Source organism: Pantherophis guttatus, chromosome 2 (assembly GCF_059756535.1).
Source record: "Pantherophis guttatus breed Tessera chromosome 2, ASM5975653v1, whole genome shotgun sequence".
Lineage (NCBI taxonomy): Eukaryota > Metazoa > Chordata > Lepidosauria > Squamata > Colubridae > Pantherophis > Pantherophis guttatus.
In genome coordinates, this window is record NC_142064.1 from 59,742,037 (window position 1) to 59,863,932 (window position 121,896).

Here is a 121,896-nt window from a genome sequence, read left to right on the forward strand (position 1 = left end):
TTTATGTATGTACATACATATATAGGTACATATAAATATAGTAAGCAAGTAAGTACGTTGTGGGTGAATGTCAAACTTTAGGCTTGTTTGATCTGCCTGAATAAAATCCAGAAGCACTATTTTAGGATTTGTGCCAAGGCAGGGATGAACAACAATACATTCAGACTTGATCCACAATCATGGTAGATCTCTGAGCTATAGAGTACCAGCTAAGCAATTTTGGAAAGACATCATTCATCCATTGAAACTATAAATCTGATCAAGTGTTGCATCTTTCATGTTGGTTTCATCTAATGCCAATTAGATTCTCTCTGAAACTGCCTCTAACATTTTTCCAGATGGGAAAAATAGAGCAAAGATATGAAGATGGGCTTTATGAAATCCCACAGGATCAAATAGTCTAATACAAGAGGGACAGAGTTTAAATAGTCATATATTACATGTAATGAGATGTACACAATCTTATTACTTGGCAAGTAGCATGAATAATGGATAATAAAATGAATAACTGCAACTATGCCTATATGTTTGACTTTAAATTATTGACCCTTCCATATTCACTGTGGTCCACTTAGCTATAGCTTTGTCACTGCTATCTCTCAATGCAAAGGGAATGAGATGGAGATTTCACTAAAGAGAGATGTGAGATGAAGCTGACCTCTTGATCACAGAGAAATTGGGAGTTACTGTATATGGTAATGGAGAGTTTCTAGTGGAAGAAGGAATTTGTTGTGGTCCACCAGCAGCCTGCGGAGCTGGCAGCGGAGTCGGACAGTGAGGAGGCTGAGGAAGAACTTGGGCCAGTCCTGGAGGCTGGGGAAGGCCCGGATTGGAGGCAGAGATGGGGCCAGGGCCATCTGGGAGTGATATGTAGACTCCGGAGCCTCCAGAGGCTGATAGCAGAAAGGCAGAGGAACAGGAGGAGCCTGTTCCTAGTGCACGCATGAGAAGAGCTGCCAGAAGATAAGAGCAGCTAAAGCAAAAAGCACGACTCGGGAGTAGGGCCAAGAGATGATTGGCCCCTCCCATAAGGCTTAAAAGACCAGCAATGGCTCTTGGGCTCTTTGTCAGAAAACAACATTAATAGATTTGTTTCTTGTCTTGCTGCATTTATTTCTTTTTCGCGTCTTCTGCTTCTGAACCTCTGCCAAGAAAAGCCTTTGGCAGGTTGCCTAATTAGACCAAGGTTGGTAATAGGGCTGAAGAATTGTGTTATGAAGAATTTGTTTTGAATTAGTTTGGACTACACTGAGAATGAGTTAATTCTCAGCTGTACTAATAAAGTCTGTTTGTTTTTGAACTGATTGCATCTGATAATACCTACTTGGGCCTGGGTCACAATAGGATTACAGTAGCATGAAAGGGATCAAACTCAGCTGGAATCCTCCAAAAGTGTAGATATTGAGGTTATCATTAAAAAGGTAATGATAAGGTAATCAGGAGCCTTGGTAGTACAGTGGTCTAAAGCACCCTGTTATTAAAACCAGCTGCCTGCAATTACTGCAGGTTCGAATCTCGCCAAGGCTCAAGGTTGACTCAGCCTTCCATCCTTTCTAAGGTAGGTAAATTGAGGACCCAGTTGTGGGGGCAATAAGCTGACTTTGTATAAATATACAAAAGGATGAAGGCTATTGCTTAATGCATTGTAAGCCGCCCTGAGTCTCTGGAGAAGGGCGGCATATAAATCAAATTAAAAAAAAAAAAAAAGGTAGCAGAGAGTAGGACTACTGTATGTCCCTTATTATGTAAATCCTGCCTGTTCACTTGGCTCTCTTTTCCTTACTGACATGACAAGGCAGTAATATGATTTTTAATGTGTTTCCAAAAACAAAGCTTTTCTATCGTTATTATCCATGCAACTTTATGCTAAAAGTCAATGTGCAATGTGTCAACTATTGAAGGATTTGTGCTATGTGGTTGTATTTTGCCAGCTATTAAAATTACCAAAGAAGTCTCTTGTAAGCCTGGTTGTTAGTACTGGTTCTTAAGGAGTATTGCTTCTTACAAAAACAACAACAACGTATTGAATTATTCATGGAATCATAGAATATAACATTTGGAAGAGAATGTGTTTGGTAAATTATCTAATGCTGTACCCTGTCCACTGCAGCAGTATCCTATTACAGGACCCTAGAATAGCCAAAATCTTCCATCATAGGAGGATTGTTTTTGCTGACTCTTAAGGGAAACAAGATTATGATTTCTCTTTCAGAAAATGATTCCGTAGAGTAGGTTTTAATGCTATTGATTTATAAGGGCTTTATACATGATGCATGGTATATGATAGGAGACAAATGTATTCCAAGAGAAGACATTTCATTAGCAAATACATCTTTTCCTTGCTCCTTCTGAAACAATATCTTGTTTCTGCTATCAAAGCGATGGAAATGTCCATAGGTCAATTAGAGAAAATTCTTCTTGATAATATGCTGGAGCAACAAATTATTATGATGCCTTGCCTTTAAATAAATAGATTAAAGAAGAAAAACCCATGTTTTTCCAACCATCTGCATAATCACCAGGTGACTAACACTATGCTGTTCACAACAATGGAAATTCAACTCATTTGGAAGGCACCAGATTGAAGAAGTCTGACCTACAGATTCTTTGAAAGTACCCATTAGACCCATCATCATGCATTTCTTACTTTACTCTCATTCTGCATCAGTGTTATTTGGCCTCAGAAATGTGGTGTTTGTGAGGATAAAATTAGAACAGGCTCCCATACTGTATATACAACCTAGAGCTTTCTGACAGCGAGCAGTGAGCAGGATATAAACACAACAATACATTAATAAATAGTGTCAGTTTTTTTCCTGTGATAGCCATGCATTTAACATTTGCACAGGTACTTTCTGCAATCTTCAACTGATCATGAGAGGGTCTTAGTCAGTGGTGGGTTGCCCCCGGTTCGTACCGGTTCTATAGAACTGGTAGTAAAACCGGCGGGAGGCTCCGCCCACCAACCCCGACATCACCAAAACGCTTCTGTGCATGTGCAGAAGAGCGCGCGTGCGCATGGCCCCACTGCAAACTGGTAATAAAGGTAAGTAAAACCCACCCTTGGTCTTAGTCATTTGGCATAGTTAGGCATACCTAGCTAAATTAAGTCTGTCCCTTTGTGCACTGAACATCTGAACAACTCTAGTTGTTGAACAACTGTAGTTGTCTGTAACATTGAAAAAGAGTCAGTGGAACAGTTCCATACACTTCTATCCATTTATGGATTGTTTAGTATAGTCCCTTCAATCTATACTTAAATGCCATTTATTTCTTATCTACCAAATGTAGAACCAATCCAAATCAATTTAAACCAATGCATTTATTTTTAAATATTTATTTTTAAATTAAAAGTTGTTGAATAAAGTTTATTTATTTCCTTTTTTATTACATTACTCAGTCTGTCTTCCAATACAGTTCACTTAACATCTTCAAGAACAACTTAACAGGCTCTGAGAGTAACAATCCCAAAGGCACAACGCAACAGGAAGTAGAAAGGAAAAAGAAAACAGGAAAATTAAGCTGGCAAGTAATTGTTATGACAACCATAAGAAATGAAATAGAAACAATTCAGAAAAGAATGGAGAGCATTACATCTAGTCTCTTAGAAATGGCTGTTTTCCCCAGCACAGAAATTCTCTAAACTTCTAAATGACTTCCAGAACTTTGATAATACTCTGTTACCTTCAAGCTGAAATTGAAGTTGGTAATCCAAACCCATTTATCTTTTTGCAATATAACTTGTGATATCTTATTTAAACAAAATCGATTGATGTATATAATCATCTAATCAGAACTCAAGCTAAAAATTAATGTCCGTGTTCATGTGTGTAGATGCCTGCATGTCCACTCAAAGGTAAGCATTTTGGTATTTTCTAGATATTTTGAATTACAGCTTTTTTTAAAAAAATAATTTTTATTATTATTTTTTCTTTAAAAACAAAAACAGAAACAAACACAAAAGATAAATTTCCATTTTACAACAGTTTCATATCGGTATTCCTCTACAATTCACATTTTTACAGCTTCTATATGACCAGCAAACATCCCCAGCAGTCATTAAAATCCAAAATTAGAAAAGAAAAAATTCTTGAATGTGATTTTTAATCAAACTGGCATGAGAAATGATTGCACTATGAGACTGAGTTCAGAATCAAAGCTTCAGTTAAATTAATTGTGTAAATCCAGGCCTCACTGTGACAGCAACCGGGTTTAAATGACTCAAGAAAGATTTAACTTTTAAGCAGTTTCAAAATTCCTTTATGAGTATTTGTACTGTACACGATGTACAACATGCATCTTGGATAGAATATTAGATCAGCGGATAACACAGTGGCGTTTTGCTACTATTGCTGATGAAGCAGTTTTCAGTCAATGGCCATTTTCTGCTTCTACCCAGTTGAAATGATTTCTACAAGGGAGCTCTTATTTCAGATTACAACTAGTCCTTCTTATATGCATTGTTTCATTTATTTGTTTACTTGTATTACTTGCAATTGAATGAGGGCAGGACAATCTACTAACAATGACAGGAACAGGAATTACTGAGTGGGAAAGGAGCCAGCCCAGGGTTGAAATGCTACCAGTACGCTCCAGTTAGGGTGAATAGGTCATGGCGGCAGCGCATGGTTCAGCGAACAGGTAGCAGCGGCAGTGTGCAGCTCCACCCACCCAAACGGATGTCGTTACTTCTTGGTTTTAACCAGGAAGTATCCTGCTTTTGACCCTCTGCACATGTGCAGAAGGCTTTGTGCATGCGCAGAGGGTCCAAAATCGGACATGAAGATGGTGCACACACTTCTGAACCGGTAGGGAAGGTAAGTAGATTTCACCCCTGAGCCAGCCTTAATAGATGATCTGGAGAGGGCTGAGGACAATGAACATTTGACATCCATCTACATACGTCGATGATGATGGTGATGATTTATTTAAATGTATTGGCTGGCCATCACCACCACCACCATCAATCATCCTACCATAGTTTTTATCTTACAGATATTTCCCTAGGCAAAATGGACTTCAGGGTAGGTGGAACTTCTTACACCAGCAGTTCTCATCTCAGTAGAAAGAGGCTATGCAAAAGTTGGAGGAAAGATCGCATTGTTGGTCACACATAATGAAAGGATCATGAACATCCACATCTACAGGTAGGTTAAAGAACCCCAAAGCACTACTTAATTATTCTATCTCAGCAAAGCTCTGCAAACCAAGGACAGGTAGTACCTAATAGGAAATAGACATGAGAGACAAATTCATTTGAGTGTTATTGTGGAAGATAAGAAGATATAATGAATGCAATCAGGAGAAAATTGTATTTCATAATGAGGATAGTTTACAACAAACCTTAGCCATTGGGAAACACAACTTACGTCTTCTCCCTTTCATGTATCCTAATATTCATAGCATTCAAAGCACACAAAAAGAGAAATGAAATATTCTGTCATTAACATGAAACAGGTGCTATCCAAATTGCATCAAATATATAAATTATCATGTTTCTACTGTTATAACAAATAGTTCATTTAAGTTTCATTCACAGCTTGGATAAGGTTTTTTTTTTTTTAAAAAAGCACAACCTTTGTATTATCTGATTGCAGTTAAATAATAAACTGGAACTGACTGGTAGTTGAAAGGAATGCTGAGCATAAAGCAGACTCACTAACATTGCCTTTCTCTATCCAAACACTTTTTTCTACAGCCACATGCCAGAAATATAAATGTGCCAGTCTGTGATTTCTTTTTTAAAGTATACAGTTTTTCAACAGTTTTTCTTTCCTCCCTCACTTCTGGATGAAAAGGGAAAGAAAAATAGGTATCCCAGTTGCACAGATAGAATTCCTTTCATTCTATCCAGGGAAGAAGGGACTTTGATTTTCTAAAATTATCTCTAATATATACATCCTCCCTTTTTATGTCTCCTAGCAGGATAGTCTAACATGGCACTTTCTAACCCTAATCCAGATAACCTTCAACTGGTTCCCTTTCTCATAATCTATCTGCCTAGTCTATCTTAGCATTTTCAAACTTGACAACTTTAAGATGAATTTGTCAGGCAGAAGTCCATACATCTCAAAGTTACCAAGTTTAAAACACACTGGTCTAGACTTAGGTTTGCAATAGAGAGCACAGGCAGTACAATAAATTGCTTCATAAAAGAATAGTTCTAGATCACGGATGTCAAACCTGCGATGTCATGTTGTCGTCACGTGACCAGTGGTGGGTTCCTCCCGGTTCGGCCAAGCCGGTAGCAGTGACGATATGACATCACCGAACCAGTTCTTTGTTCAGGAGCTGGGCCCTCCCACATTATTCTTACTTTTTATTTGGCCCCACCCCCAATCTATTGGGGGTGGGGCCTCCCGACACCTCTCGAGTCCCAGCTGATCGGCTAGAAAGAAAAAAACTGTTTAAACTCTTGCCGTGGGGCTTCAAATGGCTGCCCTACAGCTGTTCAGTGTTAAAAGGCAATGTGGTGGTAGACCAATGCGCTCCAAAAACAAATGGGTAGACCAGTGCCTCCAAAAACAGATGGGTAGAACGGTGCCTCCAAGAACAAATGGGTAGACTGGTACAGCTCTGCAAGCAATTAAAAGCCTAGTAGACCAGTACCTCTGCTAAATCCTAATTCCACATGACCATCAAACCACACCCACAAAATAAGCCATGCCCACAGAACCGGTAGTAAAATAATTTAGAACCCACCCCTGCATGTGACATATCGTGAATTTTTCCTCTTTGCTAAACTGGGGGTGGGAATGGCCAGCGCGTGATACATCTGGCCTGTGGGCCGCAAGCTTGACACCCCTGTTCTAGATTATTTAAGTATGCTGAGCCATATAATATAGAAGAAATAAATTTTCCATGAGCAGTTCAACATGATGCTCTCTGAGCTTGGTGATTTTTTGCAGATTTTTACCCAAACCAGGCAATATTATCAGTGTTGGTAGGGAGCAGGTTAGCTCTCATTTTATATTCTAGTGACTTGCCCATGAGACCAAACCCCATCCCCTAGCAGCATTGATGATGTCACCTAGTTTGTGTAATGAAACATCTGCAAGTAAACAACCAAACTCAGAGAGCACCAAAGACTCTTCAATATCATCTTCCTTTGGTCAGCCTTTTTCTCTATGGTCTGGCTAGATTGATGACATTGTAGTTCATTTGCTTCTGCTTCTTCTAGGTTGCTGACACAGAATGTTGCTGTGAAACCACAATCATGACAATTAAGTCCTACCCAGAAAAGGCAACATTTCATCAATGTTCTCTACCGTAGCCTTACATTCCATGGAAGTGAGGAGGGGGGACCCTTGCCAACCAACTATTCTACTACTGTCACCACAAAACCTCAGCATTAAAAAGTCAAATTAGTGAGCATGCCAAACCTAGTGTCCTACAACAGGAAGAAAAGAGTCGGAAAAGGCATTTTCTGCAGTGGTTAAGCATGACTTCCTTTTTTGGATAGTTTGGAGACTGCTGTGTTGTTAGTTTGACCTAATGTAAAGAATGAGAATTCTGCCTTAGGCATAGAAGTCAACTAAGGGTTGTGCTGACTGACAGTCACTCTTGCTCATTCTTAGGAAGAAGGTACTGTCAAGCCACTTCCAACAATGTTGCTAAGAAAACTGCAGGGACTTTCACCAGGAGTCAAAGTTGACTTGATAGACCATAACTACAACAAAATACTGTCCTTTCCTCATTCCTGCTGTCTCTACTTTAAAAAAAAAGTGCAGGAGAAATACCTGTAAAAAGGTATTGCTTTTGCTCTTTGGTCTTCTAGGGCCTCACCAATACTCTAGGAATTACTAGATGTTACAATTATTGATTTAACGATCATCTTTATTATTCCTTTGCTATCTTAGGATGTATTTCCCACTTCCCATCTCATTTCATGAGAAACTAGCTAAATCTTGGAAAGATAGCGTGCTTTGAAAAAAACTACTATCCCTGTTATTTTTATCCAGAGGTGGAATTCAGCTGGTTCAGACCGGTTCGGGAAAATCTGTTGTTAAAATTCTGCCCAGTTCAGCGAACTGGCTAATCCCACTACTGGCCTTTTTGGGGGCATTTTGGGGGCATTTTCCAGGCTGTTTTCCAGGCATTTTCGGCAGTTTTTTGGGCCATTTTTCAGCTGTTTTTGGGCAGTTTTTTGGGCCATTTTGGATGTTCAGTAGTAGTAAATAAATAGAGAGGGAAATTGAGTCAAAGGCCTCAGCAAGGTACAATTTCCCTCTCTATTTATTTACTACTACCAAACATCCAAAATGGCCCAAGAAACGCCTGAAAATGGCCAAAAAACAGCCCCAAAAAACCAGTCTGAAAATGCCCAAAAAGATGGCCCGAAAAACAGCCGAAAAACAGCTGAAAAATGAAGCTTACAAATCTTCAATTACCTCTCTTGAAGCTGTACAACAATCTGGACTTGAAAGGGGAAGAGGAATTCGTAGCTTGTCTGGGCACACACTTCAGTCCTCTCAATACCTCATATCCATTGTGCTTTTTCCTGCTCCGCTGCACAAATCTTTTAAACATTTGCTCGCAAACACAAAGTAACCCTTCACCTGAAAGCATATTCCCCCTTCTGAATTTGGATTATTCCACAACCATATGAAATAGTATAAAATTGCACTACTAAGCACAGTAACACCTGGACTATAGCAAAACTTTGTGAAAAAAATTGTTACAAGTTTCCCTACCCCATATATAGATTATGTTGAACAAATGTAATGTCTTTGGATCGATTGAAAGCCAAGATATGAAAATAAGGAAAACAAGAAAACTTCATCAAAAACTTGAATTGCCATAATATTGTCTTCCTAAACTCCCCTGCTTCCTTCTTTGCTCCAATTACAATTTCTGTACGTCCAGTTTTAGAACCAATTCTGAGATAATAAGTCTCAGCTCTCTCGCTCACACCCAAGGTCGGTAATAAGCCACGCTGCAGTCAAAGCTCATTAAAGCAGGAAACGGTTTATTCAGCGTCCGGAGGTGCTGCAAATGCTTGCTGAGTTCAGGTAAAGATAATACAAAGTCGGCGTTGGGAGCCGCCGCCACTCAGCTTCAGTTAAATAAGCGCGCCCATTAGCCGTACTTCCGGGCTCCTCCCCGCCGGCGCGTCCCAGCATTCAGGAACGGCAACGCGTAGCAGCTGCTCATCATCCTATCATGGCCGCGTTGTGACCGCCCGCCTACTTCTTCTCACACCCGCCTTCACCAAATCGTGCTCAGTCCTTACATCCCAGTTCAGACCCCCACCACCCCCCTTCTCTGTGCTTCCGCTTCTGCAGGTGACATCCCATCGTCAGATTGTCGAGCATGGGGTCTCGACAGGCGGCTCCCCCTACCAGGGGTCCACCTGTAAGAGATAAGGTAAGAGGTTAACAAGTAATCATGTAGTCGCTTGTACGTCATTTCCAGGCTTGTGGGGGTATTTCCTGTGATATTGTTTACGTAGCTTCTCAACTGGTACCCATGTGGCCTCCTCCAGAGGATAGCCTTTCCACCGCACTAGATATTTTAATTTCCCTCTACTTAATTTGGAATCCAAGATCTCCACAATCTCATAATGGGAGCCGGCTACAGGTCCCGGACGGTGTGGAGGGTTACGCATACCAGTTGCTGGCTTTAACAGGCTGCTATGAAACACCGGATGGATCTTTCCCAGTAATGGTGGTAATCGAACCTCAACTGTTACTGGATTTATAACCTTTACAATAGTAAAAGGCCCGAGGTATATGGGACCTAATTTTTTACTGGGGATCTGTAACCTAATGTATTTAGTGGATACATATACCTGGTCTCCGACCTGAAATGGTTTGTGGTCTTTCCGTTTTCTGTCAGCAAATATTTTGTACTCTTCTGCCGCTTTTTGTAACGCCTCCTTGATTTTTGGCCACTGGACTCCAATCCGTACTCCCCACTCCTTCGGAGACACTCTCTCCTGCTCACCTACGTCAAGTTCAGGGATTGCAAGAAAGTCCCGCCCGTACACGATTTGGAACGGGGTGGCACCGGTACTTCGGTGTACCGCGTTGTTATAGGCTACCTCAGCGAGTGGTATGAGCTCTGACCAATCGGACTGTTGGTAAGATACATAACAACGTAGATACCTTTCTATCATAGCGTTAGCCCTTTCTGCAGCCCCATTGGTACTAGGGTGGTAAGCGGAGCTCAACCCTTGGGAGGAACCGATTAAACTAATAAATTCACGCCAAAAGCGCGCTGTGAATTGTACACCCCTGTCCGATATGATCCGTCGGGGCACACCATGCAATCTGTATATGTGTCGTACGAACAACCGAGCCAATTGTCTCGCAGTTGGCAAGCCTTTACAGGGGATGAAATGAGCCTGCTTAGAAAAAAGATCAACCACAGTCCATATAACCGTGTGGCCTTTACTATCAGGCAGGCCTACCACGAAATCCATCCCTATTTCTTCCCACGGTCTGCTGGGCTTAGCGACTGGTTGTAACAAACCGAGTGGTTTACCGGGTTTTGTCTTCAGTACAGCACATACGTGACACTCTGTCACATATTTTTCTACCTCCTTCCGCATGCGAGGCCACCAAAACTGCCGCCGAACGAGATGGAGTGTTTTCAGAAACCCAAAATGTCCAGCGGTTTTGGAATCATGACATTTAGTCAACACTGTTGACCTCATGGACTGTGGTATGTATAATTTAGACCCCATCCACGCTAATCCATCACGCATTGTTAACAGCGTTCTATGCTCGACTACCCAGGGGTCGCATTGTACCGCTTTTTTCAGTTCTGTTGGCCATTCGAGTCGGGTTGATTTATCACCCACCCTAGCTATTGGTTGGGGCTTTGGGATTATCGCTTGCACCACATCTTCCCGTTTACTATCGAATTGCGGCATCCGGGACAATGCATCAGCTAGGAAGTTCCTGCCCCCTGGGACATACTTTAACTCGAAATTAAAGCGCTGAAAATACTGTGCCCAACGAACCTGTTTCGGCGACAGTTTCCTAGGGGTTTGCAAAGCCTCTAGGTTCTTATGGTCTGTCCAGACCTCGAACCTTCTGTCCGTTCCTTCCAACAAATGTCGCCAGGTCATTAAAGCCCATCGCACTGCAAATGCCTCCTTTTCCCACACAGCCCAACCCCGCTCTGTGGGTGTCAATTTACGGGATGTGTATGCACACGGACATAGGGTTCCGTCTAAAGTCCGCTGTAACAGCACAGCCCCCACTGCTACATCGCTAGCATCTGCCTGTACCACAAATCCCAACGAGGGATCTGGATGTTTTAATATGGGTTCCCTAGCGAACAGTCCCTTCAACCGCTCGAACGATTGCTGACATTCCATGGTCCATGGCAACAGTTGTCCTGGTCTTATCTTACCCCCTCCTAGATGCTTCGTCTTTAACAGATCCGTTAATGGGAGGGCCACTTGTGCGAACGACGGGATGAATTGCCGATAGAAATTGGCAAAACCAAGAAAGCTCTGTAATTGCTTCCGGGTTTTGGGTGCTTGCCACTCTAATACTGTTGAGACTTTTTTCGGATCCATCTCCACACCTCGTGCTGAAATACGGTACCCAAGATAATCTAATGTAGTGCGATGGAATTCGCACTTCGACAATTTGACAAAGAGTTTTGCGGCCAGTAATTTGGACAGCACTTTCCTCACTAGCTGGACATGTTCCTCCATCGTATTCGAATATATTAAAATGTCGTCCAGATACACAAGAACGCCCCGATATAGATGCTCATGTAACACCTCGTTTATAACCTGCATAAACACGGCCGGCGCGCCTTGCAACCCAAAGGGCATGACACGGAATTTGTAGCTCCCTAACGGGCAATTAAATGTTGTTTTCCACTCGTCCCCCGCCCTTATTCTTATTCTGTAGTAAGCTTCTCGTAAATCCAATTTCGTGAACACCTTCCCAGTCGCCAGCGTGGCTAGCAAGTCCTTCATCAGTGGCAGAGGGTAAAGGTGTTCGACACAGACAGCATTCAAGCCCCTGAAGTCAACACATAGACGAAGACCACCGTCTTTCTTTTCGCGGAACAGAACCGGGGCTGCCATACGCGCCCGACTGGGCTGAATAAATCCCCTAGCTAGGTTCTTATCAATGTAACGCCGCAGCTCTTCTAACTCTGGTTTTGTCATGGCGTACATACGCGGTTTCGGAAACTTCGCTCCCGGTATCAGTTCTATTGCACAGTCTGTCACTCTGTGAGGCGGTAATGTCTCACACTCACGTTCGTCGAACACAGCTGCTAAATCCCTATATACCTCTGGATATCCCGACCCAGCGTGTCCTACCCCATGACACTGCTGGACCTGTGATTGGGGTTCGGGAATTGGGTCTGGTCCCAAACTGATCTGTAACTTTCGGTAACCCCCCTCCCACCATATAGTGGGACGCCACTTATCCAACCATGCAAGGCCCAGGATAAGTGACTCGACCATCCGGTCGACTACAATAAACCGGATCTGCTCCGTGTGTTCCCCGATCTCCAGGCAGACGGCCTCTGTAACGTAAGAGGCCGGTGAACCCCCTAGCAACGACCCATCCATTTGTTCAAAACGGATAGGCGCTTTTAGTTTCACCCGTTGTAGCCCCAAAAGATCCACAACTGAACTCCGGATAAGGCAACGAGTACACCCCGAATCGATGAGTGCTCCCTGTGGAATCCCCTTTAGAGTGCGTATATTACGCAGCACCACTGGTATCACAAACGGACGTATAGGACCGCTCACCATAGGGTCCTCCGGTCCACTGTCATCGCTGCCATCCGTTAACGTCGGCAAAACCCCTTCCCCCGAAGGGCTCTGCACACCGGTTAGTGTGGATCGGGAACAGCTAGCGGGCAACGGTGTGGACGTGGATGGCCGCTCTGATGTCGATCGTGCCCTCTCCCGCACCTTGGCTCCGGACGGTGGGGTGCGTGCCGGTGTTGCTTGCAAGGGGGGTATGGGACACTCGGCAGCCCGGTGTCCTAGTTGGTTGCACCGGAAGCAACGGAAAGCCCCTCGTCCTACGCCTGCTGTTGGTCTGCTGGGTGCGGGGCTCACCCCATACTCTTTTGGTTTCGGTCCGGTTGTCACAAAACGCTGGGTTTGGCCCACGCGCCCTCGAAACTCCCGGAGCCCAACTTCTAGCTCGACTGCGGCCTTAAACCATTCGGACAATTTCGGGGGTAACCCACGGTATACGCAGGCTTGTTTCACCTCCCTGTCCAGGCCAGAACGAAACTGGTGTACTAGTAATCGTTCTGGCCACGACCTAAGTCTTCCTGCCAATGTCCGGAAGTCCTTTACGTATTCTTTGGCCGGCCGGCCTCTCTGTCTCAGCGCCAGCAATTCTCCCTCGGTGACCTGGACTCTGGCGCTATCTTCAAAACGTCCTCGCAGCGCCTCCAAAAACAGCCCTACGTCGGCCAGTTCCCTAGCATGCTCGCTATGTAGGTCTGCCACCCAATTAGCGGCCTCCCCCTGGAGAACTGCGGTTATGGCCATGACTACAGCCCATTGTGAGGGATACAGATGGCCATAGAGATCCGTGTGACTGAGCACTTGACTCAGAAAGATAGAGACCCTATCGGGGCTCCCATCAAAAGATGCCTGTATAGGGGGAGGACCCCACACCGTGGGATGTTGCTGTGGCCATAATCCGGGTGGCAACATCATGGGGGGGGGATGGCTGCTGGCTCCACTATCCTGTGCCGGGGCCCCTGACCGCGGCTGTCCTCCAACACCACTCTGGTCCATCCCCCTCCTCGCCACCCTCGGCTGCCGTTCTTGGTCAGTGTCGCGGGGCGGCTCGCTTGCTGAGGAAACCCTGGGTCGAGACTGTCCCATCGGTTGGCCCCTGCTGCCGTCCCTCCGGTCTACCCGCAACTTCGGGCTTGCTAAATGGAACCGGGACTCCCGACCACCTCCTCCTCTCTGCCACGAGTCAGTAGCCTCCGTTCCCATCCAGGGTTGCCAGGACGCCGCATCTCTGAAACTCCCTTCCCCGAACTTTTCCCTTAAGATATCCAGGGTGGATGCTCCGATGCCAGTGGACTGGTTTCCATCGCATTCGTCATCGTCCAGCAGCCACTTTCTTTCTCTCCAGCCACGGAAGGAAGACTCCCCCGAGTAACCCCCAGAGGTTGGGGCTTTATAGGTGCCGGAGCCCGCGAGAGCGGAGCTCTGCCACCACTCCCCTGCCGAGCTCTTCGTCCGCTGCATCTCGGTCGAATCCTGGGTCTCAGCAGCACCTTCCGCATGGTGCGGCTTCCTCTCCTTCGCTCTAACCACTGGAGGGTCTTTGGGGCTCAGCTCCTCCGCTTGCAACACGGTGGTGTCTTCCTCCAGCCCCTCGGGAGACGCCTCCCCAGTGTCCGCTCCCTCCGCCATTCCGTCACTCTCGGCGTTACTCACGGTGACAAAGAACAACGCCGACTTTCTCTCAGCTCTCTCGCTCACACCCAAGGTCGGTAATAAGCCACGCTGCAGTCAAAGCTCGTTAAAGCAGGAAACGGTTTATTCAGCGTCCGGAGGTGCTGCAAATGCTTGCTGAGTTCAGGTAAAGATAATACAAAGTCGGCGTTGGGAGCCGCCGCCACTCAGCTTCAGTTAAATAAGCGCGCCCATTAGCCGTACTTCCGGGCTCCTCCCCGCCGGCGCGTCCCAGCATTCAGGAACGGCAACGCGTAGCAGCTGCTCATCATCCTATCACGGCCGCGTTGTGACCGCCCGCCTACTTCTTCTCACACCCGCCTTCACCAAATCGTGCTCAGTCCTTACATCCCAGTTCAGACCCCCACCACCCCCCTTCTCGGTGCTTCCGCTTCTGCAGGTGACATCCCATCGTCAGATTGTCGAGCATGGGGTCTCGACAATAAGCTTGAAAGACAGTCAAAAATCCTTCCACCCATTTGGACCTTTTCCTCATATCAGTACATCAGTAATGGGGTGGGATAGGGAAGAACTCTTAAGTATTGGTGTAAAAGTCCCTTTTTTCCAGTGATAACAGTTCTAGGATAAATCAGATCAATAATAATGTCTGTCCATGTATCTCTCCTGCTCAGCTTTTCCTCATTATCTGACTATTCCAGAATACAAATTAAAACAGATGAGACAGTTTTATGATTGGGAGAACTTTGTGCCTATTGATTCTATAATATTAAAATGATATTAAACATAATAATTATAATATTTACTTCTCTCTCTTAACGTATCTTCTTTATTTCACTAATCTTTTTCTTTTGTTTCCGTTTCTAACTTCCATTTTTTTCTTATCTAACCATTGATAAAATAAGTCCCATGTCATACAATATTCAGCTTGTTCTTTTTCCTTAATTGCTAGTGTTAGTCTATTCATTTCTGCACATGCTAATATTTTCCTGATCACATTCTCATCTGTGGGGATCTCTTCACTTTTCCAATTTTGTGCAAATACAATTCTAGCTCAGTGGTAGGTTGCTCCTGGTTCAGTCCGATTCTTGCAAACAGGTAGTAATGGCGGCGGGAGGCTCCATCCACCCGCCCGGACGTCATCATGAACAATCTGCACATGCGCAGAAGCATGCATGTTCCCATTGCGAACCGGTAGCTGAGGTAAGTAGAACCCACCCCTGTTCTAGCTGCAGTTAATATATGGATAATTAAATATGCATTGGGGGGGGGGTTTGTAAAAAGAGAAGCTGCCTTGTGTTAAAGAGCACAATTTCTCACCCAGAACATACTCCAGCACTCCAGTTGTATGGTCTATAGGTAATTGCTCCTTTGTCCATAATGAACATAGTGGGGGGAGGGGGGTTGTCATAATTTTTTCTCTTCTTTTCTGTTCTCTTGGAGAAAAAAAGATCAGACCAGAAATGACAAAGGAAGACAAGATTGGACCAAGCTCTTTCAGCTCCAGTCTGGAAGGAAAAAAAAGTGAAACAAATAAGTTGTCCCAAGGAACACATTCTTGTCATCAAAGGCTACAGAATGAAACAGCATGCTGTTCATACCTCAGGAATCCTGATGCAACGCCTCTCTAATTCTGTAGGGCACAACTAGCATTCCTTCTCACAATGAGGAAAGAAAGGTTTGAAGAAACTCTGTGAGGCCCCTCTGTATGAGAACCATATGATGGGAAAACATACAAAAGGGGGCTGAAAATGGAACCGTCTGAATTATTTGGAAGAAAAGAAGGAGAGGGGAATATGATGGATAGATAATGCAGATTTGTTTAAATTGCTTAGGGATTTTTAAAAAATGGAATAAAACAATGATGATCCGCAGCTTTTTTTATTTCAAAACTAGCATTCTAGAAGTTTACATTCTAGAAGTTTACATAAACAGAACTTTTTTTTTTTTTTTTTGCTGTCCCCTCTGTCTTGTTTTATAGTGTGAATTGAAAGCCTGGGAATGAGACAAGGCCAGCACCACATGAGCAAGAGAGAAACTGAGGCCACCCTGTAAATAGCTAGCAAAGAAAGGCATACAGGCCAGCTTCATTCCATTACATACCTTTACTCCAATCTTTAAATAAAACAAGGGTTGAAAAATTGAAAAAACTGGGCTACATTGGGCTAGAATTCAGATATTTGGGGGTGTGGGGGTGTGTGAAGGTTGGTTAAAAAAAAACATTAGAAAATTCATAGCGTTTTATGTTCTCTTGGTGTGCCTGAAGCCTAGCTGTTCAACAAACTAGACCAGAGGTGTCAAACTTGATTTCACTGAGGGCTGCATCAGGGTTGTGTTTGATGTGGGTGGGGGTACCCAGCTCAATGTCACTCGTGTCGGGCCACTTGTGGTGGTCCGGGTGGGGCTGGGGGGGATCCATTGTCTCCAGCTCCGTTTTTGACTGTGACGGCCTCCTGCAGCCCTCTGCCAGCGAAAAGAGAACTCTGTTTTCGCTGGCAGAAGCACCTCGGGCTGGTCCTTTGCTGTTTCCAGGGTGGCCTCGCGGGCCAGATCTAAGTAGCCCGTGGGCCAGAACTGGCCTGCAGGCCTTGAGTTTGACACCCATGAACTAGACAATGGGTAAAACAGTGTATAATATTTTTCTACATCCTGTGTTTATTTTTTTCATTGACAGAAAACTGTAAATTAAAGTGAATCAAGACTACCGGGAAGTAGGGATCCTTTCTTTTCAGCCCTACTGCTTACAACAAATTAGCAAGTAAACGACTCTTTTTCAACAACAGAAATATCTCCTGGTGCCTCATGAGAGGAAGAATTTTTTGATAGCAAAGGCTTAATCTCCTAAAGAGACAGTTCAACTCTTTGGCTTGATGTTTCATTTTTTTAGAATCCATCATGTCATGACTAATCACTGACTGCATCATTTTTATGTTGGGAGTTTCCAAGCAGTTTTCTTTTCTTATGGAGAAGAAGAAGAAAAAAAATCATCCAGTAAATTTCATGGCTGAATGGAGGTATATAAAAGAAAACTCTAGGGATGGTGGCAAAGAGCTATTTTGTCTGACCACAGAAAATCAGACCAGAAATAATGGGTGTAAATTACAGATACTTAGCTGTCAAGTAAATATAAGGAAACATTTTCCTGTTGCTAAAATTTGTGCAATAGTAGGAGAGTTTATCTATGCATATTCATGTTTTCCATCTCTGGGGGTTTTTAGGAAGAGGCTGGGCAGCCATTCTCATAGACAGATTAACTGGTTTTCCTGCATAATGTTGGACAAATATGTACAACATTGTACCTATAAGAGTATTGAAAACCACACTGAAAAAATAAGTAAGAGGAATGGATAGAACTGAGATATAAGTGAATACCTGCAGTGTTGACATGGACCTAGAATTAAATCCAATTTTTCCGGGAAAAAGGGTAGTTACATTCAGTGCTCTCCACAACGCTATATTACATTCATATGGATACTTTACATACATGTAGTCCTTGACTTACAAGCATTTGTTTAGTGACCATTTGAAGTTACAATGGCGCAATAAATAGTGACTTATGACCATTTCACACTTTACAACTGTTGCAGCATCCCCATGGTCACATGATCAAAATTTAGACGCTTGGCAACTGGCTCATATTTATGATGGTAGCAGTGTCCTGCAGTCATGTCATCATTTTTACAACTTTCTGACAAGCAAAGTCAATGGGGAATCCAGATTCACTTACCAACCGTGTTACTAACTTAAAAACTACAGTGATTCACAACAACTGTGGCAAGGAAAGTCATAAAATGGGGCAAATCTCACTTAACAATTGTCTTAGCAATAGAAATTTGCATTCAGTTGTAGTCGTAAGCCGAGGACTACCTATATACATAATTTGTTCATTGATGCATATTAATGCATATCCCCCCCCCATTAAACAAAAATACTAGTAGCCTGATTTATCCAATCAAGCTAAAATCTTTGAATTTGTGGGCATTGATTTTTATACTTAAATTTTCACATTGAGATTCTTATCCATACGTCCATAAATAAAGTATGCTCCATCTAGTTGTTGCCAAATTATAACTTTGATATCAATATGGCTAATTCCTAAAGTAAATTTTAGAGAGCATGATTTAATTTCTTTTCTTTTTTTAAGGAAGTATGGCTTAAATTTATGGTAGCTTGAAGTTCAAGCATGTAAGAAAGTTCAGTTCAAGACATCTAGATGCGCCATACAGTCCATAGCTATGTAGCTGTTTATTTATAAAAACTCATTTTTGAGCTGTCTTTTTATGGCAATGCAAAATCCAGTATAAATATTGTCATCTTCTGGAAAATGCATGTAAATTATCTCAGTATGTTTAGACAAATCCGAGACTACAATTTCATTACAGGCTCATTAAAATGTCACCATGTCCAGGTCAAACCTCCCCACCCCTGATGAGCTATATGTTTGAAACGTCAGCCTGAATAATCTTTTCTTGGTGTCAGGCTTTCTATCTTGGTATTCAGGGAAGCAGAAGTTTAATTAGTTTAATGTGCATGAGAAATAATAAATTGAAGAAATTCATGTTTTCCACCGGGACAATTAGACTATCCCTTTTTTTATTTAAAAAAATAAAAATGACTTCACTAAGCACTTTTAAGTAAAAAATCATGGTTTAGGATATCAGGTAGTATACTCCCCTCTGTCTTTTATAAGTTCAAATTGTTCTTTAATTCTTCCCCATTGTGCTGCTGATTACTATTGTTGATTATTAATATCTTGGTTGATATTAATGGTTGATACCTGTTGATGCCAGCGGCCTAGGAATCAACCAATTCTTCTTCTTAAAATATACAGTACAATGTTCCGAGGAGCGCAGTTTTTTGTAGTTCTGCTGGTGCTATTGCAGGAAGCTGCAATTTCTTGATGTGTTTTGTAAAATTCTTGGATATGGTACCAAGTGCCCCGGTGACAATGGGTATCACTGTGACATGTTTCATCCATAGCATCCATTCATCCATAATCGTGATATTTGGCATGTTGCGTTCCAAATGACAATCTGTCTATTATTATTATCTCTTTTATTCATTAAACATGAAACTCATGAATAAAAAAGATAATGATAATAGACGGATCGTCATTTGGAACACAACATGCCAGATATCATGGTTATCGAAAGCTGAAAGGTACAGTTTATTGATATCACTGTACCAGGAGATGCCTGGTTTTTAAAAATTATTATTATTATTATTATTATTTAATCTTTAATGAGATTCACAGCCTTTGAGGCTGGTTAATAGCTCAGCAGCTCGAGTCCTAACCAAGAACCTAGGAACTGTTAAGGTATCGTTGGATTATTATTATTATTATTATTATTATTATTATTATTATTATTATTATCTGTGTTAAGAATAGATTGCATGAGAGTTTCACTTGTGGAAATATGGTACAATGTGAAATGGAAATGCCAGATTAAGATTTTTTTATCTGAATGCTAATTACAGTAATAACAGCAACAGCCAACCACCACTACCACAAGTGAGCAGGTTCCCTTTTGTGTCTGTTAGCCCATTAGTCTGTAAATCCATCAGTCTGTCAGTCCGTCAGTCTGTCAACTCATATGCCTCCTCACCAGGGGTGAAATGCTCCCAGTTCGGACCGGATCGCCTGATCTGGTAGTGATGGCGGTGGGTGGTTCGGAGAACCGGTAGCAAAAATCCCTGCGCCTCCCACCCCATGCCCAGCTGAGCCGCGCGATCATCAGAGGCTGTTTTTTTTACTTTTAAAAGCATTTTTTCTACAACCCCTTCGGCCGAAAAAATGCTTTTAAAAGTTAAAAAACAGCCTGATAATTGTGCAGCTCAGCTGAGATCGTCAGAGGCTTTTCAAAGCATTTTTTTCTGCAACCCCTTCGGCCGAAGAGGTTGTAGGAAAAAAAAATGCCTTTAAAAGCCTCTGGCGATCCCAGCTGACTTGCCTGATCGTCAGAAACTTCTAAAAGCATTTTCTTCTGCACCTCTTCAGCCGAAGAGGTTGTGGGGAAAAAAAAATGCCTTTAAAAGCCTCTGGCGATCCTAGCTGACTTGCCTGATTGTCAGAGACTTCTAAAAGCATTTTTTTCTGCAACCTCTTAAGGTTGTAGAAAAAATGCTTTTAAAAGTAAAAAAAAAAAAAGTTGGCCGTGCCCACCCAGTCACATTACCCCCCACACCAAGCCATGCCCACAGAACCAGTAGTAACAAATTTTAGATTTCACCCCTGCTTCTCACTCACAAAGTCAACACACATATCAGGATTAAAAACCACAACATATTAATAATAATCAACAGTAGCAATCAGCAGCACAATGGGGAATAAGTAAAGAACAATCTGAGTTTATGAAAGATGAAGGAGAGGGAAACAAAGTCACATCACAAGCTGATATCCTAAGCCATGATTTTTGACTTAAAGTGCTTGGTGAATTCATCCTCATATCCCCACTGAATAATCTTAGCATCTGGGTAAATGGATTGCTATTATACAGAAGTCACTGAAAATATACACTGAGATGGTTTTTTTTCTCCCTCTGGTTGGATTCTATTTGGCACAAAAGAGAAAGTTCATTCATTTTTGAGAATTCTCTGGGGGGGGGAAGGGAAGAAAATGGCACTTCTTTGTCCTAAGCCCCTCCTTCTGCCATTTTATGATAACCAATAGAAATATATTTAGATATTTTCCTTTGTGAAATATAAGATTTGGAGGGCTGAAACTTTTTTTTTTGGTCTCATACCAAGAAAGTCCCCAGCTGAGGACAGGAAATCCAAATTGCTTTTCAAATTATACCACCAGGAAAAACAACGACCTTTTCTTATCTTGAGAAGAGTTAATAGCAAACAGATGCATTGCCTATATTAAGCTATTTCTCTTGTATATTTATCCAATATTCACTCATTTATTAGCCTGCTGCTTTCAGTATGCATCATTCAGTGTTCTGTCACTCATTAGAACTAGCTTTTGAAGAAGCCAGTAATTTCCTCTTACTAATCAATGGGTATCTCTATTCCTACTTGCTTTGATTTATCTTCATTTGCTAATCTAGTTAAGGGTTCCAGGCATTGGGGTGCTGTGATAATAGTGATCCTTGACTCAAATCTTTAATTCTGAATATATTTTGCTTTGTTTAGGTTTTTTTGTTGTTGTTAGCATTAAATTTTAGCTCTGTACATTGCATTGGATTCCCTTCCAAAGGATATTTGGAAATGCCTACCTGAACTCTTTAAAGCAGCTGAGTTTGGCGATCAAAAGAGGAAGCAGTTTTTCATTTGTTCAATTTCCTTGAATGTTCCTGATTTAAACACCAGGATGGATGGATGGACGGTTGGTTCTGTTTTGATCCATGGATGAGGAAATAAAATTTTACAAACATAATAACAAACACTTGACAAACAGAATCATAGGGAAAAAGCTATATATCATCTGGAGTCCCATTTGTTTCCTAATAAGGGTGGCCTCAGAAATAAATTTCACCACCATGTAAGTGTCTTGATTTAAACAAGACCCATGGAGAAAGATACAAAATATGTCTGATTGACTAGTTAGTTTACTTAAAAGAAGTTTATTCACAGAGTCACACAATCTAGGAAAATGAATATCTAGTAGGGAAATTGACAGAAACGAGTTTGAACTTGTCACTCCTGAGGAAGTGGACAGAGTCCTTAAGACTGATCACTTTTTTATTAGTTCCATGTCCTCCTGGTTGGTGAAGACTGCCTGGAAAGTGACATGTGGTTGGAGCCACACAGTACTGTTAATCTCCTGGAGAATGGGACTGGTTATATCTATGTTGAAAGTGGCAGTGATATGACTTATTTTCAAGAAGCAATTGCTATACTCAATTTTCATTCAGTCTTTAATCTTCCCTTTTTAGGGAAGATTGTACTGTGGCTTTAAAGGGCCCTGAAGGAAACAGATTATCTGGTAACATTTTTGGCCTAAGTGCACCCAGGTGGCATATCTCCTTCATGAGCTTAACTCTTTGCAGTTAGCTTCTGGAAGCAATTTAAGATGCTTGTTACCACCTATAAAGTCATTCATGGTTATCTTAGGGACCATCTATCTTCAGTAACCTCTGCCTATACTGGTTCATTTATTAAACAATATCACCTGATGGGACAGGAAATGGGGTAATCTCTGTGGCTGTGCCAGATCCCTGGAATATCATTTTCCCAGCAATCCATATATCTTCATTTAGAAGAAGATTAAAACATGGCTTTTTCTTAAATTTTGATTTAGGATGGGTGGGTGTCTTATAGATTATATATTTTAGGCTCATGTTTTTTCTCTTCTGGATATACATTGCCTTTTCCCCTTTGTTACACAGTTTCTGTACTGTATAGTTGAATGTTGCCCAGAATCATTATGGTCTTATACATTTAATATAAATATAACTAAAATTAATTAAATCTTCCTCAGAGTGTTTCCTGGATATTTGGGGTCAGAAGTGATATCACTATTACAATTGTTGTAGGATGATGGGAGCTCATATTCAGCTCACCTCTATGGACACATAATCTGGACTCAAAAAATTTAAGATATATGGACTCCAATTTCCAGAATGCTCAAAAATATTCGTACGATCTACAGAATTCTAGATTTGAAGTCTACAATTTGGAGGATGTCCTAAATTGAAAGCCTGCTCAAGATAATAGTGAAAAGTCTCCTAATTAAATTTCTTATTCTGTCCTAATCAGAAATTACTGTAGGAGCCACAGACTCTGATTACTTTCTTACAGACAGTAATTGTTTATCTGCAGGTTTCAATATGCAGGTGAATTGTGTTGATAAACTTACATGGGGCTTGAGCTATATCTGATACAGAGATATAGTATTCAGCAGGTTCTGACCAGTTCTGGACAACTGGTAGCAGAAATTTTGAGTAGTTCAGGGAACCGGTAAATACCACTTCTGACTGGCCCCGCCCCCATCTATTCTCTGCCTCCCGAGTCCCAGCTGATTGGGAGGAAATGGGGATTTTGCAGTAAATTTCCCCTGGAATGGGGAGGGAATGGAGATTTTGCAGTAACATTCCCCTGGAGTGGGGAGGAAATTGAGATTTTCAAATAACCTTCCCCTGGAGTGGGGAGGAAATGGGGATTGCAGTATCCTTCCCCTGGAGTGGGGTAGGAATGGAGATTTCATAGTATCCTTCCTCTGCCATGCCCACCAAGCCATGCCCACCAAGCCATGCCATGCCCACCAAGCCACGCCCACAGAACTGGTAGTAAAAATTTTTGAATCCCACCACTGATCTGATAGGTACAATTCTGGGATTTGGTGGAAATAAAATGACAGCCATGCCATTTCTGATCATTTGAGATTTTCGGCATAAATATAATGATCAACAAATTAAATATCAATAAGCAGCATTAAACATAGAAGGCTTTTTCCTTTGTTTTGCATGGAAAGCAAGACCTCAGTATGGGCCTGTGGGAATATTCCATTTCCTCTGTTGACTGCTTCTTTCTTGTTTTGTCTCATGTCATATGACTTTGGATTATTGTGAATAAAGTTTGTAAGAAGAAAGAATAAAAGAAACGGAAAGAAAAAAACATTATGCAATGCAGTTTTAAAACTGCCAAATTCAAGTTAAAGGTTATTGTGCTTACTGTGCATCATTGCAAAACAGACGTTTAGAATCAAATACATTACTAGTAGTAGGATGAGTCTGCATTATCTGCGATAAAAGGAAACTTATGACAATGTCAATTTGGTGGACTTTAACAAGTATATCTTCTCCTTTTACCTTAAGATCCAGATGTCTTTGGGTGTTATATGATGGGCCTTGGATCTCAAAACATCTGGAAGAAATCAGACTGGCTAAGGAAGATTTATACTAATGACAATGCTAATGGGAATGAGTTGCACTTCAAATGGAAATTATTCCCAAGTTGTTTATTGGAGTTCTTACTAAATTTTAGTTATTCTTCTCATTCAAGCACATCATGGATGTTTATTTTGTAACTTTCATTCTTCAAGGTCTGGCTATGAAAGGCATATTATTTAATTATCATCATACATGTCTAGGCCTTTGTAAATATAAATATAATTTATCATCTGTCAATGACCTAGATGTTTATGGCAATAAGATATAAATCTCAGCCTAAACCATTTTTTATACCAATTATTCTTTCAGCAAAGAGTATTATCATTAAGCCCAAGCTAAACATCACTGGTCATTTCACTTTTGCATAAATCCAGGTGTGAAGAGATCCAGATATTATTAATCCGTAATGGGCATTACAACATATGTATTTTGTATGCAAGTAATTTTATATGTGACTACAAGAATCCCAAGCTGCAAAAGCCATTCCTTTGAAATGACATCAATTGCCAGATTCTTTGTAAACGGTCATACAATTAAATCCAAACACTTCTGCAGCTCAGTGGGTAAACTAATTCGGTGTTTCTCAACCATGGCAAATTTAAGTTGTGTGGGCTTCATTTCCTAGAATCCCCTAGCCAGCCTGCTGGGGAATTCTGGGAATTGAAGTTCACACATCTTAACTTTGCCATGGTTGAGAAACACTGAACTAGAGAGATGATGGAGGAGATAACAACGGAGAATCAAAGAAAGTACAATAAGCATAAATCCAATAAGCAAGAGAGAACAAATGAACAATGACAAAGTCAAAGTCAAAATGGCTAGCTTTTCTCAAATCATTATACCCTTACAGAATGGTCTTCAATACCACTCTCTACTGCTCATTTATCTATAGATACTATAGATATAGGTACTCCCAAAGGTGCTTTTTTCAAAAGGCAACTTGACTTTGTTTTTTTTGCTTGAAGACGTTTCGCTTCTCATCCTAGAAACTTCTTCTGTTCTTGAATGAGAAGTGAAACATCTTCAAGCAAAAAATAAAGTCCCTGGATGACTGAGAATCTCCATAAACACAAGTTGTACTCAAAAATAACTTCTTCCTTCAAAATTGGTTTTTGTTAGTTCAGTAAAATAAGTTGTATATAACCATAAAATATTGGTCTGTAGACACAAGCATTTAGTTGTTTGGATGATATATCTGGTTCTTCCTCTAAGACAGAGCTGTCCAAACTTGGCAATTTTAGAACTGTAGGAATCAACTCCTAGATTTACCCAGCCAGCCATCCTTGCTGGGGAATTCTGGGAATTGAAGTCTCCAGATCTTAAAGTTGCCAAGATTGGACAGCCCTGCTCTAAGACTTTTATATTGCTTTATTTCTCCCAATGGTCCTGTTGAAGCAATTAATTACCCAAAAGCTTTGTTGATGGTTAGGCTTTCCTCATACCAGGGTAACTATTATGTTTGTGTAACACTGAATGAATTTATCAAAGCAGAACTGTAGCCTGTGCCTGCAAAATTGCTTTTCTTAATAGTGGCTATGCTATTTTTGTATTTGAAAATGTTTTGTCAGCCACTTCTGCATTTCTGATTTTTATTTGCAGAATGGTCCCTAGCAATGACTAGATAGTACAATGAAGCAATCTCTAATTTTTATCCAGCGGTGAAATCCACTTACCTTTGCTACCGGTTCGGGAACGGGAGCGCACACACGCCTCTTCTCCCTCTTCTGCGCATACGCAGAACCTTGTACGCATACACAGAACCTGTGCATGCGCAGATGGTAAAAAAAATGGGATGTTAATGACATGCAGGCGGGTGGGCGGAGCCTCCCGCCACAAGCGCTACTGGTTCTGCGAGCCAGATAGAACTGGAGGGATTTCACCCCTGTTTTTATCTCATTTTTGCTGTGAAAATATATTAGAAAATATATTACACAACTATCAAATGGCATCACAATACTTCTGGAAGCATTGAGCAACAAATCATTTTGAACTTTTGTTTACCTTTGATTTATACATCCAGTCATGTTCTGAATTTCTAAGCCCACCATTATCTCACATGATTTCTTTTTAAAACTTAGGGTAATAGATAAGAATGACTTCACCCTTAGCAGCAGATAAGCAGAGCTGAAATACATGCTTATGCCACTCCTGCATCCAATTTTTAATTATATCATCAGGAGTGCAGCCAAAGAGAGGGATTGTACACAATAAACAAGGCTGTGTCATTGGGTCAGATTATACCTTTGTTATCTCCATACGCCTACACAATATTGATAAAATGAAGGGGATTTTGTTCAATCATCAGTTCAATTGTGGGTTAACAGTCAATTGAAAACTACTGAAAGAAGTGCTTCTTGATGAAACCACCTGCTGTCATTTCAGAGCATACATTATCTACATGCACTTCGTTCTATAACATTCAAGCCATCCAGTAGTTGAGCTGTGATTTTGTAGTATCATTTCAAATTATAACAGCTATTTCTAAGGATGCTGTGTACTGTTTTTGCAGGAAAAATCTGGGAATGACGGACTGTTCAGGACTATCTGTGAGCACACAAAGATAAGCTTATTGTTACTGAACAGGGCATGAGAAGATATGGATATTGGTACATTGAATATAATCAAGATTATGATATTACTTCAATTAATGATGACATTCCCTATATCGATTGGTTGGTTGGTTGCGTAAATTACTATGATGAAATTGATTCACAAAGCAGAAAGATATAAAATGAACATTTTATATCTTTATTCTGACTGCATAAGAATGAGAATTTGGAATATTATTAATCAGACAGCATTGCATTCATATTATCAAGGGTTTTTTAATGCCTCAAGTCAGCATTATCATTTTATAACAAGTACGGGTCAAAAGGAAGGGCTTTTATTCAGTAAATACAGTAGAAATGCAAGTTTTCTCAATCTCAGATAGCTTCAGGTTGCTTCATGTGAGTTTATAAAATGGCAAGAAATGATAAGAAATAATGTGAGAGAGAGAGAGGGAGGGAGAGAGAGATTGTAGTTCATCTGCATCAGTCATTATTGCCCTCTGGTGATCATCTCTCAATAAAAGGAATGCCAGTATGTCTATGGCAGTGTTTCTCAAACTTAGCAACTTTAAGGGCATGCAGGACACATGGGAACTCTCTAGCTGCATGCTAGTTTGACTAATCACTAGAGGAATTTAGCAATTATGTGAATGTGGTGACCCCTTGCATCAGGTAACTGTTACCTCATTTTTAATTTTGAGCATATCCTAGTTGAGAAAGAGATATTTGGTGGCCCAAAGAACTCATTGGATAATACTAACGGATCATCTGAAACACTTGCAAAGGATCTGCAATGGATGTGTGCATGAAAATGTCAAGGGGTTGGCAGCTACTGTGCAGGTGAACCACATATTAATCATAAGGCTTTGGCCACCATCCTAACTTTTGTTTTTTACCTTGGCTTTCCTGAACGCCCCAGAGATGGGAGCAATGATGAGCAGAAAGAAAATTCAGGAATGATGAAACACAATGAATAGTGTTAAACTTCAAGGGTCTTTTCTACCTTGGAGGGGGCAGAATTGTACTTGCCAGCATTATACCAATGTGTGGAAATTATAATAATAAATACATTTTTGCTGAATACCCATTTATCATTTGTGTAACAGTTCATAGGAATTAACAATGTTTGTTCTGCAAAATTTGGAAGAATTTCCTCAATCATCAGGCACTCTGTTTAAAATGCCAGACCGCATTTATTTTGAACAAGTTGCTTGAAGTTGTCATTTGAAAACTGACAGCAGAAAAATAAGGTTAATTATTATAGCAAGTATATCTTGAAGCATGAGATATACAGTACATACTGTAGATCCAGGCCATATCGTTTAGGCAGCTTCCTTCTACCAAACTGCAGCTCTCATTATTTGTTGAGATGACAACTCCTAGAATTCCCAAAGAGCATCTGGAGGATGGGGAGGACAGTAGGTTGGGGACTGTAGTGATTTAAGATAGAAATATGAACTTTGGCAAATGCAAATTTCATTGGCCATTTTCAGATACATGGCTATTTCAAAACCACTTTTCAAAGCTACTTTTATTTTTCAGCCCCTTCAGTGAAGAACAGTCTTTCTTTTTTCTTTAATAAAGTTTCATATGTCTATTACATTATATATGACACTTACTGTTCATGTGTTTAAAGAATTATGCATATTCAGGGTACATCCATTTCTGAGGAAAAAGAATATTAGCTTCCTTGTTTGACATAGTCACGTGTCCAGGGCGACAAAAGATGTGGCTGTTGTAAATGCCAGAAAATAAATTTTATTATAAATATGGCCACTTTGTACAACTAACACAGCAAACCAGAATTTTTTAAAAGGAGAAAACAAAACTATAGATGGATGTCCAGGGTGGAGGTTTCTTCATCTACTGCACAAATGGAGCCTCACTTTGTTTATACGCATGGCATATAAAAAAGCAATGCAACCACAAGCTTGAAGTTGTACATGAGTGAAATTTCTGAATTTGTGCTCAGCACAATATGTGACAGGATTTTTTTTTAAAAAAAATCTCATTTAAGAACTTTCAAGCATTTAAAAAAGAAAACATGTTTTTTTCCCCTTGCACTGATTGCCAAAAGAATAGACCAATCAAGTAATAATATCCATCTTTCAGAAAGATAAAACAAATCTTTCAGGAAAGAATTTGGCATGGTATTAATATTAATCACAAATAAAAGGCATTACATTTTGAAACATTCTACTGCTTTGAGGCATTTTTCGTGTTTTTGCAGATGTCAAATTTAAGAATGACATTGCCCTCTTGTGGATGACTAGTACAATGAAACTCTGGAAGCTGTAAGAAAAATGGTTTATTCTCATCCAATCAACTTCTATCCAATCTGTTAAGGCATCTGAGGTTCTAAATCAAAGCTTTTTGGTGCCTGCAACTCCGGATATGTTCAGCCTTGGCCTTTTCGGAGATCAATGCTCTGAATGGCTTATCGTAAGGAGGAAGAATAAACAGCAGTAACTTTGTATGGCTTTGAGAACAAATGGCATCCTGATGGAAAAGATATTGCATAGATGGCAGAAAAGCAAAAAACCAAATCCAATGCAAAAGGATACTGGAATTAATTGGCAGCTTCCTTTTTACACTTTTAAAGTTCTATGGTTTCCCTTCCTTCACATGAGAATGATTTTCTTGAATTTAATGAGAAGTCTGGCATGAATTTCAGAAAAGAATTTTGCTTCCTTATTTTGCTATGGTTCATGACATGAACTCATAAACAGAGAAGCTGAATATTTAGATTGTGAATAATGTAACTGACTACAGGAACTGGAAAATTGTTGGGTCCCAAGGTTATATAAAATGGGGACAATTTCTCTTCAGGCATGTACATTAGACTGCCCTTACAAGGATGCCTTGTTTATTGTTAGTGTCTAAATCCAGGGGTCCCTAACCCCTGGTCTGTGGACTGGCACCGGTCCACGGTATGCCAGAAACCGATCCGTGCAAAAACAAGCAAAGCCCCATCTGTGAGATGCAGGTGGCACATAAAACCACGCCCCCTCTGGTCCATGAAAAAGCCTCTCTCCACAGAACCAGTTCCTGGTGCCCAAAAGATTGGAGCCATTCTGTCTTGACCAATTCACTGCAGAATGAAACTTTTAAATAAAGCTTTGGACCACAATCTGTCACTGGGGCCCAGTGTGGGTTAGTAAAAAGATATTTGTTGATTTCCCAATCTAAGGTTGAGAGAAAACAATTAGCTCAAAGTTACCCTTCAGAATCGGAGCCTGGCCTTTCCTAGTCCAGCACCTGAATTACTACTATCATCATCACCATGGCAATCAACCAAGATATACAGAAGAGTGTTTCATTATGCATGAGTTTTTTAGGTTGTTGTAGAAGTAGCATTAATATTAACTCTGTGCTTAGTAATTCTGTGATTGTTAGAATTTTTTCCTCTTCCTCCTCTTCCTCCTCCTCTCTTTGTGTTCCTTTTCTTCTACTCTGTTTCCCTTGATTGGAAGACTGAGGTTTGATACTTCAACCTGCTTCTAAAATGAAGAAGGAGTACTTTATTCTTTCTGACCTTTCTCAATGACCTCCAAGTCTGGGGTGGGAAAAAAAGGCAGACAGTTCCTAGGTGACAACATTAGAGATTTTTGCAGCCCCTTTCTCTACCATAAGGACAGAAACTTCAGAAATGTAGGCTTTCTATTGCACGTAACTTCTTCAAGAGACTTCCTTTTGACTTTCAACATCTGTTTCTGATTATTTTTAATGGGGTTGGCTCTAGTCACACATGCTAAATATAGATCCTAGTGAATGAACAGGAGAATTCCTAACAGGATTTTCTCAGTTTCCCCCCTTAGATTTTAATTGTATTGCTAGCTTCTTTACTTATGGCTAAAGTTTGCTATGAATTATTGGTGAAGTCATACTACTATATGAGTTTTCATATTGATGCTCCTATTGTCCAAAGGCTTAATTCATGTCTTTCAGAACTTATTTCCTGGCTTTTAACTTCCAGCACTTGACATAAATGAAAGATGTTCACTGAAGCCCAGGTGTTCAGTATACCTGACATTTAAGGCCAACACGCAACTTTGATGGAGAGTATCCATAGTCTCTTCTGATCAGAGTTTTTAGAGATACCCAACACAGTACTCATAGTCTTGAGTACTGTGCTGGGTATCTCTAAAATCTCTGATCAGAAATTACTTAACAGAGGAAGGGATTTATTTATTTTATTTTTTTAAAGAGCCAGACTATATTATAGCAGTTTGGTTTGTGCCATTTTGTCAAATAAAAACCAGAGAAGTGTATTTTTACGCCGTTGATTTTGGGGAAATGATACTGTAGATCTTGGGATTTAGTCAGATTGAATAAGTCCTAGTGTGATCTAGGATGAACCAAATTATTTCCAGAACAAGATATCTGGCCCTCAACATCAGTCTGATAGTTTCTGAAAAGCCTTACCAAGTATTTTTTGATTAACCTAATTCTCAGACAATGTATCTTTTTTCCAATTTAAACATTATAGCGGTTACATTTTTCTTTTCCAAATATAATCTAAAATAACATGTGATTCTGCCTTGACTATTGGCATCTTATGTGTGGCGGAATATGTATCAAAAACAGTATAAGAACTGAAGTAGATGCTTTTCAAATTTGAAAATAAAGACTAGATTCTCCTTCCCTTTTATAGGTATACAAAGATCTTACCATAAGAATCCTTGGGAAAAATCAGTTAACTTAAGAGACAGAGAAGAGATTTCCTGGTGGTGTTTACCTTTTTCTGACAGCTTCTTTATTTTGCCTAATTGTTGCAGCAATGAATATATGATTCACAAGCTGTATATGTATGTATGTATGTATGTATGTATGTATACATACATACATGCATACATACACACAGAGAGCTGTGATATATCATCTCATATCTCATCGAACTATATCACCTTCAATGAAGAGACTTTATCCTTCAGTGGATTGATTTGGTCTGATATTGCTACTGCTACTACTACTATCAATATGACAGCCGGGGTGATTAATGGGCTAGACTAGGGGTGAGGAGACATAGATCTAGTATTCCCTTAGGAAAAGAAACTGGCTGAGTGATTTTGGCTCAGTCATTTTCTTTCAGCCCTCAACTAAGAAGATGAAAAACAACTATTTATGTGCATTGCAGAGTATATATTCATAGACTAGCATGGTAAGATATATATTCAATTTATTATTCTATATTCTTTCTTCTTCTTCTTCCTGATTTTGATTCATTACAATGAGATAATTTATCTTGTAATGCAAAATAGTTGCTGTCAAATGCAGTGTGTTTTCTTCAGATTTCATTAGAGATAAGGTTGTTACAGACCCATTACTATACTTGATAAACTCTAAAGAGTTTGTTTAAACTCTCATATAATACCATTTTGTAGTAATTGCTGTTAATATCCTATCAAAAGCATAAATACCACACAGAAAACAACACGTTTTTCTATGTTTTGTGAATGCAGTCAATGTGATTTGGGTAAACTATTGTTAAGCAAATCACATTCTTAATTTATTTCATTATTTGTATTCTATACACAATATAAAATATAATTACACACAGAGAGACAGACATATTATATTTTGTGTGCTTTCATGTCAGTGTTCAATTCTGGTACGTGCCTGGACATGTTCTTACAATTTTCTTAGCAAAGGCTTGGATGTAGTTGGCCATTGCTTCCTTCCTGGGGCTGAGAGAGAGGGACTGGGTCAGTCAGCTGACTTCATGCAAGATGGGACTAGAACTCATGGTCTTCTAGTTTCTAGCCTGGTGCCTTAATTAACATACTATACCAAACTGGCTCTTGCGTTGCTTCATAGGGCACTGACATGAAGCATTAGGCCATCAGGCTATCACTGGTTATCTACTTCTAACATCTGGAATTGAAATATCCTATACTATTCCACTATGAGTATGCTTTATTGTGGTCAATTCTTCCCTTGAGTGCTTGTATAATGATATTTTATTTATTACTGACATTTGCTAACTAAATTGGCTCTCAATTTATTTATTCTTTAACCACTTGACCTTTCCACAATTCAGAACTCAATTCTCTTTTCAAGGTTTTAATCCTTATAATTTCCTTTGAGTCCCTTCCAATCAGTTTTACCATAGTGAGACAATGACTTCATAATACTTGAACATTTTCCTTGTTTGTATACAGTTTCCCAAATTGCCAGAAATTTTACTCTGCTGTATTTTTAAAGTGTTATAGTCTTCAAATTCTTACTATTTATTTACTAAGTTGTTCAGATTATTCTCCATGCATATTTTGTACTATATTACAAAAGAATTCCTTTTAATCCAAAACAGATGAACCTGGCCATGCTAACTGTAAGATAAATCACTTGTTTGGAAATGAGTCTAATTGAACATAACTCTTGGTTGCATTTCAGTTTAAATCATAACTGACTTGCAGCATTATTTATGGTGAATGATTTGTATTTACAAATCATGCTACATCAAAATGTTTAGGCTTCACATGTATGAATCCAGCAGTTGTGGTTTGATAACTATGATTATAACTGTGTTTTGTAAATCTGCTTTATTTAATAAACCGTGGTTATCCACGGTTTAGTAGCACATGCAACCCAACCAAAAAAACGGTATCCAGTTTTGGTCAAAGCAATTATTTCAGTAAGTCTATTGAACTAAATATGCAAAAGTCTTGACAGTAAGGAATTAGAATTTTCTCTGCCTTTTTGCTATCTGGTAATAGGGTTTTTGTTTTTGCATTGAGATACTGTAGATCTAAAAGTGCCAGTTTGAGAAATTATATCATAGTCCAGCTCTCGAAACCCCAGATTTCAGTGACTATAACCTAAATATGCCTAAATCTAGCTCCAGCCCCAAATATACAACAGATGAAAACACACTCGCACTCACACACAGGGAGAGATTAAAAGCAATGGAATGGCAAGGACAGCAAAACATTCTGGTTTATTCATTCAAAATCAAATATCTGGGATATTTTGATAACAGTTGATTTGTCTTCCAGCCTGCTTGTAATTATAGTTTTCTTCTCTTGCAGATACAGATTTACATGCATTAATAACTGATGTTTCTAGGTAATCAATTTACATATGCAATTAGAGTTTCTAGTTGGAAAATTCTGCATGCTAAAATTAATCCTTGCCTCCATGCTTACCTAAGTTAATTAACAGGAAACCTGAAAGAATTATTGGTCACAATTAAAGTATCTAGCTTCAAAGTAGGAATGAAATAACACCAACTTGAACTTTGGAGACTACGTAGATTATTTGACTTGTATCTATTGACAAACTCTCTTGGAACTAATCGGTGATCTCATTGGTTTACATGATAATGTATGAATGCTGGGTTTGTGTAATTTGTGCTTTTTATAGATTCCTGTCTAATTTGCTGCCTGACCAATTCCAAAGATTTCATGGTCTGAGATGCAAAAAATATCCAAGATATTTAGATGGATGGAAATGGCCTCAAGAGATCCCGTTGATCATTCTCAACAGCTATCACTTTCTGCCCGTTTTAGGGCTCCAGCAACAGAATTAAGCCTCCTTCTCCTTCCTATCTTTGTTATACATTCCACTGCCTGCTTCAACCATTCTCCTTCTCTCTGCTCTTGATACTTTTCCATCTTCCAACAAGGAATGATATTTGTTTCCAAATTTGATTGATATGCCACTACCCAAGATGGCTGGGAATCTCCCCCCAAAAAGAGATCTGCAATCTCAAAGTGCTATGAAGAACGTTACATCTTGGCATCCTTTTTGTGATGCTCACACCTGGTCCTCACAACTCCACAGAGGGACAACATTCTGGTCTCAATCCAAAGCAGGTTCTGTTAGATCAGCTACATAAAGTGAGCTTCAGTGCTGGTTAGGACAGCAGTAACACTCCTGAGAGAAATAGGGGAATAAAAATCCTTATCGAAAAAAACCCAGTGAAACAAGGATCCTTTGAGGCTGTTTATTGTTTTGACCTAGAGATATGCTTTACCTTGGAACAAAGAAGCAATTTCTTTTTAAAGATCCTGCCTAGTGGGATTAAAGTCATTTGTTTTGTGTTCCTCAAAGGAAATGTCTCTGGTGAAAACTTTGTAGATAAGTAACTAACAAACAATTGTCCACAGGCTCTCAGCAGTCAGATTTCTTAACACAAGGCAAAATAGTCCACAAATCTGATTTACATTTTTATAGCAACCATGTTTCTAAGTGCATGTATAATAGGAGGGTCAAAAGGTCCTAGTTGGTTCCCTAATAAAACTTCATATTGCCTATATTTACCTTAACACAGGATTGTTCTATGTAAGTCTGAGAGTATCCATCAATAGTTTTCAAATGTGCAATACTGCAGGAAGCGTAGATAGCAGATAATACTAATAACATCTGCCTACCTGCCTACTGCAAACTTTTTCTCAACTTAGCCAAAACCATCTATTTTTCATGTTTCCATCTTTTTTCTTACCATTAAAAAAAAAATCTACTAAGAAGAGAAAGAACCCCACAATATGTTGTGTATTTTAAGGCTAATCCTAGGAACAATCTCTTGAAGGCAGTTTTCATCCAGTGGACCAGTCAAATTTGGGCTGAACTGATTCAGGGAGAGATCTCCTGGGCAGTCACACACGTTGATGGTGGTGTTGTCGTTGCATGTTTTTTAAATCCTAATCAAGCTTGTGCATACGAAGTGGAAACGTCAAACTTGCTCCGAGCCTTCTTCCACACTTTGTATGTGAACGCTAGCTGTGAACTTGGACAAGGTTACACAAATATATTTGTCATTTTTAAGAAGTTGCAAGTCTCCGTAAAATGACACAAGACACAAAGTATGAGAATTTCTCCCTGAAGGCTGAGTTCTCAGAGAAGCTCAGCATTCAGGATAATTCCTTAAATGAGCAGAGTATCATTATAAGGCTCCATAACTTTGTTTCTCTGGTGAAGGGGCTGTGATCTGGGTTTGGTTCCATATGGCTGTATATATGCCATAAATGTAATCTTGCTTTCTGCTACTTGATGCTTTCCAGATGTGTTGAATTACAATTGCATCAATCCCCAAAGCTCTAATCTTATGCAACATCTGCTGTACTACTATTCATATACATGTTTTTTAAAAAAACATCCTGAGTTTTATAAAAATTTAATTTGTGAAGCATTTTTGCAGTTTTATTGAATGCAGCTGTTCTCTTTTAGTATCTTGTTAAGTCTTACAGACTGTTACCTTACAAGTTCTATGGCTCCAGTTATGAATACAATGCATAGATTACCCTACAATGTATCTTTTCAGCCTTTTATGTCCTGAAGAGCTTCATGCTTAGATTCCCTTTTATAGTTTGATCTCAAGAATTTATGTGAATTTCTGTATTTAAAATGGTGGGAAATAAACTCTGTTATGTTGCAATAAAAACAACTGATTTTCTATGGTCTCACCATGTCCTTTGGGTGCCCCAGAACTTTCAGATTATTTAATATATACATGTTGTTAGAACAGCGTAATATGATTCAATTTATGAGGCAGGGTATTTTCCATAGCAACCTCTGCACCCTCTCCATTTATGTCTGCTCAGAAAAGCATTTGTCATTTTTTAAAGCCAAAAAAAATAATCAAACGTGTTTTATATCCAAGTCATTTGTTTTATATCTTACATAGTAAAACAAGGAGAAAGATGACTGTAATAAATTTTTCCCTCAGTCAGTGATATATTTGTCTTTAGCTTGACAAGCCGAGGACCTGCGAGGGGAAACGAGGAAAAACGTCAGATTTAACTCTTTGTTCAAACATCTTTCTAAATTAACCATTTTTAACAACCAAAGCTGGTTAGTTATTGTCCTTCAAGTAAAATAAACACCTAAAAATGGGTGTTTGTCTGAGTGTATTTATGTGTATATTCACGCACATATATAAAGCCATAGAGTACTTCAGGTTCCATGAAGAAACAAAAGGAGCCCTTTTTACAATTTTTTTAAATAATGCTGTTTTTTTCCAAAATTTCACAGCTTTTAACTTAAACTTTTCAAAAACTCTTTTTTGGCTGAGCTAAACTCAGCTAACTTTAGCTGAACTCAGCTGAGTTCATGTATTTTCTGACTGCTGTAGCCATTGTCTTTGGATTTCACCCCTGGCTGGTAATATAAAGGTTGTCAAAAGAAAAAAAATGCAAATATTTCACTCTAGTAGGGCAAGTTTTTTTGTGTGAGCCAAAGCAACCCTTACCTAGGTGCTGATACCATTTCACAAGATCCTTCTTCAGTAGTTGCATACTTTTACTGCTTTTAGAGAATGCTTAAACATTAGTTTTACTTCAGGTCTATAGCATTTCAACAAACTTAACAACCCCTTAGCCATGCCTTTCTAAATTTTATTTATTTAAGGAATTTATTCAGTCATCCTGAATGCCTTTAATCAGCAACATCATGAGATATGAATTTTACAAGAGAAGTATTAATATCAATGTAACCTCCCAAAATTGCTGTGAGTGAGGGAGCTGTTATATAACCATTTTTATGCAAGTTACACAGCTTAGTTTGTGAAGGTTAATTGCTTGCTGTTTTTCCAAGCCAATTGAACCTGCATGTCTCTAGTCTGAATGGTGAGCTTTCTAGGTGTAGCATGCAAAGCAATCGTATAAATGGGATATGAACAGTATATGAACTGGGGTTGCATGAATAACCAAGTACACATTGCTCTGAATGTTTCAAAGATTTCCCATTCCTGCCCTACTTAAATATACTGGAAAAAAACTTCTATATGCTTCTGGCTATTTTTTTTTTCACTATAAGCCTTAACTTCTACAGGTGAAAAAAAAATAGTTAAATTTTCACTTTGCCGTGATACCCTTACCTTGTAACCTATTCTCATTGCCCCAGACCATCCCAACTACAAGTGAAAGCAAGTAAATCCAGCCCTATTAACTTTTCCACATTAATCAGCTATCACTTACCTGAATTTCATCAATAATACAAACATCAGTGCAGCCTTCCTCAATCTAGTCAATGATCACTCAGCCTTGACGAGATAAACTAACCCAATAAATATAGAACAGTGTTTCTCATGCAGGCTGAGGAATTCTGGAAGCTGATGTCCATACATCTTCAAGTGGCCAATGTTGATAAATGCTGATATAAACAGTTTGGTGAAGAGTCTTCAATCCCAGCTGGTAAAAGGAATGAAAATCTTGCAAATAGAACAATGCAGCTGATTTTATGATCCAGAGTAGTTGTACCCCAAACGTTAAGTTTTAGCAAGTAACAGCATTAGACAAAGAACTTTTCAATTGTTTGTTGCTCAAAAAGCAAAGACAGATAAATTATAAATTTATTAAAACTAATTTTATTATTATACTAGTATATACATTTTAAATCCACATGCAAAAAGACTGCATTTTCAAGAATTATATTTTCTTTATAAAGTTTTTATCTTTGCAAAGATAATGTGCTTGCATAGATTTAAGATAGCACTCTTTTAAAGAGCTAAATGTAGACATATTAAATTAATTAGCAATTTTATCAAATTATCAATTTGATAACCAATTATCAATCAAATTTATCAATTCAATAATATTAAGACTACTTTTGTCTCATCTATGTAATAAAAATATAAATAGAAACAATATAGAAGGGAGAACTATGAAGGACTCAGATATGTCTAATTATTCCAGCTATGTAGGATTCAAAATTAAGCAAGTCAACATTAAAAAAGGAGAACGTAATTTCCCCTCTAAGTCTAGTTGCAGATAGCAAAGATATTGTTTTGTTTAAGTCTGAAAATACTATTTTGGTTCAGGTACAAAAATTCTGAAAGACATCAGCCCCCTCAAGCCAGTTTTGAAAGCAGTTGAGCCCTCTCTCACGAATCTGCTTTCTCCCTTTATCGGTAATTACTTCTCCAGTTTGTTTAACAATCACAAGTTTGGGAATGGCTGTTATGTTGTATTTCTTCTTCAATTCACTGTAAAAAAACAAAAGGAGAGGAAAAAATTGGCTATACTATGTGCATATAAGTAAATGAACAATCAGGCCTGTTACCATTTGTCCATAACGGTGACATTTGTCTATAACTGATTTTGAAAGCGACCTGAGTCCTTAATGATTAGGAAGATGCTATTTCACCTTTGTTTCTCCAAATATGTCTTGAAAGGTTGTACACAAATGACTTGTGTTTTAATTTGATCAATACAAAGCAGTGTGTTACAAAATGTTTCAGACTTGTCAGGATTTTCTTGTACATACGTGAGACAAAGAATGTTGTGTTTAAATTGAAGAAAAAAAACATATTGACAGCTGCCCAACGCAAATCCGTTACATGAAATACTGTGCGGTGAATCTGTGAATATCTATTCCATTGTTAGCTAAAGTTTACAGCAGTGTATTTGAAGTGAACTATTGGTTCAATTTAGCATATCTATCCAGTTTGGGGGCAGTTCTAGCATAACATTATCTTAGTTTTCAAGCTAATGTCCAACAGACAGTAAAGAAATTAAATCTGAAAAGAGATTAATTATTTCAGCAAGATAGTGATTGCAACTGTATTTTCAAACCTATCATGAATGCTTCCTGGAAAGAAAAAGAAAAAAATTGAAAATGTCCTTCTCGGTCTCCATATTACTGAAATTCTGCAAGGAGATTTTAATTAATTAATTTATAAAATGTATTGGCTACCATCTTATCACAAGGCACCTCCGGATGGCTTACAATCAAAAAATGTATTTATACAGTATATTAAAACATAAACGAACTCAAGCCAGGTATTGAAATCTAATGACACCTGGCGAGGGCATGGTGGAGGGAGGTGGGACTGGCTGTTAATCAACTACCTCCATTTGTGCTGTTCCCCCATTGGGGTCCTAAGCCAACTGGCAGAGCCAGGTCTTGAGGTCCTAACAAAAGGATAGGAGGGCTGGGGTCAAACTCACATGCGGGGTGGGGGTGGGGAGAGACATTCCAGAGGACAGGAGCAACAGCAGAGAAGGTCCTCCTCCTGGACCCCACCAGCCGAAATAATCAAGCTGACTCCACCCACAACATGGCTCCACTGCTGGCATCAGTGGGAAGGGCTAATCCCAGTGGGGTGAGCTGGTTCCTCAAATAGCCTTAATCATGTTTATATATGCAAGGAGACTTAAGAATATTTCTGAGCTATAAGAGAAAACATCCAAAAGCACATGGTTGACATGAAGGCTTGCAGGATAAATTAGCTTGTAAATTACGAAAATAAAATAAAACGATATTGAAATGACAAGAAGGAAATGTATTAATGGATGGCAGCGGCTACACAAAAAGTACTTTATCAACCTGTCGAGCCAGTAATTCCCACAGAATCAAGGTAGGTGAAATTCTGCTTTATCTGTGCGCAGAAGCAAAGAGGGCCCCTCTGCTGACTGTTTCAATAAACTTCAGCAAAAAGGAAGAGGAGCCCAAGAATCATGTTTATGTTTTAGCTTTTATACTTTTCACAGAAAGAAGCACAAAGTTAGAGTCTCACTCATTGGTTATTTATCATTTCCTGGGCGTAGTGATCTGGGCCCCTGGCCAGATTTTGCCCATAGCTATAAGCTAAATGTCACACTACTTCTCAGTAATAGGCTGACTTGCAATATTTTCTAGAACTGTTTACCGACCACATCTCTTCATCAAACTAATGCCTCTTCTATGTGGTCTAGGCCTTCTGCAGTTTCTAGCAATTACCGTGGTTGATTTGTATCTGTGGTTGAGCATCTGCTGGCAAACTTCCGTTTCTCTGATCTAGGTTGCTGCTTTGCTGAATCTTTGCAAAAAGCTTCTGTTTAATTAGCACTTAATTCGCTATGGAGTAACTTAAACACATAGTTCTACCTGAGGTTGCTTTATAAGCTATAATTGAAGTATATGTTCTTTACTGACCAGGACTTCATAGGACCAAGATTAAAGTACCAGGTTTTCATAGAAGACATGCTATTCCATCAGAGAAAATAGATGAATATCTTAGAGAAAAAGTCAATTGAGGATTACAGAGGAACAAAGACAAATTATGAATGGACCATAACATAACACAACAATAAGAAAAGTTTAAAAATAAATCAGGAAAGCTGCCTGGATCAGATGGATGATCAAGTTTGTATTACAATTACAAGTGTTTTGAGAATAAACCTTTGCAGCCTCTACAAAACACAATGAACTCTATTTTACAAGAAGGAAGGATGGCAGAGACTTGGAAAGAGGCTAATGCATATTAATATCTAAAGGAGGACAAGATTTGACCTTAGCAAGAAACCACAGGCCAATATTGTTACTGAATAATGATTATAAATTGTTTATAAAGATTTTAGCTGAAAAACTGAAAATAATTTTATAAGATTTTTTTCATAAGGATCAAGTAGGCTTTTACCTAAATGACAATTTCCTCACTTGACTCTGGGGAATAACATGAAGATGCCTTGCCAACAGCATTTTTCTACCATGTCCTCATGACATTGCCTGTGCTTCAGTTTAAAGTTGACACAGCATAAAGTTGTACTTGGCTATTTCAGTTTTAAAGTAGTTGGTTTCCTCTCGTCTCAATATAATTTTTTAGCATAAATCTAATCTGGCACACATCACTAAAAATCTGGTTCCAGATACAGTCAGGGATTAAAATTTTTTAAATTCCTGTTGGCTACTTTAGGCTGTTGTTACCTGGGCACTGAAAATTGCCTCCTGTTGCCATTTTGGCAGAAAGGATAATGTTAGAAGTGTATTGGATGTTTTGGAATATTTAGAACAACATAATGAAAAACAAGCTGCGCTGATTTTTTTTTAGACATAGTGAAGGCAAACTGAACTTTTTTGTTTAGAGAATTTTGGAGAGAATGTTACCATGTTTCTCCAAAAAGAAGGCTGGGTTTTATTTTCTTTTGACCCCGAAAAAACGGCTAGGCCTTCTTTTTGGAGGGTTCTAATTATTGACTCACCTCGTGGCAGTGGCATCGACAGCCTTGCCCAGAAGGAGCCCGCTGCTGGCCCACTTCTTCTGCGGCTGCTTGCCGCCACTCGCATGCATCGTTCCGGTCTCCGTTTCGCCTTCAGTTGCCTGATCGATTTGGAGCTCTGTTATTGGCTGCAGATGCCTTCCGGCAGGCATCTCAACCCAAAACAGAGGCCAGGATGATACGTTCGAGTGGCGGCAAAAGGTCGCAGAAGAAGCGGCCACAGAAGAAGGCGAGGTAGGTGTCGGGGTGTGCAAGGCCTGGTAAGTAGGGCAGCTTCACCCCTTCATCCCCACCCTAGCTTATTTTTTATCTGTGTGCCTCACCTCACCCCCTGAACCCCAGGGTAGGCGGGATCTTAATTAGATCTAATTTTGTGGGTGGGGCTTAATTTGATTGCATGCACTCAAAGACGTGATAGGGCTTCTTTTCAAGGTGGGTCATCTTTTTGGAGAAACACGGTATAAAGAGGGGAAATCAATTTATATTTCACAAATAGCATAAATAGCTGTGGTAACTTAACCAAACCAAGATTTTAAAAAAGGGACAAGACAAAGTTGCCTACTGTCTCTTCTGTTAATAAAACAGATTTTAAAATTAAGAAAAAGATAAAATATTTTGGTATTATTATGACAAATGAGAATTGTATCTTATTTTTAGATATAGAATGAAATTAAAAAAGACATGTTCACATGGGATAAAGTACAATTGTCATTGTTGGGGAGAATTTCTGTGATTAAGATAAAAGTTTCACCTAGAATGTTATTTTTGTTTCAGACAATCCCTTTTTTGACAACTGATGTACCCTCTAAAAATGTCAGGATATATCTAAATTTGTATGGCAGGGAAACACCCCAAGTTAGGTATAAGGTATTTCAAGATGCAAAGGAAAGAGGAGGATTGGGTCTACCAGATTTGAAATTATATTTTGCTGTCTGCTCTTTAACTTGGAAAAAAGAGTGGGTGTAAGTAGTATAAGGCTATTGGAGTTAGAAAGACACAATCTGAGATTTGGGTAGCATGGATATCTATGGTATGACAAAGCTAAAGTTAATGTCTCAACATTATACAAACCTAAGATCATGGTATCCAGTCCCATCACTTCTGGTAAATAGGAGGGGAAGAAATTAAAGCAGTGACAGATTTTATTTTCTTGCACTCCAAATCACTGAAGATGTGACTTTCCCCATGAAATTAAAAGACACTTGCTTCATGAGAGGAGAGCTATGACAAATCTAGACAGCATATTAAAAAGCAGAGCCATCTCCTTGCCGACAAAAGTGTATACACTCAAAGCTACGGTTTTCCCAGTAGTACTGTATGGCTATGGCCCATAAAAGGGCTGAATGCTGAGGAACTGATGCTTTCAAATTGTGGTGTTGGAGAAGACATTTGAGAGAGCTCGGACTGCAAGGAGAGTCCATCAGTCAATCCTAAAGGAAATCGACTCTGACTGTTCTTTGGGAGGACAGATACTGAAACTTAAGCTCAAATACTTTGGCCATCAAATGACAAGACAGAATTCATTGGAAAAGACCCTGTTGTTGGGAAAGATCGAAGGCAAAAGGAGAAAGGAATGGTAGAGAATCAGATGATGAGATAGTATCATTGATGCAGTGAACATGAATTTGGGCAAACTCCTGGAAACAGTATAAGTCAGGAGATCCTGACATCCCTCTGGTCCGTGGGATTGTGAAGAGTAGGACATGACTTAACAACTGAATAACAAACAATAAAGGTTAATGTACATTTCAAAAATCATTATGTCAGGTAGACCATTTTTTAGTGTGTGTAATAAATACAAATCTAGGTCGTGCCCATAAACACTTTGTGAGTCCCAACACAAGAAGCATTTATAAATGATAAATAAACATAAATGGTTAAATTACTGTGATGTACTAGACTTTTCTCAAGGAGATTATAAAATAAATTCAAGAGATGTTAACAGAAGGATCATTTTCCAATTATCAGAGATTTACAGTGGCTAAAATATGTTACGGTTTTGAACAAAGTTTGAAACAGAATTATATACAAACAATGTTGTTGCTAAAATGTATAATTTTTTGTTGAAATATGAAATAGAGGAAGACCAAGTATAAGTGTATGATAAACTAGGCTAAAAAATTAAGTTATAATATACAAGTGGATCAATGGGAAACTATGTGATTGAAATGACTGGAATTTACACTGTGTTTTCGTGTTAAAGAAAATTTTGATAAATTGATGTACCATTGTTATTTGTCACCAGAGAAATTATCTATGTAGCAGACTAACAGGTAGAGCAAAGGGGTGGAGTCAAGAGAGGTACAATACATTCCCACAAACCAACCCTTCTTGAATTTCTTTAACTCTTATCTACTGCCAATTTAGTGCTGACCATTAGTGGATCAGATTCTTGTGTGTAGGCATGAGCAATAAATCATCTTAACTGGAACTTAAGGTTTAGTCCTGATTCTTCACGCCTGACAATTTAGAATGTATAAAGGCACTTTGAATTTATGATGGAAATGTGAACAATATGAAGAAATATTTTGTTGTATGGTGGATATGTAAAAGAAAAAAACCTAAAATCTGTCTTTCTGCAAACAACTTGCTGTGCAATGATGAGGTGGGCAAAGAAAAAAAGGCAGAACAGAGAAAAACAAAGAGAAAAGGAAGATTGCATCTGAATGACTTTTGGCTTAGTTCTGCCTTACCATTGCCAACACATGGCCTTCAAATTGATGAGCTCCTATAGGAACATTGCTTTCCAAATCAGAATGATACCTGGTTCTGGATTTCAAGAAGCCCACAGCCAAATTCAGTTGTCCTCTGTTTTTAGGCTTATCATTTCTCAGGCAATCTTCATTCTATTATATACAAACTGGTGGGAAAAGGAAAGTCTGGGTGCTACTTTTAAAAGCAGCCAAAATAGATATCAGTGTACTGTTATAAAGTGATGAGAACTATTAATCTGGTAAATGTGATCCCATGAAGATGATATCCATTGCAAGAAATGGGTAACTATACCCCCAGAGAATACAGTATTCTGTGCTGTTGTTTACATGCCCATTTATGTGCAAATGAACAGTGAACCAAATAAAGGCACTTCAGGGTTGATTCCCATGCTGTGAAGCTTCAAAATGTATCCCAGATTGTAGGAAAATCTGAAGGCTAAAAGGAGTTCAGGAGCTATTACCTCTGGTAAGATTTTGCACAAGGGTAAAATTAATCTTTCTGATTGCAACCTCTCTGTCGTACCTAGCAGCAAAATAGCTCTCCACATAGCAGTGTAAAATCTTTGGGCTAATGTTAATGACTTGACTAAGTGAGAGGTATATGATTGCCTGAAAGTAATGGATGATTACTGGTTCAAGTGCCTTGGGCATCCTAGCTTCTTTCTTTAGTGCCAATTTTTTAATTTTTTTCTATTATTTTCTTCCAGCAGAAGAGTTAAATCTGAAGAGCATATAGCTAAATTCTGGCCAATAGCCACATATTTTATTCTCTTTCTTTTCAGCATTGACATATACTATGGGGAGCCGTTCATCACAAATGCATGTGTAGAAATGGTTAGGCATTTAAAAAATGATAAAATGAGTGCACCACAACAGACTTATTTGCTTCTGAATAATAATGCTACTCCAGTAGAGACAGAATCATACCCTGATATGGGCTCTTTTTTTGTTGGAAAACTTTACAGAGCACTGAGAGCTGTAGGCATAGGAAGAGTAAGAAAGATGACTAGGAAGGATACAAGAATTGGTATGATGAATAACTACTGGATCAGAACTTGTGAAACAGCTATTCAAAATCAAAGGAGATTCTCAATCATCCAGGTCATGGCTCTGCTTTTTCAAAAAGGCATCTGAACCTTCTTGGGGGTTTTTTTTTCCATTTGAAAACTTTTCACTTCATATTCAAGAATTTTCTTCAATTCTGAAGAATCAGTTCTGAAATGAAGAAGCTTCTTGGATGAGAAGTGAAACATTCTCAAAGAGAAAAATAAACAAGAAAGTCCTGTTACTTTTTTTAGAAAAAGCAACTTTGGGACAGCCATTCAAAGAACTTTAGCCAGAACTCCCCAAAGTCCCTTCATGATTGCATCTCATGTGTTTTTAATTGAACTACAAGTAGTCCTCAACTAATGACCACAATTGAGCCCAAAATTTCCGTTGTTAAGCGAGACATTTGTTAAGTGTGTTTTGCCCCATTTTACAACCTTTCTTGACAGTTCTTAAGTGAATCACTGCAGTTGTTAAGTTAGTCAACAAGATTTGCCACCATCGCAGTAACAAAATTAAGTGAACCTGGCTTCCCTACTGACTTTGCTTGTCAGAGGGTCACAAAAGGTGATCACATGATCCAGGGATACTGCATTGGTCATAAATATTAGTTGCCAAGCATCTGAATTTTAATCACGTGATCAAATGGGGACGCCCCAACGGTCATAAATATGAAAAATGATCATAAATCACCTTTTTTTCAGTGCTGTTATAACTTTGAACGGCCACTAAAAGAACTATTTGTAAGACGAGGGCTACCCGTACTATTCTTGTGCCTTTCGAATGGACTGGATTACAAGTCCCATAACTCCTAGTACCTCGCTTCAAACAAAGCACCTATCAAAACATTTAAATTATGGGGCATGCAGACCGACCCATCTGAAGGGCGCCAACTCGGAGGAGCTGAACCGAAAAGTTGCCTGTTCAACTCTTAGCAAACGACCGATGTGGGGCGAGGGTTGCGCGCCCCCAACCTACTCACTGCTTAAGGGGGTCGTGGAAGGGCAAGGCCAGCCAGCCCGGGTGCATCTTGTACATAAAGCTCGCCATTTCTTCCCGGCTGCGGTCGGACGAGATGAAGACGATCTGGAAAGGGGCCGGATGAGTGCCGACATCCACCAATTCGCTGTAGAAATCGCACAGCGTGGGGGTGAAGTCCCTGCAGAGGGAGCACCAGGCGGCCGAAAAGTACAAGCCCACGATTTTGTTCTCCAAAGCTTGCTCGGGGTCCACGAAGCCGCCCTCTAGGTTCACGAGGATCCGCCCGCCGAACAAATCCACCATGCTGAGAGCGAGCGGGCGGGCGGGCGGCCGCCCGGAGGAGCTACGTAGGAAGGGAAGGAATCAACTGCAGGACGGCCGGCCCTTGAATTGCTTACGCCGATGCTCGCAAAACATCCACGGGGACAACTTTTCCCCGACGGCGGGAAAAATGGGCGCCGTCCTCTTTTTCCGATGCTCTTCCCTCGCCAAGGCGCCCTGGGAGGCGACTCGACGGCTCCTCGGATCCGATCTCTGCCCCAGAACCGCCCTGAGAAGAATAAAAGCCCCCGACGCCTGGAGGGCAGACACGTAGGCGGCAGAAAGAAAATGAACGTCGGGCTCAGAGAATCCGATGAGCGGGATTAAAGGCTTGCGAATATAGTTGCCTGAGCTATAAATGGATGTGACGTTTTTTAAAAATAGACCCCGAAAGCCAGACTTAAGAGGAGCGTTGGGAAAGCTCGCGTCTTTTCTCAAGAATTATTCCCCAGGCCCGATTGCACCACGACGGGGCGTGTCTCTGTTGAGAAGACGGAGCGACAAGTGCGACCAAGTTAATGGTCGGTCGCCCTTCAAATCCGAGACCACAACGATAGGCCAGCACAAGGGCGACTCAGGCGCTCAGTCCTGCAAAATGTGGAAAAGAAGGAAAGGAAGATTGTTAGGAACGGGACTAAAGTGCTTTTGGCTTTTCCCGTTGCATTATACCACCATCTCCAAGCCTCAAGTACAAATACCTCAGTAACCTTCCTAAGAGTCTTTTTCAGCCAGGTACTCTAGTATATTGCCAATGCAAAGCATTCTCAATCGGCATAACCACGTTGGATGAGAACTGGGAACAATGGGAAGGACTGGTTAAGAGCTGGCGCAGGGCAGTGAAAATAATTTCAAAAATCATGCGAACCTAGAGGTTTGACTGAGGGCTACAATGCCGTCCTCCCTTTCAGATTTGTATTAGTGGAGATTTTGGACTGGAATGAGGTGCCTCAGCTTGAACTGGCTCCTCCCTTAGGTGCTGCAGTTGTGAGATAACTCTGTTTTGCACCTATTGCACACCTCAGTGATTGGAAACTGCTGCCATCACTCCTTCCTTCCCAACCAGTTTGTCACTTCTACTTTTGGCTGTAAGGTGACTACTTCTGGGCTCATAAAGCTATTATTTAAAAGGCAAGCTGCTCCCCGCTATTTGTACACAGAGGCATTCATAGCCAGAAAGTATATCTGTATGCCCAGGTACATGAGCATTGCCTTAACCAAGTTTTTTTGAATAATTAATAATAATAAAAATATTCTTCCAATGTTTTTGAGTGTAACTCTAGGAAGTCCCATCAATGATGGTCATTAAGGAAGTCTTAAAAAGAACAGATACAGCCGTGTACTCCTAGCATAATTGTTCATATCCCTCAATTTCCTAAACAAGTTGCAGGCCTTATTAAAGATATGCCTGAAATTTCTCCTGGTAACTTTTGTCTTACTCTTTCCACCTTACAAGCACTCGCTGTAGTGGAAAATGTCAAGCTTTGCTTTGGTTGCACAGCAAGTGCGCCTTTGGGAATGGTACAGGTTAGAAGCAGACACATTCAGGTGGAAGGACCTACAGATATGAATTCTTGTTTCTATAGTATAGTCATAGAGAATTCAGCTGGGAATTCTGAGATTGCAGTCCCTGTAGCCAGATGAGAATAAGCTGAACGTTAGTCTGGGAAGAAAGATCAAATTCAAGTCCTTACTTCACCCTGAAGGTCATGAGTAATTTTAGGCTAGTCATTATCTCTCATCCCATCCTACTATAGACAGTTATTGAGATTAAAACAAGAGTTGGGTCCCCTGGGAACATACAGTACATATGCATAAGAAAGAAATAATGCACGGCTATAGGAGCCTTTGGCATGTTGTATTTTTCTAACAGTCTGGTAATTATATGCAGTGCAGTTTAATTATGTAGAGTGCAAAGCTAATATCATCTAGGGATTTAGAAAAGAAGACTCTAGAGAGTGAAAGTTATCTTATTTCTTCTAAAGGAAAACAAAACCAAATCATCGGACATGATTCTAAGAAAAAGTGTGGATTATTGTACTCTGTGGAGATACAGTTAACAAAAGGCCACTTACAGGTCTAAAATATTTATGACTATGTGATGTTTAACTGTAAATAGAGCAGCTTTCCACAAAATAGATTTTGCTTGTTTATGTTACCCTTTAGCAATTAAATAATTATAACACAATTACAGATCTTCCCTTGAGAACTATTAAACAGCAAAAACATATATTTTACTTGACTATTTGATGAAAAAGCTAATTTTAAAATACTACAGATGTTTAATAAAAGTCATTTTCTTGGAGGAGCAACTGGTAAATAATACATCATTTTGTATGTTTCTTAGACACCGACACCCATAATTCCCAGCTCACATGGCTGGGAAACATTATAATGCAACAAATTAATAAAATGTTTTTTTGTTTGAAAAGAAGGATTCAATTATTTATGCCCAAGCTTTGGACATGTATATTCCAATGACATATAGAGTTATTGTAAATTAAATGCTGTTTTATGTATGGAGTCACAAACTGCAGTCTTCAACTACAAACTTCCAGTTTTCATTGGTTCAGGTCATAGGCCACTTCATGGCCAATTTGGGCTTGGCTTGCCAAAAAAGCAAATATAGGTAGTCCTTGATTTACTACCATAATTGAGCCTAAAAGTTATGTTGCTAAGTGGAACATTTGTTAAGTGAGCTTTGCACTATTTTACGACCTTTCTTGCCACAGTTATTAAGTGAATCACTGACGTTGTTAAGTTAGTATCACAGTTGTTAAGTGAATCTGGCTTCCCCATTGACTTTGCTTGTCAGAAGGTTGCAAAAGGGGATCACATGACCTTGAGACACTGCAACGATCATAAATATGAATCAGTTACAAAACATCCAAATTTTGATCACATGACCAAGGGGATGCTGCAACTGTTCTAAGTATGAAAAAACTGTCATATGTCCCCCTTTTCAGTGCTGTTATAACTTCAAACAGTCACTAAATGAACTGTTGTAAATCAAGGATTACCTGTAGCTGGTTTGTGAGGAGATAGCCTCATAGTATACCTCTGGTTGCTGTCAACAGCAAGCACTCACTCCCAACACTCACCTTCTCTTGTTGAATTTTGAGATATTTAGTATCTAAGGGAAAACTGAAGAGTTCTGCCCATTTCTCCTCTTAGCCCAAGTATCAGAAGAATAGTTAAAACTGTCAACAGGTTTTCTGGAAGACTGATAAATTTTCATCCAAAGCAGATATACAATGGGCTGGAGAAGCGCGGAAGGGTGGTGGCTTTACCTCAGAGCCCTTCTCTTTTCCACTGAACTGTCAGCTGTGGTTTTTTTTGAGCAGAGATTTACTAATCTTTAGGCTGGGAGAAATGTTTTCAATTCTTCTCATCATTTGGGCTTCCAGCAGAGGTGGGCTTCAGCAGGTTCTGACCAGTTCTGGAGAACCGGTAGCGGAAATTTTGAGTATTTCGGAGAACTGGTAGTAAAAATTCTGACTGGCCCCGCCCCCATCTATTCTCGCCTCCCGAGTCCCAGCTGATCAGGAAGAAATGGGGATTTTGCAGTAACCGTCCCCTGGAATGGGGTGGGAATGGAGATTTTACAGTATCATTCCCCTGCCACGTCCACCACACCACACCCACCACGCCATGCCCACCAAGCCACACCCACAGAACTGGTAATAAAAAAATTTGAAACCCACCACTGGTTTCCAGAAGCATGTTAGATCTGCCTTCAGAAATAGCCTGAGTAATAGGTTATCAGGGCACAACACATCCATACTCTTGAACTATTGCTCAAATAACTTGAAAAGTTGAGGTGAATGTTCGTTTCTCAAGCTTGTGGGTTGGTTTCCGAATGTATCATTACCAGACTAGGTAATATCTTCAGTGGAGTTTAGGAAATCCCCTAAACTTCTCTAAAAATGATTGCTGCAAAATTGTCTGTAGAAAACTGAACCAACAGAACTACCTACGACCTTATGACTGAGGCAAATAGGAACTTACCTCTCAGGGCTTCAAAGTTATCCTTGGCATACTTTTCTGCAGCTTCAAGAACTATGGGAATCTATGTTAAGGCAACTATGAGTTACCATATCTGAATTGCAAAACTTGAGAGAACCACAAGATTGCAGCAAAAATATGCTATATATGGGAGCCCTATTTAAGGGTTATAGGTCTTATGCCTGTGGATCATGTATGGCCCACCAGACATAGCAGCAGGCGATTTAACCATTTAATTGGGAAAGGAGTCCGGCAAGGCTGTATACTGTCGTTCTGCCTATTTAACTTATATGCAGAGCACATCATGAGAAAGGCGGGGCTAGATGAATCAAAAGTTGTAATTAAGATTGCTGGGAGAAATATCAACAACCTCAGATATGCAGATGATACCACTCTAATTGCAGAAAGCGAAGAGGAACTAAAGAGCCTCTTGATGTGGGTGAAGAAGGACAGTGCAAAAGTTGGCTTGAAACTCAACATTAAGAAAACTAAGATCATGGCATCTGGCCCTCTCAATTCCTGGCAAATAGATGGGGAAGAAATGGAGGTAGTGACAGATTTTATTTTCCCGGGCTCCAAGATCACCGCAGATGGGGACTGCAGCAAGAATTAAGAGACGCTTGCTCCTGGGGAGGAAAGCTATGGCAAATCTAGATAGCTTACTATAAAGCAGAGACATCACCCTGCCAACAAAAGTGTGTATAGTCAAAGCTATTATTTTCCCAGTTATAATGTATGGCTGTGAAAGTTGGACCATAAGAAAGGCTGAGTGCCAAAGAATTGAGGCCTTTGAACTATGGTGCTGGAGAAGACTCCTGCGAGTCCCTTGGACTGCAAGGCGACCAAACCGGTCAGTCCTAGAGGAGATCAACCCTGACTGCTCTTTAGAAGGCCAGATCCTGATGAAGATGAAACTCAAATACTTTGGCCACCTAATGAGAAGGAAGGACTCACCGGAGAACAGCTTAATGCTGGGAAAGATTGAGGGCAAAAGAAAAAGGGACGACAGAGAACGAGGTGGCTGAATGGAGTCACTGAAGAAGTAGGCGTGAGCTTACTGTAAATGGACCCCAGAAAATGGTAGAGGGCAGGGAGGCCTGGAGGAACATTGTCCATGGGGTCGCAATGGATGGACATGACTTTGGAACTAACAACAAGATTTAACCATAAAAGTTTAGGATGAGGCTAAACAATATTTTTATTCCTAAAATATTTTTTTAGAATTTTGAGCACATGCAATAGATGTACTTGATCTGTCCAGCACAAAATGGCTCCTATAGTAAAACATGACTAGTCACAAAACAGCCATTCACCAGAAAATGAGCTAGAATGCTCTCTACCAACTAGGACTTCTGTAGGTTTAAAGAAATTCCTTAAAAGAAATATGATTCTAGAGGTGGTGCTTTGCACCAATCATTTTCCTATGTAATTTTTTATTAAAGTCGGAAGAGGTAATAATAATTTTTAATAATAATTTTATTTCTATACCGCCCTTCTCCCGAAGGACTCAGGGCGGAGTACAGCCAGTTTAAAAACACAAGACACAACAATAATTAAAAATTAAAATAATTAAATAAATTTGGCTGATTTAAAACTCTAAAAATTAAAATACCCCAATTTAAAATTATTATATTGACAGCCCTGCCTGGCGGAACAACAAGGTCTTCAATGCACAGCGGAACACCCAGAGGTCGGAGATCTTGCGTATTTCCAAGGGCAGTTCATTCCACAGGGCTGGGGCTCCCACAGAGAAGGCCCTCCCCCTGGGTGTCGCCAGCCGACATAACTTGGCTGATGGCACCCTGAGGAGACCCTCTCTGTGGGAACGGACTGGGCGGTGGGAGGCTATTGGTGGCAGAAGACGGTCTCGAAGGTACCCGGGTCCTATGCCATGGAGCGCTTTAAAGATGGTAACCAACACCTTGAATCGCACCCGGAAGACCACTGGGAGCCAGTGCAGCTCGCGCAGGAGGGGTGTCACGCAGGCCGCATTCTGGACCAGTTGGAGCCTCCGAGTGCTCTTCAAGGGGAGCCCCATGTAGAGAGCATTACAATAGTCCAGCTGGGAGGTGACAAGGGCATGAGTGACCGTGCGCAAGGCGTCCCGGTCCAGAAAGGGCTGCAACTGGCGGATCAGGCGAACCTGATAAAAGGCCCCCCTGGCCACGGCCGTCATGTGCTCTTCTAAAAACAGCCGTGCGTCCAGGAGGACACCCAGATTGCGAGCCCTCTCTGTGGGGGGGCAAGGATTCACCCCCAATAGTCAGCGATGGCACCTGCTGACTATATCGGGACGCCGGCAACCACAGCCACTCGGTCTTGGATGGGTTGAGTCTGAGCCTGTTCCTCCCCATCCAGGCCCGTATGGCCTCCAGGCAGTGAGACATCACATCAAGGGCATCGTTGGGGTGGTCTGGGGTGGAGATGTACAGCTGAGTATCATCAGCGTACAGGTGACACTTCACCCCAAAACCACGGATGATCTCACCCAGCGGCTTCACATAAATGTTGAACAGAAGAGGCGAGAGGACCGACCCTTGTGGCACTCCCCATGCGAGATGCCTCGAGGTCGACCTCTGCCCCCCTGCTAACACGAACTGCGAGCGGCCGGAGAGGAAGGAAGAGAACCACCGCAAAACGGTGCCCCCTACTCCTAACCCTCTCAACCGCTGCAGCATGATACCATGGTCGATGGTATCAAAAGCCGCTGAGAGATCTAATAGGACTAGGACAGAGGAGCAACCCCTGTCCTGGGCCCTCCAGAGATCATCCACCAACGCGACCAATGCCGTTTCTGTGCTGTGCCCCTGCCTGAAGCCCGACTGGTACGGGTCTAGATAGATAGCTTCATCCAGGTGCCTGGGCAGTTGTCGTGCCACCACACTCTCAACAACCTTCGCCACAAAACGAAGGTTGGAGACCGGACGGTAGTTAACTAATTCAGCCGGGTCCAGGGAAGGCTTCTTGAGGAGGGGCCTCACCACCACCTCTTTCAAGGCAGCGGGAAAGGCACCCTCACTCAGAGAAGCAGTTATAATCCCCTGGAGCCAGCCTCGTGTAACCTCCCGGGAGGCCAGTACCAACCAGGAGGGACACGGGTCCAATAAACATGTGGTGGCACTAATCCTACCCAGAACCCTGTCCACATCCTCGGGAGCCACAGGATCAAACTCCTCCCAGATAATATTCTCAAGACCTACCCTCGTCTCCTCCCCCGGACTCACCCAGTCGGAGTCCAAGCCTTCCCGAATCCGAGCGACTTTATCATGCAGGAATTGCACAAAATCCTCAGCTCGACCCTGCAAGGGATCCTCCCGCACTCCCCCCCGAAGAAGGGAGTGGGTCACCCTAAACAGGGCGGCTGGGCGGTTCTCTGCAGATGCGATAAGAGCGGAAAAATGGTTAGATTTCGCCGCTTTTATCGCCACTAGGTAGGTCTTGATATAAGACCTCACCTGTGTCCAGTCGGAATCAGAATGACTAGTCCTCCAAATGCTCTCTAGGCGTCTTTTCCGACGCTTCATCTCTCTCAGCTCCTCAGAGAACCAAGGAGCCAATTGAGATCGGCATCGGGTCAGAGGCCGCAAGGGTAGGAAGTCTGATGGTCACCAAGGTATGTGTTTGGGGGTTGCTCACACTTGGTGTAAAGCTGTAGCAGAAATACACCAACATCTTATTCTCGCTTAATATTTTAGACATTGTCTTTGATTACGTGCTATCAAGTCAGTGTTGACTCTTAGTGATCATATATTCTCCATGAAATTGTCTTTAGCACACAGAAATTATTGGATCAGTATTTCAATTGTAATGCATATTTGCTCGTTTGCCCCCAAATGGATAATTTATAAAGATTGAGAGTCACTTTAATTAGATGCTGATGAAAACTATGAAGCAGTTGCCATGAATCAGGTATAGAGCTCTGTCTTTTAAGAATCTGTTTGGAACTTGATAATAACAAACCGGATATTGTCATTTGGATAGTTTATGTCACGGTGATGCTATGTTTAATTCATTTCATTCTAAAATAATTGCATATTTCAGGAGCTTCTCATATAAAGATCTTGAGCCAATATTGCATTGTATTTTTACATTTATCATCTCTGGAAGTATATATTCCATAGGGTCTGCACAAACATGCATAACTGGCAGGAAGAATTCAAAGGCAAAGAGAATCTCAAATAATATGGTTTTGAAAGTATTACTGTGCAAATTTCCCAGCAATTCTTTAGCTGCCTTGAAAACTTATTATCCATACAGGTTCAGTGGTGGGTTGCTCCCGGTTCTGTCTGGTTCTTGTGAACCGGTAGTAAAAGTGGCGGGAGGCTCCGCTCACCCGCCTGGACATCATAATGGTTGATCTGTGCATGCGCAGAAGCACGTATGCAAGCAAAGCGAGCATGCGTGTGTGCTCCCGTTGCGAACTGGTAGTAAAGATAAGTGGAACCCACCTCTGTACAGATTGCTTTCAGTTAACAACTAACTATTTCAGCAACTTTTCAAAGTTACAGTGGTGCGCTGAGTGAGTGGTACTTATGATCAGTCCTCGACATTCCAGCCTTCCTAGCATCCCCACAATCACATGATCACAATCTTCCAAAGTTTGCAGTGTCCCATAGTCATGTGATCACATTTGTGACCTTCCCTGCTGGCTTCCCACAAACAAAGTCAATGGGGAAGCCAGCAGGGAAGATTGCAAGTTGCTCCTGTAAGTCACTCCCACTCTCACCATTTTCCTGTATACCTTTCTTGAATACCTTTGGAGCACATACCCCATACTTAGCTGCACTTGCACTAGGCTACAACAGCCACCTACAAGCCTTCCTACCCTCTGGGGCACCTACCCTCCACCCATGCACATTTGTGAGACACTGACTGCAGCATTTCCCAGCCATACTCCACAATATTCACATTCCCGCCAGCTTGCTTGCGAGCCTCCTAGCTTCCTTGTTGCTTCCCCATTGACTTTGAATTGACCCCATTGAACTAGCAGGAAGTTTTATGTTGCAATCACACATGGTTCTTGTTTAATAACTCATGATCCTCACATAACAATGGTGAGTGCTATGTAGTCGTGTGATATTGCATTTTATGGCTGCATTGTTTAGCAACACAAATTCCTATTCCAATTACCATCATTAAGCAAGGATCATCTATAATGCTTTTTTTTTTAACTTAAGGAAAGCAGATGCATCTGATGTATCAATATGAATCTCTTTGAATGTTAAGATCTGAAAAAAGTGTGTGTCTTGGAGATGCCCATTTTCCAAAGTATATTTATCGATTCCATGGGAGAGGATCTTCTTTTGTGTTGTTTGCAGGTACAGAATATGTTTACTAGTCATGTGTTTTATTAGTAGTCACTTTGAGTATTCTCTAAGCAGATAAGTGAGATACACACTGAAACAACAATAGTTTGAGATATCGGTAAGCTCTTGTTGGAGATGCTATTTATTTGGATCTATTAAGGCATTTTTAATATTTATTTTATATGGTGCTGGTTTAGTGAACCTCTACAAGTTTTATCATCAGACCCAGAGTTCCTAATAGTTTCTCAAGGGAACAAATTAACTTTAGCATGAGACTGACTGAGATAATATTTTCTGTTTCTTAGTGTAAAACTGGTAAACATAACTTTGACTCCTACAAAACAGAGGTTTTAGAAATTAAGACCCTGTATTCTCACTGTAATGAATCATTGGTTTTGTCAAAATGAGGATAATTTACATCAAACCCAAAGGATTGCTGGAAACATGGTTAACAGTTTATTACATTTCCAAAATTCTGCTCTTTTTATGTAGTTTGGTGAACAGGTTTTGCAGTATAATGAACCAATATAACACTGAAGTCTTTCCAAATATTCACATTTGAAAATTGCTAGTAGAATGATTAACAACGTGTTATTTCTGTGCTGTATTTTAAATGTATTTTGACATATATTTCTAAATACTTGAGTGGGCAGAGGATAAAATTGAATGGCATCTTCCGAGGACATACACTCCACATTTCTTTGGTAATAAGATCCTGTTAGAAAGTTGAAAATATTCCAACATTCCCTTTAAAAAATCTCAACCACTTTCCATGTTCATAGAGTTTTGCAATTTCCCTTGATTAAATAATGTTTTTTTAAAAAAATACAATACTATTATATTATTATTGGCTAAGAACAAATAGGAATAGGAACTTAATAGGAACAACTATAAAGAATCAGGTCCACTGAACTATTAACATGTTTTTACTTAAAATTCTCACTTGAATTCAAAAAAAACTTATGAGATAAATCTATAGCCTCAATCTAGATTTAACTGTTGTTAAGCAACCACTGGATTGTCATCAAAGGTATGTTTTCCCAAACCGAGAATTCTTTATTTTCTTTTTTCTTTTGCTTTAAAAATTCCCCGTCTGCAAAAATTAACTTGCTGGAAGAAATTCCAACTGTAATATTTTGCCATTTATAATTGTTTCCTTAAGAAATTTTGAATCTTACTGTCTGTAACATTTAGGAAAGTTTTGCAGAAGAAAACTGGGAATATTGTCAAAGCTTTGTGGCATTTTTGCTAATAGAAACTGGTTTTAGTCTAGACTTCTAAGCAAGTCCCAGACGAGTTTGGGCGTTTTGCCTGTGCAAGCTTTACCCTTGGCACATGAAACACTTTTATGATACTAGTTTAAACTATTGAAATATTGATTAAAAATTGTGTTTCTTGCCCAACCTAATGACAATATAATTATTCGTAACTCCAGATTCATACAATTTTTTTTCATTTTAGGAAGTTTGGTTCCAGCAAAATTTGAAATCTAGAGTGTAACTCAGCTTCCCACACAGGAAATGAAATTTGTGAATTTGTCTCTTATTTCAGTCCAAAGTAATCCACATTTCCCAGTCAGACAGCTTTTGATTTAAAGCCACCTCATAATCTTCCCCTCATCTGAACCCAATCAGTTCCACCACCTGCCATTTAGTGCAGTTCCAGAGAACTGTAATGTCCCTATTCTTCTCCCTTTCACTAAATATAACAATTGTTATTCATTTCAAACCTTTCAACGGTTTCTTTCTTCTTTAAAAGTCAAACTCTCTGAGAGGCAGTTTAGAACATTGTTTTTCAACCTTGGCAACTTTATCACGTGTGGACTTCAACTCCCAGAATTCCTCAGCCAACTGGAATATTTGGTTTAGAATATTGCTGGTCCAAGGTTTACACAGTGTTTCTCATTGTTAGTTTTAAAGGGAAATGGCTGATAAAGGGGTAATTTATTCATTGTAAATATGTATGGAGGGGTTTCTGTGCCATATGGAAATGTTGTTCCTCAAAACAACATTTAAAATTTAAAATCTTTAAAACCACACCAAATCTGTACAAAGCATAAATGTCTTTCCTCAGTTTTATGCCCATCAGATTTGGTTGGAGAAATTTGTTGATAATCATTTGTCTCTTTCCAAGGAGGCAAATCTTGGGGAAATATTGAGTGAGGGGGACTTAGTTACTTTGCAACAAGCCCATCTTTTCTGACTTTTTTCTTTTGGGTACATAGTGGGCAGACAAGGAATTGCCAAATATGGAAGCAAGCATATTGAATTAAGCTTGATTCCTGATAATAATAGACTTTATGTCTTATTCTTCTGCTGAAGTGGGATGACCTTTTTACCAAGCCTCTGATGAAGGCCTCTACTCAAACCCTACTTTACAATACAATCATAAATAGGGTACATCTTCAACCTAGAATAGGCTATCAGATTTTTTCATTCTTCAAAGCATGAGAGCCATTTATTATTGCCTTCTTGCAGTAAATATGTAACAGTCTGTTTAAAAAACCTGATAGTACTTTAGGTTTCCTTCCCACTGCTTGGAAAAGGGGATTTAATAATACTGCATACAGAAACATTGCGTAGCTCCATCAGAATCACATTTGATTTGGAAATAGTAAAAAAGCTTTAGGTTGCCATAATTATCCTTAGGACTCTTTCCTTAATTCCTCATTTTACTCCCTTTATTCTATATATAAGCCAAACATTTATTTAACAGACCTTTCTTACTCATGTGCTTAATCTGTTTTACTGACTGGCTACTATGTGTTGTTTTATGAAAAAATTTAACTTCATCATTTTACTGGTTCCTAAAGAGAGATTGCATTTTTGTTTCATAAGAAATTTTGAGTAGCGCTGATAGAAAAGCTAGATATTAGTATTTTGAGTAAAGTGGCAGGAAAATGTAATTACTGGAAAACAACCTATAGATATGATTAAATTTTGAATTCTCTGTAACACAAGTTAGCAGTGAAGCTCCAGTTTCAATGAAAATACATTCTATTTCAAAGAAAGAGAAGTTTTGGTCAGTGTCAAAAAGTTACATGAATGTGACCATTGTGGCCCTCAAAGCTCTTTTTGATGGCCTAACTTTGGCCACAGGCTAAATACCAATGACATTGTTCAATGCTATTTTGAAGTCAGTAATACTTGAAAAATATAGTCCCAAAGTAGGGTGAACATAGTTTAAGACCCCTCAAATCCTGGTTGAATCTACTTTGTATCATCAATGTGTCTTCTGCTCTCCTCTCCCAAGTTATATGTGCCTGCTGATCATTGAAATGTTTCATTTCCACTCTATCCAGTCAACTGAATTTTCAAGCATTCATTTCGTAACTGTTCTATTCTCCCTTTCAATGTGTACTATTAGCAATATAAGATATAGTATTAGCCAGTCTTAATACCTTTGAATATGTGATGGAACGTGCACCTGCAGCAGCAGATGGGTGAATAATGCCAACTCAAGAGTTTTTCCCAGAAAGAGATCTGGATCAAGACTGCAGTCTCGAAATGGAAGGTGAGAGGAAACAAATGGTTTGGGATAACTGCACCCTTGAATCTCCCAGGATATAGCTAGTAGCTTAAACAATTATAGCTTAAGTTTGGCAAGATTCTGGCCATTAGGTGTAAGCAAATAAAAGGGTTGGACTCAAATGGATTTCACTGACTTGTCTCTCGGCTTGGGCCTAAAAGAAAAGCCACTCTTAAAAATGCATTCAATTGTCATTCGTCCAGCAGTTCTCACATTTGCACTCTGATTATGGATTCAATATAGGCATAAATTTTAAAAAAATGCTTCCTAGATCATTATCAAATAGTTGTATGCAAAAATGTTGGCACTGATAAAATAGCATGTTTCAGTGAATCCTCACATAAAGAAAAAATGTATATGGTAAAAACTTTTATGTTCCAATTCACCTGGGAATATTTTTAAGATGCCCCCAATCTCACTAGATTCTGGCTGGTGAGTATATAACACAACAGATAATTTTTTTAAAGATAGCACAAAATAAATCAAAGCAGCAGTAGTGGATGCCTGCAATAAATTAGGTTTAAAGGCATGTATCGATTTTACTTGCTTAATTAATGCAAGATCGGTTGGAGCTGCATTACCTCCAGGAAAAATGTTCTATGAAATGGTGAGGACCGGCTGTGCATGCGTTTAAATAATTTCAGTAGAGGGCTTATTTTCGGGTAGATCATGCTGGACGTTAGTTTGAAGCCCAAGAAAAATGTCTGCAAACTGGCCATATATGCAAAACAGAATTCCAGGTCACTGCAAATGACCACTGGAAGGTTTAGATCAGTGGGTCTCAACCTTCCTAATGCTGTGACGCTTTAATACAGTTCCTCATGTTGTGGTGACCCCCAACCATAAAATTATTCCTAAAACCATTGAAAAGCTAATGTCTTTTATCAGTGAAGAATCTGAAGCTGAGAAGAGATTGAATGTTTCAACTAAACAATAATCTAGGAATATTTGTGATATTAATTTAAACCAGCATTTATTTGAAGCTTGTTTTAATTCTTGTTATTTCATATTGCATTTTTAGTCTATATGTTCTGTAAGCTGCCTGGAGTACAATGTTTTTAGCAATAGCTAAAAATAAATATCTCCAAATCAACCATGAAGTACTTACAGGTAAAAAGAGAAAGGGTTTGGAGTAGTCTTCACAGTCCCCAGGCTTGATTATTATTCATACATGTACATACAAGCGGTCCTGAGAATAATTTGATATTAGAAGAATTTCTGCAAAGAAAAGTGAGGGGAAAAATCCAAATAATAGCAAGATGGCCTCATTGCAGGAAATATTTGGGAGCCTTTATTTCTGCTAAAGATGTTACAAAGGAGTTGTGCTTCAAATAGTTTCCAACTGCCATGGTCACTTTTTTTTTTTTTTTGAATCTGCAAATTTGTGTTTAAACTTTGTACATTCAGATGTATCAACTTCTGTCCACTTGAGGATTCACTTGAACATACAATTTTACTAAGGATGCCTAAATGTTTGCATACAACTTTATATTGTTTAACTATAACGCAGGGACAAGGTAATGAAACATTTATCTTTTCAGCTGTTTGGTTTCAACAATTTAAATGATTCAGTTCAACTGCTGACGTATTGCATTTAACTGTTTGGTGTTTTGTATGATTTTTTTTAAAAAAAGTATTGCCTAATATTTATCAGCATAATTTTTCATTGTTAAAATAGTTTAATTACAAAATGGAGTATTTTTTTAAAATTTCATTTTAATTATAAAATGGAAGAAATTTCTCTTCAATTTGAACACATCACATTTGTCTTATGAGAACAAGATTTACAGTCGTAAGTTGCACATAAAGGGTTTATTTTAAATGTTTTAAGGATAGAGTTACATCATAATTATAAAAATTACTTACAGAATTAAGTAACAGATTTAAAGATTTAAAGTGTTTATACTTCTAAATGCAGAGAACAGGGAACTGTCTACATCATTAAAAAAAAAATGAAACCAAGCTCTAGAGATGAAGTCATTTACCTAATTTTAAAATGTGAACACGAAGACCTTTGAACTATACACATAGCAAGAACCATCCAAATTGCACTAATGATGAAAAATATAAAAAGCACAGCATTTCCAAGGAACCACACATTTTTATTTTTTATTTTTTGGTTCTTTGAAATGGTTGCAATTAATATATCCATGGAGAAGTCTTAATTTTTAAAATGCACCAATTTAAGGAAGTTAAAAATTATCCAGCAAAAATAGCTTTTTGCACTATTGCCTGGGTTTCTAATATGATTCTACTTCATCACAATTTAGGATTTGGCACAAAAAAAGCCTAGTACTAATTTGAACTAATTTTTATTTCTTTTTGAACAAAGTACATGGTCCCTTCAAACGCTGCATGACACATACAACTGGAAAGTTACCTCCTGTTGGCACTATGTTTGCCTCACCAGTGCATTTAATCCTACTACCACCATTAAAACAGCACAATAAGCAAATTCACCAAAAAAAAAAAAAAACCCAAAAAAACAAAACAAAATAAAAAAATCTAAAAACCTAAACATTTTTTAAACATGCAACTTTAACTTTCTTACATTGAACATTCTACCTTCTAAGCATGCAAAAAAGGGATGGTCTGCATTTAAGTTTTGTCTTAAAATTTTACAGGGCAGCCTGACATCACATAAAACACACAATATACAATACTACAGCAGGTAAATGGAGAAAGGCCAGTAACTTTTATACACAGATCCATAGCTTGTGCCACCACAAGCTTGTAATAACTTGGAAACCAATGCTGAATCCCTGGAGCAAGGGACCAACATTAGTTACCAGGGTGACAAGCACTGCATGCAGATCTGAAATATGAGCCTAAAATGAAGCCCAAAACAGATGGGCAGGGTATAAAATTAAGTCTCTAGCTCAAAAACAGAAAAAAGGTGGTCTAAGCTATCAAAAAAGCAGACAATGTGGACACTTAAAAACCCATAAAATTTATACAGAATATAGATTACTCTAAACTGGCAGAATGTGGTGTATTATTAAGAGACTTGCAGAAATCACCTCATCACAAGCTCTTTGAACATGATCTTTTCGTTCTACTTAATCCTTAGCAAGTATCTTGAGATATACTCTGGATTTTTAGTTTATGTAGCCCACAATTCAAAGTACTACATTTATGTGTTTCTCTTGTGTATGTTTAATACACACTCATTCTTGTGCCACAAATATCAACTTGGGCTCATGGAGCCAGGCTCAGCTTTGAGATTTACATGCAGGACTCTAAAGAGTCAATAGAAAACATACAGATCTGCTGGATGAAAAACACTGGGTCGCAAATCTGCTCACTTTGTTCAAGAACACAGGAACATCATGACTCAGGTACTCAGGGCTTAAAAACTGCGTTGGAAAAGCTCTTCATGGAAAAGACAACAGCTTGCCTTTGGTTGCCTGTGATGAAATACTGGACATAATGCAATAGTAGCAATGGTCAAGAAATTTTAAGATACTGTTTATATACGGTGAGTATTACCATTAAAGAGCATAATGAGGCACAAGCCTTAAGGCTACAATATGAATTCAGGCAAAACTAAAAAAAAAAAAGTTTAAATTGCATGGACTTTAATATGCATACTCACACCAGAGGTAAACTTAACCTCAAAAAGCTGATCAGCAACACTTTCTAAAACTCCTCAGCCTTGTAGTTAAGCAGAGGTTTGGTTCTCATTTACTTGTGCAAAGCAGTCCTTCAGTCACTGCAATGCTCCACCTCAAATTGGTTGCTGTTATGATTTTTCCATTGATTGGTTTAAAAAGCTGCCACGCCAATCTATCACTTTACAAAAAGAAAAAAAGAAAAGAAAAAATGACCCAAGAATGAATTCTGAAGCTGCGGACGGCTTATTTACATCCATCTTCGGCTGCAGATGGCTGAACCATGGAGACTGCCTAGCTTCCGTTAGATAGTGCACCATTAGCATGCAGAGCCCTAGTGTTCTTTTAATGTCGTTCACATTAAACAGCATACCTCAAGCAAATACAATGTACAGCACAAAAGGCGACAATAGGTTGGAATTGCACGTCTTGTCTGGACTCACCCAAAGAAGAAAGGCCAGGAGAAAAAAAGGTAGAAGCCTTCTTTAGCAGAAGATACGGAAACAAGAAGGAATGCAGTATATCAAAATAGAAGGCAACAGATGACTTTCTCTTCTCGGTAAGACAAGCCTTTAATGTATGAGGACTCTTGTGAGGTTTGTCATTACATGTAACAGATTTTAGTCCACATACAAGAATCTAAGTTGCTAGATTTGATAGACACCCAATAGTTGCTGTGTAGTATTCTTTAATGTTAACATGAATGACTAAGCTGCTACGGCACCAAGCACCTGGGTTCTGCTAAAAGTTAACAAAAAATCCTACAACAACAATATTGAGAACTGAAGGCATCCTTGCTTTAATTTTATCCAGGTCCTACATCTGATAAACACTTGCTCTGCATTTTTCTTATCAATTGCATCATATGTATACCATATTCTATTATCCTGTAATTAAAATGAACAGAGGCGTAATAGTATCTGGAACATAGGACACTGGTATTAATTGGTTTAGGCACTCCTTAACACTGCTTAAAATAGTTTTAATATCTCTGCCCAAACCCCCAAAACAAGGACGTAATATGTTTAATACAAGAAAACTTAATATTACATACAGGAAAGCAATTTAATATCAAGCTACACTTGCATTGGCAGTTGAAAAGTTAAGTGAAAAGCCAAGGGAAAGTTATAATTGGGGGAGGGGGAGAAATCAGATTAATGATTACATTGCTAGATTTTTACACAGCTTGAATTTGCAGCTGCTGGTTTTTTTGTCCTAACTTTATCCAGATACCCACCCCCCCAACACGACTTCCTCTAAGAAAAGGAATTCCCCTACATAAAATGTGTCATGTTCACATCAAAGTCTGTACAGTTCACAATGGAATAATTTTCCTGGCAGAGATTGTGGGCTCGCAGGGACATCTAAGCTTTCAAATAAACTGGAAAGCAGTTAAGTCTTCTGTGTCTACAAATTTTACACTCAAAAGTTCCACAAGTTTGGCAAAAGTTTGCATGGTGGTGTCTAGGATGTCTTCACCAAATCATAGACATAAATATGGAAATCATCATCAAACTTGATGAAATAGACAGAGGGTTTGGCTTCAACTTGATGAATGACCATGCCAGTCCTTTTTGAGCCATCTTCTTTGGCATATTCCACTTGTTTTCCAACTAGGCTGTCCACAACTTCTCCAGGTTCCCGCTCTGCTGGAGGTGAATCGTCTGAAAAGACAAAGTTTATATTAAGATACAACATAACTTTTAACATAATGTATCCTTCTTAAGTCCATTTCTTCATGACAATTATCTGTTACCACTGTCAATTTATTCATTTCTAATGATTAGCAGAAGGCAAATTTTTTTTTTCTTCAAAAGAGAAGTTGCTTCTTTACAAATGAAAATAAAACACCAGGAATATATTGTTGCAAGAAATACTCCTTTTACCAGGTTTATCCTAGTGATCCATTTCAAGCACCTTAAAACAAAAGCTATATTAATGGCATACATAGACAAAATGGATGTTCTCAAAATTTTATCAAAGACAAATTGGATTGATTGAATGGGTAATGTCTTACTCAAATGAATAACTATGTATAACCTGGGTATAAAGTAGAATAAATATATTCTACTTTATGCAGCATAGCATAGCCAAAATTTCAAATGTCAAAATTATTTCTCCTTAAACTCAGGATGAACAGTCTAACAAATTCTTATTTAATATAGGTTAAATATTGTCTAGGATAGAAAATAAATAGAAAGTGATACTTGTTAATTTTTCTTGTTAGTTGTTCATTTAAAAAAACAACAATTTCACATTCAAAGTTTGTTCTTAATAATATCACATTAAAATGTTGTAAACTATATGAGTATTTTACAGAAAGATATCAATTATCAATACTTCATATACATTTAATAGTCCAAAGAATCTTCTTGTGGTCTAACCATTAGCGATCCCTCTACCAAACCACCTGGTTTTGACCTGCCTCACTTTGTCTGGTTGAAATTGAACCTAATTAGGTGTGATACTGGAAGAAGTGCCTCTGCCCTGTATCAGTGGGAATGGAAAGATTCCCCTTGTTGAGATTGTGGTGCTAATATGCAAACTATTAGGCATATTGTGCAAGATAGTCCACGCTGCACATTTCTCTGGTTCCCTAGAAAATCTGCATGAAGTAATGCCAGATGCAATCATCTGGATAGCTGAATTAGAAATCCAATTATGAGGCCATGCCATATCCCCATAGAGGTTTTACTTATAATTAGATAGACTGTGTATATTGTTTACTTCTCTTCTGTTATGTTCTCATCATATGTTAAATAATAAATAATAACACATTTAGCCTATGGCTTAGCTAAGTCTAAAATGCTAATAAAAATGGAGGATTAATGAATAAAGCATCTATTAAGACTGGGATAATATTACAATATATTAGAAACATGCATGACATATAATAGAATACATAGGAAGTTACTATTTTTAAATCATAATTCTTAAAATAAAATAACATTATGTTTTTGGAGTAATAATCTTATTTAGTAAAAAAGAAAACCAAAACAAATTAAACTACCAGTTCAAGATTATGTATATACTAAGTATGTGACAAAATATCCATTAAAAATTAACTGTAGGTGTACCTCTTAATGCTTTAAGTATAGACTGTGCTTTAAAAAAACTTGTTTCATTGTGCCAATAATCATTTGACCTTTGCAGATGCTTCTGCTTAAAAACAATAAATACATGATCCCGCAATATCCCAAGCAAGGATAGTGAGGAAATCTCTGCATATAGGTGAACATTCTCTCTCCCTTACAGACACATACATTCATGCATACTTTCACTGGATTCTCAATTTTTATTTTGCAATTCAATTCATAAATAAAAGCACAAAATGCACATGTATGTTTCCAGAAAAGATTGAAAACTGGTATAAAAATGGGATGCTGGGAAAAAGAAGAAATTGAGCTAAACTGAACTGGAAAGATTCACCAACTCCCAAACAGTATTTTCTTAACCTAACAAATACTTTAATCAAACTTAATAGGCCTAATAGTTATGGCAGTATGTCGAATATTTCCATAACACTCTCTATAAGCTTCAAACTGACACAACAAACAATGAAGTCTTTGAATATTAGTCTTTTTTTAGCCATAGGAAACTTTGCAATAAAAGAAGGCAATTTGTATGCAGTTGCAAGAGAAGGCAATAATAGGAGGTCTTCCCACCATGCTCTTCAAACTGAAATATCTCACTGGAAATTAAACCACAGAAGCGGATGGCAGACATAGAATGTTAAATGCTAGTGACTTATCTTTGAAAGTACACTGGGAGTCAAGCCCAGCTCATGGAAAAATCCAAAAACATAACAAACATCGTTTTAAGAAATCACAAAAGGTGAAGTCACTGACTAAAGAAAACCATTCATTTTGCAATTATTATGCATATACTATAAAAACATCAAATTTGCTATAAACAATCTACAACAAAAACATGGCTAATTTTTTGAGAACTGTGGTAATTTGAGAAACTGTTCCTGGCACTGTTACAAACAACTGCATTATAAAATGTCATGAATACCTGCAGGCAAACTGGCGATACTTCAGGGGCTTGTTCCAGAACACAATGTAAAAGTGACTCCTGGTCCCCATTTCTTTTCAAGCCTATAGTCTTTCTCTTTCAGGAGTGCCCCTCTCACACGCTCCCATTACACAAAGCACAGTCAGTTTTGCAAAGAAAGCTTGTATCTTTCCTGCTTTTTCTCTCCCATCCTGGGTAAGGTCACACCGTGTTATTCTCTGAACAAAATCTCTTATGAATTAAGCTTGACACTTGGTGACTTAATGGGCACATCTGTATTATTTCTTGGCAGTGATGTAGGAATGGTTTTGTCATTACCTTCTAGGAGTATTTTTCATCTTCCCAATCTTGTTCATAGGCCTAGAATTTCTGTTGGTCTTCCAGCAAAGTACTATGTCCAACTGCTTTGCTTTTTGAAGATCAGCCAAGGTTACATCGATGGGGCTAACTGCAGTAACAGTGCTGCCATACCTTCTCATTTTCAACAGTCTCCCTTTAAGCCCTGCCCCCTTTAGGATATCCATAGCCTCACTAATATTCTTGTTTTTTGTCAGTCCTTTAAGGTAGGGCAGGTCACAAAGCAAATATTACAAGGATTTCCGAAAAAACTCTACTATACTAAGTTCAAATAACAGAATCTTCAAAGCCTGACCAAGTTTGTCAATTCTGGTACCAAATAAAATCAAGACAAGATTATACTGAATTTCTTTCTTACTCTTCTTTCTATCTTGGACTAGGCAAACTTTTCTGCAAGCCCCTATTAATGACCCCCCTCCTTTCTTTCCCCCTTAATGGCTCTCTCATACCTTCCCCAACATCAGCACTACATTCATTTACATTTTTTGGGTAAGCTTCATCTTCCCAAACAGTGGGATCTGAGTTTTCCTATAGGTGGATGTAAATACAGGACACAAGATAACATTATATTCCATAAAGGAAAAGGAAAATAGAAATTTAAGAACTTTAAACATAATCTAGGTAACTATTCAGATGGCTGTGAATACTACCAATTGCAGCTGTCAATTCTCTCTTGCCTTCCCTTCCAATTAAGTATTTGTCATGGAAACCTAAAGTTTCATTTTGACTGAACATTCAAAATGTGCAACAACTGTATTGAAGAACCTTTCTGTTCTTCACTTTGTATAGTTCTCAGGTCAGTTCGCAAGAATTATTCTTTATATTGGTGATAAAATTTATTCTCAAAAGTCCTGTATTCTAGCACACTCTGAGAATTTTAAATTGATTTTTATATATGGATCAACTTACTAGAATCAGGCATAATACGGAGATCGCCTTCTTTATAGTCATCTAAGAGCTGGTACATGTACAAGACAGGATCCTTTTCATAGGTGATATAAAACCATGTCTTCATTATAGGTGCTTGAGCCAAGACCATTCCCCTCCATTCATCTTTTGAGCCGTCTTCTGTCTCAAACATATGCTCTACTGCTTTGCCAATCATTATATCTGCCAGGTGGGCATCACTGATCCGAGACGAAGCTGAAAGACACAGTTCAATGCTTGGTTAACATTATAAGCTATACCCGTTCTACTTTAAGATGCCAGAAAAACAGTATAAATGCAGCAATTGAGCATTGCCTGACCTCAAAACTAGATAAATACTTGATTTTACTCAAGATTTTATTCAAGATTAACATAATTAAAAAATCTCTTTATGGGATTTAGGCAAGAAAGATATTTAGCAATCACACTTAAAAGCTGAAGAAAACACTTCTAATTAGATTAAAGTAAGATTTTGCATTGAGCACTGAATAAGATTCAATTTTAAAGTTACTTCAATAACAACAAAAAAAGAGATATTGAATTTTAGTGTTAGGAAATATTCACAGTGGGGGGAAATTAGGAACTGGGGATGTTTTCGGTTGATTTCCTTTGCTCTTAGGGATGGGAGGTCAACCTGTTTGTGAAATAGTTTTCATGGAGGGCCTTCTCTGAACATTTATCAAGGCAATATACACTTTCAAAGAATTGCATGACTGTAATGAAAAGTAGTTTTTTTTCCAATACCATAACAATAACAACATCCTGCCTTTATATATTTTACTCAAGGTGGTAAACATACCTAATACTCTTGTCTCCTACTTTCCCCACAACAACAGCCCTGTGAGATAGTTTGGGCTGAAAAAGAGTGATTTTAAAACCGAAAAGTTACCCAGCCAATTTTCATGCATAAGGGATGGCTAGAATCCATAATCTCCTGGTTTTAGGCCAGTATCTTCACCACTATACAAAATTGGCTCTTTTTAAAATATTGCTTCCTGATTAAATTTCTGTACTTCTTCATTCTTAAGTTTTATTGATACATAGTACTTGCTTTTCTAATGCAGATAAAGGCAGGCAGGCCTTTTAACAGCAAGAATAGAAGTATTAATAGGTCTCTTAAAGTTTCTAGGATAAAAACATGTATGGATTCTATATATTATCTACTTTCAAAGAACATAACTTGAAAATTAATTTAAAATGTAATAGTCTGCTTATTAATGTGAGAGTCTTGTTGACAGAATATTAAAGTGGTTCTAAGAAATATATATGTGCTCTCCACTTATACCTACATGTGAGTAAAGACTCGGAAGTGTGGCATGCTTAACTGATATATTACAAATATTTCTTGCTTTAATTTATGTATTTCCAGTCCCCTTGAACCAGGGGTGAAATGCTCCCAGTTCAGACCGAATCACCCAATCCGGTAGCGATGGAGACAGAGATTCGGAGAACCGGTAGCAAAAATCCCTGCCCCGCCCCATTGCCCAGTTGAGCCGTGCAATCATCAGAGGCTTTTTTTTTTAATTTTTAAAAGCATTTTTTCTACAACCTCTTCGGTGAAGAGGTTATAGAAAAAATGCTTTTAAAAGTAAAAACAAAGCCTCTGCCGATCAGGCAAGTCAGCTAGGATCGTCAGAGGCTTAAAAAAAAGGAAAAAGCCTCTGAGGATCAGGCAAGCCAGCTGGGATCGTCAAAGGCTTTAAAAGCATTTTTAAATTAACCTCTTCTTAAGACAAAGAGGTTGTAGAAAAATGGTTTTAAAAGTAAAAAAAAAAGTTGGCCATGCCCACTCACATTCCCCCTCCCCCCCCCAGAACCGGTAGTAACAAAATTTACATTTCACCACTGCCTTGAACACTGGATTAAGCAAGAACAGAGGCTATAAATTTAATAAATCAAACAAATGACTTATCTCAAGCTTGTTCAATTTTACCACAACCATTAACATTTATATCAATATTATTTGGAAGTGCTTTTCTTAGAAGCTAATTTATTGACAAAAAAGGATTCTTCTGTTGTACTGCTTTTACTATGTAAAGCTCATCCTTGAAAAGGTTAACTAAGAGAACTTGGTAAGAATTCAGCAGAAGGGATAGGCTATGATTCTTAGTAAACTGGACGCATTTGCAGGTTCACTATCATTTGCCAAACAATTTTTTATATTTTAATTTGCTGCTTTGTGGGATAGGAAAATGTTTATATTTGCACTTTAAACAGGTACTATGTTCAGTTGGCAGCTGTTTATAAAGATATGTGGGGATTATTTTTAAATCAGTAAATTTTCTATCTAACATTCCCTAGTGCAGAAAATTATTATCCATTCACTTCTATAGCCTGTGGTGCTATTTGACGATTAACACCCAATGCTTCTAGTCTCCATCAAAATACTTACCAACTCGGTCTGGAAGGACTTCAAGTGCTGAAACCCTCTCATCTTTGTGCAGTTCTAGTCCATAGACACAATCAAATCCATCGTATTTAATAAGGAAGAGAGAGGGGTTTACAGGAACCTGGTCTAGAACTGTGCCTTTCCACTGTGTCACAGGCCCACTCCCTTCTTTCCATCCATGTTGTATCCGGCAGCCTACAATATTTCTCCTGGGTTGAGAAATGGGTTTACTTGGTCCCACGTTGTTTCGATGCTTTCTGTATTTGTATATAAAGCCATTAAGATGTAAATACATTGAAAAATTCTATTATGTTGCAGAAGCTACTCAGTGTCATTTTGAACTGCAAGACTGGCAGCAAATCAATTTAATAAAAAATATGAAGCATCTCATACTTAACTACTCGTTCCTATTAGGAAATGTAGTTATTTAATATAACACATGGACACAATTTTCAGCAAGGAGCCAAGTCCACAGTATATTTGCAATACATTCAGTAAATGATACTATGGCTATATCTCCTTCCAAATATATCCTCATTTGAGAGATGAAGTCTTGGATCTTTCTAAAATTATTTCATGTGATTCTAGAATTATCTCAGGAGTGGACTCTGGCTAAACTCCAGAAAATTTCCATTTTAATATAGCGCTCTGATCTTGGCCAAGGAAACACTAGTCTTTTCCTAGAAATATGTTTTGTAACTAACATAAATTTATTTTACCTATCTGATTTCAAAAATATGGATTCTACTAGAATTTTTGGCTCCAAAGCATAACATTCTGTATTTATTAAAAACAATGTTTTTCCCCCTGTTCCCACCCTGCAACTTGACAGGTGGTTTGTATTCTCTCAAAAAAGCCTCCCAGGGCTGGGAAACACTTGAGACAATTTGGGTATATGAGAAATTACAGCCAAGGCTTTGGAAAACCTAACAGCCTTATGTTTGTTTCCATGCAGAAAATTCCTTAATCTTGAATATATGAGATTTGATTTTAGAGGTGTAGAAAAACTTTACCACTCTTACCATGAATAACTAATGTTGCTTAACACAAATTCAGCGTGGGTCATATAATAGTTTTTATTTCTTGCTAATATTATTATACAGCAGTAGGTTGGGATGGGATAAAAATACCTTTCAACTCTATAACCTTATCGTTGTCCATCTTATACATCTCATATTCTACATTCCTTAGCACTTTTTTGCACAAGGACCACATGATAAAATTGATATATTACAGAAGAGAACACAAGAGGAGATAAGTCTTCTCATAATGCCCAAGTTAGATAAAGGATAAAGTCTGAAAATGTCCAGATAACTTAGTTTTTTGAGAAGCAGAAGATTTGCAGATCACACAAGGAACAGCTTGCTCTTCACGAAACTCTACAATTGCAGCTCCCTCATAAAAAGGGAAAGCATGAGATTAAAATGACAACATTACTTACTTGTGGGAAGCTCTTTTCTTCATCATGCTGGCAGAGACACCTGCATGCCCTACAAGAAAGAAGAAAACAAGAACTAAGAGGCAAAGTTGCATGATGGGAAGGTTTAAACTTTATTCTTATTTCACAGAGCATTTGCTGTGGTTATACACAGAGCATATCAATCAAATCTAATCTATCCTAATTTAAATCAGCCCAAGTGAATTAAACTTTTACCCCTGTCCCCAAAGATACCTTGGTATTCATAATTCAAAATTAGTTTTGCCTGAATATAGCAGAAGAGCATACATTTTCTATCCCAACATTATGAATAACCTCCCTTCTTTTATAAACTGTAGAATTATCAGATGAAATTACGTCAAATAAATTTTGGTGCTTAAACATTCATGTTGCCAGATAATGTTAGTCTTTGTTATTTGTCTCTCCCTAAATACAGTCAGTCTCCAATGACAGGAGGCAGAATCTATAACTAGGCTTGCTTAGGTCCCCGCATAGAAAAAAAAATCTTTCACGTTATTGGGATTTTATATTTCAAATTAAGGCAAATATTATGGTTAAATAGCTTTCTTACACAGCTGTTTTGGTTCTCATACTGTTAAAGAGCTAATTATCAAAGGTAAAACAGTATCAATTTCTGCAGATCAAGAATATTTTGGGCTACCTCCATGATCATAATGAAAATATCTGATAAAACCTGAAATTATAGGAAATTATTTTTAAAACATATCCCAAGTGTGTCTTGTATATGGTGATGATTAGTCATGTTCTAGGAACCCTATGCATTGTTAATACCCCATAAATCTTTACAATATCTCTACAAATATAATGTAAATCTGACTTAAAAAAGAACAAGCCAACCATACAGAAGCATTTATCCTGCCAAAACTTTTTCTTAATTTGAAAAGAGCAAGACAATGTCCATTTTGGACAAATACTGTGTGTCTTTGTAACTTGGATGTGGTTGCTAAATGCTGGCATAGTGGCATACCAACCTAGTCATTATACCAAATGAGATTTTTTTTTAATGCAACCCTATCATATCAGTTTTGTCTTTTATTCCAGAATTGTTAGAATTTGTTGCTGTTTTGATCTGTGTTTACAAATGATTTAGATTCTTTAGCCAAGTGCTGCAAATATAAAATAGTTTGACAGGTGGTTCTCCACTTAGGATTGTTCTTTTAATGATGGTTCTGTGATGGAATGTGCATCTGCGGCAGCGGGAGGGGGGGGAGGGGATTTTGCCAACTCAGAACTTTCCCAGATTGAGATCTGGATCAAGATCTGCGTAGTCCTGAGATGGAGGGGTGAGAAAGAAAGAGGTTAAGAGTAGCCTCATCCTAGAACAGGGCTGTCAAACTGCAGCCCGTGGGCCGGATGCGTCACACACAGGCCATGCCAACTCCAGTTCCACGAAGGAAAATACATTGTGAAATGTCATGTGACGCAGCGAGTTTGACACCTGTGTTCTAGAATCTCTCAGGATATATCTAGTAGCTTAGAAAATTATAGCTTTACTCTGGCAAGATTCTGTCTATTAAGTATAAGCAAATAAAGGATAGGACTCAATTGGGTCTCTGTCTTTTGGGCTTGAGCCTAATGGGTTCAAAGTTATAACAGCCTTGGAAAAAGTAATTTATACTCTACCCTTGAAGTTATGACCATCCTACTATCCGTGAAGTCACATGATCACAATTTGGGTGCTTGGCAACCAGCTTGCATTTATGAAAGTTGCAGAGTCTCATGATCATGATTTGCGACTTTCTCAGATGACAAGCAAAGTCAGTCGGAGAAGCCAGATTTGCTTAACAGGCATGTGATCTGCTTAATGACCACAGTAAAAATGGGCTTAAAACTGGTATTGTGCTGACTTACTTAACAACTACATTGCTTAGTGATTCAGTCCCAATAGTGGTCATAAATTGAGGACTACTGATACAGCTCATAGGCATTTGTTGAGTACACTACTAATAACCTAGTATTTAAGTTGTTTTGCACAAAATTTTCAAGCATAGTAATTCAAAATTGGCAAAAAAGCATATTAAATGAAATTAATGTGATATCAAGAAATGTATTAACATATTCTGACAAGCTATTAAACACGAACAATTAAGTCTGCTTGGGCTAGGCCAAGTACCTGCTTGAATAGTAATCCTTTCCCTTTCCTTAAACTGGGAGCTAACAGATTTGCATTCAGAAAATACACTCTTGAACCTTCTAAAGAAACCCTTAATGTTATCAAGGGCATCAGCTGCAGTGCAATTTAAGATATGCATCACATTTTTTAATATTAGAATTTTCATTTTTATCCCCAAAGGCTGGCTAAACCCGCACATAGTATCAGTTAGGACAAAAAAGCTGAAATGCATATATTAGGTACTGGTCTATAATCAAATGAAATCATGAAGAGTAACAATTCACTGCCTAACTTTTTTAAAGCAAGATATCAGAGCCACAGCTTTGATATTCTAATGTAGTTACTACTAATAGAACCATTTTTATTAAAATTGTGCCAGACATGTTGTTGAATACCTAACATTGCAGTTAAGATATAGTCTATGGCCCAAAATACAGCTTTGGAAAGTAACATATGGCTACTTGGACGTTTAAGATGGGCCATGTAACTGAAAATACATTATAAATATTCTGTAGAACAGAAAAAAGACTTAGAAGAAGCCTAGAAGATTTAGTAGCAACAATACAACAAGGGAGATCCTATTATAAAAGGAGCTTGTCATATAATTCGACTGAAGACATTAGTAGATTCTCTCATTATTCAATTTAAAGAATAAACCTTGCCTTTACATTTTTTTGCCTTTACATTTTTTTGGGGGGTGGGCAAAAGCCAGATATTTTCATATTAGCAACAGCAGCAGAAAGAATTGCTATCACAGTTATCTAGTGTCATCATTGGTTTAAGTGTTCACTGAAATTATCAGATAAAAGATTATCAACTGGCAGATTGTCACTACAATGATGATTTAATGCACAACACAACACAATAATACATTACTTTACATAAATACAAGGAAAGCAACTTATGGTGATACATCCAGCATTTATGAAATGGGTATGGAAGGGGGTTTGTCACTGTTTTGACAAAGTCATAGCATTTGGATCTTCTAAACAGAGAAAACAAAAATGCAATGTGTGTTCTGATTATTATTTATCACAAATGTGCATTATATCTTCATTCACAAAACCATAAATGGATCTAAGCAATAACATCTAAGTATGTTGATACACAATAGAAAACAGTATAGAAAGTTTCTATACAGATTAAGTATCTAACACAATATTTTGATATTTATTTTATTACCTGTTAATTGCTAATCTAACAAAACATAATTATATTTCCTTTTCCACTATTGGGTTTCAATGACTATCAGTTCCTATTCCATGCTAGTTTGTATTCAAGCCAGATATATTTATATTGTGCTCTGATAATTAAAAACAACAACCAAATAATAGCAGATTTTTCATTCATGAAAAAAATAGACAAACCTACTGCATTTTTTCTTTTGTCAGAAATTCTCTTGTGGTTCTAGAGCAGGAAAATCAGTGAACTAAGTTCTCTTAAGCAGTGATCTTTTGTTAGAATACTGAATTTACTGGCCGGAACAATAAAGTGTACAACAGGCCTACATACAGTTGTAGACGATTAGTTAGAGTGCTGACTCATGCATGATGCAATCTATGCTATGATTGGTTGCTCTAAGTATAAAGGGGGAATTTCCCTTTTTTCCCTCCTTTTTCTTCTGCCTGTTCTATATACTGTTCAGATTTACCTCATGATATTCCTGTATTCCTGACTATCTTGTGTTCTTCCTTTACTGGATGATGACAAGAACTGCTGCAAATTTGAATGTTAAATATATTTATATTTATGCAAAAGGCTACAATTTTGTGTCAGCGTCTCCAACTTTACCTGGACAGTTGCTGCGCAATTCCGTCATCTTATATAAAAAATTTTTTTTAGCCAGATTGATTAGGTAGTATAGAAACAGCTAAATTCTGTGCATTTATTTGATGGATCTGGGCAACTAGGCACAAATCTAATACTAAGATTTAAACTCTATATTATCATTTTGAGAAAATTTTTAAAAATTATTTTAATTAAATTATAATTTGGTATTTTATATTCTTGTTTTATATTGATATATACTGCAAATATGAGCAAAGTAAATATTCATGATAAATCGAAATCATGTCCCTCGTTTTAAAATGTCAATGCCTTTATCTCCTATGATATAATTGCTTACTAATGGTGATTTTTTTTTTCTTCTGGCTTACAACAGTTATAATCAATTTAGGTTACAAAAATAATTTGGCTATCCTGATAACTTAATGCTTGAGTAATCTTGACCAATAAGGAATATTTATATCCCATGCACGTATGCTTTGAATGGCTTATAACATTAAAAACATACAAATTAAAAATGGAAAAAGATCTAAAAAGTATTATAAACATTTCTAATAAGAATTAGCTAGTAAACATAGGCAAGGCAAACAAATAATAACTTCAAACAAAATTTATACTGCCTATGGGGTGAAATGGCTTTAAGATGATAACAAACACTTTGAATTGAACCCAGAAATAAACTACCGTATTTTCCGGCATAGAAGATGACTGGGAGTATAAGACGACCCCCTACTTTTCCTGTTAAAATATAGGGTTTGGGCTATACTCGCCGTATAAGACTACCCCTCTTCCAACGCACACCAAATAAAAATTAAAAAACATCAGATATGATTTCAATATGGTAATTTTAATTCAAATGCTTATGACATGCAGGTAGTTAGCAGGAAAACTGTCACTTATAAACATAAGGCTGTTTGTCATCAAACATGTAAAAATAAAACAGTGCAATTGGATTAAACTTTTCCTAATTCACTCTAAAGCTGAAAGGAAGGATAAGACAATAAACCCATGGGAGCTGCCATGCTGTTTGTTTTCTAAGCTGTCAACCAAACTGGAACTGATGATGATAGGGGGAAGATAACAAACAATAGAGAGAGAGCAAGTGCCGGGCAAGTCCCTGGCGAGTCAGCAACACCCACCATAACTGCAAGCTATTTTTACAGGTTTTGCTGGCATGAGAGTTTCCCTTTAAAAGCCTTCAAAATCCTCCTGTTTGTCATCTGATATCATAAGTACATCAATGACATCTTGTGATACGTTTGTAAGGCAGTCACCGTATGGATCTAATTCCGTATCAGATGGTGTGGTCTCAGCTTTGGCTTCCTCTTCATTTTGCCACAAGTAGTCTTCCTCCATATTATCTAATGAATTTGATATGCCACACTTCTTGAAAGACTTGATTACTGTTTCTGCATCAATATCATTCCAGGCTTTTATGACGAACTTGCACAAAACATCCAACTGTGGAGCATGCATGTTTCCTCCTTTTGTGAATGACTTTTCGCCGCTAACCATCCACTCATTCCACTGTTCTCGAATGCGATCTTTAAATGGCTTGTTTAGGCACACATCCAGTGGCTGTACCAACGATGTCAATCCTGCAGGAATAACTGCCACATCTGTGTTTATTCTTGCAAGCCTTTGCTTGGTGCTGGAAGTTAAATGAGCCCTGAACATATCCCACACCAGTAGACTACGTTTTTGAATAAGTCCACCTGGTCGCCGCTCCATACATTATCTTTACCCCTTCTTCATCCATCCAGCCTTTTTCATTCACATGTACAAAACAACCAACAGGGAACTTGAGTTTCGGCATTGTTTTTCTTTTAAAAATAATCATTGGTCTCAATTTGGAGCCATCAGCTGTGCATGCTAGTACCAGTATAAAACTGGACTTCTCATGTCCTGTTGTTTTAATTAAAATTGTTTTTTCACCTTTTGGATGGACAGTTTTATTTCCAACCATATCAAAATTCATTGGAGTTTCATCCATATTTCCGATACTACTTAACGCATAGCCATGTTTATTGCGCTGTGGTAGTACGTATCGATGGAAACTACTTTGGCATCAAGATCTGCAGGTAATTTTTGTGCAATTTTCTTCTTTTGCCTCAGGACCATATTATGCCTTTCCAAGACCTTAGTACACCAGGATACAGTGGCCTTAAATCTGTTGCTGTGATCTGGGTTAGATTTGACCCAGTGAAGTGCAAACAAACGAATTTTATTTTGTGTCACTACATAACAGTTTTGGCGATGCTCATTCACCATGTCTCCTACATGTTTTTTGAGTTCTGGCCAATGTGCGGTGCCTCTTTTTAATGCACACTTACCCCTTGGCATACTCTTTAATGCTTTTTCATTTGCTTTCCAGTCCCGAACCATCTTTTCTGTTACTCCATATTGTCTTGCAGCAGCACAGTTATTATGTTTCATGGCAAAGTTTACAACTTTAAGTTTGAAACTGGCTTCATATTTCTTTCTTCTTGCTGGTGGAGCCATGATGGGGCCTTGACTGTTAGCCATTTGTATACTGTATTGTATATACTGGTGCTGTACTGTATCAACCGGTACAGATACTGGTGCTGTACTGTACTGTATGTACAGATGCTGGTGCTGTACTGTATTTACATGTATCTGCTCATCAGATAGACTCTGTTTTTTCACCACAGATAAGATGCACACCAAACTTCATTAGCGATCCGCCGTTCCAACATTAGAATTGGCTGAAGTGCAGATGCTCCTGCTTCCCCCTGCCTTCCCACAGAATCGCCAATCCAACCCAGTATACAATAAACAGCCAATCATGGCAAGCGATGTATTTTCTGTGCACACGGCATACAAAGCCTGCTTGGATTGGGTGGGTCAGCTCTCCCTGCCTGCCCAGCCCTCCCTGTCTCCAAGACGATCCGAGCGGTAGTACACAATGTGATACTATCGGCATGAGAAAACCACTGAGAGCAGGGAGAGGGAGCTGCTCCAGGAGCGGCTGGCCGGGATGCAGCGCACGGTGACTCAGCTAGAGGGCGCCTGTCCCTGAAGCTGGAGAAGGACAGTCTCTCTAGTCCGGCTCGGAAGTAAGTTTCAGCACGCCGTATACCGGCTTATTTATTCGAATTTCTATACCACCCTTCTCCTTTCGGACTCAGGGCGGTGAACAGCCAGATAAAAAACATCTATACAAACATCACAGTTAAAAAATAAAGTTAAAATAATTTATAAATTTGGCCCATAATTTAAAACTTGTCAATTAAAATAAATATTAAAATTTTAAAACTAACCCTAAAATCAGGACAGACCGGCTAACTGAAAAAAATAAGTTTTTAGGGCCCGACGAAAAATCCGGAGGTCGGAGATCACTCGTATCTCTGGGGGTAGATTGTTCCATAGGGTAGGTGCCACCACAGAGAAGGCTCTCCTCCTGGGGGTCGTCAGCCAGCATTGTCTGGCCGACGGCAACCTGAGGAGGCCCTCTCTGTGGGAGCGAACCGGCCGGTGGGAGGCTATTGGTGGCAGAAGGCGGTCCCGTAAGTACCCTGGCCCTAAGCCATGGAGCGCTTTAAAGGTGATCACCAACACCTTGAAGCGCACCTGGAAGTCCACCGGAAGCCAATGCAGCTCGCGCAGGAGAGGAGTCACAACAACAATAAGACAATAAGACGACCCCCAACTTTTGAGAAGATTTTCATGTGTTAAAAAGTTGTCTTATATGTCAGAAAATACAGTAATTACTGCCGCTCTTCTGCAGTGTAGCTGAAGAATCAATTATGTAGTGATGTCAAATATCCAGCACTGTCTCTGGTCCTACATTTTAAACCTATAATAATCAAAACTTAATATTAAAATGTAGCCATACATGCAATATTCACTACAACACACACGCACATACACACACCATCCATTAGTTAATTGTTTCAGAGATATTTCATTACCAAATTCCTCAATGCCTTCAACAATGGCAGAGCTTCACACGTTCTGAAAATGTTCTTAAAAGTTCAAGGAGATATACAGTAATGTATCTGCCTTGAAAGTAGTCTATATGTATATATTCCTATATATATATATGGCTATCTGAGTCCCCCAAAAAGCAACACAGTTTGCTGTCTGTCAGCAAGAAACAAAAAGCCCAGAAACTTGTGAATGAGATTTCACAGAACCAGGGCTGCATAACATCATAGCTTACGTAGGTAAAACCTGGCTAGAAAGAATATGCATATCTATCTATCTATCTATCTATCTATCTATCTATCTATCTATCTATCTATCTATCTTTGGTTATTCGGGTTTTCTCCCGCGTAAAATTGGAGATGTCTTGGCAACGTTTCGAAGAAGTCTCATTTGTCATCTTCAGGCTGGTGTTCTCGGCTTCGTGCTTCTAGGAGCAATGTGTGTGATCACAGCCGTTTCTTCCTTTTAACTGCCAGTGGGGGTGTGAACTGATTGGATGGGAGCTTGGCTGTGCTCTGATTGGCTGGGTGTGTGTTCTGTTTAGGTGGGGGCTTGGTTGTGCTTGGGTTAGTCTGAGTAGCAGGGAGATTTGAGCTGGTGAGCTGTGTTGCTGTTGTTTGGCTTCGTGTTCGTGGCCGTGCCATCTCTTCATGTTGGGTGTCAGTCTGCTTCATGTATGGATTGGAGGGGTTTAAAGTGGCTAATGATGCAGCTGTGGTCTGGCTTCTGGTCCGTGGTCATGCCTGATCATCAGTGTGGGTTTGAGTCTGCTTTCTGCGTGGATGTGTGGTGGTTACATCCTGTGTGGCTCTCGTGAGCGTGGGTTTGGTGTCATTCTCTGTGTTAGGGACTCGTTTGTCAATAAGGGCGGGTTTCTAAATGGCTGGCAGGTGGGAGGTATCATCTCGTTTATTCATGCTGTGTGGACGTTTTTCTATCTCGATGGCTTCTCAACCAACGCGAACAACCAACTTCCCTTCCTGGATGTCTTAGTCTACAAAAAATCCAATGGCTCCCTAGGACACATCATCTACCAGAAGAAAACACACACAAACCGCTATCTGCATGCACTCTCACACCACCACCCAGCACAGATCAACTCTGTAGTCAAGACACTCATCTCCAGAACAAAACGCTTAGCTGACGAACAACACCTAAAAACCGAACTACACACTCTCACTAACATACTAACATCCAATGGATTCCAAAGAAATAAGATCACCAACCTAATCCAAAAAGAAACCCCCACTAAAATCCAAGACAGAGAACAAGAAAATGGCAAAGCCCTCCTCCCATACATAAAAGGCACTACAGACAGAATCAGCAAGATCCTCCACAAACACAACATCAAGACAGCATCTGCACAAACCGAAAAATATCCACCATCCTAAGAAACCCCAAAGACAAAATTGAGTTAGAAAATCAAGGAATATATGAAATTCCTTGCACCGCCTGCGCCACCACATACATCGGACAAACCAACAGAAGAATAAGTGCACGCATTGAAGAACACAAGAACTCAGTTAGAAAAGAGGAACCAACTTCTTCCCTGGTCCAACACCTCAAAGCCACAGGACATGATATTGACTTTAAAAAGACCAGAACTATCGCCAAAACTGAACACTTCAACAACAGAATAATCAGAGAAGCCATCGAGATAGAAAAACGTCCACACAGCATGAATAAACGAGATGATACCTCCCGCCTGCCAGCCATTTGGAAAACTGCCCTTATTGACAAACGAGTCCCTAACACAGAGAATGACACCAGACCCATACTCACGAAAGCCACACAGGATGTAACCACCACACATCCACGCAGAAAGCAGACTCAAACCTACACTGATGATCAGGCACGACCACGGACCAGAAGCCAGACCACAGCTGCATCATTAGCCACTTTAAGCCCCTCCAATCCATACATGAAGCAGACTGATACTCAACATGAAGAGATGGTACGGCCACGAACACGAAGCCAAACAACAGCAACATAGCTCACCAGCTCAAATCTCCCTGCTACTCAGACTAACCCGAGCACAACCAAGCCCCCACCTAAACAGAATACATACCCAGCCAATCAGAGTACAGCCAACCCCCCCATCCAATCAGAGCACACCTCCACCCAATCAGAACACAGCCAAGCTCCCACCCAATCAGTTCACACCCCCACTGGCAGTTAAAAGGAAGGAACAGCTGCGATCACACATTGCTCCTAGAAGCACGAAGCCGAGAACACCAGCCTGAAGATGACGAATGAGACTTCGTCGAAACGTTGCCAAGACACCTCCAATTTTACGCGGGAGAAAATCCGAATAACCAAAGACCTACATACAAACACCCGCGAAAACCTCAGAAAACATTATATATATATATATATATATATATATATATATATATATATATATATATATATATATATATATATATATATATATATATAATGAGATGATTATGAGATGACCACAGAAAAGGTTTATGGCATTTTGTATTATCTCATAAAATGCTTTATGATAATTATGTCATAAAATGTTTTATAAAATTGCCAAATTTCAATTAAATGGAAGATATGAGGTTTGGGATTTTGGACTAGATTTTAAAGGCAAGTAATTCATCTTCTGTTTTAATCTACACGTGGGTTAGGATCCTGTGAAGTTATTTTTATTAGGGTCTTCATTAATTTTCCAGTTCATCTTTTTAACTCACCCTTCCTTTGATATTATTCTGGTTGGAGGTCTCAAGGACATATCTTAAATCAGAATGTGAAAGTGATAAACTAGTCTCCACTTTCAAAGTGGACATGTTTTCTTAGAGTGATGGAAACCATCATGTAGGATGGTGAAATTATTTTCACTACCAACTAAAACTTTTCCATACTTGCTACATTCACTATTGTCACTATTACACAACATTTATCCTGCAAATCAGTTTTTTTCCTTATAAACTTAAAAACACATGTTCATACATATATTCCACTATTTTTTTCCTACAATAGAGTAGCAACTGCAACATTACATTATAGTCCAGGTTTTCTTTTGGTGATCACTTTCTTCAAAAAAATGAATCAATTTAATATTTGTTAGGGAGTCCCCTCCATTCAGTTTTTCAACACACAATCCAATGGGGCTTCGTTCCTTTTTTTACTCCAACAAAAACCATGCCACTGTCTATGGTCCTGGCCTTTCCTTTGGTCCAAAATGGACCCAAAGGCTTTCCTTCACCCCCTTCCTTTTGAAAGTCAGTGGGTTGCTTCCCTTATCCAGAATTTGAGTCTTTCTGAATCTCAGGTAGATTTATATGGGGAAACTGAAAACAGCACTTAACCTTTTCATGATCTGGACTGTCGATTTGTCCCAGAGAGTTAGTCTCCCTTCTTCTCCAGTTACTTATTCTTTGGGCCCTCACTGTTGACTTCGGAGCAATCTGAGCTCCTCGTGTGGCCCCTTGGGAAAATTAATTGCCCAACCCCGATCTATTTCAATTGTTATCTGTGGTTAACATTATCAGTTTTGGCTGGCAAGTTTTTATCTGATCTAAATTGTTAAAGTTTAGTACATAGCATGCTTCTTTTTTGTCATACTCAGGTTGCTAAATCTTAACAGATGTAGGTAATTCCATATGGAGTAACCTGTAATATGACTGGCTAAAGTTCGTTCATTAGCTGGAATTAAGGTACTAGCCTTCAGACACACTCTTTAAGTTCATCTATTTAAGGTACCTTGGTTCAAAAATAGTTACCATATGAGCACCTTGTTTTGCCAAAGTTTACAGACATAAGAATTTTAGTAACACACACACAGAGACACACACAGGCAACCCTTACCTATATATGTCAAAAATCGAGCACCATTCCTGGTCCTACATTTTAAACTTATTGTAGGACAACACTTTGCAATAACCAAGTATTTATGCAGTATATTATACTGTACAATGCAAAGTCTACCTGAAATGATTTAAGGAATGATATAAATAGCAAAAGACATTCTGTCAAATTATGTCAATATGAGGACAGCAGAAAAACTTCAACTAAATCTTCCATACCTATATGCAAACATTCTTAACTGTGCATGAGGAATTAGTTGCAATTTACAGCTGGCCTATGTCCTTCAGCATGGTTAATTCAAGCTGCATATAGAGACTATAAGCAAAGCCTGCCTAAATATTTCTGCACATCGTTTTTGATTAAAAAGAACCAAAGCCTTATCAGGACAAAGCAAATTTAGGCGGACACCTGCACATGCAAGATAATATACAAAGAAGAAATGAGTAAGGACAATCAGTTTTAAACTGATTAGAATTTTCGAAGAGGCTTCCTGAGAAACTGATCTAGATCTCCTGTTTAGTAGCCAACAGTTCTAAAGGAACAGCAGGAACATCACCTACCCTCTTACGTCCCTCTTGCCATGTTGAGCATTCCAGAATGAATGTGCCAGTCTACATTTGCAGTGGATGTCTAGTGTGACAAACGCAAGAAACTAGCAGAATTCTCAGGTACAGGCATCTGGCCTCCAACACCTAGAAGCACCACAATGCAAGATATGGATCTGCAGCCATCAATGTTTGCTATCCACTGTTGGGATGTAGGATAGTATTGCTACCTACCTGCATCAGCTCTGGATCGCTGACCTGGTGCCTTTCCAAATGGGGTCTTCATTCATCAGTATTTAAGTGAGCAGCAAAGCTGCTAAACTAGGGTGAAAATCCAGTTCTGTGCAGAGCTGCAAGGTTTCTCTGTCTTGGAATAATAATACCAAACTCCAAAATGGGATTATTTTCCCTTGATGATCTTCAATTACAATATTCTGCAAATGAAAAAAATTATTAGTAAAAAGTCTATAGAATAATGGTAAGAGATTCTGTGCATCTAATTGGGCCGAGATATCCACACCAAATCACAATGATAAAACAATCTGCATGTGTCTTCACACTGCAAATTCCATCCTTATGCATATGCATTATGATGCCTGACAAAGATATAAGTTGCAATGTTTGTGTTGTGACATCATGACACGTTTCATTACTTGGTTTCCTTGTTCCTTCCCTCAGACTCCACTGATGAAGGACCTCTAGACACAACAACCTCTTTCCAATATGTTGTTAAATCACTAAGGATTGTAGTACAATAAGGCTGTCATCATTCTTATTTTTCTTTGGATCAAACAAAGTTATCAGTTCCCACTAATCTGATTTAAAAAAAACAACTTCTTATTTTTCTTGAAGTTTAGACCAGCAAAAATGTAATTTCTTTATTCCCATTGTCTTACTGAGTACCTCCTCCACATCTAATATTTTCAAAACCAGGTAATTCTTAAAATACAGTCAAATTTTCTTTAATTTGTATGGAAAGAGAACAAAAGGGTTTGTTACTCATCCATGAATGGGGGTTTCTTGGAGTGACAATCTATGAATTCAAACACACAAGTCGTGTGCCTGTGCACACAGTTCATTAAATATATTTTATAGCTTATAGCCATAGTTCTCAACCTTTTCTTCATTACAAACCCCCTTTTATGGCCAAAGATCATGGTCACAGGCCACAAGCTTAATTAAAGATTTAAATCATAACAGTTCCTCAAGATTTTGTGAACCCCGAGACGATATGGTGGCCCCTCAGGTGTCCGCAGACCACAGGTCGAGAATCACTGACTTACTAGTATTCCTGGAAGGAATCTTGCCCTCTGCTCCATTTGTACCATGAATTTGTAGCATGATTTGATTATGCTAACTCCCCTCAGTTTTTATGAACAACATAGTGAAACTGAACACCAAAACATGTAGAATGGTTGTGTGAATTCACAGAAAACCAATGAAAAATTCCAGTTACATCTGATGAACTAAAGTGAGGCTTACAAAAACCTTTTCATAAACTTTTATTAGTCAAAAAAGGTACCATACTCCTGATTTTTTTTGTCACTGTAGACCAACAAGGCTTTCCTCCTACAATTAATACAAAAGGATCACTGTTATTTTGCCAATTCACACACTAAAGCTTCATGATTATCTTTCTCCTTTTAGACAAACATTGGGAAGAGAGACACAATTTTTAAAGGGGGTCTTTCATCTTAGTTTCAAATGAAAGTCAATCACTATTTGAACATCAAGAAAATAGTTTCTCTTTCAGTTTTGAAGAATTGGGAAACCACGGTAGGCAATTTAATAGCCCAATCCAAGTAGAATGCAAAAGCAGGAAGGAAAAGTTTGGACAAACGACAGTCTTACCCCATGAAAATAAAAGAAGGATCACATCTATGCAAGGCACATAATACTCTCAGTTGGTGAGTTGATGTCACAATGCCATCTTTTATGATGGTAATTGACTTGGGGATCAATCTGAAGGGCTTCGACCACATACACATAAGGCTTGAAAGATATGATAACATAAAAAATAAGAAGGATCTTCCAGACAGAATGATGGAAATAGGCAAGTTAGAACTTGTAAAGCACTTTATTACTTTTTGGAAAAAAAATAGTACTGTCTGCTGGAAGGTGTAAAGAAGAAATAGTATGAGGTATATTCTTATATGAGAGGAGCCATGTTATTTTATGAATGAAGTACAGACTCAAATTTGGTGAATCTGACTTCGTAAAGAGTCAGTGCTCCTTATGTATGAAGTCTTCAAAGGATTTACATTTAGCTACATATCGTCATTGAGAAAACCTATTAATGTGACTGTTAAAAGTAGTAACTGACTTGATAGCACAGAATCAATCAATATGTAACAATATCCTTGAGAACAGATGAGAACGAGGAATTTCTTTAGATTAATTTCTGAGGTGATAAGCAACTCAATCCACCTTGCAAAATGGGAAGTTAAGATCCAGATAATCCATTTGCTCTTAATGGGTAGGAAATGATTTGGAAAATAAGTAAAATGCAATAGAGAAGCAAATCATGGCACCCAAAGCTACCACAATGTAACAATGGTGCAGTTGATAGAATTCCTCTGGATTTTTGCAAGGAAACTGCTCAAAAGGAGCATCTGTGGAAAAAAGCATAACTGAAATCTATTCTCACAGAACAAGAAAACGTAGCCTTAAAGCAAGGCATCTATTCTATACCTCAAGTAACCAGGACCTACACCATGTATAGCTTTATGAATAGCAACCTTGGATTGCTGCTGGAAACAAAATGGCAACCACTGCAGCTTGCAAAACAGAGGTGTTAACTTGGGCATTCTAAGACATACCTATCACTGCCTGCACTGTTGCATTCTAATCTAGACCATTTGAAGTTTTCAGTGGTCTTCAAGGGCAGCCTCACATAGTGTGTATTACAGTAGTCAAGCTGTGAAATGACACAGAACTTGTAGAAAGATAATGGTATGGGTCCTGTCTATGATGGGGTCATCTGGCAAGACCCAGAGAGCTTTTTCTGCTGCAGGCCCACTCTTTGCAATATCACCTCCCAAGTGAAACTGGCCCTGATCTTGTTGGCTTTTCAGAGGAGCCTGATGACATCATGGGGATCCAGTGATGTTGGTGGAGAGCCTGCTAAATAGCTGTATTTCTAGGAAAACGAATGTTGCTCTCTCACAGATTGTGTTTTTTACGGTTTTTAATAGTTTAAAAATGATTTTACTGATTTCTATGGTTATTTTTAGTTATGTTTGTAACTATTTGGGGGGAGATGTTTAACCTTGTAAGCTGCTCTAAGTCAAGGCAATGAGGTGGGCATCAAGGAAGGAAGGAAGGAAGGAAGGAAGGAAGGAAGGAAGGAAGGAAGGAAGGAAGGAAGGAAGGAAGGAAGGGTGTCAGAGGGGATGCCAACCAGCCAAACTTATACAAGCTCCAGGCACTAGGATAGAACCTCAATAGCCTCACTTGGCCAGCCTGGGGTCGAAAGACACAAGTACCATCATTATACTGATGATGCAGAATTCCATACAGGTGGATGATCTCCGACCTACAATGGTTTGATATAAATACTGAAACGGAGGGGAGAGAGAATCCCTGTGGTAACCCACAAGGGAGGGCGAGGGTCATGGAATGTGGAAGACAGCCATTAGATAGCATACGATTATATATAATGTTTGAGGATATTTAACATTTTACAGTCATAGCCAGTACATAAAGACAGTATGCTCAACTCAAACTATACTTTTAAAACATAGCATTTGGGCACCCTCTTGTGGCAGCTTTCTACAGCTATATCAGCTAATCTTTCCCAAACGGGGAATCTCCTAGACACTGATCCTCCTAGTTGGTCTCTGTGGCCTTAGGGTTTTATGGTTGTCAGGACATGTGGCTTCTGGCCTCTGGGTGTAATTTTTAGTTTTTCTGCAGTACTATTAAACATGGCCACATTTTATACATTTTAGACTTATTTAATGTTTTGTGATATTTTAAATGCTATAACTTAATGTTATATGCCGCCTGAAGTGCATAGCCTAGCATGCTGTATGCAAATATGTAAAATAAATATAAATAATTCACTTTCTTACATGATTCAAGATTTACACAAACGCTATTAAACAGCCTGTCTTTGGAGTCAGTACAGTAACTAGTTTTTTTTTTCCTTAGAGAATAGCAGTGTAGGTGTACAGTGTAAGATTTAAACTCCAAATATAGCCTCCTGGATTTTCCATGTACTGAACTACAGGTAGTCCTTGAGTTACAAATGTAATGGAGCCTGCCCATTCTGTTTCTACCTTGAGGATTCGTGGGAATGAATCTCGTACCTTAAACGAGATCACCCGTTTCCCCCCACGCATTTGCTAATTTAATGCATGGGCAAATGCACAGTTTATTAAGTGCACATGAGGTATATCAGGGTGGGGAAGGCCATGGGGGGGGGCCTAATGAAGGAACCCCAACCCTTCCCAACCCACTAAGATACCTCATGCTTCCCCCTCCCTGCCATGCCGGACTCACTTACCTTGGAAAGATGTCTCCTTTCTGCCGCGGTTTCTTTCCCTTTGAGGGAGAGTCTAGTTGATAGAAGCTCCTAGGCGTGAAGTGTTTGCAGTGCCTGTCTCCTACTCCTCCCCCCTCCCTCTTCCGCTACCACCGAGATACTTTTTGCCCAGACGGAGACTTGACAGAGACTGGAAGCTTCATCTGTGTGCAAATGGGGCCTTTGAAAACGGAGGGATTCCGTCCTTTTTCAAAGACCTCATAGGCACCTATAGGGTGTTCAAAATGAAGTGAATCCCTGTTTTCAAAGGCCCCATTTGCACGCAGATAAAGCTTCCACTATCTGTCAGGTCTCTGTCTGGGCAAAAAGTAGTTGGGGGGAGGAGCAGGAGACAGGGACTGCAAATACTTTTGTGCTGAGAATGAAAGTTTCTGGGGTCCATGATCTCGTGAGAGTTCAGGCACCCAGTCTCTGCAAAAGAGGATGGGTGCCTGAACTCGCGCGATATTACGGCACTCAGGAACTTCCATCAATTGTCTTCTCCTTCAGAAGCAAAGAAATTTGTAAGGTGTGTCCGGCATGGCAGGATGGGAGGGGGAAGCAGTTGTGGGGAGCAGGGTGGGTAGGGTGAATGTTGCAGACCTGTGCAGTCATTCGTAAGGACGAACAACTGCCATGGTGCTGCAATATTCGTAATTTTGGGACTTGCTTGTAAACACTAGGGGGCACTTACCTTGTAACTTCGAACCGGCGCTAAATGAACGCTTGTAACCTGGGGATTAGCTGTACTCAGTATATTTGCTCTTCTTGTGGTTTTTTCAAATAGCCTCTACAGAGTACAGTAACTGTTAGCAAAATTTGTGTATTGTCCATTTCAAATGTCCCCTATACAATTTGAATTGAGTTTGAAAAATACTTTATTCCTCCACGGTTATATAACTGATTACAATACAAGTAATACAGCTTTTATTTTTACAATACAGCTTTTACTTTTTATGCATCTAAATTAGTTACCATATAGAGAAACATTTACTTTTCTTATTGAGGCACAATCAGAACCAGATAGAAAACAAGCTGTTCTCCAAATACAAATCTACTATCGGGTCTGTCTGTTAACTTCAGTTGGGCAAAATTACAAGTTACAGGGCAACAATTATTGAACCAAGGTAACATAAATGGCCTAACAAAAAGAATGCTGGAACTCATGACTTCTACTGATGAAATTTGGGAAAGTTGTGGCCACTTCAGTGTTCCCACACTTTCTGACTATACTTCTCAGAAACCATAGGTTGTCTAGCACAAGGGAAGATGGGAGGGGCATATCCCTGTTCTCTTTCCTGCTTCCCTCTGGGACCTGCACCTTGCTGGTAGCAAGGCCTGACAGGCAAGCAGAAGTTGGTTGCTTTGGAACCGAGGCTGAAACTTGAAATCTCTTAATGGTGGTGAGCAGGGAAGAATGAGGGAGTGACTTGGATACCTGCTTGTGAGATAGGGCTGGTAGGGGAGTGTCAGTGATTGGCAAGTGAACCTTCTTCCCCCCTAGAGGGAGGGAACCCTTGCAAATATGTCAAGGAAGCAGGGATGCAGTTTTCCTCATGACCCATCACTTCCTTTGTTTCCCCTTCCCTCAGTAATGTGGCAGACAATTCCACACATCAGCCAAGAAGATGACGGGCAATTTCCAATGCTCCCTGCCAGCTACCCAGAAATAACACCAATGGGAAAGCCATCAGGAAGTTGGGATTTCCTCCTGTTCCCACTTTTTTTACCCACCCATGATCATTTTGTTTTTCTTTTTGTTTATGTATGGAAATATCTCTGAAACGCTAACGCAAAAGATTATGGGTTGTCTAGTATGTAAAGCTTTCTTTTTGTAATAATGGATATAAATTAGTGCATTTCCCAGGACTGGAAGATTTAGAAGCATAATATGGATTTAGAAGATTTGAATTGTGGAAATTGAAAGAATGTTTAATATTGTCAGCTCTCCCAGGTATACCCGACAGGAAATAAGACTATGACCTAAATCTACTATTTTGTAAGACTATATTAACAGAATTTTACAAGTCTAAAAGTACAAACGTCTCTCTGCTATGGTTAACTATCTGATCCATTAGGCCAGGTGCTTCCTAAATTTCTCTGACCATTAAACCCTTAGGCGCTGCTCCCCTTTATCTGCATCTTTCCCTGATCCCCCAAGGTCATCCACATATTCCATTACCAATATCTAGTTTGGGGCTTTATGGACCAGTAATACTACAGAGATAATAACATGGAAACAATAATGTCATATGACTAGAATTTATATTGACTCTAAAATCTAGATAATTTTACTCTTCCTGACCACATAAATAGGTAACCAAGCATTTTCAAATCAAAATCTAGTATGAAGATTGAATTTGCTTCAAAATGAATTTACTTCAAATTGCAATACTAATTTCATATTCCTTTTCATATGAAGAGGACGGCATATAAAAGCAAATTATATGGTGATGACCATCTAATAGCAGCCTGTTCATTTTCTTTTTGAAAGTCGACTTGCCCACATAAACCAACGTCTTTGATCAATAACTCTCTCAAGCATCATCTCAAGTCTTTTAAGTTTGCACAGCAAAATGTATCTGAATTTTTTAAAGACAAGATACAGGGTGTAGATCTTTGTACATATAGTTCAAATCAAACTATAAGTTATTTCTGAAAATACACCATCTCTCTCAGATTAAATATAAATTGCACAAGATATAGATAAATCAACTATCTTGGACAGAAACACCCAGTCTCTATGCTGCATTTGATTAATGTTTTCTCTTCATAGTCCCCTTTTCTGCTAAATAGTATCCAAATTAGCTAGTAATAATAAACAATATACAGTATAATACAATTAAGAATAAAGCAAAATCAAATAAAATCAATCCAGGAAACCCAAATGAGCTAAAATTAATGACAACACATTTACAATTTAAATTATGGAAAGAGACTTTCAAAATATGGCGAAGAACAAACCAGTAACTGATGAAATTGCTCTAGTAGTTTGCTTCCCATGATCATGCAGCATTCTGAACCAGGAGAATAATCATATTAAGTCCACTAAAACAGTCTGAACAACTTAAAATATGCATCCAAGAATAGGTTTAAATTTACCATCATTCTTATGTACAGAAAAGCTTCTGACCATTATAATAAACATCTGGAAAATTACAAGGTGGCTAAAATGGCTCTTTACATGTTTTTAATTTAATCATATTTTTAAAATTTAGATTAGATTTAAACATTTCTTAAAATTATTGATGCAAATATAAAATGAAAATCAGTTTGATATAGTGGTTAAGGTACTGGGCTAGAAACCAAGGGATTGCGAGTTCCATGTCTCATCGTAAGTATGAAAGCTAACTGGATGACTTTGGGCCAGTCACTCTCTTAGCCCACAAACATCAGGTGAGAAGCCTGTGGGTCAATTCCTGTCACAACCAATGGATCAACTATGTTGATTTTTAAAAATGCACACTTTCAGGAAAATGTTAGGAAGAAAAAAAGTATAAATATGATGTAGCTCAAACAAACAATAACACTTCTAATTCTTGCATGTTCAACTTGGTAATAGAAATTAACTGAAATACTGGATGAGTGACTTTTCAAAAAATACAAATCTCACAGATAAATAAATAAAAAATTTGAAATCATGGAGTAGATATGGGCAAAATGGGAAAGTCTCAATTAATACATTCCTGCAATCCTAACAATTTTAAAACTACCTTTCTGGATTTAAAGCTTTAGTCTGCTATTGTTGTTGTTATTTATTATTATTAGCATATGGCGTCATAATGCAGAGTAGTCGTTTGGCTACCAATTTACTAGTTTTTCTATAGGAAATTGTGTTTCCTATAGTGTGCCACAGAAGAGCGAGCTAGCTTCATCTGCGTCATCCAAGGAGCCCCTCCCTCCCCTTGCCTTGCAAAGGGGTGTTGCAACCAAGCATGTTCAGAGTTGCAACGAAGCACCAACTCGCCTCCTTATCAAAGTGCTACCTATTTATCTATTTGCATACAACATGCTTTCAAACTACTAGGTGAGCAGAAGCTGATCAAATGACGGGAGCTCACTCCATCATGCAATGCTAGGGCTTGAACCACTGGAGCAGAAATTATCTCCAGTGTCATTAAGACACTGAGCCACTATGCCTTCATACTCTAGAGACCAGTGATGGCAAATCTTTTAGGGACCGAGTGCCCAAACTGCAAAAATCCAAAAATCCAAAATCCACTTATTTATCACAAAGCGCCAACATGGCAATTTAACTTGATTGAGGTTTTGTGAGGAATTTCAATCGCTCTTTCACAACTTGACTTCTCCCTGGTGGCACTGGATTTCTTTAACAGCACAACTCAGGAATGATGGGGGTGTAGTGCAGTAGCCTCTGGAGGGCCATCACATCCTTATTCCTTCCTTCCTTCTTTTTTCCTCCTTCCTTCCTTCCCCCCTCCTCTGATTTCACCTTCCTTCCTTTAATCCTGTATATTATGGTTTGTTATTGTTAGTATTTATTAAAGAATGCTGTGTAGTTTAGAAGCTCTCAGCAAAAATAACAGCAACTGTTGTTTGTGGCTGAAGTTGTCCTGGGCTGTTATTTGCACATGCGCGCACACACACACCTGTTTTTATTCCACTTTCCCTGGGTCCTTGGGAAAGGAATGGCATCTTTCCCCCCATCCCCATCTTTAATAAACCCTAACCCCCTTCGCAGCCTTTTAGCTACTATTGTCCCACCTTGCTTCCCCCTTAAAACGAGGCTAGGGAAGAAAACCGGGAGGGGGGAATCTAAGGGAGAGGGAAGAAGAGACCCAGGCAGATCCTTCTCTGAATAGCCTCCCGCTCAATTTCAACTGATTTCCTCTCCGATCCTCCAAAAAACAGACCCCACCCCGCTTTTGGGACTCTGGACCGCTGGGCCTTTATTTTCCCCATTTATTGGGGGAAATTTGATTTTTATTGGGTCTTCCCCCCTGCCCCAGGCCAAAAGGAAAGCCAGCCAGGCTTTTCCTCCTAGAAGCTCCCCTACCCTTCCCCCTGCTCCCTTCCCCCTATCCCCCACTCAATCCCACTTTGGGACAGAGGAGCGCATACTAGAAACGCATGTTGGGGTGACGTGGATCACACCTTCTGATGCTCCAGCGCTCGGCCCACAACTCTCCGTGCTCTTCCAGACCTAGCTTGCTGAGGGGGCGGGAGCAGCCCTGACGCCTCCACTGCCCCCCCCACAGCCCCAGTCATCGCTGCCCAGCTTCCTCAAAGGCACGGCGCATTTCAAAGGCGGCAGCTCGCGTCTAGATGTGCCAAACAGTGGGACAGCTGTGAGAGCTGGGCCAGGCCTCTCCACATCCAACTCACCAATGGGGGTGCTTCTGTTGGGCCAGCCACCACCCCCACTGTGCTTTTGTGCTCAGCGCTCAGCTGGGGGAGGAGAGCACTTCCCTACCCTGCCCCCTTCTTTCTCTTGCCGACGAGGGAGGAGGAAGGTCAGGCTTGGGGGATGGCCCCCACCCTGCAAGATCCGCCCCCCATTCTCTCCCAGCCCTCTTTGCTGGCAGCAACAGCAAATGTACCGCGATGAAGGTGGAATGCTGTTGCCGTGCAAAGGGAAGTGCAGGGCGCTTTGCTTCCACACTGAGGCTCCATCCATTGCTACCGCCACGACAGGACGACAGCTCTTTCATTCCTCTACCATGATAGGATGACAGGGAGCCGCAGCAGAGGGGTGAAAGAGCTGCATGGGTCACACTGTGGTTCTGCGTTGTAATGGGCTTTAGGAGGACGGGACCCCATCTCCCCCATTGTGAAGCGTACGAGTGAAAAAGTTCGCTCAATCAATTCCAAATTCGCGAGATCTTTTTCTTTTGTGAGAAGTTGGAATTGGTTGAGTGAAACACAATGGAGAAACGTGATTGGAGCTGGGCTGGGGCAATGATGTACGTGCCCACTGAGAAGGCTCTGTGTGCCACATCTGGCACGCATGCCATAGGTTCGCCATCACAGCTTTAGACTGTTGATTAGAATGTAATAGTGATAAAAGACCATAAAAACAGCACATTTGGGAATCTCTTAGTAAAGTTTATATTTCTTCCGTAAAAGACAAGACCACAAAACACAAATAACGAGGCAAAACAATGAAAGGTTAGTGCTAAATAAAGAAGCATTGTAAAAGCTTCTGCTTGGAAGTTGCTGAAAAGGAGCATGCGTTATATGCAGGACCTTCAGATTAATTAATGTTGTTATGTCATTGTCAGTTTTTATTAAGGATCCTCTCTGATCAGAATTTTGATTGTGTTTATTTGTTTGTTTCATTTACAGGATTTATATGGCCACTTATCTCATACGACTCTTAAGTGGCTCACAACAATCCATAAAATATACTTTAAAACAAAGATTCCCTTCCCCTAGTTGACAAACCACTTTCACAGTTCAATTCAGTTCCTCAAACAGCTGTAAGAATTCTTATCTTTAAGCAAAAACTGTAGCTGTTATTACAATGTAGCAATTTGCAGCTGTTAAATACTTAGGTATAAATAAAGCTATTAATGTTAATTACATTTATTGCATTATATGCATACAGAATACTACAACAGATATACAAACTGCACTAAATTAATGTACCTACTATACTACAAAGATTTGGTGACTCTGTATCTTGTATGAACTTCAATGTCATCATTAGTCACTACTACTTCAGAATTACTTCATAGCAGTGTTTCAATCACATCTGAAATATAGTTAAAATAGACATAGTTAGCCTTGTAGTTAAAATATAGATTCCAGCATGAAGGAATTTGTTTAAAAATAATTCTGTTTATGGAACAAATATTCCTTTCCATATGTTAAGAACATAAACTTTATTAATATTGCTTTGTTGTACTTCATTAATTTGGCTTAAGATAGAGTCCACTGAACAGAGAATATAATGCAGGAAAATTGTTGTAGAACATGCAAAAGAAATATTCTCAACAATTATATGTACCAACAGAACAGGTCATCTCCCTTACTAATATAATACACCAGAAATGCAAAAATTTCTAAATACATGTAGTCATTGATTTACAAACATTCATTTAGTGACAATTTGAAGTTACAACAGCAACTAAAAAAAAAAGTGGTTTATGACAATTTTTCACATTTACAACTATTGTAGCATCCCTTTGCTCACCTGATCAAAATTTGAATGCTTGGTAACTGGCATGTATTTATAATGATTGCGATATCTCAGATTCATGTGATCACCTTTTGCGATCTTCTGACAAGCAAAGTCAATGGGGAAGTCAGATTCACTTAACAACTGTGTTACTAACTTAACAATTGCAGTGATTCACTTAACAACTGTGGCAAGAAAGGTCATAAAATGGAGAAAACTCAACACTGTCTAGCATAGCAATGGAAATTTTGGGCTCAATTGTCATAATTCAAGGACTACCTATATTTATAAGTAATAGTAAAAACTTGCAACAAAGTGTTAAAAATAATTTCAAATGTGAGGGATGCAAGATGAGAAATAAATACTTCAGAATAATATAAAGTTGCAATGCTCATTTAATGTAACTCCTCCTAGCAAGACTTCAGGACTCCAGAAAACAAAGGCAAATATAGTAAATGCTATATAACAGAGAAGCTAGTTTGCAACTGCTTTTAAGGAAGGAAGATGAAATCTGTTAACTTCTCCATAAAATGAGTATTGAGACACTTGGAACTAAGTATCAAGAGCTAGTCTATCTTTATGTGAGTATGTACCCAAAACTATCAGGGCCAACATTATCAATATGAAACTAATATGAAATATTGAAATCCATAATGGTTACTGTTTGATATTATTCAACATGTTATGGCATTGAGGTTTAGAGGCTAAGATTCTATTTAAAGTTTTTAGGTAATATAAAGTGATTAATAAACTGAGATTCAATTCTAACTGAATCATTGGAAAAACAAAAACTTTTAACAGCTGTTCTATTATTTGGCAAAATGGGATTAAAATAATTCTAGATTCTAGAACATTAATCTTGAAAAAATGTCAGCAGGGTAGTTTCAATGCAATATTTTTTTAAAAATATTCCCTGACAACTATATTATTAGAGATCATTGGAATGAAGACAACACAAAGCCTCCAAATTGTCCAACAAATATCTACAGTGTAATTGATTGAACTATTGCATAAAATATCCTTTCACTTGGAAATTAAACTTGTAAGTTTATTTAAAAAGCACACACTTACAGAAAAACTGCAGAGTTCTCTAGCCTACTAAACTAGGAAGTTTAATAGGCTTGCTAACATACTTCATTAGGACAATTAAGCTTTCTGAGAATCACTTGCTTTGTGCTATTTCTACAACTTATTTTTAAAGTCTGAAAGTCTGCGCTTTATCATTGCAGTAAATACAACAGTCTCTCTCATGCATATACACACTACAGTAGCACTAATTCAGACCCATTCATGCACTGAAAAAAGATTTTAAAAAATTAAATAAGATCAGAAAAGGAACAGGATTGGAAGAATAAAAAGAAAATAGAAAAAGTTATACAAAGTTGACTTAGAGACTAAGAGACAGAGTATATTACAAGTCTACTGAGGTGTTCCAATATCTCAACTTCTCCCTCTTCACAAAGAAGAGGGAGTCAAGCTATTGAAATATTGAAAAAAAATATTTTTTGAACACTGCTATCGTGTCACCCCTTATCCTTTTCGTACACTGGACATACCCAATTCCTGCAACTGTTCTTCATATTTTTTAGCTTTCAGTCCTCTAATCATCTTTGTTGCTCTTCTCTGCACTCTTTCTAGAGCCTCAACATCTTTTTTACATTGTGGAGACCAAAACTGGATGCAGTATTCCAAGTGTGGCATTACCAAGGCATTATAAAGTGGTATTAAAACTTCACATGATCTTGATTCTCTCTCTGTTAATGCAGCCTAGAACTGTGTTGGCTTTTTTGGCAGCTGAAGCACACAGCTGGCATATATTTAAGTGATTGTCCACTAGGACTCCAAGATCCCTCTCAAGTTACTATTGAGCCAGGTACCACCTATACCAGTGATGGCGAACCTTTTTGGCATTGCGTGCCAAAAATCTGAGCTGGCGAGCGCTGTTGTGCTCCCGCGTGCTGGAACCCATAATGCAGTGCACGCTCCCATTTACGCATGCGTGCACGACACCCCACACGCTCCCTCTACACATACGCCCACACTGAGCATGCATGCCCCCCCATGCCCCCCCCACTTTTTCCAAGTGGGCCGGCATGCCTCTTACCAGAGGACAACTAGGTACCGGCCCCGTTCCCTGGTGAGACAGCTATTCCCCACCTGGCGCATGGCGCTGCCAAGATGGCTGGGCCGAGACTGCCCCCCGAGGAAGCTCCAAACACGAGGCTTGCCTGAGCTCCTTCCCACTGGGAGCTGCAGGTCGAGCAGGTGGTGGACGGGGGACAGGCTGCACCAATCACCACCTAAGTGGAAAGCCCAAAGATGCATATGCTGCCCTCAGCGCTTCCCCGACACCTACCTGCCTGCCGCCACCACCTTGCCTGTTTCCCCAGCTCCTCTCCTCTAAATGAGCACTCGACAGCTGGGAAAAACAGGAGCCGCCACATTCGCTCTGCCCCACAATTCTGCTCAGCTCAAGTTCATGGAAATCATGTGGTGGCCCTTGAAACTTTAGGAGGGAACTGGCTCCGAGATTGGGAGGCAGCCTTTGGCGGAGCCCGCCCGATGGGAAACTGAAAAGAGAGGGGCTTTTCCCTTCTTCCGCCTCACTCATGGGCTGTGGGGTTTGGGATGGCTCTAGAGCCAAAATTCTGATGAGCTTGGCTGATGATCAGGCAACACCAGAGCTTCTGCTACACGTGTTCATTCTCTTGCCTCTCTTCTTTCCCTGTTTAAAAGAGCCGCACATGTAGGGGGGAGAGATCTGAGTAAAGAGCTGTGCTTTAGCTGTGCTAAAGAGCTGCCTCCTGCCTTCCACGATCTCCAAAGTTCCTCCCCCATCGAATCCTACTTTTCTCCTGCCTTCCACGATCTCCAAAGTTCCTCCCCCATTGAATCCTACTTTTCTCCTGCCTTTCACGATCTCCAAAGTTCTTCCCCCATCAAATCCTACTTTTCTCCTGCCTTCCACGATCTCCAAAGTTCCTCCCCCATTGAGTGCCTCCTGCCTTCCAGTACTCCTCAGATCTTTGCAGTTTCTCCCCCCATCACGTGTTAGCTTTCTCCTGCTTTCCTGCAGAGGCATCTGCAGAGGGTAGAACCTGCAGAGATCGGGGAACGCTCTGCTTCCGTGCATGCCGGCAGAGAACGGAAGACCAGCTGGCTGATGGGAGGTGCGCGCATGTGCGGTGGACCTGGCTGGGGTGACGGCTGGCGTGCCGGCAGAAAGGGCTCTGCGTGCCACCTGTGGCACGCGTGCCATAGGTTCACCATCACGGACCTATACTATACCTGTGCATTTGATTTTTCTTGCCTAAATTTCACTTTTTTCACCACTGAATTTCATTTTGTTAGATAGCACCAAGTGTTCAAGTCTGTCAAGGTCCTTCTATATCTTAAGCCTATCTTCTGGAGTGTTGGTTATTATTGCCACCTTGGTGTTGTCTGCAAATTTGATGAGTTCCCCATCTATCCCTCACCAAATCGTTGAAGAAGATATTGAAGAGTACTGGGCCTAAAACAGAGTCTTTAAGTACCCCACTGCATACTTCTCTCCATGTAAATGCAGTTCCATTGAGAACGACACATTGAGTGTGGTTGTTCAGCCAGTTATGAATCCATCTGGTGGTGATACTGTCTAAACCACTTTTTCTATCTTATCAAGTAGTAGGTTGTGGTCTATTTAATCAAATTCCTTACTGAAGTCCAAATAAACTATATCCACAGCATTTCTCTGGTCTACTAAAAAGCAGAGACATCACTCTGCCAATAAAAGTGCGTATAGTCAAGGCTATGATTTTCCCAGTTGCAATATATGGCTGTGAAAGTTGGACCATAAGAAAGGCTGAGCGCCAAAGAATTGAGGCCTTTGAACTATGGTGCTGGAGAAGACTCCTTCGAGTCCCCTGGACTGCAAGGCGATCAAACAGGTCAATCCTAGAGGAGATCAACCCTGACTGCTTTTTAGAAGGCCAATCCTGAAGATGAAACTCAAATACTTTGGCCACTTAATGAGAAGGAAGGACTCACTGGAGAACAGCTTAATGCTGGGAAAGATTGAGGGCAAAAGAAGAATACGGTTCCTGGATGGAGTCACTGAAGCAGTAGGTGTGATCTTAAATGGACTCCAGAGGATGGTAAAGGACAGGAAGACCTGGAGGAATGTTGTCCATGGGGTTGTGATGGTGGGACATGGCTTCACAACTAAGAACAACAACACAGATCATATAATACCATTGGTTGAAAATAATGGAAAAAATGTTCTGGAAAATCAAGGATGAAAGTGAAAAAGAAGGACTAAGTCTTAACTTCGGGAAAACAAAGATAATGACAATAGCTGACATGAGATATTTAAAATGGACAAGGAAGAAATTGATTTGAGGAAGTTATCTTCCTTAAATCAAAAACTGTTCATGATAGCAGTTCTACTCCTGAAATCAAATGCAGGATAACCTTAGGCCACACTGCAATGATTAATATGAATAAGATCTGAAAAAGCAGAAATAGTGATATAAATACAAAAAGCAGGGTAGTTAGGGCAATAATCTTCCCTATAATGATGTATGGTTGTGAGAGTTGGACACCAAGAATGGCTGATTGAAGAATTGAAGCCTTTGAACTATGGTGATAGCATAAATTATTACATATACCATGGACAGCCACAGCAACCAACAGAGAGGTGCTGAATTGTATAAAACCAGTCACTTCACTAGAAGCCAAAATCACAAGACTACATCTGATTTACTTTGGCCATGTTATGCATGCCAATTCATTGGAGAAACCGATGATGCTAGGAATGGCTAGTGGAACAAGAAAAGAAAAAGGGGCAAGCAAAGATTTTTATTATTTTATTTTATTTAACAAGTATTTATATGCCGCCCTTCTCCCGAGGGACTCAGGGCAGCGAACACAGATTAAAGATTACAGCTTGGTAACATCAAAACTGATACAAAGATGAACATCCAACAAGTGAAAGCTGTGTTTGACAGAGTAGCATGTATTAACTCATCAAGAGCTGGACATGACTGAACAATTACAAAAATAAACAATAAATCTTATTATTACCACAAGGGGTTTCTAAATTGAGTTGATAGAACCACAATGGTTCATTTTTACATGACCTTTCCTAAAGAAAAAGATAAGAGTGATTCTGAAGCAAGAAAAACCACATGAGCATATATGGAAACAAAAAACCTAATTCAACTCACTGATTCATTATTCTATTTTATATGCTGAAGGAAAGAAGCAGATGTACCTTTTGGAAAATATTTATTGTAATAATTTTAGATAACATTAAGTTAGATTGCTATTCAGATAACAAAACTGAAGCACTCCTCTATCAGGAAAAATCCCTTCATTTCACATATTAAATTTAATTTCATATATATATATATATATATTTATTTAGATTTATATGCCGCCCTTCTCCGGAGACTCAGGGCGGCTTACAATGCGCTAAGCAATAGCCTTCATTCTTTTGTATATTTATACAAAGTCAGCTTATTGCCCCCACAACTGGGTCCTCAATTTACCTACCTTAGAAAGGATGGAAGGCTGAGTCAACCTATGTGGGATGCCTATACTTAACCTATTGTTAACTACATTTCAAAGTTTGACAACTTTGCCAGACTTATACTGTATTTTTTGGACTATAAGACACACCGGAATATAAGACGCACCAAGATTTTGAAGAGGTAAACAAGAAAAAATAAGTTTTTGTCCTCCCCGACCCCCAGGAGCACACTGCAGGCCTTCCAAACCTTCTGTGCAGGCCTGAAAACAGGCACGCTTTTTGCAAAAATGGGGCCTGCAGAGGGTTTGGGAGGCCTGCAGAGTGCTCCTAGGGGCTGGGGAGGGCAAAAATGCCTGTTTTTGTGAAAAACAGGCCCATTTTTGGCCTTCCAAACTCCCAACGCATCGTGTTTTTGCCCTCCCAGGCCCCCAGGAGCACTCTGCAGGCCTCCCAAACCCCCTGCAGGCCCTATTTTTATGAAAAATGGGCCCGTTTTTGGGGTAGGGTAGGGTTTCGGGAGGCCAAAAATGGCTGTATTCGGTATATAAGATGCACCAACATTTCTACTCTCTTTTGAGTGGGGGGGAAGTGTGTCTTATACTCCTAAATGTATGGTATATTAGTTCAGGACTGAAATATTCTAGAAATAAATCTTAATGAGGCTTTAGGCAAATTAGAGACCAGTTATTTCAAAGACAAAACATCTGAGAATACTGTGGATGTACCATATAACCAGACTTTAAAAGGACACCAGATAGGAAATTACAACAAAATAAGATAGTTACATTTACCATGATAGCTGTCTGTTATTTGATTTTAGTTCTAGGCAATGCTACACTTTTGTCAAAAGAAAAACCTGAGTCAGTATCTTGTGCAGTATAGTCCTTGATTTATGACCGGTCATTTAGCAACCATTTGAAGTTATGACGGACTCCATAAAAGCTACTTATGATCCAGATTCAAAGTTCTGACAGTTGTCCCCCCACCCCCCAATGACTGTATTTTGGGCACTTGGCAACCAGCCTGCAATTACAGCCATTTCCGTTTCCCACGGTCATGTAAGTGCAATTTACAACATTTTTGCCAGAAACCGGCATTTACTCCAGTTTCTGGCAGAAATGCCTGCTAGCAAACAATGGGTTTGCTTAACGACTATGGTATCTTCTTAACAACCACCGCAAAAATCAGTGGTTGTAAAATCGGGGATGGTCACATGGTGACTTGTTTTATCACTGTCACGACTGAAATTGCGTGCTCAATTATGGTCATAAGTCGAGGACTACTTGTATAGCAATTTCCATTTTGTTTATTCTTTGGCAATTTTATAGAAAACAAACTACCTGCTAATAATTCAAGTTATTGATCATAGAATAAAATCCAGATTTACAGAAATTTGATTTCTTTTTGAAATATTTAATAATATATCAGGATTCAATTTGGGCCTCATTTGATATTATACAACTTTCTTTCCTGTTCTTAGTCCTTTGCTCTTGGCTTTCTTTGCTTTTGGATTTCATCCTTTACTTTTTAGTACTTTTATCTACATCCATTTTCTGTTTCTCTTGGGACTTTTTGATTTGGTTCTATAAAAGTTCTATTTCTGTTCGCCCTTATATTTGGCTGCCCAAAGACTTGTTGGTTAAGATACGTATAACATATAATCCTTCCATACTTGTCTGTGGTGAAGATATTCTCTTGTCCTTGTGCCATCTTTAACATAGCATCCTTTCCAACTTCTTTCTGATCTCTAGATGTCTGTTAAGATTTTTAGTTTTATAAAAATCATAGAGATATCCATGCTAGATTACCTTTTATCCAACTAACATAATTTTAATGTCTTACCCAGTCTTTTTTGCACATCATTATTTCTAATTTCAAAACAGAATATATGTGTACCTTGGTGTTAACTGTGATGGCAGTTAACCGAATGGAAAACAGAACCTTCCAGTATTCTTTTTCAGAAACAGGTTCTGCTCACCAGAAAGAGGAATCATTTTTCTTGTGCATGTATAATGCTAATCATAACTATTATTATTTTTAAATTGACTACAACATGGCCATTGCATGTATGTGTGTTATCAAAAGGGGGTGGGGTACACTCAGAAACAACTTTATCAGTACATATTCTATGGCTATGCACTTTAGGACAAATATATTTTAAATTAGTTATTGCCTAAGCATCCTTTCAGACTGATATCTTGATTAGAGGGATTAAATTCAATCAGTTTCGTGAACTGGTTTTGTGAGCTTCTTTGCCACAGGAATGCATAATTTGGCAATGTCAAGTTTAATTTTATAAACTGAGTTTTATAATGTTTAGAAAAAAGAATATTATCTTAGGCTGTTGGTTTGAGTTCTGAGCTTGGCAATTTGGTTGAAAATGTTTCGTCATCATTTGTGGAGGCATTGTCAGTGCCTTTTGAATTGTGCTCAGCTGTCGAACAAACAATATTCAGACTAATTTGCAACTCATAAAAAGGTTAAAGACCTGTGTTCTGACAGAGAAGCACAATTCAAAACACTGATGATGTCTCCCTCAAATAGTGATGAAACGTTTGCAACCAAATTGTAAAGCTCGGAGCTCAAACCAACAGCCTAACTACCAACCTGAGCTACTAATACTCAAAACACATTTCAAAAATATTATCATTTATTTATTAAATTTATATGCTGCTCATCTCACAGTTCGAGGCAATTCTGAGCAGCTATATTTATAGCTGTAATCAATAAAGTCAATTGCTATCACATCTTGAGAATATCAACATTGAACAAATGCATGTAACATTTACACTTAGTTCCTAATTTGGGAGTTTGGGGTAAAGGTAAAAAATGAGAAATGAATAACAAAGGAAGGTCAATCGTAGAGGAGATCAACCCTGACTGCTCTTTAGAAGGCCAGATCCTGATGAAGATGAAACTCAAATACTTTGACCTAATGAGAAGGAAGGACTCATTGGAGAAGAGCCTAAGGCTGGGAAAGATTGAGGGCAAAAGTAGAAGAGGACAGAGAACACGGTGCCTGGATGGAGTCACTGAAGGAGTAGGTGTGAGCTTAAGTGAACTCCAGAGGATGGTAGAGGACAGGAAGGCCTGGAGGAATGTTGTCCATGGGGTCGCGATGGGTTGGACACGACTTTGCAACTAACAACAACAAATGTGACCAGCAGGCCTCTCAAAGCCAGAAAAGACTACAGTGTCAAGTCTCTTTGCTCATACAGAAAGCTGAAGAGTAATTTCAAACTTTCAGGCTCAAGAGAATTATTGGACAAGAGTTCTGTTCCCTGTTGTGGAGAATATTTATTTCAGTGACCCAGACAAGTCCCCTGGAACAATACATTTGATTTTACTCTCCCATCTGATAGTTTTAATAATAATAATAATAATAATAATTTTATTTCTATACCGCCCTTCTCCCGAAGGACTCAGGGCGGTGTACAGCCTATTAAAAACACAGAACAAAACAACAATTAAAATTTAAAATCATTAAATAATTAGGCTCCAATTAAAATCCCAGAAATTTAAAATACCCCAATTTAAAATCGTTATGTTAATAGCCCGGCCTGGCGGAACAACAGGGTCTTTAGTGCGCAGCGAAACACCCGGAGGTCGGAGATCTTACGTATTTCCGGGGGCAGTTCATTCCACAGGGCTGGGGCTCCCACAGAGAAGGCCCTCCCCCTGGGTGTCGCCAGCCGACATAACTTGGCCGATGGCACCCTGAGGAGACCCTCTCTGTGGGAGCGGACTGGTTGGTGGGAGGCTATTGGTGGCAGAAGTCGGTCTCGAAGGTACCCGGGTCCTATGCCATGGAGCGCTTTAAAGGTGGTGACCAACACCTTGAATTGCACCCGGAAGACCACTGGGAGCCAGTGCAGCTCGCGCAGGAGGGGTGTCACGTGGGCGCAACGAGTTGCACTCATAACCACCCGCGCGGCCACATTCTGGACCAGTTGGAGCCTCCGAGTGCTCTTCAAGGGGAGCCCCATGTAGAGAGCATTACAATAGTCCAGCCGGGAGGTGACAAGGGCGTGAGTGACCGTGCGCAGGGCGTCCCGATCCAGAAAGGGCTGCAACTGGCGAATCAGGCGAACCTGATAAAAGGCCCCCCTGGCCACGGCCGTCATATGCTCTTCTAAAGACAGCCGTGTGTCCAGGAGGACACCCAGATTGCGAGCCCTCACTGTGGGGGGCAAAGATTCACCCCCAATAGTCAGCGATGGCACCTGCTGACTATATCGGGGCGCCGGAAGCCACAGCCACTCGGTCTTGGAGGGGTTGAGTCTGAGCCTGTTCCTCCCCATCCAGGCCCGCACGGCCTCCAGGCAGCGGGACATCACATCAAGGGCATCGTTGGGGTGGTCTGGGGTGGAGATGTACAGCTGAGTATCATCAGCATACAGATGACACTTCACCCCAAAACCACGGATGATCTCACCCAGCGGCTTCACATAAATGTTGAACAGGAGGGGCGAGAGGACCGACCCTTGCGGCACTCCCCATGCGTGATGCCTCGAGGTCGACTTCTGTCCCCCTGCCAATACAAACTGCGAGCGGTCGGAGAGGAAGGAGGAGAACCACCGCAGAACGGTGCCCCCTATTCCTAACCCCCTCAACCGCTGCAGCATGATACCATGGTCGATGGTATCAAAAGCCGCTGAGAGGTCTAATAGGACTAGGACAGAGGAGCAACCCGTCCCGAGCCCTCCAGAGATCATCCACCAACGCGACCAATGCCGTTTCTGTGCTGTACCCCTGCCTGAAGCCCGACTGGTACGGGTCCAGATAGATAGCTTTATCCAGGTGCCGGGGAAGTTGTCGTGCCACCACGCTCTCAACAACCTTCGCCACAAAACGGAGGTTGGAGACTGGACGATAGTTGGCTAATTCAGCCGGGTCCAGGGAAGGCTTCTTGAGGAGGGGCCTCACTACCGCCTCTTTCAAGGCGGCAGGAAAGGCACCCTTTCTTTTACACCCATCTATAGCAATCAAGGATCCTCAATGCTCACTGTATTGATTCTGAGATTCCCAATCTCTCAAACTTCCTCCCTCCCTCAAGCAAAATGCATAATGTAGTAATGCTTTTGTCTCACAATGTTGAATTAGAAAAGGACAATTATTTATTGATTTTCTCAAGCTTCTAAAATTTCATGCAGAAAAATTTGAAGATCCAACACAGTATTTGTTAAATTTGTGTAGCCGTTTTTATTTGAGTTCAAGGCCATGTGTATATTTTTTTCCTATTTTTCCTCACAACTTCCCTGTGAGATAGATTGGGTTGAGTCAAAGTACCTGGTGCCAGGTTGACGGTCTCCCCAGTGTGAGTCTAGCAACTTCATCATTATATCACACTGGCAAAGAGGTTTTTTTTATTAATTTTATTGAGATTTTTAATAAATGTAGTAAAAATGAATACAAACTAAACTAGAAGAAAAAAAGAATAATTAGAATTCAGAAGATGCAGAAAAAAAAGAGAAAAAACTGGAAGAAAAAATTATAGACAGCCCTTGGGTTAAGAATAAATTCCACTCCTAAATCTGTTTTTACATTGAATTTATATGTTAAGTTGGAACTCATGAACAGACTACCCATTACTAAAAATGGCGATAGAATTCTCTTTCATGAATTGCTGAAAACAGACTGTATATTAAAATCACACTACTTCAGCAGTTCATGAAAACACAGCACACTTTCAGGAGTACATCAGCTCGAGGAAGAACAGTGTTGTTTTTAGTAATAGGCAGCCCGTTCATAAGTACGAGTTGTCAGTAAGTTGGACATTCTTAATCTGGGGACCACCTGTAAAAGAAAAATGCAACAAAGACATTAATAAATGTCAGAGTGTGCACAGTGTGACTATGCCCTGGTCCTATTAGATCTCTCAGCGGCTTTTGATACCATCGACCATGGTATCATGCTGCGCCGATTGGAGGGGTTGGGGGTAGGGGGCACCGTGTTGCGGTGGTTCTCCTCCTTCCTCCCTGACCAGTCGCAGTTCGTGTTGACGGGGGGACAGAGATCGACCTCGAGGCGCCTTGTGTGTGGGGTGCCGCAAGGGTAGATTCTCTTGCCTCTTTTGTTCAACATTTATGTGAAGCCGCTGGGTGAGATCATCCGTGGTTTCGGGGTGAAGTGCCATCTGTACGCTGATGACACTCAGCTGTACATCTCCACCCCGGACCACCCCAACAATGCCCTTGATGTGATGTCCCGGTGCCTGGAGGTCGTGCGGATCTGGATGGGGAGAAACAGGCTCAGGCTCAACCCGTCCAAGACCGAGTGGCTGTGGCTTCTGGCATCCCGATATAGTCAGTTGGCACCATCGCTGACTATTGGGGGCGAGTCGTTGGCCCCCACAGAGAGGGCTCGCAACTTGGGCGTCCTCCTGGATACACGGCTGTCTTTAGAAGAGCATATGACGGCTGTGGCCAGGGAGGCTTTTTATCAGATTCGCCTGATCCGCCAGTTGCGTCCCTTTCTGGATCGGGATGCCTTACACACGGTCACTCATGTTCTCGTCACATCCCACCTGGACTACTGTAATGCTCTCTACATGGGGCTCCCCTTGAGGGGCACCCGAAGGTTCCAGCTGGTCCAGAATGCGGCCATGCGGGTGGCTATGGAGGCGACTCGGCGCTCCCATGTAACACCTCTCCTGCGCGAACTGCACTGGCTCCCGGTGGTCTTCCGGGCGTGCTTCAAGGTATTGGTTACCATCTTTAGAGCGCTCCATGGCTTAGGACCTGGGTATTTACGAGACCGCCTTCTGCCACCGATAGCCTCCCATCGACCGGTACTCTCCCACAGAGAGGGGCTCCTCAGGGTGTCGTTGGTCAAACAATGCCGACTGGCGGCCTCTTAGGGAGAGCCTTCTCTGTGAGGGCACCTACCCTCTGAAATGAGCTGCCCCTGGAGATACGGCGGATCCCGGATCTTCGTACCTTTCGCCATTCCCTAAAGACGTTTTTATTCCAACAAGCCCGGCTAGCCTAACTTTTTAAAATTGTTTCAATTTTTAAATTAATTATCGGTCTTAATACAGGGGTGCTTTTAATTGTGGTCCAAATTAATTTAATTGGATTTTAATAGTGTTTTTAAATTTTGTATTTCTTGTGTTTTATCTGTTGGCTGTTCACCACCCCAAGTCCTTTAGGAGAAGGGCGGTATATAAATATAAACAATAAAATAAATAAATATAAATAAATAAATAAATTTTGAAGCAACCCAGGAGGTTTGTCTTTCAAATAGTGGTTTATTTACAAGGAATATATACATACACATACTAGGCAAAGTCAGGCAATCAATCATCAACTATAGCACGGAAGCACGGGACTGTGCACAGAGAGAGAGAGATGCCCTCACAGGGCCTCTCTTATGTTACAGTCTCTTAAAGCGGTAGCAGTCAAATAACCCTGCTGACTCATTGCTACCATTGCATCATTGTTACAGTATTACAACATTACAGCAGGTGGTCAGCTATTAAATCATCATTACTCTGACAATAAAGAACTGGCTTTCAACCTTCATCACACTAAGAGTAAGCTAACATACAGTACTTTTAACATACTTTTAAAATTACAACAAAAAAATAATTTTTCTTTCCACAGCCTTTTATCTATATGCAATCAAAAAATCATAATCTTTTCAACCCTAGTTCATCAAAAAGTCCATTAGCTGTTACAAGAAATATCAAATATTTTGTCCTTGGTCAAATAGTCTACCTTATATTCCTTCTTTCTGTTCTGTACAACTTGGACCTTTAAATCATTCTTACAACATCACAGGATTTGATCTTTCACTACTCTTTAGCATTTAAAAGGTTTTGAAACTTTCACCAGCCTACTTTGTAAATCCCATCAGGAGCCATCATCCAGGATTTCTTATGGGAGATATTCGATCTCCAAATCCTTTGTGTTTATATATTCCTGTTTTGGTAATTTTGTTGTCTTTCATGCCATCAGACTAACGTCTATGTCAGGTAAATTGTTTTTCAAAATTTTCTCACCATCTTCAAAATTTATCCATTAAAATCTACATCCATTCTGAGACATTAATTATTAATAGTTCAGTCCATGTATCAAAAAACTTGTCAGGGAAATACTGCTACAATGATATAAGGCAGGGAATGAGTCAGCAAAGTTTTTGGGCTGATACAACTTTAAGAGGCTGTATATATAAAAGAGGCCGTGTGAGGGCGTATCCGTGCTATAGTTGATGATTGATTACCTGACTTTGCCTAGTATGTGTATGTATATATTCCTTGTAGATATACCAGTATGTGAAAGACAAACTTCTGTTTACTGTATTTTGCTCCTTGGTTGTCTCAAAATAGTCACACTGTACGCATTCTGACAAAACTTTTTTTTTTTAAGATAAGAAAAAAGTTATAGCTGGTTTAGCTATTTTAACCTTTTTCTGCCTAGTTGTTTAGTTTCTTCTACTGCCATTTGCAACTTTCATCAAGACTCAGTTCCTAATATGGGTTCATTTCCATTTTAATCATTTCCCACAAGTATATTATTTAATTCTATACTTATTTTTCAAATCTTAAATCAAAAACACCAATAATCCAAATACGTGTCCAATATATGCAATTCTTAAATCAAAATCCCTTTTTGTCACAACTATACATTATTTTAAATTCTTTCTATTTAAAAATTATTAATCCAAAGAAAGTAAAATTCAACAGGTATCAAATTAAACTTCCATTTTGAAGATCTCTAATAAAATGTTTAAACTGAGCATTTCTAAATGTGATATGAAAGTATCTAGTTTAATGTCCTTATGAAAGCCTTTGCCACTGCTGCTGAAAGCAAAGATGAGGTCTCCCTTGGAACCTTGTGTTCAAACCCACCACTCTTTTAGGGTCTCCTCACTAGGAGCTGCCATGCAAAGTACTCATGGCTATCTCCGAATCTCATGAGAGATTTGAAAGATAAATCTATTTGCCAGTCTTTTGTTCTTCACAGTGGTCTGTCGTTTCTCTCATCTGTAGAGATGCCTACAGTCAACCATGACTCACAATGGAGGTACAAAAAGGCAACATTGTTACAGAAAAAGAATTTGGCAAAACAAGACTTTTAATCTATCTACTTACTTTCTGCTAGGAGGAATATTTCCTAAGCAGAATTCACTTTAATGAGATAACTATTAGCATTGTTCATGTACTTTGAGTAAGTGTGTCAAACTTTGATTTATGAATCTGAATTTATAGGATGATACCAGGTATTATTAGGAGTATCACTTAAATCTGATACTATGGCTGTTCAACCAAAGTACCAGAATTTCATATTATCTTAGTCTCTCCATAGACATCTTGGTCTCTTCCCTTTAGATTGGTTTTCCTTATGAATACAGTCAAAGCAGAACCACCACAGAGCATCACACTTAAGTTAGAATGTAACAATTTCCCATATTTTAAAGCTTAGTTAAGAAAATTATGAATAATATAGCATTTTACTTACTTAAAAAACACATTGACCTCCATTAGATGGACAGCCTGGGATTCGCTTCCCTTTTTTGACCTACAAGTGAAAATATTTATAGTTTAATCCCAATACTATTATATGTGAATGCCATTGGATCAATCAACCCATCTCATCAAATATGTCAACCTGATACTCCCTTTTTATCTAATGTTTAGAATATATTAGGTGAGAAATTATCTTGGTGTAAATGTTATTGAAACGTTTACATGACAACTTACATGAAGGAAATGGTTAGATTCCTTGTTAATGTTACTCATCCCTCTACTTTCATAGGGCCCTTTCAAAACTTTTCAATAATATTGCTTCATATGACAAAAACAATTGAATGAGTGTGCAACAACTACTTCTGAGGTTTATTCTATAAAATGAAATTACATGTAGTTTTTGCCAGGATTATTAACAAAATATGATACATTCCAAGGGTCAATTGAAATCCTAACTTTGAAAAATAATGTACAAATCTAGAAAAAAAAATTATAGAGTTGCATCAGTTCCTCATGTTATCTAAGTGCTATTTGGTTAAAAACATAGTATTTAACATGCTCTTTCAGAAAAGTAGCCTTGAGATCCCTTCCCCTGTCTTATAAGAAAATGCAAATGTTACTCCAGCCCTGAAAGTATATTAGTCTGCTCCAGGAAAACCATTTTTGAAAAACCACTTTTGGATTATCAAGTTATGTGTTTAATCTGATCTCATTCCACATTCTGCAAGCCAATCAAGCTTGCAAGAACAGGTAACCAAATCATGTCCCTCTCTTTTTTCTTTCAAAGCCTGATCTCTCTCTCTCTCTCTCTCTCTCTCTCTGTGTGTGTGTGTGTATAAAAACTTTTATGTATCCAATTGCCCCCTATATATAATTCATTGTTTAGACAGTGGAAGAAAATAGCTTTGGGGATCTGACTTCCAGCAGTGTGCCAAGGTACTGTTTGCGTTACTAGATCAACAGTTGGTATACAGTATACCAGTGATAGCTAACCTTTTTGTCATCACATGCCAAAAGCAGGGGAAGCGCGAGGGGGGGGGGTCTTGCGCTTGAGTGCCCACACTCATAATTCAATGCCCCACCGTGGCCCCCACACATGCCCACGCGACCTCCCCCGTGCTCCCTCCACTTTTGGCACATGATGGCCCATTGGGCCCAGTAGGCCTGTTTTTCGCCCTCCCCAGGCTCCAGAGGCTTTCTTGGAGCGTGTGGAGGGCGAAAACGGCCTTTCCCACCCCATCAGAGGCCCTCCGGAGGCTGGAAACGGCCTGTTTCCTGACTTCCAGTGGGTCCAGAAGACCCAAATATCAGCTGGCCGGCACATGGGTGTGCATTGGAGCTGAGCTAGCGCAACACTTGCGTGCCCACAGATATGGCTCCACGTGCCACCTGTGGCATGCGTGCCATAGGTTCACCATGACGGCAGTATACTATATGGCATGCACATAAACATTAAAACACATCCTCACCCTCTAATAGGGATGGATGATCCAAAATAAAAATCAAAACCACTCTAATTTCCTTTCTTCTCCCATCATTATTTTTAAACTAAACAATTTTGACATTGTAGGAGGACAACTTTTTCATCTACTTTTCAACAGGTCAAGTACTTGACCTAGCTAGGTAAAGCACTTTTTAGATTTTACCATACTTCTTTCAAACAGCAACTTAGCATAAAGGGATCTAAATATGCATGGAACAGGAAGGGGGGATTCTGGGGTTGTTAGGAAAAAACAAAAAAAATCAACATCATTTTATGGTTTTCTAGAAAAAAGAAGTCTGATAATACTATATTAATAAAGAGGTAATTCCCCTTGGAGTCTAGAGATCCACTCTTAGTGATTTTAGTGATTTTGAATGTGTCTGTAAATTGTTCTCATTTTTTTTCCATTACCCAGTGACACAATTCAGGTAATCGTTGACTTACGATCATAACTGAGCCCAAAATATCTATTTTTAAATCAGAATTTAAGTGAGTTTTGCCCAGTTTTATGACAATTCTTGCCTCAGTTGTAATCACTGCAGTTGATAAGTTAGTAATCTGGTTGTTAAGTGACTCTGGCTTTGCTTGTCAGAAGGTTGCAAAAGGTAATCACATGACCCCAGGACACTGCAACGGTCGTAAATATAAACCAGTTATCAAGAATCTGAATTTTGATCACATGATCATGGGGATGCTGTAAAAGTTGTAACTGTGAAAAATTGTCATCACTTTTTTCAGTGCCACTGTAACTTTGAATGGTCACTAAATGAACTGTTGTAAACTGAGAACTACCTGTATATCTTTTCAAGAATTAGAGTTTATTAAAAAGGAGAAAGTGTGTGCTGCTGAAATTAAAAAATGTCTCTTACCCTGTTTCCCCCAAAATAAGACATCCCTTGATAATAAGCCCAATCGGGCTTTTGAGCACATGGCAATAAAGCCAAGCACTTATTTCAGGATTCAAAAAAATATAAAATAGGGTCTTATTTTTGGGAAAACATGGTAAAAGTGTTTGTTGATTGGTACCAACCCTTTTGAGGTAGTTCAGACAGCAAACCAAAGCTCTGAGTATCAATACTACGTTTACTGTAAGGTTACATTAACAAAATATTGCAAATCTGAAAGCATTTCTCCCCTCCCCTTTACTTTCCAGAAAACTAAGGAAAGTCATTAGTTTTTCCACTTTCTCCATCATCATCCCTCCTTTGGACTTAGATTTCTCTTATCAGACTGTTGCCTAGCTTGTAGCTATTCCTTCTATCCCCCAAGGTTATTCTCACAGTTCATTACACCTGATTTCAGGGGTGTAGTGAACCTCTGCTCTATAATAGGATTTAGAAATTGTCTTGTGTTCTCTTTGTCAAAAGCCTTAATGTCCTCATCTTCCCATATCTCTGATTATACCCTATCCCCATCACCTCATTGAGGGGGAAAAACACCCAAGAGGTGAGCTTATTGTGGGTGACTGAGATACCTTTTACTGGGAACCATGAAATCTGACAATTGCAATGTTGTTAGCAACTTATCAGGATGGACTGAGAACAAAAGAAAAACACTGTAATATGTTTCAACTCACTCAAGGCTTTGTTTAACATTCTTTAGAGCTAGTTTTGTCTAGCATGCGAATAAGGGTAAGTGTGAAAATAAGGTAGCAGTAAATTATGACAGCAATATAGACCGAAGTAATAATAAGCAGAGTTAAAAACACTGCCGGAAGCACCATGAATAAAGCATTAAACTAATCTCAAAAGAGTCTTAAAAGGTGCAGTCTTCTGTTCAAAGACAAGAGATTAAATCTTTTACTGTTAACAATACGTTGTATATAAATTATATAAATATGAAATATCCCAGAGCTGGTTTCATATCATTCATAGGAAACAAAAATCTTTGCCATGCCAACTACTTTTCCAAGGAAACCATTGGTTCTTACTCATTTGGATAATTTTGAGGCCTAGTGAAAACAATAAATTGGCCCATGATTGCATGAAACAATCTCAATTAATAAACAATATTACTATCAGAGCATAGCAATGTGAAAGGTAGGGTGTTGTGACTTTGTGGTGATTGATACCTGTTCCTTTAAAAAATGTGAATCAATTTTTTTTTGTAAGCAAATGTGTCTGTTTCCTCAATATGCCTTTCCACAAAAGGGCTCCTCCTAGTATTATGCCACTCCTGGCTCTGCCTTGTAAATCCCATTGGGCAACAGGCTTCAAGTGAGCAAGTAATAGATTGGTAGATATATAGCAGGTATAGACAGCAGAACAGGAAAGAGTATTCCATTGTAGAGATTTAAACTTGCCTTAGGATTGTATTAAATACTGTAAATCTTGGAAATTATTTCATTAATTATATAATATGGTTAATAGAAACAGGACAATGAAATTATTGTGCTCACTTATGATGGTAAAATGGTGACTTAAGATGCTAACGTAAAATGGTGACTTAACATGGTAGGGGGAATTTATGCACAGTGATACCTAAAAGGTAGTTATAACAGAATCTGTAGGAGCAAAATAGTTTAAAACTGCACTCCTGTCCAGCCCAACATGTACTCTTAATAGTTAAATGCAAATTGCTTCATGTTTATATTCACCTTTGTTTGTATTATTGGGGCAAATACAACTTCTACATAGCACCTCAGAATTGCTAGACAAGAATATAGTCAAATAACAAAATTTACAAAAAGCAACAATGCAAGCTCCTAGTCTCATTTCTTACAATGACCTCTAAATGTCACTAAAAATATCAGAATAGTTACTGAGCAAATACTTTAGCTTGGTTCTCAATTGAGCCCAATTGCTGAAGAAACAGCACCCACCCACCTAAGCTTTATAATTTTAAATCTATTCTTCTACTGTCTCCTTTAACTCATAAATAGTAAATATTTATATAATCAAGCCATAAGTCACAGCTTCTTAAAAGATACAATCTTTACAGAAACAGAAAGCAATCCATTACAGAGTAATCCTTAAATCAAATTGCAAATTGCAAATCATGTTGTATCACTACAACCATGTTAGATGAAATTGTTTTTCTTCATCTGCAGAGATTCACAACATGTTTACAATGAGATTTTATTTTACAGACTTTGTTCTAATGTTATTCACTCTACAATTTTAGAAGATATGAGGATTTTTATTATAAGGAAATATGATAAACAATCTTTCAAAAAAAGGGCACAATACAGTTGTGATCTTCACAATTAATTGACAGCTCTATCAATAATACGTAAGATGAGGAGAAAAGGGAAAAAAGTGAAGGCCCTACTTCATTTTAGATCTTTATACAGTCTGTCTGCCAGTTTGGAATATTTTGTAACATTACTTTGAAAATATTTTATAAAATGATATGAATACACTCTACTTAAGCTCCTGGTTAAAAAAAAATTGCTTAAGTAACATAATTAATCCAAAAGCTTAAATTCCTAAAACAGTTAAAAAGTCCCACAAATTTGTTTTCCAATTTTGAATGGTTATAGTCTTTTTATTTAAAAATATTCATCTTATAAAACATTTATGCAAAATGGAATAAAATAAAGGGATAAAACTTATCCTATTACAGTAGAGATTGAGAAAGATCCATAAAAACAAGAGCAAAATAGTTTTTATCAGTCACAATTTCCCACGGGAAGAACAAAATGAATCCCTGCAGTCATCCTTTAAAACTAAACAGTGATTATACTCAAGGTCATTTCATTATTCTCCCCCCCCACAAAAAAAAGTTGACTAAGTAGGGGGGGGGAGAAGGACAGAGAGAAGATTTTTTAAACATTTGGCTCAAAACTGTTCTGTGAAGTTTTGTGTAAGCCAGAAGGGGGTGCTGTTATCTGCCCAAGGTTTTGACTTGAGGTAAGGGGCAAAACAGTTTTGATAAAAAGTTTCCGTACTATACACAACACAGAATGGTGAAGATGCATAGATATGTGGACCTGGCACAATTCTTTGTTACAGGCCCCTATTTCAGGCCAGAACTACAAGGGTCCTAAATTATTTTAGAAGTAACTACTGTAGTGGCAGTTCAAAGTTTTGTTTTTCACAAGGGCTTACCTAGACATTAACACCTACAACACTATTAAGAGGGGAATCAACAAAAATCATAGCTTGTTTTAACAAAATGCGTTATGCGTGTTGCCTTTTAGAAGATAATGAGGCCTATCCCTCCCACCTGCAAGAAATGGAATAGCCCTGAGCATTTTTGCTAACATAACACCCATTTAACCATCACTAACATTTTGGTGCATTGGCCTCCCTTCCCCCATACCTAGGAAAACAGATACACACATTCCAGCCCAGCTTCTCGGCAGAGGTCGCCCCACTCACCCCTCCCCCAGGCCTCTCTTAAGCTCCCAGAATCTGTTGGGGCTTCCAGTTCATCATACTTTAACCAACCCAAAGGGGGGAAAAGCTTCAGTGGAAAAATCCTTATGCCTGAGAAGCAACCACACAAAAATACAAGGGGGGGGGGGGAAACGAAGTAGCTTTCCTTTCCCTTTGACGGGGGAGGGGGGGAGAAGATAAAAGCAAAGAATACAAAGACAAAGATGCAGATAGGGGAGCAAAAAAAAAAGGAATTTGGGGGGGATGGGGGGGAGGAGGAGGGGAGCCGTGTCAGCCATGTTTTTGCTTGTGTGTGCATAAGCATGTATGTGCCTGTCCATCCCCAGTATTTACAAACCTGCAGCTGCGGCAGCTCATGGAGTCTGTGAAGGAAAAAGAAGGGAGGGGAAGAAAGGAGGGAGGGGGGAGGAGAGGAAGAGCCACCAGAAAGGAAGGGAGAAAGGCAGAAAGAAAAGAGCGAAGGGAGGAGAGACGGGCAAGCCAGCAAGCAGACAAAGGAACTCGGCAAAAGCCTGACAAGACACACTCACATACACACACACACACAAGACAGCCGCAGCGTGAGGAACTGTGGAAATGTCTGCTTGCTTCCTGACACGGCGATTCAGCTCCCTTACTCGGGGAGTGGAAAAGGGGAAGGGGGAGGAGGGAAGGAAGCCCACTCTCTCCCGGGCATTACCACCATCAGTTCTCCTCCCCACTCCAACCCGCCCGCATGAGGCTCCCTTCCCCGTCTGCCCCCTCCCCTCCCCCCCCCAGCGGGCAAGAGAGAGACGATTCCCACGGCTCTTCGGGGGTGGGGGGGGGAGTGGAGGCACAAGAAGAGGGGAATCCGGGCGCCCCTCGAGGGGCCCCCGCCTGGCACACAATAGCAGGGAGGAACCAGAACGCTGAGGCGACGGGCGGGCGGGCGAGAGTGGGGGGGGGAAGAATGGGGGAGACCGAAGGCAGCGCTGGCGCCTCCCCCAGAGGAGGAGCAATTAGAGCCGCCGCGCGAGGGGAGGGGGGGGCGGAGGGTCTGCTCCGCTCCCCCGCCAGGTCGCCGGGGGCTCCCCTCTGGCTCCGCTCCCGCTTTCTTGCGCGCGGGGGGGGGGAGAAAACAGCTTCCGGGAGGGAGGGGGCCGAGGGAGAAGAGGAGGGAAGGAGGAGCGGCAGCCCAGGGCCGCCGCGAATGAATAATAAATTAATTCCAGCCCCAGGAGAGGGGAGGGGAGGGGAGCGGCGCCTCCCCCACAGCGACTCCCTCCGGTTGTGGCCGGTACTGACTGGCCGAGCCAAGGGCGGCGCGGCAACTCCCGCTTTCCCCCCTCCCTTCTCCTCCGCGCTCGCCTTCTCTCCTCACCTGCTGCCGGAGCCTCGTCCTTGACGGTTTCCTCCGCCGCCTCCGCCTTCGCCCGGGCAGGCGTGAGGTGCCCGGCGGGGGGGTGGCGTAGGCGGTGGGGCCAGAGCTGCAGAAGCTTCGCCACCCCCGTTCGCCCGTCCAGGCCGCTCAGCTCCTCGGCTGCTGCGGCGGCTCCCCTTGTCTCGCTTGGCCCCCTCCTTCTCCGCCGCTGTTTAGCCCTCCTCTCTCTTGCCACATTGGGAGCCTCCCCTCTGTCTGCGCTCGAGCCGCTGCCAGGAGAGAGGCCTCCGCACCTTCCTGCCAAATAATGAGCCGCTCCAAACACGCGGCCCCGCCCTCCTCCGTTTTTTGCGGCGCGCAGGCGCACTGCCTCCCTTGAACTGCGACAGGAGAGAAGCGCCTCCAGCTCGCTCACCTCCCTCCTACTCCCCAATCCGGGAAGCCCAACGCTCGGCCGGTTGTGGCGCGGGAAGCTTGCCGGGCTTGGACGGCATCCGCGGCGCTGAGCTTCGGCTGGGGTGCCCTTGTGGGAGGCGGTTCCTCGGGCAGCCCCCGAAGCGACCCACGCGGCTAACTTCGTGTAGGCGTCCCTTCTTCCAGGTCTTATTTCAGGCAACGAAGGAGGGGAAAAAAATCCCAATCCGAGGTACCTGCGTTTCAGTGGTAGCCTGGATTTCCCGTAGAAACCTGAAGTGCATCGTGATTTCTGCAGGCTCACGCATTTTCAGCGCAGATGGGAAAGCCTCTTGGACAGAGTATGAAATGAATGAGGTGTGCAAAAGTTGGCGTTTGAGGGGCTGATGGAAGCACTCTGTGTACCATCGGTATTAAACTCATACGTGTAAGAATTTATTCCAACTCCCTACTTTGGGGATTGAAAAGTGTTGCAGGTAAAGCCCAACTAGTATCAATACACAACTGCTCTGGCTCACAGATGTGCAAAAAATGGGCTTCCTCTGAGTCCCAGGCTTGACTATTATTTCTGGCAGCAAAGCAAACCCTTTGCAGCTGCTACATTTTGTTTGATGGACAGAACCAGAGTGTTCTCTTAGTCAAGATGTCCTTCTCTGTGTTGCTAAACTCTTGAAAAATCTGGGACACAAAGCCTGTGAGATGCACACAAACATTGCTTAGGTAAATTCCTATGAAAACATAGAAATAATGATTATGGGTTATTTAAAATTCATTGAAGGTAAAACCAGATGATTTCTCATCCCAATCCCACTATGTAAATCTCATTCACACCCAAGCAGATTATCCTTTCATACTCTTCAACTGAAATTACTGGCAATAATTGTGAAAGGGTGTTGGGATGAAGCTTCCTGGGGGGAGGGGGAGTGGCTCTTATTTCATTTTTTAAAACTCCTTTCACAGACTAACAAAATGGTAACTTTTGTAACAAGCTACAGCTTCAAAAATACAGATAAAGGGTTTATTCTCAGCAGGTGGCAGCAGCTGGCCAACTTTGCTGTATTTAGGTTTGGAAACTTAAGTAGGATTGACCAGTTTAGTCCCTTGGATGAGAGACTTCCGCAGAATATCAAAGTAATTGGTTAGTTTTGGAAGTTTAAAAAACAGCATTGAAGAAGGCGATAGCAAACTATTTTGTCTACTCCTGCTAAGGAAACAATGTAGATAAGACTGAGGATAATTTTATTGTATCTTTTAAAAAAAACCATCTTGGTGGTGAATTGGACAATTCTGGTTAACTTCAAAATCTCATTCATCTCCTGCTCCATAATTTATTCAGTTTCTCTAAAATTAATTGCACTTTATTCACAGAGCACAGAGCTATTCCAAAGAAGTTGGCAATTGCCCTAGGCCTCACATATCATCGGCTCCTTATCCATCAGTATCTGCAGAGGAAGTCAAGGCATGCAATACAGTAGCTGGTGCGACACAACTAAATTTCATTTCTTTTGCATGTGGGTCAGTGTGACACACACATACAAAAGGATGGTAGTTCAGTCCATTTGCTGCAACTATCCTCTTGCTTTTTTAACACACATACACCTTTGTAGCAGCTGCCATATCTAAAGTATGTCAGTAATTTATCGCACGAAATGATGCTTTTATAATGGTCTTATTTTAGTATTTAGGTTTCCTCATGCTTCTATTTTTGGGGCCATCTGTCAGAAAATCACTGTGAAAAACAATTGTTTAAACCATTATTATTATTGCTAGCTTTCTAGGAAATGGGATGTTACTATGTAATGTACTTCTTAAACTTTTTTTTATCCCAGGACCCTTTTTCATTTTGCAAAATTGTAGAGGACGTCTAAAAAGCTTTTGTTTGTCCTATACTTACCAATATTTACTGTATTAACAATTAAAATTGACACATTGGTTGCCAATACCACATCTCATGATTTTTATGGAGTTTTAATATTGTATTATTTTTTAACATAGGCTGCAAATAATTTTGATTTTGCAAAAGAGAATCTTTGGGGACCTTCAGTGGTCCTTTTATCATACTTTAAGGAACAATGATCTAAAACAAATGTATACATGTTTATAGCTAACTGCATTTGTGGAACTGATAAAAACAGCTAATGGCAAACACCTAAACCAGACACTCAGTGGGGTGGGCGTGGGTGGGTGGGTGGGTTTCATTGATAACTGCTTAGGATAGAAACCACATCAGCAATTTCCCTGTTAATAACTCAACCCAAAAGTTCAGTTGCACAGCCCTCTGTACTCTCTTTGTGGTTAAACACCTTAAATGTATCTTCATGATTATGTGTGAAATCTGCAGGATCTTAGCTGTTCCTAATATTGCACTCTTTAGGATAGAGAGCCTTAGTGTTTTTCTTAGGATCTGTTGGAGCCACTCTCCCAGTTTAGGAGTCCCAGGCTGACTGCTTCTACCACCACTGGGATCTCTCTTCCCCTCCCCCTCCCTATATCCATCCATCCATCCATCTACTTACCTACCTACCAACCTAAAACTGATATGTATATCAGTACTTACTATTTGCTGTTATTTCTGCTCTCAAATAATTTATATTACCGGTAGTTGTAAATAAATAAGAATCACTCTGAATATTGTCTCATGTTTTCTAAATATGGCATTAAATATTTCATAGACTAAAGCAAGTGTAATAAACCTAGCAGGCCCATAGTAAAACCTCTAATATGAAGTAATTATTGTAACACTTATTCACAAGATGCCCTCATCAAGAAATTGTTTCAAGTGGATTCTGTGAAGAGTTTATTGTTTAGCCTGTAGCCTGATCTCAAGAGCGGTAGCCATTTTATTGCTTAGCTTGCACATTTTCATATACATGTGGCCTTTTAAATCATTGCCTTCTATTAGGCGCACTGTGGGTAAACTGGAGCTTTTATCCTGTATGAACTTTATTGGATAGCAAATAAATAGGTGATAATTGTCAATTTCCAGCAAGTAGATCCTCCAATTATCTACCAATATTGAGTAGTTTGTGTCTTTTCTCTCACTCCACATTCATAGGTTTGATACAGAAAGATGAAAATTACTACATTTTTCATTACTTATTAACATCATTATCTGTTACCCACAGGC

The 121,896-nt window shown here is 39.6% G+C and overlaps 2 protein-coding genes and 1 long non-coding RNA gene across 21 annotated transcripts; 1 reads left to right on the top strand and 2 right to left on the bottom strand.

The window, feature by feature from the left end:
• Positions 1 to 38,048: 38,048 nt before the first annotated feature.
• Positions 38,049 to 48,517, bottom strand: NXNL2 (nucleoredoxin like 2). Of its 2 annotated transcripts, XM_087886039.1 has the most exons (3): positions 47,439 to 47,501; positions 46,421 to 47,328; positions 38,049 to 38,682 (listed from the first exon to the last, which is right to left on the bottom strand). In XM_087886039.1, exons 2-3 carry the CDS (start codon positions 46,720 to 46,722, stop codon positions 38,514 to 38,516), a joined length of 471 nt encoding a protein of 156 aa, XP_087742165.1. In that variant the 5' UTR covers positions 46,723 to 47,328; positions 47,439 to 47,501; the 3' UTR covers positions 38,049 to 38,513. The 2 variants fall into 2 exon arrangements, with proteins under 2 accessions (XP_087742165.1, XP_034265939.1); XM_034410048.3 differs by having other exon boundaries at positions 46,421 to 48,517.
• Positions 48,518 to 61,373: 12,856 nt separating this feature from the next.
• SPIN1 (spindlin 1) lies at positions 61,374 to 118,780 on the bottom strand. Of its 18 annotated transcripts, XM_087886053.1 has the most exons (10): positions 117,351 to 117,910; positions 115,270 to 115,322; positions 111,183 to 111,242; positions 95,681 to 95,786; positions 84,781 to 84,980; positions 84,562 to 84,693; positions 72,319 to 72,367; positions 70,881 to 71,134; positions 68,471 to 68,704; positions 61,374 to 64,851 (listed from the first exon to the last, which is right to left on the bottom strand). In XM_087886053.1, exons 7-10 carry the CDS (start codon positions 72,342 to 72,344, stop codon positions 64,652 to 64,654), a joined length of 714 nt encoding a protein of 237 aa, XP_087742179.1. In that variant the 5' UTR covers positions 72,345 to 72,367; positions 84,562 to 84,693; positions 84,781 to 84,980; positions 95,681 to 95,786; positions 111,183 to 111,242; positions 115,270 to 115,322; positions 117,351 to 117,910; the 3' UTR covers positions 61,374 to 64,651. The 18 variants fall into 18 exon arrangements, with proteins under 18 accessions (XP_087742179.1, XP_087742173.1, XP_087742176.1 ...); XM_087886047.1 differs by lacking the exons at positions 115,270 to 115,322; positions 117,351 to 117,910 and adding an exon at positions 118,356 to 118,737 and having other exon boundaries at positions 95,685 to 95,786; XM_087886050.1 differs by lacking the exons at positions 115,270 to 115,322; positions 117,351 to 117,910 and adding an exon at positions 118,356 to 118,680.
• LOC148115128 (uncharacterized) lies at positions 118,751 to 120,709 on the top strand. The gene is made up of 2 exons (XR_015732213.1): positions 118,751 to 119,126; positions 120,138 to 120,709. It is a non-coding gene; the product is annotated as an uncharacterized LOC148115128 (long non-coding RNA).
• The last annotated feature ends 1,187 nt before the right edge of the window (positions 120,710 to 121,896 follow it).

Bases quoted from the DNA above. Each gene is read 5' to 3' on its own strand.
- NXNL2 (XM_034410048.3), bottom strand. From the start codon at position 46,722: ATGGTGGATTTGTTCGGCGGGCGGATCCTCGTGAACCTAGAGGGCGGC. The intron at 38,683-46,420 runs GTGAGTAGGTTG...GTTTTTTTACAG, and splicing joins TTCCACGACCCCCTTAAGCA to TGAATTGAAGAAGAAATACA.
- SPIN1 (XM_034410049.3), bottom strand. From the start codon at position 84,832: ATGAAGACCCCATTTGGAAAGGCACCAGGTCAGCGATCCAGAGCTGAT. The intron at 72,368-84,780 runs GTAGGTAGCAAT...TCTTTCTTGTAG, and splicing joins GCGATCCAGAGCTGATGCAG to GGCATGCAGGTGTCTCTGCC. The intron at 71,135-72,318 runs GTAAGTAATGTT...ATACAAATACAG, and splicing joins AAGAAAAGAGCTTCCCACAA to AAAGCATCGAAACAACGTGG.